The sequence below is a fragment of the Orcinus orca genome, chromosome 9 (genome assembly GCF_937001465.1).
Source record: "Orcinus orca chromosome 9, mOrcOrc1.1, whole genome shotgun sequence".
Lineage (NCBI taxonomy): Eukaryota > Metazoa > Chordata > Mammalia > Artiodactyla > Delphinidae > Orcinus > Orcinus orca.
Genome location: NC_064567.1, coordinates 105,244,091 through 105,388,269, shown reverse-complemented (window position 1 = coordinate 105,388,269; position 144,179 = coordinate 105,244,091). Strand labels below are relative to the sequence as shown.

At 41.0% G+C, this 144,179-nt stretch overlaps 3 long non-coding RNA genes across 4 annotated transcripts; 1 reads left to right on the top strand and 2 right to left on the bottom strand.

Moving 5' to 3' along the window:
- Positions 1-47,712: 47,712 nt before the first annotated feature.
- Positions 47,713-74,901, top strand: LOC101279206 (uncharacterized). The gene is made up of 6 exons (XR_007479144.1): positions 47,713-47,969; positions 51,324-51,415; positions 54,815-54,989; positions 60,691-60,825; positions 63,477-63,615; positions 74,372-74,901. It is a non-coding gene; the product is annotated as an uncharacterized LOC101279206 (long non-coding RNA).
- On the bottom strand, positions 63,649-119,744 carry LOC125965354 (uncharacterized). Of its 2 annotated transcripts, none has more exons than XR_007479143.1 (5): positions 119,588-119,744; positions 117,944-118,025; positions 115,894-115,984; positions 75,920-76,589; positions 63,649-63,784 (listed from the first exon to the last, which is right to left on the bottom strand). It is a non-coding gene; the product is annotated as an uncharacterized LOC125965354 (long non-coding RNA). The 2 variants fall into 2 exon arrangements; XR_007479142.1 differs by lacking the exon at positions 63,649-63,784 and adding an exon at positions 75,380-75,394.
- Positions 77,081-105,558, bottom strand: LOC125965355 (uncharacterized). Its single transcript, XR_007479145.1, has 2 exons — positions 104,152-105,558; positions 77,081-78,367 (listed from the first exon to the last, which is right to left on the bottom strand). It is a non-coding gene; the product is annotated as an uncharacterized LOC125965355 (long non-coding RNA).
- Positions 119,745-144,179: the final 24,435 nt, after the last annotated feature.

Genomic DNA, 144,179 nt, shown 5'->3' with positions numbered 1-144,179 from the left:
TCCTGTTTTCCCCTGCACCCCATTTACGGCTTTGGCGGGCGTCGGTGCTTCAGCAGGAAGCACGTCAGACCCCGAACCTATGGACACCACACCTCCCTCACACGCTGTCATCTTCCATTCTGCTCCTGTTTTCCCCAACTCCAGCCTGAGAATGTGCCGAGGCCTGTAGCCTAGTTACGCCAGCTCAGAACAATGATGAGCACACCTTTTTCCAATCACCTTTCCTCACGCTCCCCATGCCTCATACTGCCCTGCTTCTTTATTCTTTATCCCACAGATACCCAAAGCCCCTTGCCTTTGGGGAGGCAGATTTGAGACCTATTGTCACGTCACGTCCTCGCTTGGCTGCCCTGTGAATAAACCTCCTCTTTGCTGCAAACCTCAGCATTTCAGTGTTTTGGCTTGCTGCGCCTCAGACAGAATGGTTGGGAGCAGTGGTACAGGTCCCTTGCCTGTGAGGGAAGCTGGTTCCTAGTAGTCACGTTGCGGATGTTTGCTCCTCTCGGGTGGGGGTGCGGCAGACATCCTGCTCTTCCGGAAAGGGAGAAACGCAGGTGCCAAACCCTTGCCCTCAGCGTCACCGTCACCTAGGAGCTTGTTAGAAGCACAGAATCCAGGCCCCACCCAGAACTACTGAATACCAGCCTGCATTTAACAAGATCCCCAAGAGAGGCATACCCATATTAAAGTTGGAGAGGCACCAAGCTGTCATCGTCTTCTCCGCAGCTAATGAAAACGAAGCAAAGATTCATCCCGAGCCGACTCTGCCTCAGTCACCTGGATATCACATGAGCTCATTTAATCCTCCCCAGAACCTGCAAATGAGACTGAGGGTCAGAGTGGTCTAGCACCCAAGGTTCCATAAAAGAGCATGACCAAGGCTCACTGGAGCCCAGACTTCCCAAAAAGAAGGCCCCTGAGCACAGCATGGCACCACCGCAGCCCAAACCATGGGCCTCGAGGGTAGGCCAGACTCCCCACGCAGAGTTCACACCATTCGACAGATGCCCACAGCAGACCACATGGCAATATGAGAAGGAAGTTCTGATTGTGGAATCTCTGAATTTTGAGATTTAAAGAAAAAAATCTGTTTTCGGGGGATGGTTAAAACAGTTCTACCAAGGAGTAAAGAGAGGGCATCTCAAGGCCCCTTCTGGACTAAGAATTTAATGCCTACTTATTGAGAAATGCTCCGTGCATTTGCTCAGCCCTACGTCAAGATGAAGTTCCCTGTGCCCTAGAAGCTTAGGTTCTAAAAAGGCCACAGAAATGGGTGAGACCTAAAAAATGCCACAACAATGCAACGGCCTTAATCAGACTGTCTTTGCTTTGCCTTGCTTACAAGTCACTGACTTTAAACTGAACATGGTGTCATGTCTTTATGTTTCTTGAAGCTTTTTTTTTTTTTTTTTACAAAAGATCATATAAAGATTTTCTTCCATGGTAAGACTTTTATATTGTATTTTTCTTAAACGGGACTGTGGTACATTTACCCTCCATCAGATGATTGCTTATAACTCACCTTGCTTTATTAAGAATACCGCTAGAGGCTTCTATGTCCCTACTAAAAAAAATACATTTTCAGGCCCATTCAAACCAACGAAAATCCAAGATTTCAGTGCACAAGATAATGAAAATTCTCTCTATCCGCGTCTTTTACTACTTTTAATCTGTTAACAGTCCCTAAGTGTGTCAGATGAAAGGTACTGTCGCGGGAATTGACATCGTTAACAGCATTCCATACAGGTAAGTCTTGATTGTTCCAATTTCTCAAAAAGTTGGACACATTTACCGCCTCTATGACATCTCTAGGGTGTGTGGAAGAAATAAAAAAGAGGCCTGTACAATGTATTTCTCCAAATATACACACAAATAGTTTGCACATACAAACAGGGAAACCTTATAAATAATGTATGGGGAGCAAAGTATCGTCGGTAACGGAACTACTCACTTCGAAAGACAACACTGTCACCAAGTGTCCCCTCACCAAAACTGACTGGGAATTTTTAGGGGCCACCAAACCAGAGGTGGAGATTTTTAGGCACATTCTTGCCAGAAGAGAGAGCCTAGGGCTTAAACCACTCAACTTGTTGGCACGAATGCCAGGGCAACCCAAGCAAGTGGATATACAAGCCTACGTAACGCTTGGAAGTAGGAAGCTTTGGGGGACTACACCTGGACTGGTACTGGCCTCCCTCCCCAAAGGGACAAGGAGAGCAGAAACCTGGATGGAGTCAAGAGACAGAAAAAAGAAAGGCAAGGCTGGGTATGGAGCAACGTGTGGATCCAGGAACATGTGTCTCAGAACTGCCGGGGCTCTGCAGACCAGCTGCATCCCCATTCTCCTTGACCCTCATGGGTATAATGAACTCAGGGTGGGCGCATCCCGGCTGCCAAGTCACTTCCACCTGTCCATGGAGTTGACAGTTACTTGCTCACAGTGAACCAACCTCTCTGGACCTAACAGCTACTGCAGGAGGCGGTAGTGGAGAACAAGGTGACGACAACGACCAGATGCGAAAGAGGAAGAGACGTCCAGTGGACCGACTGGGTGGACTGATGGTGTGGGGTTAAGTCTGCAGAGCTAAAGGGGCCAGATGTAGAAAAGGGAAGGGGAACCATGAGGATATGGTCAAGCCCCATCGTATGGATGGTTCATCCATATGTTGTATGCAAATTCCATTCAATTTGCTCTGAGTGAACAAGAGAGAACAAAATTATCCTTTAAACCATGTCAGTGACTTTATTTACCATCTCATTTGATGAGCTCATAGCCCAGGGTCAGAGGGAAATGGGAGCTGTGAGTCTGCCATCTCTCAGGAAGTCTCAGGCCTCAGAGGCCCCTCAGAGCCAAACTACCTCACCTTTTGCACTTTTCAAGCAACGTTATTCCTAAGCGCGAGTCACCCTCTTCATCAGGTTCTCCAAGAAACAGCAATCTCTCCCAATGAGAGAGGAAAAATGGGCTACTTTGGCTTGCTGAGGCACAATAGGTAGTTCTCCAAAATGGTACCTGCCTGGGGGATTTTTCAAGAAAATTAAGCATCAGTGGTGATTTGTTTGTCTTCACATAACGTATGACCCAGATGTGCTGAGAAATAAGAAAAGGACGAACGAATCAAGGGCAGCTGATCCAAGGAGGCAAGGGGCAACTTCCACAGCCTACGTGGAAAGCTAGAGGGAGGGACCATCCAGCTGGTGGGAGCTGAAGACAGGCGCCAGTCCTCCTTGGGCTCGGGATGCCACCCCCTCTTCCTACATCTTCACGCTCTCCTTCTCTTTTGGCCCCTCCCAGCCATATTAAAGAGCCACAAGGAAATGCTCTCCTCCATTCCATTCTCCTGTCCTCCTATCCACCCCTCCCTTCTTTCCCTTTGCCATCAATTTCTTGACTTGCCCCCCATTTCTCCCCTCCCATCTACACTGCGATCTGGTTTCTGCCCCACTACTCTCGTGAAACTGATCTCCTTGAAGCCCCCAATGATTTCTCCGTTGACAAGTCCAGGGGACTACTTCTCAATCCTTCTCTTTGTGACCGCCAAGCCCAGTTAGATCTTAAACAACGTCTCTGTCTTGAAAATCTCTTCCCTTGGCTTCCGCGCCACCTTTCCTTTTCTTTTCACGAGACTGATCACAACCAGTGCTGCAGATTCCATCGAATTAAGGAATGCTGTTGCCTACATGTGTGAATGAGCTGTGAGTAAAGTACTGAAGTAGAGGACACCTAAAGTGAAACGTCTTCATGAAGGTCCACGTGGCTGAGCAGCAAGTTAACCTTTCATACATGTGCTAAAGAAGAAGAGTTGGGTTTTACTTTATTTACTTTTCCCTGGACTGTGTTGAATGACTATCATCTACAAGTTCAGCCTACTTTTTGCTGAGGATTAATGCACTGGGAGAGCTGAGAGAAAACTGAACAATAGAGCTGTCTTTTTCTTGACCAGTTCACCTTAGTTTCCCAAACTCTAAGTCTTTCCCGAATTCTTTCTCCTTTTTATTGTAGTAAAATGAACATAACACAAAATTCACCATTTGGATCATTTTACAATTCACTGTACCATTCAGTGGAATTTACTACTGTCACAGTGTTGTGCAACTATCACCACTGCCGAGCTGCAAAACATCTTCATCAACCAAGAGGAAACCTACACCCATTTTAAGGAGTCATTCCCTATTTCCCTCTCTTCCAAACCCCTGGCAACCACGAATGTAGAATCTTTTCTGTGTGTATGGATTTGCCACTGCTGGACATTTCATATAAATGGAACCATACAATATGTAGCCTTCTTTCACTTAGTTGCATCCATCATGTAGCATGTATCAGAAATCCACTCACTGTTATGGCTGAATCCTTCATACTGTTTGAATACAAAATTAAAAATACGTTGAGAGTGAAGCTCTGTTTTAATGGCACATCTATTAGGCCAATTCATTGAAAGAAGCTGAAGATGGAGATATTGTTGTGAAATGATAATCGTTGAGAAGCCTCAGCCAATTCGATAATGAAAAGTTTGGGAAATGTTGCAAAAAATTATCTGCTTTATATTAAAAGCCTATTAAACAAGGATGCAGGAGATTGTCTTTTTCTTGCACGTAACTTAAATGAGGCAGAAAGAAATAACTGCCCTTTAAAACACATTTTGAAAGGATTCTCTTTATTCTTAATAGACAAATGGGAGTACAGGAAGTTCACATCCAATATGGACTCCCTGTCCAAACACTGTTTATCGTTCTAGCCACCACTATCGAATTATATTTCTTGAGGGTAAGGCAGCTCAATTCCTGCATATTACTTTCTAAAATTCGTCCATCAAATCCATTACTACAGTATAAACAAGAGTTGTTCATGTTTAAGTGCACTTCAACTATCAGGTATAAAGAACCCCCAGTAAGAAAAAGAATCCTATATCTCTTGCCAGAATGTGGTCAGCTCTGGGGTGCTCTGCTAGCTGAAAGACACATTCATTATTAAGAGGATAGAGGCTGTTTAAGAGGGATGAGAGCCAAAAAGTTTTAACTACATATATGTGTTAAGAACAGTGCTAGGTTATCTCATATTCTATATCAGTCAAGGCTCACCATTTTACATACGTGAAAAGCAAAGTTAAAAGTGTATTAGTAGGGCTTCCCTGTGGGCGCACTGGTTAAGGATCCACCTGCCAGTGCACGGGACACACGTTTGAGCCCGGGTCCGGGAAGATCCCACATGCCGCGGAGCAACTAAGACCATGTGCCACAACTACTGAGCCTGCGTGCTAGAGCCCGTGAACCACAACTACTGAAGCCCACGCACCTAGACCCCGTGCTCAGCAACAACGAGAAGCCACCACAATGAGAAGCCCACGTACTGCAACAAAGAGTAGCCCCTGCCCACCGCAACTAGGGAAAGCCCGTGCACAGCAACGAAGAGCCTAGGCAGCCAAAGATAAATAATTAAATACGTCTATTTAAAAAAAAAGTGTTTTAGTAACTTACTAAAAGACACGCAATCAGTAAACGTGAGCAGGAATTCAATCCCAAATCTGTCACACTGAAGTTTAAGCTAATACTTGAGATTAATAAAAACAGCACTAAATTAAAAGTTCAGAGATATTTTTTATTTCATACTTTCACTAATGCTCTTTGGAGATAAATCATTTCATTTATATGGGCCTTAGTTTTCACAACTATAATAGTTGGAAGCTTGACTAGATGATCTGTATGTCGTCTTCCAATTCTAAAATGTTCCACTAATTTGGATTGCTACAATAATTGCCCTTGCAATACATGCGTGCTGCCACCAAGTAGCAGTAGAGACTACTAGTTCCTTTTTTATCCCTAGTGGGGGTGCATTTTCACAGCAGACTTATCCGTCAATAGTACAACCTGTTAGTATAACTACAAGATAACAAAATAATCTGGTATTCTTTCCTGTAAAAGAGAAGCTTTACATTGTGTCTGTGAATCGTACCAGAATCACCTGTAGGTTTTTAAATAAGGAGGAAATCCTGAACCCATTGAATGAGAATCTTCAGAGACAGGACTTGGGCATCTGGAATTTTGGGCTCCCATCATTTGTATATTTTATTTCATTTTATTTTGGCCTATGTACAATATTTGTCACATCCTTTTGAATCTTTAAAAGTTTCTTTTTGTTTTAAATCTTAGAATATTCCATAATCTTCACCTACTTTTCATAAGGTGTTATCTGTTATGTTTATTCGATCTTGTGCTTCTCCTGGTTAAGACTTCTTTCTTTCCTTTTTTTTTTTCGGGGCCCTGCCTCATGTCTTGCAGGATCTTAGTTCCCTGACCTGGGATTGGACCCCAGGGCCCCAGCAGTGAACGCGCCATGTTCTAAACACTGGACCACCAGGGAAGTCCCAAGATTTCTGTTTTAAATGACTTTTCTCCCACTCTAATTCATTCCTGGGATCAGTTTCACGTTTGGACATTAAAGCAACCTTGCATTGCCAGAAGAATAAAGCTACTTTGATTCTGATATATGATTGTTTTACATACCATGGATATAGTTTGTGCTTCTCTTTACACATTTTGCATGCATGTTCAAAGGAGAAACTGGCCTGTGATTCTATTCTTGTAATATTCTTTATAGATTTTTTTTAAGATTCTATACTTTATTTTTTATTTATTTATTTTTGGCTGCATTGGGTCTTCATTGCTGCATGCGAGCTTTCTCTAGTTTCGGCGAGCGGGGGTCTATTCTTTGTTGCGGTGACTAGGCTTCTCATTGCAGCCTTCTGACCCCATTCGTCGGTGCTACTTCAGTTCCTTACCCCTTCCCTTCTGACCCTGGGCGGTGAAATCCTCTTTCTGCGGCTGGCCTGCGACAGAAAGTCAATGAGGCAAGAGTAGGCTTGGACTATCCAAGGAGCAGAAAGGATGTCAGCGTGTGGAAAACAGAGCGAGCAAATTGGAGAGGAGAAGGAAACAGTCAGAGAGGAAACAGACACCCAGATTTCTAGGTCTGTGGAGGCACTCTGAGGACTTTGCATTTTCTGTGAAGAAGCCATTGAAGAAATTTGAGTGACATGATCTGACTTATGTTTTAACAAGATCTCTCTGGATGCCACGCTGATTAGAGACTGTAGGAGAGCAAGGACAAGGCCCAGAAGACCAACAGTTGATTCAAAGAACTGATTACTCAAACATGGTCCCCCTCCTCAGTGAAGACGCAGAGCAGGAATTGGCAAATAATGGCCACGAATCAAATCAGGCTCTCAGCCTGGATCTGTGGGACTGTGAGCTAATAATGGTTCTCACGTTTAGAAAGCTTGTTGAAGAGGAAAGAGGAGGACAAGCTACAGAAACTCTATATGGCCCACAAAGCCTAAGATATTTAAAATCCAGAAAATGCTTTCCAACACCTGACGTAAAGCATGTGGCTGGTAGGAGGTCCTCAACCAAATTTGGAAGAGGAATACATGAGTCAGTTAGTTCCTGAAAACACTGTAAAGTGATAGGTGTCAAGAAACATTTACCCCTTCACCCTTAACCTTCACAAATGATGCCAGTTCCATTGAGCTGTTGAAAAATACATTCTGGCTTTCAAAAAAATAACCCAGAGGGCATTTTCTCACATAGGCAAGGTCATAAACAACTGTCAAGTGAAGCTGAAATAGCAACAAATCAAATAATAACAAAAAACACTTTTACAGATTTTTAAATCTTACAAAGCATTTTCATGTTCATTATCTAATTTAATCCTCAAATCAACGTCATGAGATAGTTATAATTTCCCCATTAGAAATGACCACATATGAAATCCTTAGTGATTGCTCAAGAAAAGCTGAAATCTTGAGTGTTACATCTATTAAGGCCATGGTTGGGTGTTTTCCCATGGGAACATTGGATGCTAAAATCCACAGGGATTTTCAGCTCAAGATGGCAGACTAGGAAATATATTTACTTTCTGTTCCTCCTGAAACCATATCTAAATAAAACTGTAGAAATACCAAAATTAATCAACCAATAAAAGCCAAGATATTTTGGAAGTCATCAACCACAGAAAGATTTCAACACATTTCAAGAAGGCAAACAATGAAACGGAGGAGCCATGAATAAAATAATGAAGAAAAAAAGGCTGAGCCTAAGTAAGGTCTGCACAAAGTCACTCAGCTTTTGCTGAGCTCTGGTTATAGTCAAGGGCAGAGGAAAGAAGAGGGGCTGAAAACAAGGAGACAAACGTCATTTTAGGAAAAACACTTCATTTAATGAGCTCCAGGGAACACTCAGCCTGCTGCCATACTAACTCATGAATTACAATGGATTGTTGGTAAGCAAGACAAGAAAACAGGGAAGAAACAAAAGAAACAAAAATCAAGACACTGTTTCTAACTGAACTCTTCTCAAATGAGATCGAGGAATTATGGTTCAATGCCACAGCTGTAAATCATTTCTGCTCTTGGAGAGGTTACAAAGGGCTTATAATATTTCCCTTTTTTTCAGACAGAATTTACGTCTGAGCAAAAGCTTTTGTGTCCTTCAACCCCAAAATTTATTGGGGATGGAAGCCCAGATTTGCTGGGACATACCATAAAAAGAATCTCATGAGCAGAGGGTCAAACTGATTTTGGAATATATGAATTAAGCCCAGTGTGAGTTTCAATAGATTTTTATATATATACATATATATATACATTTTTACTGATCTATATGATTTTGGGTTCTGAAACTTCTATATGTCTCATGCGTGATACATAACAGACAATGTCAGCCCAGGAGGGAGAAAACACTCCAATGAAGCAAGCCAAAGAAACAAGTTTTAAGCAAGGTCAAGTGATGTATAGACCACGATTGTTCAATTCCTACCTGTCATGCTGAAGCTTCCAGCTCCTGAATAACAACACATGCTTCCCTTGTCCTAGACAGCCAAGAGTACGTCTCCTCCCTTGGGCATAAGAATCCCTAGAGTTACATATGTGTAGTAAAGAGTGGACCCAGCTGTCATACTCACAATGACCAAATTGTGTTGATCGTACTTTATACCAACACATCGCTCCACGCTGAAGTTGCCATAAATGATATAGTTGCTTTCTAGACATGAATGAGACGCCTTACTGGATATACTCCAGGAAGGCCAGAGAAGCTGGCTTCTAATCCATACGGAACAATTCACTGGTGAATTTCTTTCAGGATAGCCCATGATTTATCTAGAATATCATCTTTACATATCTGGATCCTTCAAACTAGACAAAGGGAAAATACGGGCTTCAAGCCTCAATTCGAAATATGGAATGGTGCCATGCTGACAACTGGTGGTCCCTGACCTGTATCTTCTGAGATTAGAACACAGTGTGGTGGATGACCAATTCAGGCGTTGAACAAAAGAAGACCTCCTACAGGGCAGTGTAGCTGTTCGTTACAGGTATGGCACTTAGGGCTAAGTACCATAAGGACTACAAGAAAAAAAAAAACAAGTAACACATGAAGCATATACGATAAGGAGGCACCACAGTCCAGAGCACAAGCTCTGGAATCACACAGGCTTGGATCGAATCCCGGCTAAGCCACTACCATCTATATACCCTGAAGGACAGGCCAAGGGTTAAATGTTCTTTTACCAAATTTCAAACAAGAAGTGAAGAAAGAACCTATCTGCCAGGAAGGGACATCGTGGGCTGCAGCATCCAGTCGGATCAGGGCTCTGCATCTCCTGCTCAGAAACCTTGGCCACCTGGCTCATGGTGATGCTGGCAGCTGAGCAGCCCTGGAGAAGGCGATCCTGTCTCCAGGTCTCGCAGAGGAGCTGGGGAGGTCTCCGGACGAGGTGGCCCACACCCTGGTAAGCTCTGGCTGCCTCCTGCCCTCAGGTCTGAGCAGGCTCTGGCCTCTGGGCCCCGTGGTGGGGAAGGCCTGGCCGGTACATACGCAGGGCTGAGGGGCCTGCAGAGCCAGTCCCCAGGAAGGGTGAGCTCTGGAGGAGGCTTCCACAGTCCCCAACAGTCTCCGCATGGTGGCCCAGCTGGTGCCAAACACCTGCCACCCACAGCCAGACGTCCCAGCCACTAGAAAGTCCAGAAGGGGCCCCGCCCTTTGCCTTTGGGCCGGGGTTAAGCCACCAGCTGGGCTTGCATGTGACCCCTGCCTCACCCCCTGCCCCGCCCGCTCTTTCTCTGTGACACGTACAATGGATATGTCATAAAGCCAGGCAGAGCCAGTGCTATAAATTCAGAGGAGTTAGAATCTAGGAAGAGGCTCTCCCACTTTCACTCTCTGCTCTCAGATCAGGCAGGCAGTACCTCTAATATGGAAGCTATGGACACCACACCTCCTTCACATGCTGTCCTCTTCCATTCTGCTCCTGTTTTCCCCAGCACCCCATTTACGGCTTTGGCGGGCGTCGGTGCTTCAGCAGGAAGCACGTCAGACCCCGAACCTATGGACACCACACCTCCTTCATACGCTGTCATCTTCCATTCTGCTCCTGTTTTCCCCAGCACCCCATTTACGGCTTTGGCGGGCGTCGGTGCTTCAGCAGGAAGCACGTCAGACCCCGAACCTATGGACACCACACCTCCTTCACACGCTGTCATCTTCCATTCTGCTCCTGTTTTCCCCAGCACCCCATTTACGGCTTTGGCGGGCGTCGGTGCTTCAGCAGGAAGCACGTCAGACCCCGAACCTATGGACACCACACCTCCTTCATACGCTGTCATCTTCCATTCTGCTCCTGTTTTCCCCAGCACCCCATTTACGGCTTTGGCGGGCGTCGGTGCTTCAGCAGGAAGCACGTCAGACCCCGAACCTATGGACACCACACCTCCTTCATACGCTGTCATCTTCCATTCTGCTCCTGTTTTCCCCTGCACCCCATTTACGGCTTTGGCGGGCGTCGGTGCTTCAGCAGGAAGCACGTCAGACCCCGAACCTATGGACACCACACCTCCCTCACACGCTGTCATCTTCCATTCTGCTCCTGTTTTCCCCAGCACCCCATTTACGGCTTTGATGGGCATCGGTGCTTCAGCAGGAAGCACGTCAGACCCCGAACCTATGGACACCACACCTCCTTCACACGCTGTCATCTTCCATTCTGCTCCTGTTTTCCCCAACTCCAGCCTGAGAATGTGCCGAGGCCTGTAGCCTAGTTACGCCAGCTCAGAACAATGATGAGCACACCTTTTTCCAATCACCTTTCCTCACGCTCCCCATGCCTCATACTGCCCTGCTTCTTTATTCTTTATCCCACAGATACCCAAAGCCCCTTGCCTTTGGGGAGGCAGATTTGAGACCTATTGTCACGTCACGTCCTCGCTTGGCTGCCCTGTGAATAAACCTCCTCTTTGCTGCAAACCTCAGCATTTCAGTGTTTTGGCTTGCTGCGCCTCAGACAGAATGGTTGGGAGCAGTGGTACAGGTCCCTTGCCTGTGAGGGAAGCTGGTTCCTAGTAGTCACGTTGCGGATGTTTGCTCCTCTCGGGTGGGGGTGCGGCAGACATCCTGCTCTTCCGGAAAGGGAGAAACGCAGGTGCCAAACCCTTGCCCTCAGCGTCACCGTCACCTAGGAGCTTGTTAGAAGCACAGAATCCAGGCCCCACCCAGAACTACTGAATACCAGCCTGCATTTAACAAGATCCCCAAGAGAGGCATACCCATATTAAAGTTGGAGAGGCACCAAGCTGTCATCGTCTTCTCCGCAGCTAATGAAAACGAAGCAAAGATTCATCCCGAGCCGACTCTGCCTCAGTCACCTGGATATCACATGAGCTCATTTAATCCTCCCCAGAACCTGCAAATGAGACTGAGGGTCAGAGTGGTCTAGCACCCAAGGTTCCATAAAAGAGCATGACCAAGGCTCACTGGAGCCCAGACTTCCCAAAAAGAAGGCCCCTGAGCACAGCATGGCACCACCGCAGCCCAAACCATGGGCCTCGAGGGTAGGCCAGACTCCCCACGCAGAGTTCACACCATTCGACAGATGCCCACAGCAGACCACATGGCAATATGAGAAGGAAGTTCTGATTGTGGAATCTCTGAATTTTGAGATTTAAAGAAAAAAATCTGTTTTCGGGGGATGGTTAAAACAGTTCTACCAAGGAGTAAAGAGAGGGCATCTCAAGGCCCCTTCTGGACTAAGAATTTAATGCCTACTTATTGAGAAATGCTCCGTGCATTTGCTCAGCCCTACGTCAAGATGAAGTTCCCTGTGCCCTAGAAGCTTAGGTTCTAAAAAGGCCACAGAAATGGGTGAGACCTAAAAAATGCCACAACAATGCAACGGCCTTAATCAGACTGTCTTTGCTTTGCCTTGCTTACAAGTCACTGACTTTAAACTGAACATGGTGTCATGTCTTTATGTTTCTTGAAGCTTTTTTTTTTTTTTTTTACAAAAGATCATATAAAGATTTTCTTCCATGGTAAGACTTTTATATTGTATTTTTCTTAAACGGGACTGTGGTACATTTACCCTCCATCAGATGATTGCTTATAACTCACCTTGCTTTATTAAGAATACCGCTAGAGGCTTCTATGTCCCTACTAAAAAAAATACATTTTCAGGCCCATTCAAACCAACGAAAATCCAAGATTTCAGTGCACAAGATAATGAAAATTCTCTCTATCCGCGTCTTTTACTACTTTTAATCTGTTAACAGTCCCTAAGTGTGTCAGATGAAAGGTACTGTCGCGGGAATTGACATCGTTAACAGCATTCCATACAGGTAAGTCTTGATTGTTCCAATTTCTCAAAAAGTTGGACACATTTACCGCCTCTATGACATCTCTAGGGTGTGTGGAAGAAATAAAAAAGAGGCCTGTACAATGTATTTCTCCAAATATACACACAAATAGTTTGCACATACAAACAGGGAAACCTTATAAATAATGTATGGGGAGCAAAGTATCGTCGGTAACGGAACTACTCATTTCGAAAGACAACACTGTCACCAAGTGTCCCCTCACCAAAACTGACTGGGAATTTTTAGGGGCCACCAAACCAGAGGTGGAGATTTTTAGGCACATTCTTGCCAGAAGAGAGAGCCTAGGGCTTAAACCACTCAACTTGTTGGCACGAATGCCAGGGCAACCCAAGCAAGTGGATATACAAGCCTACGTAACGCTTGGAAGTAGGAAGCTTTGGGGGACTACACCTGGACTGGTACTGGCCTCCCTCCCCAAAGGGACAAGGAGAGCAGAAACCTGGATGGAGTCAAGAGACAGAAAAAAGAAAGGCAAGGCTGGGTATGGAGCAACGTGTGGATCCAGGAACATGTGTCTCAGAACTGCCGGGGCTCTGCAGACCAGCTGCATCCCCATTCTCCTTGACCCTCATGGGTATAATGAACTCAGGGTGGGCGCATCCCGGCTGCCAAGTCACTTCCACCTGTCCATGGAGTTGACAGTTACTTGCTCACAGTGAACCAACCTCTCTGGACCTAACAGCTACTGCAGGAGGCGGTAGTGGAGAACAAGGTGACGACAACGACCAGATGCGAAAGAGGAAGAGACGTCCAGTGGACCGACTGGGTGGACTGATGGTGTGGGGTTAAGTCTGCAGAGCTAAAGGGGCCAGATGTAGAAAAGGGAAGGGGAACCATGAGGATATGGTCAAGCCCCATCGTATGGATGGTTCATCCATATGTTGTATGCAAATTCCATTCAATTTGCTCTGAGTGAACAAGAGAGAACAAAATTATCCTTTAAACCATGTCAGTGACTTTATTTACCATCTCATTTGATGAGCTCATAGCCCAGGGTCAGAGGGAAATGGGAGCTGTGAGTCTGCCATCTCTCAGGAAGTCTCAGGCCTCAGAGGCCCCTCAGAGCCAAACTACCTCACCTTTTGCACTTTTCAAGCAACGTTATTCCTAAGCGCGAGTCACCCTCTTCATCAGGTTCTCCAAGAAACAGCAATCTCTCCCAATGAGAGAGGAAAAATGGGCTACTTTGGCTTGCTGAGGCACAATAGGTAGTTCTCCAAAATGGTACCTGCCTGGGGGATTTTTCAAGAAAATTAAGCGTCAGTGGTGATTTGTTTGTCTTCACATAACGTATGACCCAGATGTGCTGAGAAATAAGAAAAGGACGAACGAATCAAGGGCAGCTGATCCAAGGAGGCAAGGGGCAACTTCCACAGCCTACGTGGAAAGCTAGAGGGAGGGACCATCCAGCTGGTGGGAGCTGAAGACAGGCGCCAGTCCTCCTTGGGCTCGGGATGCCACCCCCTCTTCCTACATCTTCACGCTCTCCTTCTCTTTTGGCCCCTCCCAGCCATATTAAAGAGCCACAAGGAAATGCTCTCCTCCATTCCATTCTCCTGTCCTCCTATCCACCCCTCCCTTCTTTCCCTTTGCCATCAATTTCTTGACTTGCCCCCCATTTCTCCCCTCCCATCTACACTGCGATCTGGTTTCTGCCCCACTACTCTCGTGAAACTGATCTCCTTGAAGCCCCCAATGATTTCTCCGTTGACAAGTCCAGGGGACTACTTCTCAATCCTTCTCTTTGTGACCGCCAAGCCCAGTTAGATCTTAAACAACGTCTCTGTCTTGAAAATCTCTTCCCTTGGCTTCCGCGCCACCTTTCCTTTTCTTTTCACGAGACTGATCACAACCAGTGCTGCAGATTCCATCGAATTAAGGAATGCTGTTGCCTACATGTGTGAATGAGCTGTGAGTAAAGTACTGAAGTAGAGGACACCTAAAGTGAAACGTCTTCATGAAGGTCCACGTGGCTGAGCAGCAAGTTAACCTTTCATACATGTGCTAAAGAAGAAGAGTTGGGTTTTACTTTATTTACTTTTCCCTGGACTGTGTTGAATGACTATCATCTACAAGTTCAGCCTACTTTTTGCTGAGGATTAATGCACTGGGAGAGCTGAGAGAAAACTGAACAATAGAGCTGTCTTTTTCTTGACCAGTTCACCTTAGTTTCCCAAACTCTAAGTCTTTCCCGAATTCTTTCTCCTTTTTATTGTAGTAAAATGAACATAACACAAAATTCACCATTTGGATCATTTTACAATTCACTGTACCATTCAGTGGAATTTACTACTGTCACAGTGTTGTGCAACTATCACCACTGCCGAGCTGCAAAACATCTTCATCAACCAAGAGGAAACCTACACCCATTTTAAGGAGTCATTCCCTATTTCCCTCTCTTCCAAACCCCTGGCAACCACGAATGTAGAATCTTTTCTGTGTGTATGGATTTGCCACTGCTGGACATTTCATATAAATGGAACCATACAATATGTAGCCTTCTTTCACTTAGTTGCATCCATCATGTAGCATGTATCAGAAATCCACTCACTGTTATGGCTGAATCCTTCATACTGTTTGAATACAAAATTAAAAATACGTTGAGAGTGAAGCTCTGTTTTAATGGCACATCTATTAGGCCAATTCATTGAAAGAAGCTGAAGATGGAGATATTGTTGTGAAATGATAATCGTTGAGAAGCCTCAGCCAATTCGATAATGAAAAGTTTGGGAAATGTTGCAAAAAATTATCTGCTTTATATTAAAAGCCTATTAAACAAGGATGCAGGAGATTGTCTTTTTCTTGCACGTAACTTAAATGAGGCAGAAAGAAATAACTGCCCTTTAAAACACATTTTGAAAGGATTCTCTTTATTCTTAATAGACGAATGGGAGTACAGGAAGTTCACATCCAATATGGACTCCCTGTCCAAACACTGTTTATCGTTCTAGCCACCACTATCGAATTATATTTCTTGAGGGTAAGGCAGCTCAATTCCTGCATATTACTTTCTAAAATTCGTCCATCAAATCCATTACTACAGTATAAACAAGAGTTGTTCATGTTTAAGTGCACTTCAACTATCAGGTATAAAGAACCCCCAGTAAGAAAAAGAATCCTATATCTCTTGCCAGAATGTGGTCAGCTCTGGGGTGCTCTGCTAGCTGAAAGACACATTCATTATTAAGAGGATAGAGGCTGTTTAAGAGGGATGAGAGCCAAAAAGTTTTAACTACATATATGTGTTAAGAACAGTGCTAGGTTATCTCATATTCTATATCAGTCAAGGCTCACCATTTTACATACGTGAAAAGCAAAGTTAAAAGTGTATTAGTAGGGCTTCCCTGTGGGCGCACTGGTTAAGGATCCACCTGCCAGTGCACGGGACACACGTTTGAGCCCGGGTCCGGGAAGATCCCACATGCCGCGGAGCAACTAAGACCATGTGCCACAACTACTGAGCCTGCGTGCTAGAGCCCGTGAACCACAACTACTGAAGCCCACGCACCTAGACCCCGTGCTCAGCAACAACGAGAAGCCACCACAATGAGAAGCCCGCGTACTGCAACAAAGAGTAGCCCCCGCCCACCGCAACTAGGGAAAGCCCGTGCACAGCAACGAAGAGCCTAGGCAGCCAAAGATAAATAATTAAATACGTCTATTTAAAAAAAAAAGTGTTTTAGTAACTTACTAAAAGACACGCAATCAGTAAACGTGAGCAGGAATTCAATCCCAAATCTGTCACACTGAAGTTTAAGCTAATACTTGAGATGAATAAAAACAGCACTAAATTAAAAGTTCAGAGATATTTTTTATTTCATACTTTCACTAATGCTCTTTGGAGATAAATCATTTCATTTATATGGGCCTTAGTTTTCACAACTATAATAGTTGGAAGCTTGACTAGATGATCTGTATGTCGTCTTCCAATTCTAAAATGTTCCACTAATTTGGATTGCTACAATAATTGCCCTTGCAATACATGCGTGCTGCCACCAAGTAGCAGTAGAGACTACTAGTTCCTTTTTTATCCCTAGTGGGGGTGCATTTTCACAGCAGACTTATCCGTCAATAGTACAACCTGTTAGTATAACTACAAGATAACAAAATAATCTGGTATTCTTTCCTGTAAAAGAGAAGCTTTACATTGTGTCTGTGAATCGTACCAGAATCACCTGTAGGTTTTTAAATAAGGAGGAAATCCTGAACCCATTGAATGAGAATCTTCAGAGACAGGACTTGGGCATCTGGAATTTTGGGCTCCCATCATTTGTATATTTTATTTCATTTTATTTTGGCCTATGTACAATATTTGTCACATCCTTTTGAATCTTTAAAAGTTTCTTTTTGTTTTAAATCTTAGAATATTCCATAATCTTCACCTACTTTTCATAAGGTGTTATCTGTTATGTTTATTCGATCTTGTGCTTCTCCTGGTTAAGACTTCTTTCTTTCCTTTTTTTTTTTCGGGGCCCTGCCTCATGTCTTGCAGGATCTTAGTTCCCTGACCTGGGATTGGACCCCAGGGCCCCAGCAGTGAACGCGCCATGTTCTAAACACTGGACCACCAGGGAAGTCCCAAGATTTCTGTTTTAAATGACTTTTCTCCCACTCTAATTCATTCCTGGGATCAGTTTCACGTTTGGACATTAAAGCAACCTTGCATTGCCAGAAGAATAAAGCTACTTTGATTCTGATATATGATTGTTTTACATACCATGGATATAGTTTGTGCTTCTCTTTACACATTTTGCATGCATGTTCAAAGGAGAAACTGGCCTGTGATTCTATTCTTGTAATATTCTTTATAGATTTTTTTTAAGATTCTATACTTTATTTTTTATTTATTTATTTTTGGCTGCATTGGGTCTTCATTGCTGCATGCGAGCTTTCTCTAGTTTCGGCGAGCGGGGGTCTATTCTTTGTTGCGGTGACTAGGCTTCTCATTGCAGCCTTCTGACCCATGGGCTTCTGACCCCATTCGTCGGTGCTACTTCAGTTCCTTACCCCTTCCCTTCTGACCCTGGGCGGTGAAATCCTCTTTCTGCGGCTGGCCTGCGGCAGAAAGTCAATGAGGCAAGAGTAGGCTTGGAGTATCCAAGGAGCAGAAAGGATGTCAGCGTGTGGAAAACAGAGCGAGCAAATTGGAGAGGAGAAGGAAACAGTCAGAGAGGAAACAGACACCCAGATTTCTAGGTCTGTGGAGGCACTCTGAGGACTTTGCATTTTCTGTGAAGAAGCCATTGAAGAAATTTGAGTGACATGATCTGACTTATGTTTTAACAAGATCTCTCTGGATGCCACGCTGATTAGAGACTGTAGGAGAGCAAGGACAAGGCCCAGAAGACCAACAGTTGATTCAAAGAACTGATTACTCAAACATGGTCCCCCTCCTCAGTGAAGACGCAGAGCAGGAATTGGCAAATAATGGCCACGAATCAAATCAGGCTCTCAGCCTGGATCTGTGGGACTGTGAGCTAATAATGGTTCTCACGTTTAGAAAGCTTGTTGAAGAGGAAAGAGGAGGACAAGCTACAGAAACTCTATATGGCCCACAAAGCCTAAGATATTTAAAATCCAGAAAATGCTTTCCAACACCTGACGTAAAGCATGTGGCTGGTAGGAGGTCCTCAACCAAATTTGGAAGAGGAATACATGAGTCAGTTAGTTCCTGAAAACACTGTAAAGTGATAGGTGTCAAGAAACATTTACCCCTTCACCCTTAACCTTCACAAATGATGCCAGTTCCATTGAGCTGTTGAAAAATACATTCTGGCTTTCAAAAAAATAACCCAGAGGGCATTTTCTCACATAGGCAAGGTCATAAACAACTGTCAAGTGAAGCTGAAATAGCAACAAATCAAATAATAACAAAAAACACTTTTACAGATTTTTAAATCTTACAAAGCATTTTCATGTTCATTATCTAATTTAATCCTCAAATCAACGTCATGAGATAGTTATAATTTCCCCATTAGAAATGACCACATATGAAATCCTTAGTGATTGCTCAAGAAAAGCTGAAATCTTGAGTGTTACATCTATTAAGGCCATGGTTGGGTGTTTTCCCATGGGAACATTGGATGCTAAAATCCACAGGGATTTTCAGCTCAAGATGGCAGACTAGGAAATATATTTACTTTCTGTTCCTCCTGAAACCATATCTAAATAAAACTGTAGAAATACCAAAATTAATCAACCAATAAAAGCCAAGATATTTTGGAAGTCATCAACCACAGAAAGATTTCAACACATTTCGAGAAGGCAAACAATGAAACGGAGGAGCCATGAATAAAATAATGAAGAAAAAAAGGCTGAGCCTAAGTAAGGTCTGCACAAAGTCACTCAGCTTTTGCTGAGCTCTGGTTATAGTCAAGGGCAGAGGAAAGAAGAGGGGCTGAAAACAAGGAGACAAACGTCATTTTAGGAAAAACACTTCATTTAATGAGCTCCAGGGAACACTCAGCCTGCTGCCATACTAACTCATGAATTACAATGGATTGTTGGTAAGCAAGACAAGAAAACAGGGAAGAAACAAGAGAAACAAAAATCAAGACACTGTTTCTAACTGAACTCTTCTCAAATGAGATCGAGGAATTATGGTTCAATGCCACAGCTGTAAATCATTTCTGCTCTTGGAGAGGTTACAAAGGGCTTATAATATTTCCCTTTTTTTCAGACAGAATTTACGTCTGAGCAAAAGCTTTTGTGTCCTTCAACCCCAAAATTTATTGGGGATGGAAGCCCAGATTTGCTGGGACATACCATAAAAAGAATCTCATGAGCAGAGGGTCAAACTGATTTTGGAATATATGAATTAAGCCCAGTGTGAGTTTCAATAGATTTTTATATATATACATATATATATACATTTTTACTGATCTATATGATTTTGGGTTCTGAAACTTCTATATGTCTCATGCGTGATACATAACAGACAATGTCAGCCCAGGAGGGAGAAAACACTCCAATGAAGCAAGCCAAAGAAACAAGTTTTAAGCAAGGTCAAGTGATGTATAGACCACGATTGTTCAATTCCTACCTGTCATGCTGAAGCTTCCAGCTCCTGAATAACAACACATGCTTCCCTTGTCCTAGACAGCCAAGAGTACGTCTCCTCCCTTGGGCATAAGAATCCCTAGAGTTACATATGTGTAGTAAAGAGTGGACCCAGCTGTCATACTCACAATGACCAAATTGTGTTGATCGTACTTTATACCAACACATCGCTCCACGCTGAAGTTGCCATAAATGATATAGTTGCTTTCTAGACATGAATGAGACGCCTTACTGGATATACTCCAGGAAGGCCAGAGAAGCTGGCTTCTAATCCATACGGAACAATTCACTGGTGAATTTCTTTCAGGATAGCCCATGATTTATCTAGAATATCATCTTTACATATCTGGATCCTTCAAACTAGACAAAGGGAAAATACGGGCTTCAAGCCTCAATTCGAAATATGGAATGGTGCCATGCTGACAACTGGTGGTCCCTGACCTGTATCTTCTGAGATTAGAACACAGTGTGGTGGATGACCAATTCAGGCGTTGAACAAAAGAAGACCTCCTACAGGGCAGTGTAGCTGTTCGTTACAGGTATGGCACTTAGGGCTAAGTACCATAAGGACTACAAGAAAAAAAAAAACAAGTAACACATGAAGCATATACGATAAGGAGGCACCACAGTCCAGAGCACAAGCTCTGGAATCACACAGGCTTGGATCGAATCCCGGCTAAGCCACTACCATCTATATACCCTGAAGGACAGGCCAAGGGTTAAATGTTCTTTTACCAAATTTCAAACAAGAAGTGAAGAAAGAACCTATCTGCCAGGAAGGGACATCGTGGGCTGCAGCATCCAGTCGGATCAGGGCTCTGCATCTCCTGCTCAGAAACCTTGGCCACCTGGCTCATGGTGATGCTGGCAGCTGAGCAGCCCTGGAGAAGGCGATCCTGTCTCCAGGTCTCGCAGAGGAGCTGGGGAGGTCTCCGGACGAGGTGGCCCACACCCTGGTAAGCTCTGGCTGCCTCCTGCCCTCAGGTCTGAGCAGGCTCTGGCCTCTGGGCCCCGTGGTGGGGAAGGCCTGGCCGGTACATACGCAGGGCTGAGGGGCCTGCAGAGCCAGTCCCCAGGAAGGGTGAGCTCTGGAGGAGGCTTCCACAGTCCCCAACAGTCTCCGCATGGTGGCCCAGCTGGTGCCAAACACCTGCCACCCACAGCCAGACGTCCCAGCCACTAGAAAGTCCAGAAGGGGCCCCGCCCTTTGCCTTTGGGCCGGGGTTAAGCCACCAGCTGGGCTTGCATGTGACCCCTGCCTCACCCCCTGCCCCGCCCGCTCTTTCTCTGTGACACGTACAATGGATATGTCATAAAGCCAGGCAGAGCCAGTGCTATAAATTCAGAGGAGTTAGAATCTAGGAAGAGGCTCTCCCACTTTCACTCTCTGCTCTCAGATCAGGCAGGCAGTACCTCTAATATGGAAGCTATGGACACCACACCTCCTTCACATGCTGTCCTCTTCCATTCTGCTCCTGTTTTCCCCAGCACCCCATTTACGGCTTTGGCGGGCGTCGGTGCTTCAGCAGGAAGCACGTCAGACCCCGAACCTATGGACACCACACCTCCTTCATACGCTGTCATCTTCCATTCTGCTCCTGTTTTCCCCAGCACCCCATTTACGGCTTTGGCGGGCGTCGGTGCTTCAGCAGGAAGCACGTCAGACCCCGAACCTATGGACACCACACCTCCTTCACACGCTGTCATCTTCCATTCTGCTCCTGTTTTCCCCAGCACCCCATTTACGGCTTTGGCGGGCGTCGGTGCTTCAGCAGGAAGCACGTCAGACCCCGAACCTATGGACACCACACCTCCTTCATACGCTGTCATCTTCCATTCTGCTCCTGTTTTCCCCAGCACCCCATTTACGGCTTTGGCGGGCGTCGGTGCTTCAGCAGGAAGCACGTCAGACCCCGAACCTATGGACACCACACCTCCTTCATACGCTGTCATCTTCCATTCTGCTCCTGTTTTCCCCTGCACCCCATTTACGGCTTTGGCGGGCGTCGGTGCTTCAGCAGGAAGCACGTCAGACCCCGAACCTATGGACACCACACCTCCCTCACACGCTGTCATCTTCCATTCTGCTCCTGTTTTCCCCAGCACCCCATTTACGGCTTTGATGGGCATCGGTGCTTCAGCAGGAAGCACGTCAGACCCCGAACCTATGGACACCACACCTCCTTCACACGCTGTCATCTTCCATTCTGCTCCTGTTTTCCCCAACTCCAGCCTGAGAATGTGCCGAGGCCTGTAGCCTAGTTACGCCAGCTCAGAACAATGATGAGCACACCTTTTTCCAATCACCTTTCCTCACGCTCCCCATGCCTCATACTGCCCTGCTTCTTTATTCTTTATCCCACAGATACCCAAAGCCCCTTGCCTTTGGGGAGGCAGATTTGAGACCTATTGTCACGTCACGTCCTCGCTTGGCTGCCCTGTGAATAAACCTCCTCTTTGCTGCAAACCTCAGCATTTCAGTGTTTTGGCTTGCTGCGCCTCAGACAGAATGGTTGGGAGCAGTGGTACAGGTCCCTTGCCTGTGAGGGAAGCTGGTTCCTAGTAGTCACGTTGCGGATGTTTGCTCCTCTCGGGTGGGGGTGCGGCAGACATCCTGCTCTTCCGGAAAGGGAGAAACGCAGGTGCCAAACCCTTGCCCTCAGCGTCACCGTCACCTAGGAGCTTGTTAGAAGCACAGAATCCAGGCCCCACCCAGAACTACTGAATACCAGCCTGCATTTAACAAGATCCCCAAGAGAGGCATACCCATATTAAAGTTGGAGAGGCACCAAGCTGTCATCGTCTTCTCCGCAGCTAATGAAAACGAAGCAAAGATTCATCCCGAGCCGACTCTGCCTCAGTCACCTGGATATCACATGAGCTCATTTAATCCTCCCCAGAACCTGCAAATGAGACTGAGGGTCAGAGTGGTCTAGCACCCAAGGTTCCATAAAAGAGCATGACCAAGGCTCACTGGAGCCCAGACTTCCCAAAAAGAAGGCCCCTGAGCACAGCATGGCACCACCGCAGCCCAAACCATGGGCCTCGAGGGTAGGCCAGACTCCCCACGCAGAGTTCACACCATTCGACAGATGCCCACAGCAGACCACATGGCAATATGAGAAGGAAGTTCTGATTGTGGAATCTCTGAATTTTGAGATTTAAAGAAAAAAATCTGTTTTCGGGGGATGGTTAAAACAGTTCTACCAAGGAGTAAAGAGAGGGCATCTCAAGGCCCCTTCTGGACTAAGAATTTAATGCCTACTTATTGAGAAATGCTCCGTGCATTTGCTCAGCCCTACGTCAAGATGAAGTTCCCTGTGCCCTAGAAGCTTAGGTTCTAAAAAGGCCACAGAAATGGGTGAGACCTAAAAAATGCCACAACAATGCAACGGCCTTAATCAGACTGTCTTTGCTTTGCCTTGCTTACAAGTCACTGACTTTAAACTGAACATGGTGTCATGTCTTTATGTTTCTTGAAGCTTTTTTTTTTTTTTTTTACAAAAGATCATATAAAGATTTTCTTCCATGGTAAGACTTTTATATTGTATTTTTCTTAAACGGGACTGTGGTACATTTACCCTCCATCAGATGATTGCTTATAACTCACCTTGCTTTATTAAGAATACCGCTAGAGGCTTCTATGTCCCTACTAAAAAAAATACATTTTCAGGCCCATTCAAACCAACGAAAATCCAAGATTTCAGTGCACAAGATAATGAAAATTCTCTCTATCCGCGTCTTTTACTACTTTTAATCTGTTAACAGTCCCTAAGTGTGTCAGATGAAAGGTACTGTCGCGGGAATTGACATCGTTAACAGCATTCCATACAGGTAAGTCTTGATTGTTCCAATTTCTCAAAAAGTTGGACACATTTACCGCCTCTATGACATCTCTAGGGTGTGTGGAAGAAATAAAAAAGAGGCCTGTACAATGTATTTCTCCAAATATACACACAAATAGTTTGCACATACAAACAGGGAAACCTTATAAATAATGTATGGGGAGCAAAGTATCGTCGGTAACGGAACTACTCATTTCGAAAGACAACACTGTCACCAAGTGTCCCCTCACCAAAACTGACTGGGAATTTTTAGGGGCCACCAAACCAGAGGTGGAGATTTTTAGGCACATTCTTGCCAGAAGAGAGAGCCTAGGGCTTAAACCACTCAACTTGTTGGCACGAATGCCAGGGCAACCCAAGCAAGTGGATATACAAGCCTACGTAACGCTTGGAAGTAGGAAGCTTTGGGGGACTACACCTGGACTGGTACTGGCCTCCCTCCCCAAAGGGACAAGGAGAGCAGAAACCTGGATGGAGTCAAGAGACAGAAAAAAGAAAGGCAAGGCTGGGTATGGAGCAACGTGTGGATCCAGGAACATGTGTCTCAGAACTGCCGGGGCTCTGCAGACCAGCTGCATCCCCATTCTCCTTGACCCTCATGGGTATAATGAACTCAGGGTGGGCGCATCCCGGCTGCCAAGTCACTTCCACCTGTCCATGGAGTTGACAGTTACTTGCTCACAGTGAACCAACCTCTCTGGACCTAACAGCTACTGCAGGAGGCGGTAGTGGAGAACAAGGTGACGACAACGACCAGATGCGAAAGAGGAAGAGACGTCCAGTGGACCGACTGGGTGGACTGATGGTGTGGGGTTAAGTCTGCAGAGCTAAAGGGGCCAGATGTAGAAAAGGGAAGGGGAACCATGAGGATATGGTCAAGCCCCATCGTATGGATGGTTCATCCATATGTTGTATGCAAATTCCATTCAATTTGCTCTGAGTGAACAAGAGAGAACAAAATTATCCTTTAAACCATGTCAGTGACTTTATTTACCATCTCATTTGATGAGCTCATAGCCCAGGGTCAGAGGGAAATGGGAGCTGTGAGTCTGCCATCTCTCAGGAAGTCTCAGGCCTCAGAGGCCCCTCAGAGCCAAACTACCTCACCTTTTGCACTTTTCAAGCAACGTTATTCCTAAGCGCGAGTCACCCTCTTCATCAGGTTCTCCAAGAAACAGCAATCTCTCCCAATGAGAGAGGAAAAATGGGCTACTTTGGCTTGCTGAGGCACAATAGGTAGTTCTCCAAAATGGTACCTGCCTGGGGGATTTTTCAAGAAAATTAAGCATCAGTGGTGATTTGTTTGTCTTCACATAACGTATGACCCAGATGTGCTGAGAAATAAGAAAAGGACGAACGAATCAAGGGCAGCTGATCCAAGGAGGCAAGGGGCAACTTCCACAGCCTACGTGGAAAGCTAGAGGGAGGGACCATCCAGCTGGTGGGAGCTGAAGACAGGCGCCAGTCCTCCTTGGGCTCGGGATGCCACCCCCTCTTCCTACATCTTCACGCTCTCCTTCTCTTTTGGCCCCTCCCAGCCATATTAAAGAGCCACAAGGAAATGCTCTCCTCCATTCCATTCTCCTGTCCTCCTATCCACCCCTCCCTTCTTTCCCTTTGCCATCAATTTCTTGACTTGCCCCCCATTTCTCCCCTCCCATCTACACTGCGATCTGGTTTCTGCCCCACTACTCTCGTGAAACTGATCTCCTTGAAGCCCCCAATGATTTCTCCGTTGACAAGTCCAGGGGACTACTTCTCAATCCTTCTCTTTGTGACCGCCAAGCCCAGTTAGATCTTAAACAACGTCTCTGTCTTGAAAATCTCTTCCCTTGGCTTCCGCGCCACCTTTCCTTTTCTTTTCACGAGACTGATCACAACCAGTGCTGCAGATTCCATCGAATTAAGGAATGCTGTTGCCTACATGTGTGAATGAGCTGTGAGTAAAGTACTGAAGTAGAGGACACCTAAAGTGAAACGTCTTCATGAAGGTCCACGTGGCTGAGCAGCAAGTTAACCTTTCATACATGTGCTAAAGAAGAAGAGTTGGGTTTTACTTTATTTACTTTTCCCTGGACTGTGTTGAATGACTATCATCTACAAGTTCAGCCTACTTTTTGCTGAGGATTAATGCACTGGGAGAGCTGAGAGAAAACTGAACAATAGAGCTGTCTTTTTCTTGACCAGTTCACCTTAGTTTCCCAAACTCTAAGTCTTTCCCGAATTCTTTCTCCTTTTTATTGTAGTAAAATGAACATAACACAAAATTCACCATTTGGATCATTTTACAATTCACTGTACCATTCAGTGGAATTTACTACTGTCACAGTGTTGTGCAACTATCACCACTGCCGAGCTGCAAAACATCTTCATCAACCAAGAGGAAACCTACACCCATTTTAAGGAGTCATTCCCTATTTCCCTCTCTTCCAAACCCCTGGCAACCACGAATGTAGAATCTTTTCTGTGTGTATGGATTTGCCACTGCTGGACATTTCATATAAATGGAACCATACAATATGTAGCCTTCTTTCACTTAGTTGCATCCATCATGTAGCATGTATCAGAAATCCACTCACTGTTATGGCTGAATCCTTCATACTGTTTGAATACAAAATTAAAAATACGTTGAGAGTGAAGCTCTGTTTTAATGGCACATCTATTAGGCCAATTCATTGAAAGAAGCTGAAGATGGAGATATTGTTGTGAAATGATAATCGTTGAGAAGCCTCAGCCAATTCGATAATGAAAAGTTTGGGAAATGTTGCAAAAAATTATCTGCTTTATATTAAAAGCCTATTAAACAAGGATGCAGGAGATTGTCTTTTTCTTGCACGTAACTTAAATGAGGCAGAAAGAAATAACTGCCCTTTAAAACACATTTTGAAAGGATTCTCTTTATTCTTAATAGACGAATGGGAGTACAGGAAGTTCACATCCAATATGGACTCCCTGTCCAAACACTGTTTATTGTTCTAGCCACCACTATCGAATTATATTTCTTGAGGGTAAGGCAGCTCAATTCCTGCATATTACTTTCTAAAATTCGTCCATCAAATCCATTACTACAGTATAAACAAGAGTTGTTCATGTTTAAGTGCACTTCAACTATCAGGTATAAAGAACCCCCAGTAAGAAAAAGAATCCTATATCTCTTGCCAGAATGTGGTCAGCTCTGGGGTGCTCTGCTAGCTGAAAGACACATTCATTATTAAGAGGATAGAGGCTGTTTAAGAGGGATGAGAGCCAAAAAGTTTTAACTACATATATGTGTTAAGAACAGTGCTAGGTTATCTCATATTCTATATCAGTCAAGGCTCACCATTTTACATACGTGAAAAGCAAAGTTAAAAGTGTATTAGTAGGGCTTCCCTGTGGGCGCACTGGTTAAGGATCCACCTGCCAGTGCACGGGACACACGTTTGAGCCCGGGTCCGGGAAGATCCCACATGCCGCGGAGCAACTAAGACCATGTGCCACAACTACTGAGCCTGCGTGCTAGAGCCCGTGAACCACAACTACTGAAGCCCACGCACCTAGACCCCGTGCTCAGCAACAACGAGAAGCCACCACAATGAGAAGCCCACGTACTGCAACAAAGAGTAGCCCCTGCCCACCGCAACTAGGGAAAGCCCGTGCACAGCAACGAAGAGCCTAGGCAGCCAAAGATAAATAATTAAATACGTCTATTTAAAAAAAAAGTGTTTTAGTAACTTACTAAAAGACACGCAATCAGTAAACGTGAGCAGGAATTCAATCCCAAATCTGTCACACTGAAGTTTAAGCTAATACTTGAGATTAATAAAAACAGCACTAAATTAAAAGTTCAGAGATATTTTTTATTTCATACTTTCACTAATGCTCTTTGGAGATAAATCATTTCATTTATATGGGCCTTAGTTTTCACAACTATAATAGTTGGAAGCTTGACTAGATGATCTGTATGTCGTCTTCCAATTCTAAAATGTTCCACTAATTTGGATTGCTACAATAATTGCCCTTGCAATACATGCGTGCTGCCACCAAGTAGCAGTAGAGACTACTAGTTCCTTTTTTATCCCTAGTGGGGGTGCATTTTCACAGCAGACTTATCCGTCAATAGTACAACCTGTTAGTATAACTACAAGATAACAAAATAATCTGGTATTCTTTCCTGTAAAAGAGAAGCTTTACATTGTGTCTGTGAATCGTACCAGAATCACCTGTAGGTTTTTAAATAAGGAGGAAATCCTGAACCCATTGAATGAGAATCTTCAGAGACAGGACTTGGGCATCTGGAATTTTGGGCTCCCATCATTTGTATATTTTATTTCATTTTATTTTGGCCTATGTACAATATTTGTCACATCGTTTTGAATCTTTAAAAGTTTCTTTTTGTTTTAAATCTTAGAATATTCCATAATCTTCACCTACTTTTCTTAAGGTGTTATCTGTTATGTTTATTCGATCTTGTGCTTCTCCTGGTTAAGACTTCTTTCTTTCCTTTTTTTTTTTCGGGGCCCTGCCTCATGTCTTGCAGGATCTTAGTTCCCTGACCTGGGATTGGACCCCAGGGCCCCAGCAGTGAACGCGCCATGTTCTAAACACTGGACCACCAGGGAAGTCCCAAGATTTCTGTTTTAAATGACTTTTCTCCCACTCTAATTCATTCCTGGGATCAGTTTCACGTTTGGACATTAAAGCAACCTTGCATTGCCAGAAGAATAAAGCTACTTTGATTCTGATATATGATTGTTTTACATACCATGGATATAGTTTGTGCTTCTCTTTACACATTTTGCATGCATGTTCAAAGGAGAAACTGGCCTGTGATTCTATTCTTGTAATATTCTTTATAGATTTTTTTTAAGATTCTATACTTTATTTTTTATTTATTTATTTTTGGCTGCATTGGGTCTTCATTGCTGCATGCGAGCTTTCTCTAGTTTCGGCGAGCGGGGGTCTATTCTTTGTTGCGGTGACTAGGCTTCTCATTGCAGCCTTCTGACCCATGGGCTTCTGACCCCATTCGTCGGTGCTACTTCAGTTCCTTACCCCTTCCCTTCTGACCCTGGGCGGTGAAATCCTCTTTCTGCGGCTGGCCTGCGGCAGAAAGTCAATGAGGCAAGAGTAGGCTTGGAGTATCCAAGGAGCAGAAAGGATGTCAGCGTGTGGAAAACAGAGCGAGCAAATTGGAGAGGAGAAGGAAACAGTCAGAGAGGAAACAGACACCCAGATTTCTAGGTCTGTGGAGGCACTCTGAGGACTTTGCATTTTCTGTGAAGAAGCCATTGAAGAAATTTGAGTGACATGATCTGACTTATGTTTTAACAAGATCTCTCTGGATGCCACGCTGATTAGAGACTGTAGGAGAGCAAGGACAAGGCCCAGAAGACCAACAGTTGATTCAAAGAACTGATTACTCAAACATGGTCCCCCTCCTCAGTGAAGACGCAGAGCAGGAATTGGCAAATAATGGCCACGAATCAAATCAGGCTCTCAGCCTGGATCTGTGGGACTGTGAGCTAATAATGGTTCTCACGTTTAGAAAGCTTGTTGAAGAGGAAAGAGGAGGACAAGCTACAGAAACTCTATATGGCCCACAAAGCCTAAGATATTTAAAATCCAGAAAATGCTTTCCAACACCTGACGTAAAGCATGTGGCTGGTAGGAGGTCCTCAACCAAATTTGGAAGAGGAATACATGAGTCAGTTAGTTCCTGAAAACACTGTAAAGTGATAGGTGTCAAGAAACATTTACCCCTTCACCCTTAACCTTCACAAATGATGCCAGTTCCATTGAGCTGTTGAAAAATACATTCTGGCTTTCAAAAAAATAACCCAGAGGGCATTTTCTCACATAGGCAAGGTCATAAACAACTGTCAAGTGAAGCTGAAATAGCAACAAATCAAATAATAACAAAAAACACTTTTACAGATTTTTAAATCTTACAAAGCATTTTCATGTTCATTATCTAATTTAATCCTCAAATCAACGTCATGAGATAGTTATAATTTCCCCATTAGAAATGACCACATATGAAATCCTTAGTGATTGCTCAAGAAAAGCTGAAATCTTGAGTGTTACATCTATTAAGGCCATGGTTGGGTGTTTTCCCATGGGAACACTGGATGCTAAAATCCACAGGGATTTTCAGCTCAAGATGGCAGACTAGGAAATATATTTACTTTCTGTTCCTCCTGAAACCATATCTAAATAAAACTGTAGAAATACCAAAATTAATCAACCAATAAAAGCCAAGATATTTTGGAAGTCATCAACCACAGAAAGATTTCAACACATTTCAAGAAGGCAAACAATGAAACGGAGGAGCCATGAATAAAATAATGAAGAAAAAAAGGCTGAGCCTAAGTAAGGTCTGCACAAAGTCACTCAGCTTTTGCTGAGCTCTGGTTATAGTCAAGGGCAGAGGAAAGAAGAGGGGCTGAAAACAAGGAGACAAACGTCATTTTAGGAAAAACACTTCATTTAATGAGCTCCAGGGAACACTCAGCCTGCTGCCATACTAACTCATGAATTACAATGGATTGTTGGTAAGCAAGACAAGAAAACAGGGAAGAAACAAAAGAAACAAAAATCAAGACACTGTTTCTAACTGAACTCTTCTCAAATGAGATCGAGGAATTATGGTTCAATGCCACAGCTGTAAATCATTTCTGCTCTTGGAGAGGTTACAAAGGGCTTATAATATTTCCCTTTTTTTTAAACAGAATTTACGTCTGAGCAAAAGCTTTTGCGTCCTTCAACCCCAAAATTTATTGGGGATGGAAGCCCAGATTTGCTGGGACATACCATAAAAAGAATCTCATGAGCAGAGGGTCAAACTGATTTTGGAATATATGAATTAAGCCCAGTGTGAGTTTCAATAGATTTTTATATATATACATATATATATACATTTTTACTGATCTATATGATTTTGGGTTCTGAAACTTCTATATGTCTCATGCGTGATACATAACAGACAATGTCAGCCCAGGAGGGAGAAAACACTCCAATGAAGCAAGCCAAAGAAACAAGTTTTAAGCAAGGTCAAGTGATGTATAGACCACGATTGTTCAATTCCTACCTGTCATGCTGAAGCTTCCAGCTCCTGAATAACAACACATGCTTCCCTTGTCCTAGACAGCCAAGAGTACGTCTCCTCCCTTGGGCATAAGAATCCCTAGAGTTACATATGTGTAGTAAAGAGTGGACCCAGCTGTCATACTCACAATGACCAAATTGTGTTGATCGTACTTTATACCAACACATCGCTCCACGCTGAAGTTGCCATAAATGATATAGTTGCTTTCTAGACATGAATGAGACGCCTTACTGGATATACTCCAGGAAGGCCAGAGAAGCTGGCTTCTAATCCATACGGAACAATTCACTGGTGAATTTCTTTCAGGATAGCCCATGATTTATCTAGAATATCATCTTTACATATCTGGATCCTTCAAACTAGACAAAGGGAAAATACGGGCTTCAAGCCTCAATTCGAAATATGGAATGGTGCCATGCTGACAACTGGTGGTCCCTGACCTGTATCTTCTGAGATTAGAACACAGTGTGGTGGATGACCAATTCAGGCGTTGAACAAAAGAAGACCTCCTACAGGGCAGTGTAGCTGTTCGTTACAGGTATGGCACTTAGGGCTAAGTACCATAAGGACTACAAGAAAAAAAAAAACAAGTAACACATGAAGCATATACGATAAGGAGGCACCACAGTCCAGAGCACAAGCTCTGGAATCACACAGGCTTGGATCGAATCCCGGCTAAGCCACTACCATCTATATACCCTGAAGGACAGGCCAAGGGTTAAATGTTCTTTTACCAAATTTCAAACAAGAAGTGAAGAAAGAACCTATCTGCCAGGAAGGGACATCGTGGGCTGCAGCATCCAGTCGGATCAGGGCTCTGCATCTCCTGCTCAGAAACCTTGGCCACCTGGCTCATGGTGATGCTGGCAGCTGAGCAGCCCTGGAGAAGGCGATCCTGTCTCCAGGTCTCGCAGAGGAGCTGGGGAGGTCTCCGGACGAGGTGGCCCACACCCTGGTAAGCTCTGGCTGCCTCCTGCCCTCAGGTCTGAGCAGGCTCTGGCCTCTGGGCCCCGTGGTGGGGAAGGCCTGGCCGGTACATACGCAGGGCTGAGGGGCCTGCAGAGCCAGTCCCCAGGAAGGGTGAGCTCTGGAGGAGGCTTCCACAGTCCCCAACAGTCTCCGCATGGTGGCCCAGCTGGTGCCAAACACCTGCCACCCACAGCCAGACGTCCCAGCCACTAGAAAGTCCAGAAGGGGCCCCGCCCTTTGCCTTTGGGCCGGGGTTAAGCCACCAGCTGGGCTTGCATGTGACCCCTGCCTCACCCCCTGCCCCGCCCGCTCTTTCTCTGTGACACGTACAATGGATATGTCATAAAGCCAGGCAGAGCCAGTGCTATAAATTCAGAGGAGTTAGAATCTAGGAAGAGGCTCTCCCACTTTCACTCTCTGCTCTCAGATCAGGCAGGCAGTACCTCTAATATGGAAGCTATGGACACCACACCTCCTTCACATGCTGTCCTCTTCCATTCTGCTCCTGTTTTCCCCAGCACCCCATTTACGGCTTTGGCGGGCATCGGTGCTTCAGCAGGAAGCACGTCAGACCCCGAACCTATGGACACCACACCTCCTTCATACGCTGTCATCTTCCATTCTGCTCCTGTTTTCCCCAGCACCCCATTTACGGCTTTGGCGGGCGTCGGTGCTTCAGCAGGAAGCACGTCAGACCCCGAACCTATGGACACCACACCTCCTTCACACGCTGTCATCTTCCATTCTGCTCCTGTTTTCCCCAGCACCCCATTTACGGCTTTGGCGGGCGTCGGTGCTTCAGCAGGAAGCACGTCAGACCCCGAACCTATGGACACCACACCTCCTTCATACGCTGTCATCTTCCATTCTGCTCCTGTTTTCCCCAGCACCCCATTTACGGCTTTGGCGGGCGTCGGTGCTTCAGCAGGAAGCACGTCAGACCCCGAACCTATGGACACCACACCTCCTTCATACGCTGTCATCTTCCATTCTGCTCCTGTTTTCCCCTGCACCCCATTTACGGCTTTGGCGGGCGTCGGTGCTTCAGCAGGAAGCACGTCAGACCCCGAACCTATGGACACCACACCTCCCTCACACGCTGTCATCTTCCATTCTGCTCCTGTTTTCCCCAGCACCCCATTTACGGCTTTGATGGGCATCGGTGCTTCAGCAGGAAGCACGTCAGACCCCGAACCTATGGACACCACACCTCCTTCACACGCTGTCATCTTCCATTCTGCTCCTGTTTTCCCCAACTCCAGCCTGAGAATGTGCCGAGGCCTGTAGCCTAGTTACGCCAGCTCAGAACAATGATGAGCACACCTTTTTCCAATCACCTTTCCTCACGCTCCCCATGCCTCATACTGCCCTGCTTCTTTATTCTTTATCCCACAGATACCCAAAGCCCCTTGCCTTTGGGGAGGCAGATTTGAGACCTATTGTCACGTCACGTCCTCGCTTGGCTGCCCTGTGAATAAACCTCCTCTTTGCTGCAAACCTCAGCATTTCAGTGTTTTGGCTTGCTGCGCCTCAGACAGAATGGTTGGGAGCAGTGGTACAGGTCCCTTGCCTGTGAGGGAAGCTGGTTCCTAGTAGTCACGTTGCGGATGTTTGCTCCTCTCGGGTGGGGGTGCGGCAGACATCCAGCTCTTCCGGAAAGGGAGAAACGCAGGTGCCAAACCCTTGCCCTCAGCGTCACCGTCACCTAGGAGCTTGTTAGAAGCACAGAATCCAGGCCCCACCCAGAACTACTGAATACCAGCCTGCATTTAACAAGATCCCCAAGAGAGGCATACCCATATTAAAGTTGGAGAGGCACCAAGCTGTCATCGTCTTCTCCGCAGCTAATGAAAACGAAGCAAAGATTCATCCCGAGCCGACTCTGCCTCAGTCACCTGGATATCACATGAGCTCATTTAATCCTCCCCAGAACCTGCAAATGAGACTGAGGGTCAGAGTGGTCTAGCACCCAAGGTTCCATAAAAGAGCATGACCAAGGCTCACTGGAGCCCAGACTTCCCAAAAAGAAGGCCCCTGAGCACAGCATGGCACCACCGCAGCCCAAACCATGGGCCTCGAGGGTAGGCCAGACTCCCCACGCAGAGTTCACACCATTCGACAGATGCCCACAGCAGACCACATGGCAATATGAGAAGGAAGTTCTGATTGTGGAATCTCTGAATTTTGAGATTTAAAGAAAAAAATCTGTTTTCGGGGGATGGTTAAAACAGTTCTACCAAGGAGTAAAGAGAGGGCATCTCAAGGCCCCTTCTGGACTAAGAATTTAATGCCTACTTATTGAGAAATGCTCCGTGCATTTGCTCAGCCCTACGTCAAGATGAAGTTCCCTGTGCCCTAGAAGCTTAGGTTCTAAAAAGGCCACAGAAATGGGTGAGACCTAAAAAATGCCACAACAATGCAACGGCCTTAATCAGACTGTCTTTGCTTTGCCTTGCTTACAAGTCACTGACTTTAAACTGAATATGGTGTCATGTCTTTATGTTTCTTGAAGCTTTTTTTTTTTTTTACAAAAGATCATATAAAGATTTTCTTCCATGGTAAGACTTTTATATTGTATTTTTCTTAAACTGGACTGTGGTACATATACCCTCCATCAGATGATTGCTTATAACTCACCTTGCTTTATTAAGAATACCGCTAGAGGCTTCTATGTCCCTACTAAAAAAAATACATTTTCAGGCCCATTCAAACCAACGAAAATCCAAGATTTCAGTGCACAAGATAATGAAAATTCTCTCTATCCGCGTCTTTTACTACTTTTAATCTGTTAACAGTCCCTAAGTGTGTCAGATGAAAGGTACTGTCGCGGGAATTGACATCGTTAACAGCATTCCATACAGGTAAGTCTTGATTGTTCCAATTTCTCAAAAAGTTGGACACATTTACCGCCTCTATGACATCTCTAGGGTGTGTGGAAGAAATAAAAAAGAGGCCTGTACAATGTATTTCTCCAAATATACACACAAATAGTTTGCACATACAAACAGGGAAACCTTATAAATAATGTATGGGGAGCAAAGTATCGTCGGTAACGGAACTACTCACTTCGAAAGACAACACTGTCACCAAGTGTCCCCTCACCAAAACTGACTGGGAATTTTTAGGGGCCACCAAACCAGAGGTGGAGACTTTTAGGCACATTCTTGCCAGAAGAGAGAGCCTAGGGCTTAAACCACTCAACTTGTTGGCACGAATGCCAGGGCAACCCAAGCAAGTGGATATACAAGCCTACGTAACGCTTGGAAGTAGGAAGCTTTGGGGGACTACACCTGGACTGGTACTGGCCTCCCTCCCCAAAGGGACAAGGAGAGCAGAAACCTGGATGGAGTCAAGAGACAGAAAAAAGAAAGGCAAGGCTGGGTATGGAGCAACGTGTGGATCCAGGAACATGTGTCTCAGAACTGCCGGGGCTCTGCAGACCAGCTGCATCCCCATTCTCCTTGACCCTCATGGGTATAATGAACTCAGGGTGGGCGCATCCCGGCTGCCAAGTCACTTCCACCTGTCCATGGAGTTGACAGTTACTTGCTCACAGTGAACCAACCTCTCTGGACCTAACAGCTACTGCAGGAGGCGGTAGTGGAGAACAAGGTGACGACAACGACCAGATGCGAAAGAGGAAGAGACGTCCAGTGGACCGACTGGGTGGACTGATGGTGTGGGGTTAAGTCTGCAGAGCTAAAGGGGCCAGATGTAGAAAAGGGAAGGGGAACCATGAGGATATGGTCAAGCCCCATCGTATGGATGGTTCATCCATATGTTGTATGCAAATTCCATTCAATTTGCTCTGAGTGAACAAGAGAGAACAAAATTATCCTTTAAACCATGTCAGTGACTTTATTTACCATCTCATTTGATGAGCTCATAGCCCAGGGTCAGAGGGAAATGGGAGCTGTGAGTCTGCCATCTCTCAGGAAGTCTCAGGCCTCAGAGGCCCCTCAGAGCCAAACTACCTCACCTTTTGCACTTTTCAAGCAACGTTATTCCTAAGCGCGAGTCACCCTCTTCATCAGGTTCTCCAAGAAACAGCAATCTCTCCCAATGAGAGAGGAAAAATGGGCTACTTTGGCTTGCTGAGGCACAATAGGTAGTTCTCCAAAATGGTACCTGCCTGGGGGATTTTTCAAGAAAATTAAGCATCAGTGGTGATTTGTTTGTCTTCACATAACGTATGACCCAGATGTGCTGAGAAATAAGAAAAGGACGAACGAATCAAGGGCAGCTGATCCAAGGAGGCAAGGGGCAACTTCCACAGCCTACATGGAAAGCTAGAGGGAGGGACCATCCAGCTGGTGGGAGCTGAAGACAGGCGCCAGTCCTCCTTGGGCTCGGGATGCCACCCCCTCTTCCTACATCTTCACGCTCTCCTTCTCTTTTGGCCCCTCCCAGCCATATTAAAGAGCCACAAGGAAATGCTCTCCTCCATTCCATTCTCCTGTCCTCCTATCCACCCCTCCCTTCTTTCCCTTTGCCATCAATTTCTTGACTTGCCCCCCATTTCTCCCCTCCCATCTACACTGCGATCTGGTTTCTGCCCCACTACTCTCGTGAAACTGATCTCCTTGAAGCCCCCAATGATTTCTCCGTTGACAAGTCCAGGGGACTACTTCTCAATCCTTCTCCTTGTGACCGCCAAGCCCAGTTAGATCTTAAACAACGTCTCTGTCTTGAAAATCTCTTCCCTTGGCTTCCGCGCCACCTTTCCTTTTCTTTTCACGAGACTGATCACAACCAGTGCTGCAGATTCCATCGAATTAAGGAATGCTGTTGCCTACATGTGTGAATGAGCTGTGAGTAAAGTACTGAAGTAGAGGACACCTAAAGTGAAACGTCTTCATGAAGGTCCACGTGGCTGAGCAGCAAGTTAACCTTTCATACATGTGCTAAAGAAGAAGAGTTGGGTTTTACTTTATTTACTTTTCCCTGGACTGTGTTGAATGACTATCATCTACAAGTTCAGCCTACTTTTTGCTGAGGATTAATGCACTGGGAGAGCTGAGAGAAAACTGAACAATAGAGCTGTCTTTTTCTTGACCAGTTCACCTTAGTTTCCCAAACTCTAAGTCTTTCCCGAATTCTTTCTCCTTTTTATTGTAGTAAAATGAACATAACACAAAATTCACCATTTGGATCATTTTACAATTCACTGTACCATTCAGTGGAATTTACTACTGTCACAGTGTTGTGCAACTATCACCACTGCCGAGCTGCAAAACATCTTCATCAACCAAGAGGAAACCTACACCCATTTTAAGGAGTCACTCCCTATTTCCCTCTCTTCCAAACCCCTGGCAACCACGAATGTAGAATCTTTTCTGTGTGTATGGATTTGCCACTGCTGGACATTTCATATAAATGGAACCATACAATATGTAGCCTTCTTTCACTTAGTTGCATCCATCATGTAGCATGTATCAGAAATCCACTCACTGTTATGGCTGAATCCTTCATACTGTTTGAATACAAAATTAAAAATACGTTGAGAGTGAAGCTCTGTTTTAATGGCACATCTATTAGGCCAATTCATTGAAAGAAGCTGAAGATGGAGATATTGTTGTGAAATGATAATCGTTGAGAAGCCTCAGCCAATTCGATAATGAAAAGTTTGGGAAATGTTGCAAAAAATTATCTGCTTTATATTAAAAGCCTATTAAACAAGGATGCAGGAGATTGTCTTTTTCTTGCACGTAACTTAAATGAGGCAGAAAGAAATAACTGCCCTTTAAAACACATTTTGAAAGGATTCTCTTTATTCTTAATAGACGAATGGGAGTACAGGAAGTTCACATCCAATATGGACTCCCTGTCCAAACACTGTTTATCGTTCTAGCCACCACTATCGAATTATATTTCTTGAGGGTAAGGCAGCTCAATTCCTGCATATTACTTTCTAAAATTCGTCCATCAAATCCATTACTACAGTATAAACAAGAGTTGTTCATGTTTAAGTGCACTTCAACTATCAGGTATAAAGAACCCCCAGTAAGAAAAAGAATCCTATATCTCTTGCCAGAATGTGGTCAGCTCTGGGGTGCTCTGCTAGCTGAAAGACACATTCATTATTAAGAGGATAGAGGCTGTTTAAGAGGGATGAGAGCCAAAAAGTTTTAACTACATATATGTGTTAAGAACAGTGCTAGGTTATCTCATATTCTATATCAGTCAAGGCTCACCATTTTACATACGTGAAAAGCAAAGTTAAAAGTGTATTAGTAGGGCTTCCCTGTGGGCGCACTGGTTAAGGATCCACCTGCCAGTGCACGGGACACACGTTTGAGCCCGGGTCCGGGAAGATCCCACATGCCGCGGAGCAACTAAGACCATGTGCCACAACTACTGAGCCTGCGTGCTAGAGCCCGTGAACCACAACTACTGAAGCCCACGCACCTAGACCCCGTGCTCAGCAACAACGAGAAGCCACCACAATGAGAAGCCCGCGTACTGCAACAAAGAGTAGCCCCTGCCCACCGCAACTAGGGAAAGCCCGTGCACAGCAACGAAGAGCCTAGGCAGCCAAAGATAAATAATTAAATACGTCTATTTAAAAAAAAAGTGTTTTAGTAACTTACTAAAAGACACGCAATCAGTAAACGTGAGCAGGAATTCAATCCCAAATCTGTCACACTGAAGTTTAAGCTAATACTTGAGATTAATAAAAACAGCACTAAATTAAAAGTTCAGAGATATTTTTTATTTCATACTTTCACTAATGCTCTTTGGAGATAAATCATTTCATTTATATGGGCCTTAGTTTTCACAACTATAATAGTTGGAAGCTTGACTAGATGATCTGTATGTCGTCTTCCAATTCTAAAATGTTCCACTAATTTGGATTGCTACAATAATTGCCCTTGCAATACATGCGTGCTGCCACCAAGTAGCAGTAGAGACTACTAGTTCCTTTTTTATCCCTAGTGGGGGTGCATTTTCACAGCAGACTTATCCGTCAATAGTACAACCTGTTAGTATAACTACAAGATAACAAAATAATCTGGTATTCTTTCCTGTAAAAGAGAAGCTTTACATTGTGTCTGTGAATCATACCAGAATCACCTGTAGGTTTTTAAATAAGGAGGAAATCCTGAACCCATTGAATGAGAATCTTCAGAGACAGGACTTGGGCATCTGGAATTTTGGGCTCCCATCATTTGTATATTTTATTTCATTTTATTTTGGCCTATGTACAATATTTGTCACATCCTTTTGAATCTTTAAAAGTTTCTTTTTGTTTTAAATCTTAGAATATTCCATAATCTTCACCTACTTTTCATAAGGTGTTATCTGTTATGTTTATTCGATCTTGTGCTTCTCCTGGTTAAGACTTCTTTCTTTCCTTTTTTTTTTTCGGGGCCCTGCCTCATGTCTTGCAGGATCTTAGTTCCCTGACCTGGGATTGGACCCCAGGGCCCCAGCAGTGAACGCGCCATGTTCTAAACACTGGACCACCAGGGAAGTCCCAAGATTTCTGTTTTAAATGACTTTTCTCCCACTCTAATTCATTCCTGGGATCAGTTTCACGTTTGGACATTAAAGCAACCTTGCATTGCCAGAAGAATAAAGCTACTTTGATTCTGATATATGATTGTTTTACATACCATGGATATAGTTTGTGCTTCTCTTTACACATTTTGCATGCATGTTCAAAGGAGAAACTGGCCTGTGATTCTATTCTTGTAATATTCTTTATAGATTTTTTTTAAGATTCTATACTTTATTTTTTATTTATTTATTTTTGGCTGCATTGGGTCTTCATTGCTGCATGCGAGCTTTCTCTAGTTTCGGCGAGCGGGGGTCTATTCTTTGTTGCGGTGACTAGGCTTCTCATTGCAGCCTTCTGACCCATGGGCTTCTGACCCCATTCGTCGGTGCTACTTCAGTTCCTTACCCCTTCCCTTCTGACCCTGGGCGGTGAAATCCTCTTTCTGCGGCTGGCCTGCGGCAGAAAGTCAATGAGGCAAGAGTAGGCTTGGACTATCCAAGGAGCAGAAAGGATGTCAGCGTGTGGAAAACAGAGCGAGCAAATTGGAGAGGAGAAGGAAACAGTCAGAGAGGAAACAGACACCCAGATTTCTAGGTCTGTGGAGGCACTCTGAGGACTTTGCATTTTCTGTGAAGAAGCCATTGAAGAAATTTGAGTGACATGATCTGACTTATGTTTTAACAAGATCTCTCTGGATGCCACGCTGATTAGAGACTGTAGGAGAGCAAGGACAAGGCCCAGAAGACCAACAGTTGATTCAAAGAACTGATTACTCAAACATGGTCCCCCTCCTCAGTGAAGACGCAGAGCAGGAATTGGCAAATAATGGCCACGAATCAAATCAGGCTCTCAGCCTGGATCTGTGGGACTGTGAGCTAATAATGGTTCTCACGTTTAGAAAGCTTGTTGAAGAGGAAAGAGGAGGACAAGCTACAGAAACTCTATATGGCCCACAAAGCCTAAGATATTTAAAATCCAGAAAATGCTTTCCAACACCTGACGTAAAGCATGTGGCTGGTAGGAGGTCCTCAACCAAATTTGGAAGAGGAATACATGAGTCAGTTAGTTCCTGAAAACACTGTAAAGTGATAGGTGTCAAGAAACATTTACCCCTTCACCCTTAACCTTCACAAATGATGCCAGTTCCATTGAGCTGTTGAAAAATACATTCTGGCTTTCAAAAAAATAACCCAGAGGGCATTTTCTCACATAGGCAAGGTCATAAACAACTGTCAAGTGAAGCTGAAATAGCAACAAATCAAATAATAACAAAAAACACTTTTACAGATTTTTAAATCTTACAAAGCATTTTCATGTTCATTATCTAATTTAATCCTCAAATCAACGTCATGAGATAGTTATAATTTCCCCATTAGAAATGACCACATATGAAATCCTTAGTGATTGCTCAAGAAAAGCTGAAATCTTGAGTGTTACATCTATTAAGGCCATGGTTGGGTGTTTTCCCATGGGAACATTGGATGCTAAAATCCACAGGGATTTTCAGCTCAAGATGGCAGACTAGGAAATATATTTACTTTCTGTTCCTCCTGAAACCATATCTAAATAAAACTGTAGAAATACCAAAATTAATCAACCAATAAAAGCCAAGATATTTTGGAAGTCATCAACCACAGAAAGATTTCAACACATTTCGAGATGGCAAACAATGAAATGGAGGAGCCATGAATAAAATAATGAAGAAAAAAAGGCTGAGCCTAAGTAAGGTCTGCACAAAGTCACTCAGCTTTTGCTGAGCTCTGGTTATACTCAAGGGCAGAGGAAAGAAGAGGGGCTGAAAACAAGGAGACAAACGTCATTTTAGGAAAAACACTTCATTTAATGAGCTCCAGGGAACACTCAGCCTGCTGCCATACTAACTCATGAATTACAATGGATTGTTGGTAAGCAAGACAAGAAAACAGGGAAGAAACAAAAATCAAGACACTGTTTCTAACTGAACTCTTCTCAAATGAGATCGAGGAATTATGGTTCAATGCCACAGCTGTAAATCATTTCTGCTCTTGGAGAGGTTACAAAGGGCTTATAATATTTCCCTTTTTTTCAGACAGAATTTAGGTCTGAGCAAAAGCTTTTGCGTCCTTCAACCCCAAAATTTATTGGGGATGGAAGCCCAGATTTGCTGGGACATACCATAAAAAGAATCTCATGAGCAGAGGGTCAAACTGATTTTGGAATATATGAATTAAGCCCAGTGTGAGTTTCAATAGATATATTTATATACACACACATTTTTACTGATCTATATGATTTGGGGTTCTGAAACTTCTATATGTCTCATGCGTGATACATAACAGACAATGTCAGCCCAGGAGGGAGAAAACACTCCAATGAAGCAAGCCAAAGAAACAAGTTTTAAGCAAGGTCGAGTGATGTATAGACCACGATTGTTCAATTCCTACCTGTCATGCTGAAGCTTCCAGCTCCTGAATAACAACACATGCTTCCCTTGTCCTAGACAGCCAAGAGTACGTCTCCTCCCTTGGGCATAAGAATCCCTAGAGTTACATATGTGTAGTAAAGAGTGGACCCAGCTGTCATACTCACAATGACCAAATTGTGTTGATCGTACTTTATACCAACACATCGCTCCACGCTGAAGTTGCCATAAATGATATAGTTGCTTTCTAGACATGAATGAGACGCCTTACTGGATATACTCCAGGAAGGCCAGAGAAGCTGGCTTCTAATCCATACGGAACAATTCACTGGTGAATTTCTTTCAGGATAGCCCATGATTTATCTAGAATATCATCTTTACATATCTGGATCCTTCAAACTAGACAAAGGGAAAATACGGGCTTCAAGCCTCAATTCGAAATATGGAATGGTGCCATGCTGACAACTGGTGGTCCCTGACCTGTATCTTCTGAGATTAGAACACAGTGTGGTGGATGACCAATTCAGGCGTTGAACAAAAGAAGACCTCCTACAGGGCAGTGTAGCTGTTCGTTACAGGTATGGCACTTAGGGCTAAGTACCATAAGGACTACAAGAAAAAAAAAAACAAGTAACACATGAAGCATATACGATAAGGAGGCACCACAGTCCAGAGCACAAGCTCTGGAATCACACAGGCTTGGATCGAATCCCGGCTAAGCCACTACCATCTATATACCCTGAAGGACAGGCCAAGGGTTAAATGTTCTTTTACCAAATTTCAAACAAGAAGTGAAGAAAGAACCTATCTGCCAGGAAGGGACATCGTGGGCTGCAGCATGCAGTCGGATCAGGGCTCTGCATCTCCTGCTCAGAAACCTTGACCACCTGGCTCATGGTGATGCTGGCAGCTGAGCAGCCCTGGAGAAGGCGATCCTGTCTCCAGGTCTCGCAGAGGAGCTGGGGAGGTCTCCGGACGAGGTGGCCCACACCCTGGTAAGCTCTGGCTGCCTCCTGCCCGCAGGTCTGAGCAGGCTCTGGCCTCTGGGCCCCGTGGTGGGGAAGGCCTGGCCGATACATACGCAGGGCTGAGGGGCCTGCAGAGCCAGTCCCCAGGAAGGGTGAGCTCTGGAGGAGGCTTCCACAGTCCCCAACAGTCTCCGCATGGTGGCCCAGCTGGTGCCAAACACCTGCCACCCACAGCCAGACGTCCCAGCCACTAGAAAGTCCAGAAGGGGCCCCGCCCTTTGCCTTTGGGCCGGGGTTAAGCCACCAGCTGGGCTTGCATGTGACCCCTGCCTCACCCCCTGCCCCGCCCGCTCTTTCTCTGTGACACGTACAATGGATATGTCATAAAGCCAGGCAGAGCCAGTGCTATAAATTCAGAGGAGTTAGAATCTAGGAAGAGGCTCTCCCACTTTCACTCTCTGCTCTCAGATCAGGCAGGCAGTACCTCTAATATGGAAGCTATGGACACCACACCTCCTTCACACGCTGTCCTCTTCCATTCTGCTCCTGTTTTCCCCAGCACCCCATTTACGGCTTTGGCGGGCGTCGGTGCTTCAGCAGGAAGCACGTCAGACCCCGAACCTATGGACACCACACCTCCTTCATACGCTGTCATCTTCCATTCTGCTCCTGTTTTCCCCAGCACCCCATTTACGGCTTTGGCGGGCGTCGGTGCTTCAGCAGGAAGCACGTCAGACCCCGAACCTATGGACACCACACCTCCTTCATACGCTGTCATCTTCCATTCTGCTCCTGTTTTCCCCAGCACCCCATTTACGGCTTTGGCGGGCGTCGGTGCTTCAGCAGGAAGCACGTCAGACCCCGAACCTATGGACACCACACCTCCCTCACACGCTGTCATCTTCCATTCTGCTCCTGTTTTCCCCAACTCCAGCCTGAGAATGTGCCGAGGCCTGTAGCCTAGTTACGCCAGCTCAGAACAATGATGAGCACACCTTTTTCCAATCACCTTTCCTCACGCTCCCCATGCCTCATACTGCCCTGCTTCTTTATTCTTTATCCCACAGATACCCAAAGCCCCTTGCCTTTGGGGAGGTGGATTTGAGACCTATTGTCACGTCACGTCCTCGCTTGGCTGCCCTGTGAATAAACCTCCTCTTTGCTGCAAACCTCAGCATTTCAGTGTTTTGGCTTGCTGCGCCTCAGACAGAATGGTTGGGAGCAGTGGTACAGGTCCCTTGCCTGTGAGGGAAGCTGGTTCCTCGTAGTGACATTGCGGATGTTTTCTCCTCTCGGGGTGGGGGTGGGGCAGACATCCTACTCTTCCGGAAAAGGAGAAATGCAGGTGCCAAACCCTTGCCCTCAGCGTCACCGTCACCTAGGAGCTTGTTAGAAGCACAGAATCCAGGCCCCACCCAGAACTACTGAATACCAGCCTGCATTTAACAAGATCCACAAGAGAGGCATACCCATATTAAAGTTGGAGAGGCACCAAGGTGTCATCGTCTTCTCCGCAGCTAATGAAAACGAAGCAAAGATTCATCCCGAGCCGACTCTGCCTCAGTCACCTGGATATCACATGAGCTCATTTAATCCTCCCCAGAACCTGCAAATGAGACTGAGGGTCAGAGTGGTCTAGCACCCAAGGTTCCATAAAAGAGCATGACCAAGGCTCACTGGAGCCCAGACTTCCCAAAAAGAAGGCCCCTGAGCACAGCATGGCACCACCGCAGCCCAAACCATGGGCCTCGAGGGTAGGCCAGACTCCCCACACAGAGTTCACACCATTCGACAGATGTCCACAGCAGACCACAAGGCAATATGAGAAGGAAGTTCTGATTGTGGAATCTCTGAATTTTGAGATTTAAAGAAAAAAATCTGTTTTCGGGGGATGGTTAAAACAGTTCTACCAAGGAGTAAAGAGAGGGCATCTCAAGGCCCCTTCTGGACTAAGAATTTAATGCCTACTTATTGAGAAATGCTCCGTGCATTTGCTCAGCCCTACGTCAAGATGAAGTTCTCTGTGCCCTAGAAGCTTAGGCTCTAAAAAGGCCACAGAAATGGGTGAGACCTAAAAAATGCCAGAACAATGCAACGGCCTTAATCAGACTGTCTTTGCTTTGCCTTGCTTACAAGTCGCTGACTTTAAACTGAATATGGTGTCATGTCTTTATGTTTCTTGAAGTTATTTTTTACAAAAGATCATATATAGATTTTCTTCCATGGTAAGACTTTTATATTGTATTTTTGTTCAACTGGAGTGTGGTTCATTTACCCTCCATCAGATGATTGCTTATAACTCACCTTGCTTTATTAAGAATACCGTTAGAGGCTTCTATGTCCCTATTAAAAAAAATACATTTTCAGGACCATTCAAACCAACGAAAATCCAAGTTTTCAGAGTACAAGATAATGAAAATTCTCTCTATCCGCGTCTTTTACTACTTTTAATCTGTTAACAGTCCCTAAGTGTGTCAGATGAAAGGTACTGTAGCGGGAATTGACATCGTTAACAGCATTCCATACAGGTAAGTCTTGATCCAATTTCTCAAAAAGTTGGACAAATTTACTGCCTCTATGACATCTCTAGGGTGTGTGAAAGAAAAAAAAAGAGGCCTGTACAATGTATTTCTCAAAATATACACACAAGGGGCTTCCCTGGTGGCGCAGTGGTTGAGAGTCCGCCTGCCAGTGCAGGGGACACGGGTTCGTGCCCCGGTCCGGGAAGATCCCACGTGCCGCGGAGCGGCTGGGCCCGTGAGCCATGGCCGCTGAGCCTGCGCGTCCGGAGCCTGTGCTCCGCAACGGGAGAGGCCACAACAGTGAGAGGCCCGCATACCGCAAAAAAAAAAAAAATATATATACACACAAATAGTTTGCACATACAAACAGGGAAACCTTATAAATAATGTATGGGGAGAAATGTAATGTCGTTAACGGAACTACTCATTTCGAAAGACAACACTGTCACCAAGTGTCCCCTCACCAAAACTGACTGGGAATTTTTATGGGTCGCCAAACCAGAGGTGGAGATTTACAGGAACCTGAGATGTTTGAAAAATGGTTTTGGACGTCCTCCTCGAGGAAGGCAACAAGCGCCATCCCAAATTGCAAAAATGGCTCCAGGTTGACTCCTTGTGTCCTCACTCTTTGTAATGTAACATTCCAACTTCTCCCATCAAGAGGCAGAGTTGATTTCCCCACCCTTAAAGTTAGGTGACTTGCCATGGCCAATAGAAGGCAGCAGAAACGATGGTGTGCCAGCTCAGAACTAGGTCCCACGATGCTTCTACTCTCCCTCTCGGAGCACTGCTACCCCCATGAGCACAAGCCCCAGTTACTAGCTGAGGCATAAGAGGCATGTGGCCCCGTCAGTCCCCCGGCCCAGCTACAGCCAGCCCACAGCTGACCCCACAGGGGTAGCAGCAATTCCAGCCATGATAAGCAGGGTTGTGAGGAAGAATTAAGAGCATAAGCGTATGCTATAATTTATAAACCACTCTGTCAACCTACGACATTATTTTTCAAAAGCATTTTTGTTATTTTGAATCCCTGCGTGGACATATTGAAAACAGCACTCCAATGATTGCTGGAGAGCAAAGGACGCAACCTGAAATTGAGAGTAAAATATATTAGTTTATCCAGATTCACATATTTGTATAAATTACTAGAAAATCATCTGAAGAAAAACAGACCCCAAAGAAAAAACAGTCCAGGGTCAGCTGGGGAGTGGCTGTGTTTGGGAAAGTGGTCACACCAGGGACTCTTCAACAGGAATGGTAATGTTTCACTTCACACAGTGGCTGGAGGACACAGGAGTGTCTGCGATGTTATAATGTGAGCACGTTGCATGTAAAAGCCACTGCTGACCACATCTAGGGGATCTGATGCGTGGGAGCTGGTAGTGGGTGGAGGCATCCAGAAGGTGGTGGTAGAAGAGGAACGTTGTACACGTAACGCCTAAGGCCTGACCAGAGGACGACCACTGTTCTAGAAACTGGACACAAATCCAACTTCTACGGCCAATCTTAGAAGACAAACTGAGGCATATTTAAAGTTTTAACACTTTATGTGAGCAAAAATAGATTCAATTCAGGCACCACGAAGCGGAAGAGGTGAGGAGCACTCCAGCCACAGGAGTTGCAGAGATGTTTATTTTAAAAGGGCAGAAGCAAAGCAAGGAAATGACTGATTTGCTATGGCTTTAACGCCTAGTTGGTGGTTTGTGACTGGTTGTCCTCAGCGGTTTTCGTCACCCTGAGGCGTTGACAGGCTTAGATTTTGGTTGGTTTACGTAAGCAGCCGCATCACTAGAGCCACTGCGGTCTAACGGCCTCCTTGCAGGGTTAATTTACTGACACCAATCGTCTGAGTCCTTCCTCTCACTCAGTCACTTCACTTCCTACGCCTCAGTTTCTCCTCTGTAAAGTGGATATTCAGTAGTAAATTCTCCGAGTTGTCAGTACAAATAAATAAAGTGATTATTAGTAACCACGATCATGTCCTGAATGCACGGAACACGTCACCGTTTGCCGACCACCGTGTCAAGTCAGCAGAAACTACAGAAATTAAGGGCTCTCCGCAGAAATTCACACACCCGCGCACCAGGTAACGGACCACAGGCAAACGTTCACTCAGCCTTTCCTGTGTCCCTCACGAAGTGCACACTCTCTCCTGGGCGGCGCGAGCACAGACACTTAGTGGGAGTTTACTTTTAAGATGCGCTGATACAATCATGTCTCACTTTCGTTTGGATCAGTCAGCAAACGCGTTTTCCAAACCCCAAATTCTCCACACCTCCTACCTTTCGCGCCGTCCTAGTCTCGAAGTTTCCACCACTGCTCCTCAAGCCGGGTCCCCTTGGGAGGCGGGGCTGCGTGCTGGCGCACAGGGCGTGCGCTGACGTCCTCGAGCCCCGCCCCCAAGGTCCCGCCCGGAAGTTTAAACCGCCGCGCCGCGTCGCGCGGGGCGTTGAGGCCGGCGCAACAGCCGGCGATGCGGGGTCACGGGGTCGTGGCATGGAGGGGGCCGGCGTAGCTGGGGCCCGTGGCCCTGCGTCTTCCGCCTGCTACGTGGGTCCTGCCCACGCTGCGGCGCCGCAGCCGCCGGGCGGTGGGCGCCCGAGGGGCCGGGAGGCGAGCAGGGACCGCCAGGCGGCTGTGGGCATCGTGTCCGCAGCCAGCGTCCCCGAGGCCACGCTCCGGCCATGATCACTCGGTGAAGCTGCGCCGCGACAGCGTGGCCGACTTCTGGCGCTGTGAGGAGCTGTGTGCGCTGCAGGACTCGCTGCCTCTGCCCGCCGTTCGCGCTTCCCTGCGGGAGGGCTGCTGGACTTCAACGCCGACCGCCTCCGTGGGGTTGACTGGACGCCGCTCTTGAGCACCCTCTGCCCGTGATCTGTATCCAGAGTTTCTTCCAGCCACGGCTTGGCGAAACAGGTTTGTAGTTCCCGCTTCCAGGGGCCCTCATGTGGGCGCTGAGAAGCGGGGTTTTAGATGGTGCAAGGTGGAGGGTGGGCACTAGAACCGGTGCCCAGTGCCCGGGTGTGCGTGCACTAGACGGGGCGTGCGGCTTAGGACCCCTGCCAGCTCGGTGACCCCGGCCGAGTGCTTTAAGGCTTCTAGGTCTCAGTGTTCTCATCTGTTGCATGGGCTTAACAGGACCCACTCTCTGTGGAGGTTACAAGGTCTCACTCTGTTAATACTTGTAGACTCTACAATGTAGAACACTTAGCACAGTTTGGAGCGTCGTTAATGGTTGCACAGATGTTACCTGGTGTGTTGAATGACTTTGCCTGGTACAGACCAAAGCGATTAGGAAATTGATATATCCCAGCTTCATTTCCTTTCCATTCAAACAGGGCTCAGGAAAAAGAAATTTTTTTTCAATAGTATCCTATAGTGGAAAGAGCACCAGTGTGAAGGCAGCTTAGAGTTTGAATTCCAGGGCTTATGCTCTCTGTGGCCTGGGCAGGTTTCTTTTGCGCTACAATCCCCACACTTGTAAAATGACATTAAAAACCACTCTTTCTGTGGGTTCTTAGAATTAATTAAGCAGGTTATGTGTGTAAAGTATCCTGGTACTTGAATGAGTTGTCAGAACCAAGGGCTGCTGGAGACGACGCTTCTGCCCTAGGTAAGCTCCCCTTCTACTGGGTGGCAAGTAAACACAAGCACAGTAGTCAGTGTTCTGGAAGAAGTGAGTTCTGGTGCTACAAAGCATAGAATCTCTTTTTTCTTTAATTTAATTTTTATTTTATATTGGAGTATCGTTGATTTACAATATTGTGTTAGTTTCAGGTGTACAGCAAAGTGATTCAGTTATACATATATCCATTCCTTTTCAGATTCTTTTCCCGTACAGTTTGTTACAGGATACGGAGTAGAGTTCCCTGTGCTATGCAGTAGGTCCTTGTTGATTATCTATTTTATATATAGTCGTGTGTATATGTTATTCCCAAACTCCTAATGTATCCCTCCCCGCCATCTTTCCCCTTTGCAGAGCATAGAATCTTGGAAGGGAAAGTTCAGGGTAGGCTCTTGGAGGAGGTGCCATCCTTTCTAAGGATATGTAGAAGCTCCTGGGGTGGCAGGAGGGAGCAGTGTGTGTCAAAGTTTGAGAAATATAAAAAAATATGGCAAAACTCAGGTACAGGACTGGAACTCAGGGTTTGGGAAAGCAATGAGAGTTGATACTGGAAACCTAGTGGGGCCCCACAGAAAGGGGCCTTGTTTGTCATGTCAGAAGTTTGGATGTTTATCCTGAAGGCTGTGGGAAACACCAAAGAACAGTGAAATGGAATTCTGGTTTAGAGGCTCACTGGGACCTCCATGTGGAAGGCAGTTGATTGGGTGCAGCGTGAATTGTAATCAAAGGGTCCCACTTAAGTTATAAAAGGTGGGACTGGATTTTGCAGATCTGAGAGAGAATGGGTGAGGCCTGGTGACCAGTTAGAAAAGGGAGGGCAGCAAGTGTGGGTGACAGTTTACAGCTGCATCTTTTTGTGAGATACAGAGCACAGTAGAGAGGGATTGGAGGTGGGGAGAGGATCTTACTTGATCTTCAGTGCTTTAGAGGGGCCTGGTAGAGGGGCCAGGTCTGGGCCCAAGATACAGATCTGGGCTTTCTGGAAGGACAGGTGTTTGAAGGCATGGGAGAGACTTAGGTTATCCACAAGAATATCCAAAGAGTCATAGGTCTGAGAGTTTTTTAAGTGGGTATATTTGAGGATGTTTATAAGCTGAGAGAAAGTAGCCAGCAGAGGAAGGGTGTGAAGATCTAGGAAAGGAAATGATTGTTCGTTTGTTTTCGAAAAGCTGAATACTTATCGTGTGCCTGGCCCTTTACTAGGATCTGGGGTTCACACCATCTGTTCTCTCTCCTGCAAGGACAGTTCAATTCATCCCCTGGTGAACAGAAGTCAGATTATTCTTTGCATCCCATTCAGGTGTAAGAACTGTTCTGTACCTCTGAAGGGACTTTACTTAAGCAGAGTAATAAGTTAGAAATCAAAAGAAATTAGAGCTGGAAGGGACCTTAAAGGCCACTGTACTTAATTTTGCCACATATTTTACATTGAATGTAACAAAAATTTATTGTTGAGCCCTTTCTCTTCAGAGTTCCTTCACTGAACTTCCTTTATGTCTTGCATCCAGTGGGGCTAGCTTGTAGATTTTGGCCTCCTCTTAAATTTGCTTCTTCATCCATATTACATTTTGCCCAGACTATGGCAGAAACTCCTGGGTGCTTTCGCAGCTCCTGGGCTCAGCTCCTCTAAGTTCATCTGCCTACTCGGGTTGAGTGATCTTGTAACATAAAAAGCTATGCTTAAAATAATGATGCTAATGGCTTGCCCACACAGAGTTAGTTCATACTAGCCGCCCAGCGTGTGCTCTACACGGAGGCGTGTAGTCTGCACTGTGCTGGGCCAAGCCTCATGGGGCTCTTTTTTTTTTTTTTTTTTTTTTTTGCGGTACACGGGCCTCTCACAGTTGTGGCCTCTCCCGTTGTGGAGCATAGGCTCCGCACGCGCAGGCTCAGCGGCCATGGCTCACGGACCTAGCCGCTCCGTGGCATGTGGAATCTTCCCGGACCGGGGCACGAACCCGTGTCCCCTGCATCGGCAGGCGGACTCTCAACCACTGCGCCACCAGGGAAGCCCCGTCATGGCGTTCTTTGGCCCTGAGGAAGGGGAACTTTCTGGGATCACTCCCTTTGTCTAATTGGTCCTTCAGCAGCGGGGCGCCTTTTTCTAATCAGCGGAGGCACCCTTACTCAGCTAGTGGTAGTCCCAGGCCTCGTCACCTGTGGGATAAAAGCCATGCTCTCTCCCAGGCTTGCTTCTGCCAGCATCTCTATTTTCCTTTGTGTCTCTTCTCACACTTGGACCCCTGGCCTTTAGTCGTCCCCACCTGAAGTATTTACAGTGCCCAGCAGGAGTCAGGCTTGAGTGTCTTTTCACAGATGTTCCCTCTGCAGTTAATGCACCTCCTACTCCAACTCTGCATAGCCTCATCTTTCTGGATTCTACTTCAGGGTTCTCATGAAGCTGTCACTTAGATATAACTTTTTGCCTCCATAGGCACCTCTGTGCATAAAGGTTATGTTTATTTATCTCATGTGATTGAAATTTTGAGTTTATTCATCTTCCTCCTTAATGAAGGCTTTAAGGGCAGGAGTCGTTTCTAATCCTTAGCACAGAGCAGATGCTTTTTTTCTTTTTATTTAGGTGCTTTTTAATGATGATAAAATGTATGGTTTAAACCACTCATTTTACAATATTTTTGCTTTAGGTTGTGACAGAAATGAAGTTTACAGAAGTCGTGTTCCTGCGATAAGAAATAAAGATGTGACCTTCCAGTTGTGTAAAGCTCATGAAGGCTGTGTAAGTGCATCGGGTGCGCTAAGGAACCTGGAGCTAAGTGGGCTAGTTCTGAGAGAGAGAGACTTAACTATGTTAACAAAAGTAAGCCTTCATTGTGTCCTGCCAACCTTTGATAGTTGCTTTTGGGGCAAACTAAAGCAATAAAATTTAAAACTGTTCCTCCCCATTAAAGGGATTGAATATTTGGCCACTTTGGTGAACCTGTGTCTTGCGAATTGTCCAGTTGGAGATGGAGGTTTCGAAAGTGAGTTTTAGTCTTGTTTAAGTCTCTTCCCATCGGACTGGTCTCGTGATTTCCTACACACCATGTCTGTCTACCTTTTCTTGGTGTTGTGCATGCGTGGATTGTCTCCTGTACCTGCTCAAACCTTGGTCCATTCTCATTTGTACCATGGAAGTTTGTTATGCTGGATACTGTCAGAATTAATCTTACTTAAGTTTGTGTTAAGCCACAAACCACATGTTTTGTATATTTCCTGTTTTTTGTGTTTCTTTATATTTTTATGGTTTCTCTTCAAGAAATATTATGGGAAGGGAAATAGCAAGATGTAAAGAGCAAAAAAGTCATCATTCTCTTTAAATTGTTAGAACATCTATCTGCAATCATAATTATAATGCACTGTGGTATGTGTTCAAATAGGAAATATATGTAACGTCCCATAGGAGCAGCAAACTCAGTGGTGTTGGTGAGGGTGTATGATGGACCTAATCACAAAGCAGGTGATTCTTGATTGGGGTCCTGAAACATTAGTGTGCGTTCCCTGTGTCCATTAGTGGTCTGAAGGGGTAAGGAAGCCTGCCTTTCAATTTGAGGAAACAGAGGGTTTGAGGTCCTCCCTCTTCTATTGCTCTAGTATACTGCATAGCAGCTAATAAAATACTGGGTTTATAGTTGACATTTAAATCGCTGATTGATCATCAAGGTTGGCATGTATCATTGGAACTGAAAATCGGAAGACTCTTATGCTCTTCAGGTTTTTCTTTTTTTTCCTTTGTCTCAAAAGTATGTAGTACTTTACTGAGTGGTTGGGAAGAAAGTTTGCAGTATCCAGTGTATTCAGTTTTAGTATCTAAATAGAATTAAACTGTTGCTGTAAACTGGAATAACTTTGTTACTGACAAGCTTTAGAATGCATCAGTTCATCAATTACCTGTTTGGGAAGATTGTAGTTAATGATTTTAAGAATGTGGCTGTAAACCTCCAATTGACTCAAGAAAAGCAAATAAGTCAAGATTGACAAATGTATAGGCTCTTCATCTTACTGTGTGTGTGGGTTTTTTTTTTTCCTTTTAGTTATTTGGCAAGGTGTAAAGAACTCTATCACTCTTAAGACAGTAAACTTCACGGGGTATAATCTGACATGGCAGGGAGCAGATTACGTGGCCAGGATCTTAAAGGTGATTTTATGTTTAAACTTTCATGAAAACATATGTGATTGAAGCACATTAATACATTGACACAGATGGCAGTTAATTTTTGTCTTTTGATACCTGTGAGTGCATCTTTCGTTTTGTTGAAAGAATAAGACCAGTTTTCAGTTTGGGATTCTACCATTTAGTAAAGATAGTCCACTTAATTTTAGAAATAGGAGATTTAATATATAATACATAATAATACTTCTATGTATTTTTAGTTACTGAAAACATTGATTGTGATGCTGTGAAGAAACTATGCCTTTATAGTCTTCAAGATTTAAATGAATCAAGTGTCTATTAGCTGCTGTAGTTTATAAACTAATAAACATCACTACATCGGCAACTTGTAAATACAGTTTTTAAACTAATGCCTTAACAACTTTACAGTGGTTATAATTACTGTATTTAGGCCTAAATTATTTAATAATTTGACATGAAGTCTTTTTAATAGTTTGATGGTGCAGATCAGGGATAGGTAAACTATGGCTGGTAGGCCAGATCCAGCCCGTCGCCTGATTTTGTAAAGAAAGTTTTTTGGAACATAGTGGAACCCATTGTTTACATGGTAGCTATGGCTACTTTCAGCCTACGCCAGTGGGGTTGAGTGTTGCAACAGAAACTGTATAGCCCACAAAGCTGGAAATGTTTAAATTTAGATTTTAGAAATTGAAAAATTCTTTGAGCCTATACAGGGCAAGTCCATTGACCCCTCGGGTAGAGAACAGTCAAGAACTTGGGTGCCGAAGCCAAATGGCCTAGGTTCAAATTCCCTTTCTCCCTTTTCATAGCTAGTGACCATGGACAAATCACTTAACATCTATGCCTCGTTGTGAGGTTTAAATGAACTCATTTGTATAAATAGTGTTTGGCACATACTAAGCACTATGTAAGTGATTGCTGTTATTTCTGCTTGGAGCTTTTATAAGCCATTGTTAATAGGAAAATGACACTAATGATTTTGCTTTTAGAGTGTCAAAGGCACTTTGAGTCTTTTATGTTTTCAAGAATATAACAAGACTTTTTTGATTTAAAGTCAGTGTTCCCTGTTACCAAAATTGATTTTATGAATATAAAGAATTGAATGTCTTTAAGACAAGACTTGTGGTTAAATGTCAAACCATTATCTTCCCAAGGCACATCAAACTGGCTGTGCATGGTCCAGGCCTCTGAAGTTTGTGTCCACACCCTAGGTAGCATGTAAGATCCATTTTGTAAATATAGTTTTAAAAATAATGCCTGGGACTTCCCTGGCGGTCCAGCAGTTAACACTCTGCGCTCCCAATGCAGGGGGCGTGTGTTCGATCCCTGCTCAAGGAACTAGATCCCACATGCAATAAGTAAAAGATCCGGCAGGCCGCAACTAAAGACCTGGCACAGCCAAACACAGCCAAACAAAGAAACAAATAAATAAATAAATACTTTTTAAAAATAAATAAAATTCAATAATGCCTTAGGAGTTAGGAAAAGAAAATATTAGAACCTATTTAGCTTTGTATCATTTAAAAATATCTGTGTAGTTTATAATGTACCTAAATTATATGTATAGAACTTTGTGTATATAATTTGTTAAAAAATAAGATGCATATTAAAAAGTTTTCTTATGGGTTGCCCAGTCAGGTGTTTGGAGACCATTGGAGGACAGAATGATGAAATTTAGAGCCTCAGCAATGATAGAATTTAGAATCAATTCCCTGACTTAGAAGATAAGGAAAATAATTCTTAGACTGTAATTGAGTTATCCAACTTTACATAACTGTTCAAAAACAGGTCATCCAGTGGCTGGAATCTAATCACTGACCGACTAGAATGTGGGTCACTGGACTCGTAAAGCAGAACTGACTGTTTAATTTCTCAGCTTGATTCTCCTGGCATATATGCGTGATATGTGTGTGTGTAAATCTCTGACATAATAAGCCATACTCAGTAGGCACATCCTGTTTCCTTATTGAAACATCTTAATTTCGTCCCATTAAATCTTTGAAGTATCAGACTATCAGAAGGCATGAAGAAACCTGGGCTGAGAGTCTTCGTTCCAGGAGACCTGATCTTGACTGTATGCCTGGTTTGAGGCGCATCGCTCTGAACTGCAACAAGCTCATTGGTGACCTGGGTGCTCATGCTTTTGCAGAATCTCTTAGTGAGGATTTATGGCTTGGAGGTAAATTCTTAAATTGAAAATACTGAATTTTTAATGTAATATATGCTTAGCTTTTGGCATGATACTGTTGTGATAGGACTTTTTTTAAGGCCTCATTTTTCTGATAGCTTTTATGTTGCTTTTAAACTTTCTCTAAGAGTTACATATATTCTTTACAGAAAATACAGAGTAACAAGAGAACAATTACCTATAAATTTAACACCCAGACATAATCACTGTTCATTTTGGTGTATATATTCTCAGTCTTTTTATTGTTTTCTATAAATATATTTGTACACTTAGAGATTACAAAAATAGAATTGTAGTATACTTGCTATTTCATATTCCTGCTTTTTTCATTTAATGAGGTATCATGTAGTGTTCCATCATATTGATGTCCCATAGTTTAATCAATTCTTTGCAATTAGATTGAGACAGTTTGCTTTTCCCTGTCAGAAACAATGTGAATACGTTGTATATACATCTCTGTGTCCATCGGGCTTACTTCTGTAGAATAAGGTACTACAAGTGGAATGACTAAGTGTGACATATTTTTAAGACTTTTCATACACATTGCCAAATTACCACCCAGAAAGGCTATGCCAATTTGTAGTCCACCCCAAGAGTGGATGTGAATGAAGCCTGCCTCTCACAAACACTGGCTGGTAGCACTTTTTAAAAACTGTAAGACTACAAAAATGAGTACCTCTCCCTTTTTTATGCAAGTGGGATTACTCCAAATTTTATAACTTTTTTCAGTTAATTCAGTATGACCATCTTAGCAAGTCAGTAAATTTGCATCTTTTTTTTTTTTTTTTTTTTGCGGTACGCGGGCCTCTCACTGTTGTGGCCTCTCCCGTTGCGGAGCACAGGCTCCGGATGCGCAGGCTCAGCGGGAATGGCTCACGGGCCCAGCCGCTCCGCGGCATGTGGGATCTTCCCGGACCAGGGCACGAACCCGTGTCCCCTGCATCAGCAGGCGGACTCTCAACCAGTGCGCCACCAGGGAAGCCTTACTGCATCATTTTTTTTGTGACCCTTCAGTGTTCCATTATATGAATATGCCACAGTGCACATAGCTTATCCGATCTTGTATAAAAGGTATGTCCAGTTTTTCAGTTACAAAAAGTACTCTGATATATATCCTTACCTATATCTCTGACTATTTTGGATCAAAAGAGTATAGACATTTTAAAGACTTCTCTTACAGAATCTTGGCTTAATCTGATAGGAGAATAACCACATTTTGTTTTATTTTGTATTCATTTGATTTACTGGTGAGGTTTACTGGCTGTTTGTATTCATTTGGCTAGTTGGTTAATTACACCGGGTGTCCCTTCTTCTGTAGTGACAGTTTGTAAGGGTTGTATCATATGCTGTTAGATCCATATGTCTGACTTGCTATTTCTGTATGTCATGGGGCGTTGAAAGACTCAAGTTATTTTAATGTGATGGTCCACTCAACACTTAAACAACTCATGATAGTTTCCTTTCATGTAATATTTTTTAATACCTGTGCTTTTGCGATGATCCCTTTTGATTAAATGAGTAGGTTGTTCAGCCCCAGAACTACTAGAATTCATGATCATTTGTTCTGGTTTTTGTCTGACCTTTTACCGCAAGAGTTCTTGACCATCATACTTTCATGATAGGTTTTTAGTGTGTATTCTCTATACACACATTGTTTGAATTTGTTAATTGTTTGTATCCTAGAAAACAGTACTTTTATAATGTTGTACTTCCCTTATGGTTTGAGCAGATAATTTACTGATTAAAGTGATTTATACTTGTAAATTGTTCTTATCTCTACTCTGAATAGAGGTGAACCTAGATACTAAGCCTGCTTCCACCAAGAGCATTATTTGCTTCTTGTGCAACCTCTGAATTCTTGCAAGGAGTACTTTATTCATTTGTCAGTTTCACAGGTAATTTTTTTAATACCTTCTGTGTGCCAGATACGGGTTTAGGCACTACTGATAAAGCAGTGAACCAGACAGACAAAAGTCTTGCCCTCATGGAGCTTACATTCTAGTGAACTGGAAAAAGGCATGATCCAAATAGTATCTGAATAAGGTGACCTGGTATAGAGAATGGACTTGGGAGGATAAAGAAGAGAAACAGGGAGACCAGTTAGGAAACTATCACAGGGGTCCAAATAAGAGATGTTTATGGCCTAGGTTAGGTTGGAAGTTTGCAGCAAGTGAAAAGTGGTTGAATTCAGGTTGTGTTTTCAGGGTGTAGCTAACAAGACCTGCAGATAGATTAGTTGTGAGGTATGAAGGGAATAGTAACAAGGAGACAAGTCGTTGATGATTATGTGTGCAACTGGGTGGTATCACTTAGAAAAAGGGGGCTGATGGGAGGAGCAGCTTTTGAGGGAATATCAGGACTTTGATTTGTTATCTTAGATGCCGTTTAGGTATCTAAGTGTCTGGACAGTGCTCAGACTGTACTTTCTATCCAAAGGTATCCAAAGCCACTTTAGATGCAAAATGTTTGAAGTTGACCTTTGTTGCTGCCAAAATAGTAGCCATTGTGGGCAGTCTGCAAGATGGCATCTTAGGTTTCTGAGGAAGAAATTAGAATACACAAAGGGGTATTAAGTGTATAATTACATAATGTAGATTTCATATTTAAATTTATGGGAAAAGCAATAATTAGTTGGCTTTTGGTTTTAAATGGAAATAGCCACTCACTGGGAAATAATTACTCTAACTTCAATTCATTTTACTTTAGATCATTCTGTGATGAAAGCAATTATCAAAAAAGTTCTCCAGATGGAAGGAGTGCCAAGTCAGACATACATAACATGTTTCAGTTCGCTCGGAAGAATTTCTCTTTAATGGCTTGTTTTTCTTTCTTTCTTAAAAGAAAATTATCAAGGTACTTTCTGCCATCTTAAAACTAAGTTTTTAGTCAAATCAAATGGCTTTTCTGTTTTCGAAAATGTTGTGTGATGCTTTAATTTAGGTTCCCAGAAATGCAGATTGAAAACCTTTTAACTTTTTATTTTCTGGAACATATTATCGTTAGTCACAAATAGTCTTTTTTTTTTTTTGGTGATAAGAATGAATAGCAGGAGCAGCATTTGTGAAACCAAATCTAATATGAAACTGACTCTTTCTTGTGAGTAAATTTGAATTTTGAAACAGCAAAACAATAAGGTTTGATATAAAGCAAAATAAATATTTTATGTTTATGATCTGCCAATTTCCCAGAAAGAGTTTTGTGGTGACTTTAGTTATATACCAGATACATTAAAATCACCAATGGACAACACATCTTTTATTCAGTTTCCCTCTGAAAGTTTTAAAAATTTGTTGACTTAATATCACTGAACGGTTCACTTTAAAATGGTTAAAATGATAAATTTTCTGTTTTGTGTAGTTTACCACAATTTTTTTTAAATGTGTTGTTTGAAGATTTTGGGGTTTTATAAAGGTATTGTATTAGCATAAAAATGAAAAATTTAAAAGACCACCTCTAATTGCATTATCCTATCTAGCAATATTTACATTTTTATTTTCTCTTCCTGCTGTCTATAAACATAATTCCACATAACTTCAATATAATTTGCCATTCTTTTCATACTAAATTTAAATTCTGTGATTCATAGTTATACTTTTTAACATTGTATTCACAAGGTTTCATTAAGTTGGTCAATTTTTTAAATTGGTGAACAATTGGAAATAACCTAAAATAAACTATTGTAAACATCTTCATAAATACAGCTTTTTTTTTCTACTTAAAGATGTATGTTTTTGATTCTCTGTTAATCAACTTGCTTGGACAATAGTGTATTAAATAAGTTGTTAAGAGTGTTTATGAAGTCAAAAAAAAGCTTATGATTGTCTGCCAATCGTTATTTCAAGAGAGTGATATTTTAATAATCAAATAGTACATACAAAGAAGTTAAGATTTGTGGTATCACACTAATTAGATATTATTAAAAATTTATATCATGTGTACAGTATTCATAAAATAGCTAAGTTGACTTTTGCTATGATATTAGAAATGGAAATATATATATTAATAAAACATGTATATTAGGAATTCTGTAAAATTAGTACCTGGTGGTATATAATAGGGCATCATGGAATGAGAAGAAAACAGTTAAACGTTTTTTTTTTATTTAGCATGATGAAACAAAGTGGAAATATAACTGAAATATACAAACTCATTGAGCTATTTTAAGAGTAATTTTATTTCTTGGGCTTTTTTTTTCTATTTGCCTCAGTTATTTGGAGACATAGAGGTAAGCCAATCAGTATCTGGGTATATACCTAGATCCTGGTGAGTACAGGGTGAAATAATGGTGTGAATTGTGTCACATTTATATTGTCATTATGTATGCCTAAAAACAGATGGGAACTTTTATTAGAAATTTTTTTTATCTCCTAACAAGAAAAGTGTAATTTAAAAAACTTTTAATACAAATGTATTTGCATTCGTTTCTGAAAGTAAAGGAAGGGTATACACATACAAACCACATGCATACAAACATTTTTTTGACCGTAATTAAGTTAAAAAACACAATAAAATAGCACAAAATGAACTGAGCTCCTGTATATTTTTAAGAGGCATATAAATCACACAGGATCGTGTGGTGATTATCAATAAGCTACACTCTATGAAATATTTGTCCTATATTACCACATACACTCCATTTTACCCTGCATCCTAATGTTGCTAAACTATAGTAGAAAGCAACAGCATAGCACAGGGAGATCAGCTCGGTGCTTTGCGATGGCCTAGAGGGGTGGGATAGGGAGGGTGGGAGGGAGGCTCAAGAGGGAGGGGATATGGGGACATGTGTATGCATATGGCTGATTTGCTTTGTTGTGTAACAGAAACTAACACAGAATTGTGAAGCAATTATACTCCAATAAAGATCTATTAAAATAAATAAATAAAATAACACAAAATATAGTAGCTTTGAAGGATAAATATAACCATTTTAACCTATGATGTTTGTTTTCAGTAAATTCAAATTAAATATTTAAATGTGAATTTTAATATGTGGCTTGTTCTAAATAAAATATTAACACGTAGGTCTAGTTTTTGCAACCAAATATTTCATATAAAGATACTTGCCTCTTTACTACTGAAATACAGGATAAGTCTCCACATTTCACTCTTTTATCCAGTGGGTTTCATTTGTTTTTTTGTGTGATTTCTGTATGAAATCAAAGGAGCAGTGAAGGTTGACAGGCTTATAGGAGAGTAACATTGACTCACCTACCACCCAGCAACTTGCAGCCTTATAACTTTTATTGTTTTTACATAGAAAAATTCATCTTAAATTGAAATTTTGGTCTAATTCTGAAGATTCTGTTTGGCAGAAGTCATGGGTGTATCTGTGTTTCTGTGTCCTTGAGATTCAGAAATGCCAAAGGTGTTCTAAGATTCAGTAAACTTGAGTGTTTCTGCATAATACATAAAATGTATCATACTTCAGGATTATTTTAAAAATTTATTTTTGCATTTCTGCACATCTCAATACTTTTGTTTTAGTTAAAATAACTTGTTACTGTAGAGAACTTATATTTTTAAAAAATGCTGGCTTATGTAAAACCTTTGTACAAAACGATCCTCTTTTTAATGGCCTTGGCATCATTGTCAAGTGCCTGTTTGATTCCTTTCAAAGTGTACACATGTGACAGTTGCTCTGTAGACCTTTGGTGCATCTTGATTCCTTCTTTTCATGCTTTGTCAAACATAGGCTTGGCCGCAAAGCAACCTGTGCGTAATGGAAGGAAACCCTCTGCTGGTAAAGAATGTTATGGTCCTGAACCTCTACCACCTGGTGTGTCTGGTTTCCGGCGTGGCGTACTGCAGAACGTGCAAAAAGCAGCAGGTAGCGTGTTTGCATTCCCTGTCTTTTCAGCCATTCAGAGTCCTTTATTTTGGAACTTCCGTTACGTGAGCGGTCTCTGGTGCTCTCTATAGAGGAGAAAAGATAACTCACACATGGCTTCTGCCCAGTGAGCCCTCTAAGGAAGAAAAACAAAAGGTAATTGGGAGTTTCAAGTTGTTTCTCAAGTGTCACAACAGAGCTAGCCCCGTGGGAGTCTTGAGGAGACTAGAATTATCACCAATTGTGCATGTGAGGAAAGTTTCATTAAAGGCAGGTGTAGTTGCGTGAAGCCCTACAGCACAGAAGTAGGAACTTGGATATGTACGAATGGGCAAAAAGACATTTTAGACAGGGGAAATAGTTTAATACAGAATGGATGAAAATTATGCATTCGACCTATTCTAAAACAACTGGCTTATTAACTCAGTAAATCAGATTTAGTGAGTCAAACTAGCTTTACCTGATTTCTTATCCAGGGGATAGCTGTTCATAGTAATTTTTGTCACAGAACAGTAAATAAAATGGTTGAACTATAGCTTTAGGCTTGCTAAGTGAAATAGATTGCTCTAGATGATTTTCAAGTGACTGACTTGGTAGTACTCACGAAATTGGGGTTAACAATTGCTTAAGAAAACAAAGAGAATTGATTTTAAATAGTACTTGAAGTAGTTACTGTGTAAAATATCTGTTCAGTTGCTCATGTTAAATGGATGTTTGTAATCCCCATTGGACAACTGACTACTTTTTTGCAAATGGTAATGTGAATTGCTGTTGCATAAACTATAGTGTTGAATCCCCAGTCTTTGCACTTGAGTTTAGCAACTTTGTGGTTTCCTGTCTTCTTCCTGAGACACTTAATCTCAGGTCCATCCTCCTCACACAGGGTGGTAAATTAGAGAATGATTAATATCACCATTTAAAGAAGTGAGACTGAAACCTCAAGTATCCTGAACATAGGAACTGAAGGGGCCTCTCAGCAGTTCAGAGAGTTATTACCGAGCCAGTCACCTGAATTCTGTTCAGTTTTCTCCATAGCAGAGCCCTCCAGGTCCTTGTTTTGAGCTTATTTATTTTTATACACAATTCTGTGTGGATACTGTACATAATACTAAATAGTTGTATTAACTGGGTTTAACTGGTGATGTATTTACATGAAGATCTAACTTCGTTTTGTTGATATCTTTTTAGGGGCTTTCCATTCATCAAAGCTCGTGATGTATGTAATCAGTTGCTGGTGTTTAGCTATCATATTTATGATATATAGGACTTGAATTGGGAAAGGTGGATGGTCATTCTCCTCGCTTTTTAAACTGACAGAGCCTTACAAGAAGCATTTCCCTCTCTGAAATAAATCCATGTAAAACATGTTTGGTCGCTCTCCCAATGCAACTGTGTAGTTGTGTGGATTTGGCACACAACTGGCAGCCTTGTGGTTATGCCTGTAAACAAGGAAGCCTGTTTTCCAGTCCGCAAATCAGCTGTTACCCAGTGAAACGAACTTGAGTGCCATTTCTGACCCCTCACATGGAGCTCTCATACTGAAGAATGTTCACATGTTTTCAAGAAACGTTGTTTGCGGGCTATATGTACAAATTCCTGATCTGAAAACCAATACAAAGTAACATCTCCCAAACCTCTGCTCTCTCACCAAGGCCACACACATTCCCTCGCTTATGGCCTCGTGGCAAGCTAATACTGTCAGTATCAGATTCTCCTTCCCAGTGGTTCTGGGAGACTGCATAGTTGCTCTGTGAAAGGCACCACTGCTGAGGTTGAGAGAAGAGCATCTTGGGTGTCAGTCCTGCCCTTGCATGCCCAGAGAGAGAGGTGTGCACCTCGTTCTCCTGTTACGGTTTTCCTGTGCTGCAGGGTTTGCTGCTTGTTGTCAAAATGATGTCCTAGTGACTTGTCCTCTGCATGGTTATATAATCCCAGCACACTTCTTTATGATCTGTAGACTTTTATGGGGTTGTGGCCAGGTCAGGTTTTAAATGTTTGGAACTGTCCTATTGAACAACATTGCAGTGGCAGTGAACCTTGATGGGAGAATTGTATTACTGTTACCCTAGTTTTGGCTTAAGTGTGGTGAGAAGATGAAATTTTTGATGGGTTAGTTTTAGTTGTGTATGTGTATGTGATTTCTTTTTTAAAATTCTAATGTCTGTTATTCCCAGCTTAGATATGTTGACTTTCTGATTATTCATCAGTCCCTTTACTGATGTATTTTCCTCTGAAAAACTACATTTTCTTCCAGACTGTTTGTGTCTGATGGTGAAGAATAAATTTTTCATTTGCAGTATAAAGTTGATCTGAGAAAAAATGTTTACCTTGGCTCTTCACTTGGCTTCTGTGAAAGAACCTTAATAAAATAATATGGGCAATTCCCATTACTAATCCTAACCATGTACAACAGAGGTCTGTACAGTAACATAGCAAAAATAAGTTCCTGTAATTTTACTTAGTCATTGCCTGTTTTAGACTAAGGAGCAGTGAGAGACATTTATAAATAATGATACCTCAGATCACTTTTGTTAAATGTCCTCTAATATTTGGATATTTGGATCTGACTTGTGTTATCTTTTTTTACAATCTTGTCTTCTTTCTTTGCACTTTAGTGTAACAACTCTGTGATTTCCTATCTTCTTTTTCAGACACTCAGGTCCATCAGAATTTCCTGTGACTGTGACAGTAGAGAGTCCTTCCTCCTCAGAAATCGAAGAGGTCGATGATTCCTCAGAAAGTGTTCAGGAAGAGCCAGAGAAAATCCGTTTGAAACAAGAAGCACTGCAGGTACAAAGTTATCACTTTAAAGCTATAGACAAGATTATTTTTCAAATGGAAGCCTGATTGCAACACGGCACAGCTTGTGTGAGGGTTCTGTTTTCCCCTCCCATCTGCATTGTATCCCCTTGAATGGTTCCTTAAGCTTAGACCAAGGTGAATGGTGGACATTTGAACTCTAAGAAATAAAAATCAAAACATGTTGTTAGTAATATATTTTCCTTTCCTTAGAACCTTAGTATATTAGATTTAGGGAGAACCTTAGTGATCATACGATAAAGAAATTGAGTTCTGAATGAATATAGTCAGCTGATTCAGTGTTCTTGTTTTACAGATGAGAAAATTGACAGTTCTAGCTGAACTCTGTTTTTATAAGAGGAAAATATGGCCTCATTTTAAATAAAAGTAAAAAAAAAGTTTTGATGTTGATATTCTCCTTTCCTAAAATAAAAAATATCAAGAAGCTACATTCTATTACCAACTAAACCTGACCTCTAATGTCATTCCATACTTTTGTTTATATGGACAGAAAAGAAAAATTGATTTTCATAAGAAATTTTTGTATCTCAAAAATAATATATTTCTTTTTTTTCAACTTTAATGCAGAGCTGAACATTTCTAGTAAATAAAGGAACACCATTTGGGGGGAACCTTGTCTTTGTGCTACAAAGTTCATGTTTAATTTTTAAAAATTATTTAATGTGATTTTCTTTTCATATGAAACAATGAAACTTGACAGGTTTCAGAACTAATTATTCCATTATTGTAGGACTATGGGAATTACTCTTTGATTTTCAAAAGAGAAAGCTAGATTTTTATTTTTTTAATTAAAATTAATGATAATATAGAGAAATTTTAAGAAAAGAACTTAGAAAATTATGAAATGTTAGAGTAGGAGAAATCTATAGTTCGTGTAGGGTTACCCCCTTTTGTTTTATAAATGAGCACCTACAATTTGTAGCACGTAGTAGTTTATTAGTAAATGGCAGAGTACGACAAGACCCTAGAGCATCTAACCCGCCTTCCTTGTCATTTTAGATGTGATGTATTCATTTCCTTCACGAATAGACCAGGAGATTGTATTTCTAAAAGCAATGATAGACACTGGGGAAGACCAAGAAGTTTAAACACTGGACCACAGAATAGCAGATTCAGAAGGCACTGAGAACCCTTTTAGCTCTTCTCCGTTTTCACAAGACACTACAATGATGGTATCAAAGTGTTTAAATATATAAGCCCACAAGAATCAAGAGGTTTCAACATAGTTTTGAAAGACGGAAGACAAGTGGAAGAGTGTGAAACTGAAGCAGTAGAACAGAGGAAAAGCATCACCTAGAATATGCACAGCGACCACCTGCAACTGAGGAGGATTCTGACCCCACCTGCAGAAGTAGGCCCATGCTCAGATGCGCATGTAGGAGAGAGGGTGGAGTTAGTTAAAAGTGTGACTGAATAGGGGAGCTCATTGAAGGGTTGTGTTTGGAGGAGTGGACTCCCAGCCCCGCCCTCACACTCCTGAAATGAGATTATTTCATTTTGAAACCAGTGAAACTGGCAAGAACTAGGGCAGCTAGTGTGAGTTTTTACACCCTAGAAAATTGTGTTTGGGGGAGATCCTATTACAGTTACTCCCCGCTTTTTCCTGCATAAGAAACCAATCAATCGTTGACTTCAGGGAGCTTTCTGCACTCATTCTTAAATAGAAAATAACTGTCATTTGCGTGATAGTTGAGTAAAGCTTCCAACATGAGAGGGGGAAAAAGAGTGAAAACGTATCCTAGTAGGACCAGGGACAATTTAGGGAACAAAATAATTTAAGAAAAAACCCTAATTAGTATCCTGAGAGAGGTTTAAAAAGAGCTATAAAAAAGCTATAAAATAAGATTAGGGTGTTAATTAAAAAGAGAATGGTCAGAAAGCAAGAGAGGTCTCTTGGAAATGAAAATATGGTTGCTGAAATAAATTCAGTAGGAATTTTAAAAATTTCTCAGTATATAAAAAAGAAAGACACAATGGAAAATGTGATAGAAATATGTTAGAGAGGCTGCATCTGGGAGATCCAACATGTTACTATTAGAAACTCCAGACCCAGAACAAAAATGGAAGGAAGCTGTCAAAGGGCAACAAAATTCCCCACAGCTGAAAGTAGACATCAGGCCTCAGACTGAAAACAGTTACGCAAGATGAGCAAGAATAGACTCATACCTAGGCACCCTTCATTGTGAAACTTTAAAATACTGAAAAAATAAATTAAAATAGAATAAAATACTGAGAGGATACATCCATTCCAGAGAGAAAAATACTGGCCACCTAAAAAAAAGAGTTAAAATCTGACCTTATCATACTTGTCATCAGCGCCATGGATCCTGGAAGGCATTAGAAAGATACCTCCAAAGTTTTTCAGGCACATAATTTTCACCCTAGGGGTTTGTATCCAGCCAAACTATCAGTCATAAGTGGAGGCTGAAGAAGATATTTTGTACACAAAGAAATTTGAAAAATTGACCTCCTGTGCTACACCTTAAGCTATTTATAGAAATAATCCAGCAAAATGAGGCAGTAAACCAAGAAGGAAGGTAATAGGGGATTCGGTGCAGATTGCAGCCAGTCTAGGGTGGAGAGGCTTCTATTGATTGTGTGATTGAGAGCTGAGAAACACCTTGAGGCATGTTGTACTTACTTGGTATTAGGCACTGTTGGAAGGGAGGAGGGAGAGGAAGAGGAGAGGGAACTTGAACTCCAGAGGACGAAAGGCTATATGGACATAAACATGAAGCAAACTAAACTATCATTGATTTTTAACGTACTATTGGTGAGGAAGAGAAGAATCCACTTAAACTTGACACTATAGATGTCCCCCTTTTCAGTGACACACAGGGGTAATGACCACCTGTCTAATTTGTTGTCCAAACCAGAACTTGTCCAAACTCCTTACACTTCAATAGTGTAAGGAGGCGCTCTAATGCTGTAACATCAGGACAACAGGTATAAACTGGAACAGCCCAAGGCGGCTTGGGGTATGTGGTCACCCTGCACAAGGGCAGTGACACTGGCACAGTATGGAACAAGGTGTAGTCTGTACACAGAGACACAGTACATCTGCAGTGGGCAATATTAATTTAATTGTAATAATGGCAATACTGTCTTGGTTTGCAGCTTTTATCGTCAACTTGCATGTAATCACTAATAACTAAAGTAAACTATACTTAGTATGTATTAGTATTAAGTTGGTATGTACTGAAATGTATTGTGTACTAGTATGTACTTAGTATATATTAGGCTCTAAGTGTTTTTGCATATATTAACTCATTTAATCCTCTGAATAGCCTTATGAGGTTGGTGCTAATATCATTCCCACTTTTTTTTTTTTTTTTTTTTGCGGTACACGGGCCTCTCACTGTTATGGCTTCTCCCGTTGCGGAGCACAGGCTCTGGATGTGCAGGCCCAGCGGCCATGGCTCACGGGCTCAGCTGCTCCGTGGCATGTGGGATCCTCCCAGACCGGGGCACGAACCCGTGTCCCCTGCATCGGCAGACGGACTCCGAACCACTGTGCCACCAGGGATGCCCCATTCCCACTTTTGAGAACAGGTAACTAAGACAGGGAAGGAACTTGCCCAGGCTGTACCTATTTTAAGGTTGGATTGAGGCTTTGAGTTGAGGCTCTCTGCCTGTTCTCTTAAACCTTACTCCTTACTGACTCTCGAATAACAGAAGACTTAACTGCACATAGAACAGAATATAAATTTCAACGTTGACAACGTAAAAGCTAGGTTTGGAAGGTAGACAGGAGGTAGAAGAAAGGGAAGATGGTATGAATGTCCTCATTTTACAAAGCGTGACGTTGAGAGAGTTTATAGTTGATCAACAATGTAGGTTTTTAAGTATATCACTACAAGTCAAAGAGATCATGAGCAGTGGAATAACTCATGATGACATAACTTTACAGAGCAGTGTGGACATAGGAAAGAGTGTAAAGGAACTAAACCCTTACTTATTAGTAAGTTAGAAAGTGAACAGATAATGCCTCCAATTTAGTGAGAAAATAGTCATGTAAGAGTATTACTTGGAAATGGAGAAGAATTCGAAATAACAATAGTTGGACCTCCCTGGTGGCGCAGTGGTTAAGAATCTGCCTGCCAAGGCAGGGGACACGGGTTCGAGCCCTGGTCTGGGAAGATCCCACATGCTGCGGAGCAGCGAAGCCTGTGCGCCACAACTACGGAGTCTACGCTCTAGAGCCTGCGAACCACAACTACTGAGCCCACGTGTCACAACTACTGAAGCCCGCGTGCCTAGATCCTGTGCTCCATAACAAGAGAAGCCACCACAATGAAGAGTAGCCCCCGCTCGCTGCAACTAGAGAAAGACTGCACGCGGCAACGAAGACCCAACACAGCCAAAAATAAATAAATAGTAATTAAAAAATAAATAAAAAATAACTATTGATGTAAACCTCATGAAAAAGGAAATCCAAACAGCCAGTAAACACAGAAAAGTGTATGACTTCATTAAGTAATAAGAGAAAAGTGAGTCAAAACCAAGGAAACTACATGCCAATCAGATTGACAAATACATAAATAAAGTCTGGTAGTATCAGGTATTGTAGACCTGAAGTACTATGAGAATCTTCCACCCTGTTTATACTGGAGTATAAATCGACACAACTACTTTGGAAAGCATTTAGCACTCTCCATCAACTGAAGGTATATAAATAGCCTGTGAGCCAGCAGCCCTCACCCCCGCCCTGTGTAAATGCACCAGAATAACCGGTACAGCAGGATTCCTGTCCATGATTTGCATTAGCACAAACTGAAAACAAACCAAATGTCCATTAAGAGTCAAAAATTAAATAAATTTTGTGTATTCGTACAGTGGGAAAACTATCCAGCAATAAAATTGAATGAACTAGAGCTACAGGCAGCAATGTGGATGAATTTTTTAAACCAACGTTGAGAGAAAGAAATAAGATAGAAAAGACTTCATATACTATGATCCTCTACATAAAGTTAGATGTTGACAAAACTAAACTCTTTTGTTAGGGATGCATGCAGGTTAAAGGAAATAATTGTCAAGAAGTGAGGATGGTGTTTAACCTGGAAGAGGGAAGGAGCTTGTGATGAGAAAAGGATATGGGGGGGGCGGTTTGAGATGCTGACAAGTATCAATACTTTCAGATTCGAGTAGTGTTTATGTGAGTATTCTCTTTTTATTTGTCACATTGACAGTTTTGTTCTGTGCACTTCTCAGTACACATATCGTATTTTACAATTAAAAACCTGCGTAAAGAATCGGTCGCTTCTTGAGTGCTGGATGTGGGAGTGGGATGAGACCATTTCATTTTAAGCCCTTCACTACTGTTTGCATTCGCATGTTCATTCATTCAGCATTAATGGAACATATTCTGTGTACCAAGCACTCTTCTAATTTTATATGTGTTTTAACTCATGTAATCCTCACAAGAGCTCTGTGATATGGGAGCTTATCTCCATTTTATAGATGAGGAAGTTGAGGCCTAGAGTTATAGAACTTGTCCAAGGTTATATAGCTAATGGGTAGTGCCAGGCCCATTTGCCTCAGAGAATCTGAATTTTTACAATATAATCTAAAAGAGAAATTTAATTACTAATTATAAGCAAAAAAATTGCACATTAAAGAAGATGACACGTTTTCATCTATCCAGTTAGAGAAAAACACACAGTCTGTCTTTCACACACATACATCTTGTATTGGCAGGGATTTTCCTTATTAAGCAATTATTTATTGACCGTCTACGCTGTGCTAGGCACAGGTGCTGGGGGTAAACACTTAATAAAATACACCCCCTATCTTCAAATAACTTGCACTCTAAGTGAGGAAGTAAGCCAACAGTTATAGTAGAGGTTATATACCAAGTGATACATCGCTGATGGCAGTGTAAAATCTCAGAAATCTTTTGGAAAGAAGTTTGGAGACAGGTACCTCAGAGCCTTAAAAATGTTCATTTGCTTTGATCTCAAACTCATTTTTATGGATTTATTGTAAGAACGTTATTCTCAATATGGAAAAAAGCTTTCATGCATAAAAACGGTTATTGTCTGATAGTATTGAAAAGTTGGTAAGAATTTAAATGTGTAAAATGGTTAACCAGTAAACCCACTCAGTGGAATATTTTGTAGCCCACAAAAAAAAATCACGGTTATGAATCCCCTATTTATATGAGAAATGATTGATTTCAATGTTAAATGGAGAAAAGTTGAACATAAAATTTGATATCCAATATGATGGAAGCTTTGTCCCAGAAAAATCACCCTAGCCAGTGTACAGAAGGGAGGAAGGAGAGCAGATGACAGGAAGGAAAATTATTCCAAAGCCTTATCATTTGTCTTACTTAAGTAATAGAATATCAAGCAATTTTACTTTCTAACTTTTTTGGTTACATATTTCCATGTAAGGGACATGAATTGTGAATACTTTGTAGGAGGAGGATACACTTTTTCACAAAAATTTAACACTTCTAACACAATTAGAAGATTGATTAAACCATCATATTAAAATAGAGGAATTTTGCATTTTTTTTTCCTTTTTCCCCATTGAAAACTTGACTGGCTTTAGTAATGAAACATTAAAGAATTTGAAGTTCTTAGACTCTCAGTTTTTTAAACATGTTCTGAATATAAAAATATATGTTCATTGAGCAAATGTTTGTAAACAATGAACAGCTTCTTGAAGGAAATAGAAGCCACCTCTGCATGTACACACACCTAATCTGCTCTTTTGTCTTAAAAAAGTATCAAAAATATTTTGCCATGTCACTAAATACTCTTCTACATCAGAGAATTTGATTAAGCTTTTGCATCATCTCCCAGGAAAAACGCACAGATATATTATGAATGTAGAACTCCTGAAGCCCATTCATTAACTCTGGTCGAGACCTCTTGTCATTCTTTTCTTAGTGGCTTCATAGCGCATTCCTTCAGACGGTGAGCTGTTTTTCTTTAAACCAGTCCCAATTTGGAGGCTCTTAGCTTTCTTCTAGGGTTTGGTTATAAACAATCTTATGACATCATGTTGGTAGATAAATCTTTGCCCACATCTTTGATTTCCTTAGGGTAAACCCCTGATGTAGGATTATTGTTAGGTACCAAGAGTTACTCTCCAGAAAGTGATACCAGTTCCTCTCCCAATGATGGCATATAATAGAGTTCCTCATTCTTTAAGTGATTGTTCAAAGCAGTTAAAAGGTATAAATATACCGTACTGTTTTCATAAGTATAGGAATTCTGATTGTTTATCGCTGCATAAGAAACCACCCCGAAACAGTGGCCTAAAACAATGACAGTCATTTATTTTGTTCACGAACCTGGAGGTTGAGTAGGATATTGATTCTTTTACTACACTCTTACTGACTGAAAACAATACCTATTTGACTAGCTCACAGTTCTGCAGGTCAGAAGTCCAGGCACAGCATGACTGGGTTTCCTGCTCAGATACACACGGGAACACGTGAGTTCCCTCCTGAGAGTGTTAAAGCACGTGAAATTTAAGTGTAAGACATTGAGCCCCAAACGTTGGATGTTCACCATAGTTTGTGTGGGTCACAGAGCTGAAATCAAGATGTCAGTCTGGCTGTGTTAGCATCCAGAGGCTCTGGGAAAGAATGGCTTCAAGATTCTTCGGCTTGTTGGCATAATTCAGATTCTGCAGTTGCAGGACAGAGGTCCCCATTTCCTTGCTGGCTGTCATTCGGGGGACAGTCTCAGCTCCTAGAGGCCTCTCACTTGCCTTCCCTGCCACACCATTGGACTTCTTCAGAGCCAGCAATGGAGAGTCTCCCTCTTGTCCCTTTTGTACTTCAATTCAGGAAGAGTTCAGGTCCTTTTCATGGGGTGCCTGAGTAGGTCACATCCACCTAGAATAATCTCCCCATCTTAAAAAAACAACTGATTTTGAACCTTAATTCCGTCTGCAAAATCCCTTCACTGCAGCACCTAGATTTAGAGTTTGATTGGATAAGTGGAAGGTTTGTGTACTTCAGTAAGTAGGAGTCTTAGGGGCTGTGTTAGAATTCTGCCTATTGCAAGCAGTGTCCCCACTTCACGGACCGAAGTGTCTTATTTCCTGAAACTCCTAAGGGAGTTTATCAGTGTTCATTTTATTTCAGTGACCTTGGTGAATGGGAAGACTACCACCTCCGTGAGCAGGAATGGCACCCAGCTTCCTGAGTCCACAGTGTGGCTCTGCTACTTAGTGGTGTGACCTTGGCTGTGCTGCTCTACTTTACTTCTCTGCCTCTGTTTCCCTCATCTGTAAAATAACATGGAGTTAGTGATTGTTCTTTCCTCATACGGTTTGTTTTTTAAACAAATTTATTTTCTTTATCTGTTTTTGGCTGCGCTGGGTGTTTGATACTGCTCTCGGACTTTCTCTACTTGCGTCGAGCGGGGGCTACTCTTCGTAGTGGTGTGCGGGCTTCTCATTGCGGTGGTTTCTCTTGTTGCAGAGCACGGGCTCTAGGCGCGCAGGCTTCAGTAGTTGTGGCACGCGGGCTCAGTAGTTTTGACTCGGGGGCTCTAGAGCGTAGGTTCAGTAGTCGTGGCGCACGGGCTTAGTTGCTCCGAGGCACGTGGGATCTCTCTGGACCAGGGCTCGAACCTGTATCCCCTGCACTGGCAGGCAGATTCTTAACCCCTGCGCCATCAGGGAAGCCCCCTCTTAGGGTTTTGATAATTAGATTTAATGCCCAGGGAACTCCAGGAACAGTGCTTAACTGTAAATTGCTTTAAAAGTGATTACTTTTGGAGCTTCCCTGGTGGTGCAGTGGTTGAGAGTCCACCTGCCTGCCGATGCAGGGGACACGGGTTCATGCCCGATCCGGGGAAGATCCCACTTGCCGCGGAGTGGCTGGGCCCGTCAGCCATGGCTGCTGAGCCTGCGCGTCCGGAGCCTGTGCTCCGCAATGGGAGAGGCCACAACAGTGAGAGGCCCGTGTACCGCAATAAATAAAATAAAATAAAATAAAGTGGTTACTTTAAAAAAAAATGCTTTTGAATCTGCAATTATGCAATTCAGGTGTGTTAAGCATGTTCATTAATAGGAGTTCCTACTATAAAGAGACCCACAAATAAAAATAGAACTTTTCTTTCTTGTTCTTATTTATTTCTGACTTGCTATGTTATACACATATGCCTTTTATGGTGGGCTGCCACAAATTTATGTTGGAAAAAGTGGAATTTAAATAAATCTTTACTATGCTAATTTGATAGATTTTGATAATTCATTTCACTAGCATGGTATGATATTACCAGTAGCAGACTAAAATCTGAGTTCACTTCTGGCTCTGCCCCTAAATCCTGATGAGTCCTATAGCTGGAAACGCTTTTGGGTATTATACTACGAATTAGTTACAACATTTACTCTGTTTGTTTAGGAAAAACTGGAGGAGTGCCTAAAGCAGTTAAAGGAGGAAAGAGTAATAAGACTTAAGGCTGATAAATGAGTCAATGAAGTAAACAATTTCTTACACTTTTGGGAGTGTTTTGGTTTTATTTCGATTTGATTTTAATCCATATACACATAGTTTGTAAACTTTAAAACTGTAATATGTTGCAAATTGGTTGTATCATATGGACTTTTGCATTTACTGGTATTTAGTGATCATATGATCTATATTCCAGAAAGCATGTTTTAAAAATATGAAAATCTCGTTGTGTGTGTGTGTGTGTATGTGTGCGCGCGTGCATGCGCTTTATGACATTAGCTTATGATCTGTTCATGATTCTTTGATTCAAGAAAGCACTTTTTGTGCATATACTATATATACAGTAGCATAAAAGACATGATGAGACTCTCCTGGCAATGAATTAGGAAAGTGAATCATTTAAATAAATTTAAGATATTGGAAAACTTCTAAGAATGCAATGAAAGATAAAAATATATACTATAAGAATTACATTAGGTAATGTGCATGAAAGCAGGGCATAATCTAAAAAGTTCTAAATATACTTTATCAGAGGTTGAGCGTAGGGAGGAATTTTTCAAAGTGCATATCCACTGGATTGGCGGACACTCATTCAATAAATGGTGAGCACCTGCTTATATAAGGCAAAAGGGGCATCATGAACATAACAGCCTTTCTGAGAAATACTGGAGTTGAGCTTATAGGGGGTTTTAAGTGCATAGGTGATGAGCGGAAGGGGAAGAGTGCACAGGAGTGAATATTTTGAAGGAGCCAAAGAAAACATTGGTGATCGTACATTTAATAAATGGGGTTGGGTATGATTTAGGACTTTTAAACGTAAGCATTAGATATTTTGTTCACTAAAGTTAATTCTTAACATTCAGCAGAGTTGTAATATGTTTTGTTCAGATCAGATTCTATAATTCACTTTCTAATTTAAGGGAAACTTAAAGCAGGTAATTTTCTGATGTGGAATGAGGCTCCATTATGAATTGAACCAGTTAGAAATGTGATCTTTCGTGAAAGATCATTAATAAAACGATAACTTTGGTTTATTTATATACCACCTAAGCGTTATATAGGAAACTTTGTTGGGTGCCTGGGGTTTTTGTTATTATGTGATATGGTCTCTGTCTTTACTGGTGGAGAGTTAGGTTAATTACAGATTAATTACATTTTGAGTGTTTTAGTTTTGTTCCTTGAAACTAGGCAAGACTACTTTTGATGACAATGAGAAAAAAATCATGTCAGACATTTTCCGTCTTCTTTTATAGTTAGAACATGAAAATGCCCAGTTAAGAAATGTAACTTTCTCTTTGTCTGAAGCCCTTCATGTCCACAAGCATGATCCTGGATGATGAAGGTGTTTTGGGCAGCATTGAGAATTCTTTTCAGAAGTTCCATGCTTTCTTGGATCTCCTTAAAGATGCTGGGTTAGTTCATTTCTCTTCATGGCGTTCTTCTCTTTGCGACTATAATGGTAGTTTGCTGAGGAACTGGAGCAATTTTCATCACTTACGTGGCCATATTTAGCCAAATTTAGTGTAATTATAGGTAATATGGTTGACGTTTTAAAAGGAGGAATTAAATTTTTTAAGAAATGCAAATAGGGGAGCCTGCTTTGGTAGAGTGGGGAGCCCATTATAAAAGAGTAACCTGTAGACAGAGTAATTAGTAGGTACAGTTTTTTATGAAGACTAAATTGAAAGCAGTTTTCATTGAAAATATTCGGGAATGGATAAGAATTTTCCTATCTTTCATTTACTTTGCTTGTTTGATAAGTTTGAATTAAAGTTATTTTTGTCTTAGACATAAAAATTATTATTAATCTGCAGGGAAGATATAGGTCAGTGGTTCTCAACCGTGAGCAATTTTGTTGAAAGAGGGAAGTGGAGATTGATAGGTGATGGAGTGGTGTTTTGTCAGTGAAATGAGTTGGTGTTGGGAAGGAAGGAACAAACACATTCTTGGAAACTGGAGGAAAGGTGGTAAAGAAGTGTGGGAATGGAGGGGTGACTGGCAGTGGACGGGGTGCACAGTACATGTTGAAGCTGCTAGTGAGACAGTGGGATGTCTCCTAGAGGATGAATCTGGAAAGGGCTGAGAATTTGGGGGAGAGAGAGGCTTGTAGTATGGAGTAGGATGTTGGCTTTTAAGATTTTAGAAGTATTTCATGATTGTAGGTCTGGGGAAATCTAAACTGCTCTTCTGTGATTATAATAACCTTTATCTTTTCTCCTTTTCTCCTCTGGTCCAGGCTTGGGCAGCTGGCCACAATGGCTGGTATAGATCACTCAGATTTTCATTTACTAGGTCGTCCCCAGATGAACTCTACTGTTAGTAGTCCACCTAAAGAAGAAAAGAAGGCACTTGAAGAAGAAAAATCAGAATCAAAGCAGAGTGCCCCAAGACCAATGCAAAATCTCCAAGTAAGTGGAGAGGACAGCACTTAAGGATTCTAAGAGTGATTAGCAAAAAGGAAATGACCAAGTCAGAGAGAAAATAATAATGGTCAGTCTCTAATAGTTCACATGCTCGGGAGCTAGAAGACTCTGGAGTCCTCTCCAAATCTGAGATTAGTAAATGTGGGCCCGTTTCATGATACTGTATTGTTGTACATAAGAAAACTGGAAGTTCTTTAGAAAATGTATGAGTTAAAGCAAACTCTCCTTAATGAAGAAAGAAAACATTACAGAAAATATTCCAAATTTTAAATTGTATAAATGTCTGTTCTATTCATATTTTATCTAGGTTTCTATTTGTATGCAGTCAGCTTAACAATGAAGGAACACTAATGGAGGTACACGTACTGATATAATTTTTAAAATAAGTAATCTTGACATAGCTGATACGTAAGATATTACAGTGACTCACCTGGTCATGGGAATGGGAGGGGAAACCTGTCAGCTTTTCCTCCAGCCTCACTTGGAGCCCCCTTCGCCCAGCTCAGCCAATCTCAGACTGGTCTTAGGAACTGACTGGTCTTGGGAACTGACAGTCTGGTCACAAACTATATTATATACTGTTTACATGTGCCTGGAGGATAGCAAAGAAATTAATTTTCTTACAGAGTAGGGTTTTATTTTTAGTGAGGGGAAGGAAATGGGTAATAACTACCCCAGTCACCAAAGTCTGAAAATGTAGCGGACATAGCCTTGGATATAGCTAGGTTAAGCTGAGAATCACTTGGCAGGATATAATTAGAGAAAAACTGGCTCTGAAATCTTCTGAATAATCAATTGACTGTGTTAATAATAAGATCACAGAGTAACACTGAAGTTTTGAACTCTACTTTTTAATGGTTGGCTTTGTTCATCACTGAATTTTTGTCTTGTCTTTTGTCTTTCCCTCCAGTTTCAGAAAATTACAGGTGATGCTGGGATTCCTTTGCCTGTCGACTCCTTCCACGTCCCAGTCTCTACTCAGGAGGCCTTAGAAACTTCCAAAGACAAGCTGGGGGTCGCAGTCACAGAGCAGCGGCAGGAGTCTTTTGAAGATTTCATTGCTAGAACATGTTCTCCTTCAGCAGACGTCATTTCTGGAACTGGAAGTCAAAGAAAAGAGGAGGAATTACCTAGAAATAGCAGGTCTTCTTCAGAGAAAATGACCAGAGCATAATATACCAAAAACTACTCTGCTAAGAAACAACCTGGGAAGGACCTGCATTCCTGCTCTGACTCACCTGTAAAGCAGAAAAGCAAAGGAATTGGGCAAAATAATTCTTTGCTTAATGAACCAATTAGAAGTGAGTCTTCGAAAAAACACATTTCTGTTAAGAAAGAGAGTACAATAGTGACTGTTTCTTCAAAGACAACTAAAAGTAAACTCAGTCTACTAGAACATTCTGAAAGTGATACTCTTGGATCTGATTGTGAATTTCCAGAAAGCATCCATATTCCATCACGCCTAACATAGGTCTAAATCTTTTAAAATCTTTTAAAATTATGTTTTTGCCTTCAAATTTTAATAAATTATTTGTTTTTATTATAGCATATGGTGTTTTAAAATACTTGACTGGAAGCCATTAGAGAAAGATTTATCTATACTTTTTTATTATAATGAAAGTTTTGGTGTATTTTTCCTTGTGACAGTTTGCACCATTCATTCAGCTAGTGTTTACTGAGGGTTTCATATGTACAGTACTTTTCTGGGTGCTATTGCTTTCAGCAGTGAACAAAATAAAGCTTTTGCTCTCCTGGAACTAACACTCTGTGGTGGGAGAAAACATAAACAACAAAACAGGGTAGGGGGTAAAAAGAGATGGGAATAATAAATGGAATAGTTTTACCATTTGGTTAACTGTCAAACTATTATAAATCGTACGGCCAGAAGCCATTGACATATTTTAATTCACAATAACCAGAGAGCATCAAACAATTTACCAAGGCACTTAACCGTGTTTATGGATTACAGCAACACTATGAGGTAGGGAACTATTACCATCCCCTTTTATAGATGAGGAGTCTGAGGAGACATTATGTGAGTTGCCCAGAATTACACAGCTGTAAGTAAGTGGGAAGCTGGGATGTGACCAGAACCCATGCTCTTTTTTTTTTAATGTATGGACTTTATTATGTTTCATTTGTTTCTGATTTATGTGATTTTTTTAAAGATTTTTTTTGATGTTGACTATTTTTAAAGTCTTTATGGAATTTGTTACAGTATTGCTTCTGTTTTATGTTTTGGTTTTTTGGTCGCAAGGCACGTGGGATCTTAGCTCCCCAACCAGGGATCGAACCCTCACCCCCTCCATTGCAAGGCGAAGTCTTAACCACCGGACCACTAGGGAAGTCCCCCTTCTGTGGTGATTTTTATGTCAGTTTTTTTTAATTTTATTTTTTATTGACGTATAGAATTACAGTGTTGTGTTAATTACTGCTGCACAGAAAAGTGACTCATTTATACATTTATATACATTCTTTTTCATATTCTTTTCCATTACGGTTTATCACAGGATATTGAATATAGTTCCCTGTGCTATACATATACAGTAGGACCTTTTGGGGTTTTTTTAAATACATCCACTTTTTAAAAAATAAATGTATTTATTTTATTTTTGGCTGTGTTGGGTCTTCATTGCTACACGCGGGCTTTCTGTAATTGCGGTGAGCGGGGGCTACTCTTCTATGCGGTGTGCAGGCTTCTCATTTTGGTGGCTTCTCTTGTTGCAGAGCACGGGCTCTAGGTGCATGGAGTTCAGTAGTTGTGGCACACAGGCTTCAGTAGCTGTGACTCGCAGGCTCTAGAGCGCAGGCTCAGTAGTTGTGGCAAAATAGTCAATAATTTAATACTGAATGGAGAATTAAGGACTCTAGAGCTAACCTTTGGAGAAAAGTAAGAACAGAAAAGATAAGATTTGGAACACTCATTATCCCTGTTTTCATATAACAGGGTTTCTTGTCATCCAACTATTCGTTATCTACATCCTAATTTTAAGGTGTCTATAGATTCCAGCCCTTCTAAGTCAGCAAACTGATCATCCTGTTTCAGCAAATTACTCACTGATGGATTCATAACATAAACATAATACCGTATAATAGAAATAAAATTCAACTTTAAAGTGAAATTCTGAATTTTAAAGATATAATATCATGAAGCCATTGTAAATAATACCAGAGATCTGCTGGGTTAAACATACAAAGCCATTGATAAATGAGGATGTGTAGTTAACAATTTTAAAAAGAGATACAATAGAAGTAAAAGAAAAAACAATTGAGTATCAAATAATTAAGAGAAGGCCTTGGAAAACTGTTGAATTTTTACCAGAATTAGCCTGTTTGAGCTGCTAACATTGAACATGCAGTGAAGGACAGTTTACTGTCCCATAAACCAGTTTTGCTGAAATAATCACTCAAAACAAAATGTAATTCTTTTTTTTTAATTGTGGCACTTGTGCTTAATTAAAATTTAACCTAAATTTTACTGGCTATAAGAGAAAATATACTGGATTCGTTTATATAATAACATATTTTGACATAAATTTCAAATGAAAATTATTTTCAAATGTATTTTCAATTACTCTTCAGTCACTACAGATGATTTTAAGTATATGGATTTTTTTTTTCATGTACAAATCATCCTTGAAAAATAAGGACTCTTTTACTTGAGTAGGACTTATCTTAATCCAGAGATCAGATCTAGGTCCAATAGACAAAATTTTAAAACTTAAAATTTTCTAATAGTAAAAGGCACTTAAAAGGTTAAAACCTCCTAACAGACCAGCATTCCGACTATAGAATCAGCTGATTTATGGGTAGTGAGCATTTTGTTATCAAAATACTCATCCACAGCTGAGTGAGCCTATAGCATGGATACATGGTAGATTTCTGTACCAGAAATTGGATGAGCTTGTGTGTGGATCTCCTTCCAAATGCTAAGATTTCAAGGGCTTAACTGAGACCAGAACAGCATTTTCCAAAGTTGCTAGAAACAAAGAGGCCTTTAAAATGTTCCACTGACAAAGGGTTGTAGAGCCAAATAAAGTTTAAAAACACTTCAGACCAAACTCTACTTAACAGTGAAATTCACAGAGCACATTATAGCTCATTCCACATCTCAAAAGTCCTGCAGTCACGAAACATGTTTAAATTTACTGAACCCAGGATTTCTCAAGTTTATTTTACTACAAAATCCTTTTTCTTACATTTTTTTTCTTTTTTGTTGACTTCACATTCACTAATGTCTCATGGGAGCATAGGTGATATTCAAAATATTTAACAAACTTCAAGTGAAGGCGCTAAACAATCAGGAAGCTGTCTGACTAATTAGACTGACCCTAAAACTAGTGTTCTTTGGATCACTATTTAGAGGAAAAATCTGGTTTAAAACTGAGATCTTAATTGATAATCTAACACCATCAATCTGCAAAGTTGCCTTAATTAGTAGGGTTTTTTTTCTTTTTTTTGGTTACAGTTGCTGGACTTTGTGTAGCTGATATAATGTAAATCATTTCAAAAAGGTCAAATGTATGATGTCACATGTTTTCTAGCATCAAATCCATTTCACTAAGTCTAAAATAATCTCTTTCAAGAGACGCAATATTTTTTTAACCCTGGAAGGTTCGGTTCTAACCTTAAAATAACTTAAAGACACTTTTCAAAACTAAACTAAAAATTGAAAAAATAAATAATAAGTAGAAAAGGGCAAGAGCTGAAGTAAGAGACATTTTCACTGGCCATTAAAAAAATTCTCTTCTTAAATCTGATTTTTAAAAATTAATAGAAAAGACTGGCAATTAACTTATTTTCCCTGGTGACTCCTGCCTGCCTGTTTGGGGTGATACAAACATTTACCTAGATAACTGTGCTTTAGGAGTAATAAGAATTATATTTTTGGTCTCTGTCCCAGTTTCTGCCACAGAGTTTCTAACACCCTTGGTATTTCCTAAGTGATGAGATGATAATGGTGTCTTTTGTTATGTTAACAAGGTGATCTTTGGAAAGCACCTAAGGATGGGAGCGGGCAGCCTGTGGAGCCAACCTTGTGATTAGAGGTTGGAACTTTCAGTCCCACCCCCTTGCCCTCAGGGCAGGGAAGAGCCACTCAAGACTGAGCTCAATTGCCCATGGCCAATGAGTTATTCAGTCACGCCTGTGTACTGAAGCCTCCATAAACCCCCAAGGACAGGGTTCAGGGAGCTTCCCAGTTGGTGAGCACATGGAGATTTGGGGAGAGTGGGCTCCATGCTTTCTCCCCATACCTCGTCCTATACATGTTTTCTATCTGGCTGTTGCTGAGTTTTATCATTTTATAATACACCGGTTAATCTAGTTAATAGAATATTTCTGTGAGTTCTATGAGTCACTTGGGCAAACTAATTAAAGCTAAGAAGGGGGTCGTTGGAACCTCTGATCAGTGGTACAAGGGTCAGAAGCACAGGTGACAACATATACTTGGTGACTGGCACCTGAAGTGTGTGTGTGCATTCCTGCTGGACTGAGCCCTTAACATGTGAGATCTGATGCTATCTACATGTAGATAGTGCCAGAATTGAGTTGAATTATAGGACACCCAGCCGTTTGAGCACTGCTATGCTCTCTCATTGGAAATGGGGTGCTCAGGACCACTTAATGCTTTCCAGGCTCTGGCTTCTGTGAATTCATGACAACAGTAACCTCTGAAACATACACATGTACCTTTGCCACAAAAAACTTCTGATAGACACGTAAGAAATTAATAAAAGTTGCTAAGAAAGGGGGTAAGGGACCTAACATTGGTTGGATGAGGGGGAAAAATATTCCAGAAGGAATTACTACTACTATCTATCTTTTGATAGTATGTGATTTTTAAATATGCGATCTCATTAGATTTTCCAAATACAAATAAACAAGATAATTATCATTTTTTTAAAAAAAGGCTGAAGAAAATGTAGTTTTATATACGTCAGGAAAAAGAAAATTGAGGGCGGATTTGATTATAGCGTTCAGTAGGCCAAGAAATGTGAATAAAGAAAGAATGACTATAAAGGGGCCAGAAAAATGATTTAGGAGACAAGACTTTAGGAGACACTTTCTGATAAGCAGAGCAGTAACTCTTGCCCATTTCCTTTGTTTTTGGCCAGGAATGGTTAAAGGCTCCTGTGAGACGGCTACAAGGGGACTAGTGTCCACATCAAGTGGATAGCTTAGATTCTGATACCAACTACTGGAAATTATCCAGGGCCCAGGAAAGAAGTACTGGTAAGCTGCAGTTGCCAGCACGGTGCTTGGTAGATGTAAATATTTGTGGGTCTGCTAAATTAACGGTAAGACTATAATTCATAATATCTTGCACACAAACTAGATTGGTAAGTTTTCAGTGGATGACTTTATTACCATTCCGAACTCAGTTAGATGGAACAGTACTCCTCAATGACTGAGAAATCAATCTTCCTCAATCTTCATGTATCACCATCTGCAAACATTGCTCTCTCTCACAGATTACCTGCCTTCAGCTATGGATGAGACAGTGAGATGCATTTCATTCTCCTCTTCCTGGACACACAGAACAATGACCTTTTCTAACCTCCCTTGGAGCCAGGCAGAGGTCAAGTTTTTGCATTCTTGTTGAAAGGGTATGGGTCTACCACTTTCAGGCCTGGCCAGGAGATATTATGCATGATTGCCCATGTTCCCTTCTGCTGTAGTTTAGGTAGTCATGCATTTAAGACAACACCTCAAGGTGGAGGGGGCATGGGTTCCTGATTCACTACTTGAAAGCAATCTGCTAAGAATGAACCACCTAATTCACACGGGTCTCTGACAAGAGAAATAAACATTTATTAAATTAAGACACTTGGCTTTCAGGAGTGTTTGTTATACTACCTAGCATCAATTACCTTGAGTAATTCATTGCTAAACTGGTACACTGGTAATAACCATGGACTAGTGATGAGTCTACTTAATTCCAATCCTCTCCATTTCTCATTGCTGATTTACTCTATACTCACCAGAAATTATTTTTCATAGGACTTCTTGATGACCATGTCAGTCTAGAATTATCCATAGTACCTCTATGTCTATCTCTTCCTCCAATTCAACTTCCCAGTAGGGGACTGGCATAACCCCTCTGTGTAGATACAACCATGGAGGATCAGGTCCTAACGAGATCGTATCTAGAAGGGCCCTGTTCTGCAAGGTTAATGGTTTATTTTGCTATACCTTGGATTCATATGTTGATTTAAAATAAAAAGTGACATGATTTTTGAAGGTTGAAGCTGAGCGGCTGAACCAAATTTCTATAATCAAGTTAACATATATTATCCCCCTGAGTCTGTACTAGGTCATTTCTTAAAAATTATTTTTTCTATCCTATGAATCTATATGTTTACATGAGCATTAGTTATTATTCCCAACGTCTATGTTATGGACAGAAAATAGGATTCTTCTCGTGTCCCAACTCAAATCAAACAGTAAAGCATTGTTTACATTATACAAGGTTTACATTGCACAGGACTGTTTATATTCTACAAGCATCCTGAGGTCATGTCTAGACCCAATGGGGAAAAATGTCATAATAGATTAGTAAGGACTGTAATGAAGATGGAAGGGGAAAGTGGTGGCATATGTGCTAGGCATTTATTTCCCCAACTGAGGTCATTTCCTTGTCATGTATCACAATGCTACTGTAGTTGCTCATGTGCTGCAATCCACTGCCCACCCATCCACCCATCTAACATTTTTGAGGACTTAATCTGTGCCAAGGACTCTACTCTCTGCCTGAAAGGCAAGTGAAAAGTACAACCCAGGTCTTTCCTGAAGGAGCACATAAAGGAAGACTGATCTCTGAATGGTAAGTGACACAAGATAATGGCTGAATGGGTGGTTGCTTTTTATCGTGTACTTGCAGGATAGAAAGCAGAGAGAAAAATAGCTCCAAAGAGTTGGACAGTTATATTATCATTGATTTTCGAGTGACCACCAATTAAAGGGCATGCTTAGCAGCTAGAAATGAGGACCTCATTAGATGACTACAAGAGCCAGACACTTTCAAAACTTTCCCCTAAACTCTCAGTTCCATTTTCATTTCATGAAGAGACAGCTTGGGAAGTCAGAGGTCATGCTCTTGTATGTCCACAACAGGGATGATTTAAGGCACCGGTAAGCTCCTGCTGAGCTGCCACCTAAGGTCATACGACTGTGAATCATGGCGGGATATAATGACTTGGGCAACATTCTTTCCTGCAAATACGTACAAGATGGATGATGAACAGTATTGAAGTATAATATATGGTGCCGATCATGAATTTAAATTCCCTCAGAAATGGAGGAGAAACAATTAGCAAAGGGCATTCTTGACTTCGTTGAGCAGCAATGCCTCTCTGACTCCCGAGACACTCATTTTCAGCAGTCAGGCCACAAGATGTGTCTTCAATTTCTGCAAAATCTAGTTCTAGCTAGATTTGGGGAACTAATGGGAACATGATCTTAATGGATGTCTCATGTTTCTCATGCAGTGTGGCTGTGGAAGTTTATGGGATGGAGTCAACAAAAAAGACAGGTCCTTTTTTACAGCATTCTTTATATCTGTTCAATCTTGTCACTACCATAGTGTCCTACTAAAAGGACGTTTCAGGGACTGTGTGAGGCCTGGTACAGTGCGTTTTTATAGTCAGAGTGGGTCAGCGGATGGAGAATCACATGAGAGAAAACAAGAGGATGAGGTGCTATTCCTGGCTCCAGCTTCACCTCAGAGAATGACCTTGGCAGAAGCACTTAACCTCACTTTGAATCTTTGAACCTCAGTTTTCTCATCTGTGAAATGAGGAAAGAACATCTGCCCCTTTGCTCCCTCTCAGGATTGCTGGAGGATTAAACAGATCAGGGCTATAACCTGAAGTACGGTGAACTCATGAGGAAAAAAATTAGACATCACTTAACTGTATAATATTCTTTTTAATCATTACTAATTTCCAAAGGTGAAGAAAACCTTGTTTAAAAAAAATATGTAAGCTAATTGTTTTTCTGGAAACAAAATAAAGGCTCAACTAGCAACCCTGCATTATAAAAGAGAACCTGAAATGCACATTCCAAATCTACTTCGAGACAGAAAGACCCCCAAATTCCTTCCAGTTTCCTAAGATTTTTCCACTATAATTTTTTTCGTTATTGTCTTCTTCATAAAATGTTAGTTATATTTTGGGGTTTTGCTATTGCATAGTTTAGCATATATAAGGAAATCGTCTTTCCAATTCACTAATAAAAAAGGGAGTACAGGAGAGAAGAAGGAAGAGAGGGAAGAAGGAAGGAATAAATAGAGAACAAACCCACGTGGCTAGAAGAAACTGACCTGAGAAGACAAAACAATTCATAATTTAAAATACTATATAATACAAATGAAGTTAAAGATGTGTTTGCCCAGAAGAGGACTGACTTGAAGTAAACTGATATGATTTTCTGGATAACACCCTGTATTTCCCTACTTTAGTGAAACAGTCACTCATAGAAGAGCTCTATCTACAGGGAAATTATGAAAGAAATAATCTTCATTTCTCCATGATTCTTTAAAACCAAATTGGACTTTATTCCTTCTTATTTCTCTCTCAAACTCCACTCTTTGACATAGAAAATAGCATTCTGGAATGACTTAGAATTAGAGATCAGTCAATATTTCATGATTTTTAAGGTTCTTCATTATGAACAATGTGAATTTGGACCCAATAATCCTAAACCTAGCTTTTTCTTTGGTTCTATAGTTCTATTAGGCCGTGTTGTTAGAGCACTGTTTCCACTTATTGCCAATAGTCTCTGGATTGGAAGTCAAACTGTTACTTACCTTCTTCAGCATACCCTTCAATGATTAAATGCCCCCAAGGACTTTTAAGAATCATTTTCATCTTGTAAATATTTTTAAATTGACATCTTAACTTTATAGTTGCTTCCCCTGTGAGGGAAAGAGACTAGGGTGATGGAGGGTTTTTGCTTCTTACTTTGTATTTTTTCAAGTACTTATTACTTTTTAAATTAAAATCAAGGAACCAGCACAAGAATGCTAGTAAGGTGTAAGTGAGATGTAATGCTTGGTGTGCATAAGGGTTCAATGGTCCACTGTGAGAATGCAGCCTTTTGAACAACCTCAGTGATAAGTGGGAACCACCTGTCCAAGACTATTTTATTTAAGATGCAATACTCAGTTCTATCCCCTTCAATACATTTTAAGTACCCCAAGCTAGAATAATGGGGCTAGAGGTGCAAGAAGAATATTATACCAAACAGGGGCAATATAAAAAAAATTACAATCAAATTTTCCTTATTAAAAATATAAGTCAAAAACCTAAATACACTATTATTCCACGGAGTTTTAAGGTATATTAAAAACATTGTGATAGGATGTTTCAAAAATTATGGTACAATCCCCTTCTGACACCCTCATTCCTGAGTCACCACTTCAGCAGGACTGGGCTTTGGCATACTCAACCCACATGATGAGACAATAGCAAAAGAGCTTGATGGCTCAGTTGCCGAGGACTAGCCCACTAGGTTCTGAAGACAAGTGGACCAGGTGCTCCCACTGTCCATGCCAACCACCAAACCTGTGAGTGAGGCTGTCTCAGACCAGCTCTCACTCAGCTGATCCATCAGTTGACTAAAACTGCACGAAGGAGTCCAGATAAAACCAAAAGTAAACACTACCCAGATGAATCCAGTCCCAAATTGCCAAGTAATTGCTATTTTAAGCCACTAAGTTTTTTGTTGTTTTTTATATCTTTATTGGAGTATAATTTCTTTACAATGGTGTGTTAGTTTCTGCTTTATAACAAAGTGAATCAGTTATACATATACATATGTTCCCATATCTCTTCCCTCTTGTGTCTCCCTCCCTCCCACCCTCCCTATCCCACCCCTCTAGGTGGTCACAAAGCACCAAGCTGATCTCCCTAAGCCACTAAGTTGTGAGGTGGTTTGTAATACAGCAAAAGCTAATCTATACTCTAATACGATTTGGTCAAGTGGGTTTATCCTTGAGAATGCAAGGTTGGTTCAGTATCAGCCAATCAATTCATGTGATTCACTGTTATTAGTTAAAAAAAAGGAGAAAATCATATCATCATTCTTTTTAGATAGAGGAGATAAAAAGCATCCCATGAGGTTCAAAATCTATTGGGTAGGGTAAATTTTATAAAACTAGATCCAAATAATAACTATCTTTCCTTGATAAAGGCTATATACCAAAAATACATGGCACATGTATACACTAACAAAAATTATTATACTACTAATTTTTTTAAAAAATTAGCATTTCCTTTAAGGAGAGAATTGAGATAAAGATTTCTAACATTACTGGTCTATTGGAACTGACCTTTTTGGAGCTGTGTATTGAGAGAAATAGAAAGAGAGAGAAGGTTTAGAAGAATATAGATAAAAATGTCGTATTTATAGATTGTTTTGATTATGTATTTCATTGGAAACACAGGAAAATCAATAAGCTATTAAATCTAAGAAAAGAGCTCAACACAGGGGCTGGAAAAAAACTAATACACCAAAATCAATTGTGTTCCTCCATAGCATCAATATCTAGATACAATACAAGATGAATTTACCATAGTAACAAAACCTATAGAGAGTATGGGGTTTCACCTAATAAATTATGCAGAAAACCTTCATAATGAAAACTTTATTAGAGGACACATGAGTAAAAGAAATATATATCACAGGTATGGATGAGATGACTTGCTATAAAAATATAAATGTCCTTATATTAATCCATAAAATTAAATGCAACTGTAATAAAAGGCCAAGCTTTTTTTTTTTTTTTTTTTGAGGGACAGCATAAAAAAGTGATTCTAAAATGTATCTGGGGGACTTCCCTGGTGGCGTAGTGGTTGAGAATCCGCCTGCCAATGGAGGGAACATGGGTTCAATCCCTGGTCCAGGAAGATCCCACATGCCACGGAGCAACTAAGCTGGTGCACCACAACTGCTGAGCCTGCACTCTAGAGCCCACGAACCACAACTACTGAAGCCCACGAGCCTGGAGCCTGTGCTCCGCAATAAGGGAAGCCACTGCAATGAGAAGCCTGTGCACCACAACAAAGAGTAGCCTCCTGCCCCACCCCTCGCTGCAACTAGACAAAGCTCGCACGCAGCAATGAAGACCTAATGCAGCCAAAAAAAAAAAGAAAAAGAAAAAAAAAGAGAAGATTGCTCTATCTCCTATAAAAAAATTAAAATAAAATAAAATAAAATGTATCTGGAAGAATGAAGTTCTCCATACAGCTAAGGTAGTTTTGAAAAATAAGCTCAAAATGGAGAATGTGCCCTATACATTAAGATATATTGGGAAGTCATGATAGATAAGAACTGTGTGATGCCCTTGGAAGAAACGGCAAACAAGAAAACAAATCAAACAGGTGGCCTAGAAATAGAGCTATATACAGATAAGAAGTTGGCACATGAAAGAGATGGAATCATAGTCCAATGGAGGAAGCTGAATTACAGCTTTTGGGGAAACAGTCTCATTTTAAAAAGAGATATGAGACTGGATCTTAACCTAGTGATATCACTTATGTTGTACCCAGTCCTATATAGCTCACCTAATCTTCACAAAAAAATCCACAAGGCATAAACTATTATCCTCATTTTACAGGTGGAAAAACTGAGGTATGAGAGATAAAATGACTGGCCTAAGAAGTACATGGTGGAGCTGGAACTTAAACCCCACAGAAATCATTCTATTAACCATTATGTTATATAATTCCACCTAATGTACAAAACTAAAATACAACAGTTTTAATATCTAAATGTGAAAAATAAAATCTAGAGAGAATAAAAGAAATTGCAAGGTAATATATTTGTGATTTCAGGGTAAGAGATGAAATAGATCTTTGAAAAATAAAGAAGCATACATTGTATGAAGCAAAAGTGATGAATTTAACTATATTAAAATTATAAATTTATTAATATAAAAAATCTGATTTAAAAAAATGGGCAGAAGAGCTGAATAGACATTTTTCCAAAGAAAACATACAGATGGCCAACAGGCACATGAAAAGATGCTCAACATCACTAGCCATCAGGGAAATGCAAATCAAAACCACAATGAGAGATCACCTCACACATGTCAGAATGGCTATCATAAAAAAGAACAAAACGAACAAGCCTTGGCGAGGATGTGGAGAAAAGGGAACCCTGGTACACTGTTGGTGGGAATGTTAACTGATGTAGCCACTAGAGGGGTGGGATAGGGAGGGTGGGAGGGAGACACAAGAGGAAGAAGATATGGGGACATATGTATATGTATAGCTCACTCACTTTGTTATAAAGCAGAAACTAACACACCATTGTAAAGCAACTATACTCCAATAAAGATGTTAATAAAAACAAAAACAAAACAGAACAACCATATAATCCAGTAATTCCACTCCTGGGTATATATCTGAAGAAAACAGAAACACTGATTTGAAAAGATGCATGCACCCACATCCAGTGTTTATAACAGCATTGTTTACAATAGCCAAGATATGGAAGCAACCTAAATGTCCATCAACAGATGAATGAATAAAGAATACGTGCCATATATACACAATGGAACACTGCTCAGCCATAAAAAATGATTAAATTGTGCCATTTGCAACAACATAGACGGACCTGGAGGGTATTATGCTTAGTAAAATAAGTCAGACAAAGACAAATACTGTAATGATATCACTTATAAGTAGAATCTAAAAAATAAGACAAATGAATGAATACAACAAAACAGAAACAGATTCACAGATATAGAAAACAATCTAGTGGTTACCAGTGCGGAGAGGGAAGCGAGAGGGGCAAGATACAGACTGGGAATTAGGAAGTGCAGACAACTATGTATAAAATAAATGAGATACAAGAATATATTGTAGGGCATGGGGAATATAGCCAATATTTTATAATAACTTTCAATGGAGCATAATCTATAAAAATATTGAAACACCATTGTTGTACACCTGAAATTAACATAATATTGTAAATCAATTGTACTTTAATAAAAAATTAGAATTTTATGTACAATAAAGGATACCAAAGTCAGACTGAAAAACAGTTGATGGGTAGAAGACATATACATTATCTAAAACCCAATAAAGGACTCAAAATCTGAATACAAAAACTTCTACATCTCTAAAGACACAGAATACTCAATAGAAAAATGAGCGAAGGTCATGATAGGCAATTCATAGAATGGAAAACATGAATAGCAAGAAAGTATATGAAGACCTAACTTTTCTAGAATCAGAGCAATGCAGAATTAAAACACCTTACTTCATATGAATCCAGACATGCCAAATTTACAGAAGTTAAAATGCAGATTATGCTGTGGAGCAACTACGCCTGCGCACCACAACTACTGAGCCTGCGCTCTAGAGCCTGGGAGCCACAACTACTGAGCCCGCGCGCCTAGAGCCTGTGCTCCGCAACAAGAGAAGCCACTGCAATGAGAAGTCTGCGCACCGCAACGAAGAGTAGACCCCTCTCGCTGCAACTAGAGAGAGCCTGAGTGTAGCAACGAAGACCCAATGCAGCCAAAAATAAATAAATTGATTACTTTTTAAAAATGCAGATTAAAAGCATGTGGTGACAAAGGATATGGCAAGAGAAAAATTCCAAGTATTGCTGGTGAGGGGAAAATGGTACAGCTATTCTGGGGAGGAATCTGTGAAATAAGGCATATATATGACTTCTACCTCAGCCATTCCACGGCCGCACTGTTACTCTGCACTGTTACTCAAGGGGACATGTGGAAAGAGTGTGTTAATGCTTTATGGTGGACATAAAGTGTTGAAAATAGCTTAAGTATGTATCACCAGGGTAATGGATAAGCAAAACATGGTATTAACATATGGTGGAATATTAGACAGTGGCCAGAAGCAATAATTTCTATGAAGCAACATAGACAAATTTTAAAACAATAATTTTGTGTAGAAAAAATAAAAGAATAGGATGTGATTTTTAGTCGATACTACTTTTGCAAAAATTAGAAAATACAAAACAATTCGGTATTTCAAATATATACATATGTTTAAAATAACTATGAAAGGTGAGTTGGGAAATTACATATTAAATGGCCCAAATGGTGCTATATAGGGGAAAATAAAGGAAATAAATCTGACAGAGGAACATTGGGGCCAAAACCAATCTTAAAAGTATTAGAAAATAGAGTGACCATACACACTGATGATAGAGTGACATGAACTGAGGCATATGGTCCCTTTTGAGTAAATGCCTTAAATACAAACTAAAAAAAGTAATGTCATAAGATTTACAAGCACTATAAAAATATTTAGCATTATTGCAGTAGATAGTAGAAATATATAACCTTTCAACTTAAATAAAAACAAGACTGATGAAATATCATCTTTGTTCTCATGTCATCCATGCAAAGGAAGAAATAATAAATCAGCTTTTAAGATAGAATTTTTTACAATGAGAGATAAAAAAACAAAGAAAAAGAAACCCTAACTGTTTATCCCATGAAGGGAGAAAAAAACAATTTGAAAAGTCAGAGTAGAACTCTCTGAGGACAACATTTAACATCAATTTTTGTAAAACAGAATTTTAAGAAGCTGGTTTTGAATTGTTTATAGAGTTTCTAATTAGCATGCTGAGGAAATACAAGGTCCATCTTAATCCAGCAGCAAATAAAAAGTTCTGACTCTTAAAATTCTAGGCTCTAGAGTAGGTGCGTGCTGGTGTGCTGGTGTGTATGTATGTGTGTGTGCACATTTGCTGTGTGTTTTCAATAAACTCAAGAGTACATAAGGGTGTATGTTATTACATTGTAACAATTCTTGAGCAAGTCTAACTGAAGGTCAGTAGCAAACAAGTAGATGCCGCTTGGGTGGCCCCCCAAACTCTCAGGTAATGCGCAGATCTGGCTTGGCAATCACGTTCTGCTTTTAGATATAATGCATTTTTATGTTCTTGTTAGCATTGAAAGACTAACTTGAATATTCTGCAACTGATGAAATGGACAACAGAGCAGTAACCTAGAGTTTACAAGTATTTGGGGCAGTAAAACTTTAGTTCTAGATTTAACTTGGATTTTAGTCCTAATTTAACTTGGATTTTCTACAACACATTTTTTTTCTATAAACTGGAGGTATATACCACCATAATCCTAAAAAACCTGTGACTTAGGGCTTCAGGGGTCTAAGCCTTCTCTCTAAGTGACTGAAAGGTACAACTGGATATTAGACCCGTCTAAAAATTGTCCTTTTCTGCCCTCACATACAAGGGTTCAGCTTGATTTTTGGATAGCTGTCATTAAAAAAAAAAAAAATGTGCAAAGAGCTAATGCCTTTTGCTACAAGACAAAACAATTTCTCCTGGACATGCAGTAATAGGAGGCAATGCCATGTGTTGGAAACATGCACATATTTTATGATAGATATTAATCTGGCGGTTAATAGCTAGGTGCTCTGGTTGAAGTAGTTTATTTCAAACATACATATAATGTTAACCCACTTTGTAACAAAGCCTTCAACATTTCATATGCAAATTCCTTTTTCTTTCTAGTTTAAGCCCAAGGAAATCCCTATAAATCTTGTCTCCAAAGAGAAAATATAAAGAATTCATAAGATTAAAGAGTTCTTATCAATTGTATAAAAAACTAGAAATGTACTAACTAGACAAAAATGTAGATGTCTAAGAGAACGTCCAACAAATAGAAAAGTAGAGGACTGCACTGAGATTGCAATCCTGAGAAAAATACGTTATTTCTAAATGAAGAAGTAAAAGGAGATAGTATAAATTGAAGCCAGAAGAAAAATTTAAAACCTACAAAAATACGAGTCAATACAAAGTTAAAAACCCATTAATTTTACTATATACCCAAAGGCTTCACAAAAGATCTCATGAATATCACAAATTAAAATAAAACAAACAAAAGCCAGAAATATTGTTTTCCCCAAATTGTACTACTACCTGCTTATTGCTTCAGTGGTAAGAAGAAAAATTATCTTCAAATAGTTAAATTGTATACCTACTTATATTTTAACTCTTAGGTGGATTTGTTATATAATATATATGATCTTTAAAGAAAACTTGTTGATTGTTTATTTTGGCATCTGTTAGGAAATTCCTATTTAATTAGATAAATCTCCTTAGATAACTCTTAAATAAAAATAGATGCAAATATAGTATGTTTCATATCATTCATTTTAGAACTCTGAGAGTTGGAAAAGCTCAACCTGGAGAAGAAACTAGTTTTATTGAGGGAAGAAACTACTTTCCAGTTTAGAAGAGGAGGGATTATCCCACTTCTGTAGAGGAAGCAATCAGGAAGATACAAAAAGAATGATCCTTGCCTAGTGCTAAGGCCAGAACTACTGTGAATATTGTACCAGATCTTGTAAAAACAGCCACTGTGCTGGCACTCACAGGCCTGGGTCATGGTGTGTTTAACAATAAAACTTTGTTCCAAAGGATGGAACTCCTTTGGGCCAAAAAGCTTTCACCTGCATTACTGCATTAACCTCACTGTTTTGTTATGGGAAATGTGTTTATTTTTTGAAATGACATTGAAATATATCCTTAAAAGAACACTTTAGGTCTCAACAAGATTCTCTTCTCTTTCAGCCAACACATTACCTTTTAGAAATCAACAGTCTACTTCTTTCTTTAAATCATCACATTTCAAAGCTGTAGCAGCTAATAAATGTTAATATGATTTTTCCAAAACTGCAATCTCCCTAAATTTCTATGCTGTCTTCTTTATCCTCTCTTTTCAAGGTAAAGGTATCTTTCCAGTTTTCTTAGCATTATCAGAATTATGGATTTTGTTCATTGTTAAAGTTCGTTATTTATGGACATAAGTTAATGTAAATGCAAAAATATCTCGTATTATTCACAAGCTGGCTGACTTAAATCACTCGCTCTTAAAACAACTTTACTGCTCTCCAAACTGTTCAAATGCACGGAAATATAAATTCAGGATGATGTGGCTTCTCTGCAATGCTTTCTTTTCAGGCTGCAGTCTACATGACAGCGTTATATCTTATCCTTGCTGCTGCTGTTGTTCAATCTATAAAATCTCTCTTGAAGACCCCCATAACAGCTTGTAATTTAAACTTTTACTTTTGGTGACTCACTGTTTTCAAATTGCCATCTCTGACCATATCCCCCTTCCAGGGGAATTTATGCAGACTCTTAACCCATAACTGCTTTACTCTTTACCTCTATTTCTGGGTTCTTAAATTAACTGTTACATCAGTGTGCTTCATTACTCAAATTAGTTTTTCTTAGGAACTTTTCCTGGAAGTAAGTTCCTGCTATTTTTGACAAGCAAACATTTGACTTCTGAAAGAATTCTTATGGAAATGGGTTTATATCCCAAATGCACCACCAAAAATCTTTGTGACCTTGCATAAACGTCCCTTACCATTTCAGGTGCTATCTTTACTTGACTCCAAAGTGAACTGATTAAAACTATGAGCATCTAGCTGTTATGCACTTTTGTCTCAGTTTGGTCAGTGAAACTCTCAAAAATCCATCAGATTTTCATTATTTTTATCATTAGCCTGTTTGTATAAAATAAGTTACCATTTATGGAGCCAGTGTTCTCCTTTATTCCGGCATCCAATCATTGTAAATATTTCACATGGACACATTCTTAGAAGGCCTATGAATAACCTGGCCTCTTACTGATTCTCCCTTTTGGAGTCTTACTAGCCAGACTTCCCCAATAACTTTCAGAGAGAGTTTTCCCCCTTTCTGGGTCTTCTTTTTGACTTCTATACGCCATAGAACTTTCAAAAGTCATCACACCAATACTAATATTACCACATACCCTCCAAAAAGCTCCAAGCTGTTTATGCCTATTCATTAAGTTAATACTTTATCAAAACTTGTCCAATTAAGTTGTTTTAGCACAGATATTTTACACATTGTAGCACAGACATGCTCTGTTTAAGGCTGACAGATCCATTAGGAATTAACTTTCTGGTACATTTTCCCTCTGACATTTTCCTCAACTGGGTTTCCTCATAACTGAGCCATCAGTTATCTCTTGCCTATAGAAAGGCAGATAAGAGAAAAGAAAGCTAAGTGAGAAAAGATATGTAAATAGACTAGCACAATATTGGACACATAATAAGTATTCAATAAATGATAGCAAGTATTCCTACCCTTATCCTCACATTAGTTTATATGTATTAAAAACTGATTACTGGACTCAACTCTTACTTCCATTGCTCATTAGATCCTCACAGAAACCTTGGAGGAAGCGAGGTTTTATCCCCATTTTACAGGTTGGGAGACTGCAGCCTAGAGGGCTTAAGTACCTTAACTGAAGTCATATAGTCAAGAAATAAGCCTGTATTTGTCATAATCACTTGCCCATGCTTTGATGTGACACCACCACCCATCATTTACCCAGCTTCACCAAGGTACTACTAAATTTTTTACTCTTATTCTCTTCTCTTTGCTTCATACTGCCATTGTCACCAGCCCACTCAAATTCACTTTTAATTTTCCAATGTTAATGAAGCGAGTAGAAGGTGGAAATTGAGGTTAAAGGAGGAAACTTTAATGTTATTCAAGGATGACTTCATCTTAACTTCCAGCCTTCGTCTACCCATTCTCTGCTCCAGTCACACGCAGAGTATTTGCTATTTCTTCCATAAGTCTTGACTTTCCTTGTCTTTATGCCACTTTTCTTTTCTCCATTTGCAATGAATCTCCCTTTCCCTTGGTTCTTCACCATTTCTTACTCCATACTCTCCATTAAAATTCAAATCTACCTTTAAAGCCCAACTCATATACCAGTTCTGTCCTGCAGTCTCCTGGATCTGCCAAGTCAGAACTAACCACTTGCTCCTCCGTGCTCCTGCAATGGCAATGATGTTAGAAGGGCGAGTGATTTTACAGCTCGCTCACCACCTGCGGGAAATATGTCCTATTTGCCCTTCCACATCCTTTCTCCACCCAACTCTATATGGATGGCTTGCATGGCCTATCTTAGTAAGTGTCCTTGTTCTGGCTTCTGTTTGGCTCACCAATGAAGAGAACCAATAGAAGATTGTAGGGAATGAAGGAGGGGAGTGAAGTTAGGGTATTAATTCTTGCCAAATTGCTGGGAGTTGGCCGCATCCCCCAACTAACGTATAGTGTTTCTCTGTGGGGCGTCACAGCATCTTTGGGGAGGACTCTCTCTCCAGCAAGTCTTCCTTTCTCTTTCATCTCCTATAAAGTAGCCACACTTTTACTGAACCCAGGGCACTACACTATCTCTTGATTCTCTACATTGGGCTCAATTTATCCTTATTGATGTACCCCTGATTTCCTGCTGAGACCCTGTCTGATGAACTTCGTAATATGCTCTTCTAAGCTGTTAATTTTACAAACCACATTATTACACTTATTAGAAGAATGTCTTCAGGACGTTGTCAGTAAGCTCTGATTGATGATAATGGTAAACAGCTAGAATTTATGGAACATAAAGTATGCTTTGGTTACTCTCTTGAGTACACCGTGTGCATTATTCTAATTAATTAAAATCACTATTAGCTAAGCAAGGCACACAGATGCTAAGAGGTTCCCAGAAGTAACTTGCTCGTGGTCACTCCAGTGTCTCAGTAGTGTTTAGGACTCAGATCTGTCCAAAGCCTAAACCTTAAGTTCTAGGTCTAAGCAGTGGGTCTCCAACTTGAGTATGCATCAGCATCACCAAGAGAGCTTGCTGAAACAGGTAGTGGGCCCCACCCCCAGAGTGTCCGAGTCTGTAGGTCTGGAGCAGGGCCCAAGACTTTCATTTCTAAAAATTCCTACGTGCAGCTGATGTGCTGGTCTGGGTACCAGACTTTGAGAACCACTAGTCCAGGCATTTTAGGTCCAGAATTTCAGGTGTTAGAATAATTTTCTGGTGATAAATGTCCAAAAAAAAAAAAACCACTGCATTTTTCTGTTTGTAAGGAGGTAATACATTCAATCTTAAAGAGTCAATAATGGGGCTAAGTATTTAAGAAAGAAGAGTTATTCTCCAGGAAGATGGGAGGAGATGGACATTCTAAGGACAGGAATGCCCTTTCAGGAAACTTGCAAAGGGAACAGAAAAATAACATAGTAAGATTCTGCTATCCAGTGTTCACAGAACATGAGTGGGATACTCTTGACGGTAAAATGGGAAGCCAACTTTTGCTCACCATATACATACCTTATTCAGTACAAATGTTTATTAAGAATCTCCAAAAGCTAGACACTGGGCATCAGGGCTACACTGATAGAGCAGATAAAGTGCCTGGCCTCAGGGAGCTTGTGCTTCAGATGATGTACGTCAGCTAGATAGACTGAATGATGGATACTATATTGGGTTCACACTTCGTCTCAAGAAAAAAATATATCCATAGACGTGATCCAGGAGTCAAATGGCAAAAGACCTAGCCTCAAAGTGAGTGTTAATTTCATTAAATGGTAGGTAAAAATTATTTTATATGCCAAGATAGGCTCTGCTTAAAAGACACACTATTCCTCCAAACGTATTACACAAGCCAGCTTATGAACCTGTGACTTTTTCTAGGAGAAATGTTGCCTTCTTTCCCAAGAAGGGAGCGGTAGGGGTCGGGGTGGAAATAGTTTCATCATCAGAGGCACAGTCTCACTACTACTGCTCAGCCCCAATTCACAACCTTCTGAATGGTTTCCAGACTAAGTAATTTAGCAAAGTGATGAAGAAAAAATGGCCCATTAATCTTATGATGCGTGTCATAACTTAACTCTGGGTTTAGCATAGGAAAAACATTATTTGCATTGATTAGAAATATGCTTTATGGCTGCATATATTATTCACTCTGAACATTCTAAAATTATTAGCTGGGTTGACATGATGAACTGCACAGGAGTACTTCTAGATGGCATCTCAATGTCATCTGTTACTCACATCATATAGGTCTAGGAATCAATATGTATTTTACTCAATATGAGATCTTATTCCAAACACCAAAAATATGCCTGTTTTTATTCGATGGTTATCATCATGAAACTACCAGCTAAACATCATTTAGAAAATTCAAAGCAAGTAAATTACTGTATTAACTGTCCAACTATGATTATGACTTTCCTCCACTTACAGCTGAACCTAATATAATGATCTGGTCAGTCTGACTAGGAGGATTTATTCATTAATTTACTCAAATGTTCTGAGGTATATTTTGAAGGACTTAAATTATGGTCTGGTTTGTAGGATCCAACAGTAAGGGTGCAGGTTTATCTCCTACAAGCTCTGTGACCTTGCCCAAGTGACTTAGCATCTCTGAGCCTCACTTTCCTAATCTGTAAAATGGAAACAATAATAGAACCCAAGTTGTAAAGCTGAAGGAAAAAAAGTAATATGGTAATGTATTTTGGCACGAAAGAGCAGTTACGCTGATGGTCATTATTTGTGAATACTGTTGCTAAGATTATTGAAAACCTGTTGTGTGTTAGGTGCTGTTCAAGGACTAGAATTTTAAGACTGTTCTTCACCTTTATCCCAGTTTTACCTGCAAAGCTCTGCCATGCACTGGAAAAACATACTGGTATTTCTAGGGAAGGGGACCACTCAGGTGACATTTTTGTTTCACCAGGTATATAAAGTATACAAAGGTTATAGTGTACCTTTTAAGTCCTTTGGACGTCTAGTTACCTTTCACTAGAATGATTCTAGTAGATCCTGACAGATACCTGAGACAAGGTCAGGTCAGTGATGTTGGTACCTTTTCTGGCTTAAGAGCATAGGGCAGAAACACAGGAAGAGAGGTCTTCCTTTTCCACTCCTGTTACTAAGAACCCTCTCGAATAATGACAATCTGAAACAGATCACTACATTGTTGCATGTTGTAGAATCAAAGCAGTGTACAAAGCAAAGAGCACTGGCCTCCATTATACTTGCATTTCACTTGAGATTCACTTTTCTAGACCGTGGAGAAAGCAGATGTTTCAACACTTTCCAGGTACTGGAATATTACAATCTGATGGCAATCTCCACCACTGCATGTTTGATCACACTATTCCCTGCAAATGGAATGCTGTTCCATCAAGGTCAGATTGACCAGTGCAAATACCTGATTTTATCGTACGGTCAGAACCAAATTAACTTACTGAAATTCTGCCCAGCTCAGGGTCTACCTTCTCTGTGAAACCTCCTGTGAGATCCCAAGTTACAAACAACTCTATCTTCTTCAGAAGACATTGTATACTATATAAATAGTAATTTACATATATATATATGTATATGTGTGTGTATTTCTTTGTTACATTAAGTTATGACTCCTGTGGTTTCTCTTCTTAACTAAACTGGACCCCCTTACCATCACAGTGGCCATGTACATCATTGTGTCCTCCAAAACATCCAGATAATAATATCATGGATTCAGTATATAGTTGTTTAATAGAAAACAACTAACCACTGCAGAATACTAGTGTCTCTCAAGGTGTGTTCAGTGGATCATAAATCCTATGAGACAGTCCATGAAGGAAAAGATTTCAAGTAAATTTGGGATCTGTTGTCCACTACATCTCCTTATCAGAGACTCATGATTCACAAGACTCGTAAAAAGCTCTATAGCCAAAGAAACTGTTGACTTAGTTTGACCCAGTATTTCTCTTACAAGAGTATCAGTTCTGGAGGTCAAGGACATTTTCCACCTCTAATACAACATCTCTACTGCCTAGTAGAGTGCCTGGCACTTAGTAGACACCTAATAAATATTTGAATAAGTTTCAACATACATTCCCCTTTTAAGCTATAGAAGAAAAACATAGTATATAGTAGATTTTGATTGGGGAGAATAATAATATGAATAGATAAATTTACACAAATCATTTTAAATGATTTTTTCCCCACAAATCTACACAATTGCACATTTAGTGGTGATAGTAAATGAACTACATTTGCTTCTGAAAACTTGCTAAGAAGCATGGCTACTAAAAACTACAACTTGAACCCAAAACAATTGATTTAGTTCATCGGTCCCCACTCCTTAGCAGTTTTAATATAGAAGAAAATAGACGCATATATTTCTTTTCTGCCATAATATGACATCATATAAGGAATGCTATTTCATTAGCTAGAAATAAGATTTGCTTTTGTTATTTTAGTACATTTGATCACATAAGAATAATTCTAGATTTTTTTCCCCTCCTATGACTCTCATAGCATCCCCATCTAAAGTAGACTTTGGAGATTTAGATCAAATGTCATATCAATTGTCCTAGACTGCTTACTATGTGCTTTCACTATAGATTTTAATGTCAATAGAGAAAGGAGAAGGAAAAGTCAGAGGTAAATGAAACAGGTGTATGCAACACCCCTCTCTACTACCGACATTTCTCAGAATTCTGGGGGAAGTTGCATCTATAAGTGGAAAGTTTTTCACCATGGAACTCACGGTGGTTGAACTTCTCATGAAGAATTTTTTTTTCACTACTGAAGAAAAATATGTTTGATTTTACCATAATTGAAAAGTTCTCCTGTTTCTACTTCTGAGGTTTGCCCTCAAGACTACTGTTTACCTAATGGAAGTGACTCCTATGCATGGAGGAAAAAGTACACCATTTGAAGGAAAAGCTAAAGGAGTGATATTCAGGTAGCTGCTCATTCCACCAATGAAAACATACACATAGATTTTCCACTTTACACCTCATTTTCCACCTTATTTTCATGATTTTGAAATGAATATGTAGGGTCTGATGAGTTTGTCGATAGTCTATAATTATTAGCGTTATTAAAATAGAATACAAATGATAAGCCATATGTAAAAATGCTGTGTGAATAAACTGCTATACCCCAAATAATACAAATGAGTGAATGGCAGTAAATGCTAAGAGGGATTAACAACATAAAGGATATTAAAAAAATGATGACCGTATTTCATATTTATGTGTCTTTTTCTCTCTCACTCTTTTTTTTTTTTTCTTTTTTTGCGGTACGCGGGCCTCTCACTGTTGTGGCCTCTCCCGTTGCAGAGCACAGGCTCTGGACGCGCAAGCTCAGCGGCCATGGCTTACAGGCCCAGCCGCTCCGCGGCATGTGGGATCTTCCCGGACCGGGGCACGAACCCGCGTCCCCTGCATCGGCAGGCAGAACACTCAACCACTGCGCCACCAGGGAAGCCCTTCTCTCTCACTCTTACTCAACTCCTAAATAACTAAGAGAATATGCTCACAAATGGTAAGCATGTTTTGGATGTTCGATGTGTGTTTGTGGGAAAGAACAAAAAAAAACTGCCTCAATTAGGTCAAATATCATACAAGAGATGAATGAGATTAGAGATGGGATTGGGATTTGTGTTAGTAACTCAATAGCTAACCAGTCACAGATGTGACAGTGTAGTGCAATATGCAAATATACTTTTAAACAACTTCTCTTAAGTTGTCTACTGTCTGTAAAGACAATCACACTCAACTGCTCTGCACTTAACCCCAGAGCTTGAGTTAGAATCTGTTAGAAATAGGTACACGTTTCATTGCTTTGGCAACATTTACATGGCTCTGCATCAGGCAATACAACTGCTAAGATCACACTCTGAGAATTCAGGAAAGGCTAGTGTCCAGTTCTGGTCGTTCTACCACCCAACTGTGATCTAGGATAAATTCCTGATTAAAAAAAAAAAAGAAGAGGGCTTCCCTGGTGGCGCAGTGGTTGAGAGTCCGCCTGCCGATGCAGGGGACGCGGGTTCGTGCCCCGGTCCGGGAAGATCCCACATGCCGCGGAGCGGCTGGGCCCGTGAGCCATGGCCGCTGAGCCTGCGCGTCCGGAGCCTGTGCTCCGCAACGGGAGAGGCCACAACAGTGAGAGGCCCGCGTACCGCCAAAAAATAAAAAAATAAAAAATAAACAAAAAAAAAAAAGAAGAAAGAAAAACCCTGAAGATGCTGAAACAGTATTTCCTACTTCACAGGGTCGTCATGGGGATAAAAGGTCATTAGGATAAAGTGCCTCTCACCCAGGAAACACTGATAAATGCTACTGATGCTACCATCATCATCATCATGACTGATCAAGAACATATTGCCACATGGAAATTCAACATTCCCTGGGCCATTCACAGCTTTCCTTTAAAGGACTCATATTCTATGTGGGGTCTTAACACCTTCAAATAACAGAAAATACAAGTCTTTAGCCTTTTTTTCTGTAGCTAATTTTGGCATCTTTCACCTCTGTCCACTTAAGTGTTGGTTTAGCATATTCTTGTCACACAAAGAAGCTACTTCCCAAAGAGAGGAACAACGTGTCAAGTGACAAAGACATTGAGTGAAGTCTTTCACATCCTAGATTGTCCACGGTACAGCTCAGCTGGTCTCTGGGTTGGAAGGCCTGGGTCTACTTTGCTCGTCTGTTACAGGGGAAGGGACATGGTCCTTAGCATGTGGTCTGTGAAACAGAGGCAGCTGCGGGTAGAATTATAACACAAGCAGAACTGGCTTCAATTCTTCCTTCTTAGGTCTTTTCCTTCTTGTTCAGCTGTTCAAGGAACTTGCCTGCCCTCTGTCCCTGCCAGGACGATGTTACATCTGCCTGGATAAGTAGGTCACCATTGTATATCAGGAAAGGTCTTATTTGTAATCATCAGGAACCATATATGGCTAATTTGAGCAGAAAAGGAAACTTTTGGTAGTTTATGGTTAGGTCTCAGTAACTAGAAGCAGACTAAACAACCGAAAGCCAAGGCTATGCTATTGCAATTACAGGATCAGGCCAAAGTGATGTTATAAGTCCTAGCTGGCCTTGCTACCAAGCAGGAACAGGAAACAGGAGGTTGACCCAGCACTGCTGGCCTTGCTTCTTTACATCATTTATTTGTAATTCAAAATCCAAGAGAGGAGTGCAGTTGGCCAACCCGAGGTCGCCCGACTGTTTTCCCTCTGTAAGGGAGACTGAGCATGTGAGTAAACAGTGTATCTGACATGTTCAGCTTGTATAACGAGAGGAAGGCTCTGTTTCTCATCAAGACCCACAAAGTGGAAAATTCCCCAAAGAGAAAGGAATTTCAGATCAGATGCTTGAAAAGTTAAAAACAACAACAACAAACAAATGCAGATGTGGAATTAAAGACATGGAGTAATTAAGAACCTATATGTGGAGTGATTCAGACCTGAGTTCATACCTGGAGCAAGCTTGCTGAGCTTCAATTTTCTTTAAAGGAAACAACGTGGAAGATGATATCCACATGTAACTTGTGGTACACATGAAGGAGGGTAGTACAGTATATGATGCCTGGCACATCCTATGCATTTTCTAAAACTACTAGTAGTACTATTATTATTGTTACTTATTATACAATTTATTGTAGAAATTAACAGGGAGAGTATTAATAAATGTTAATACAGTGCTAAGTGTCACATTTATGATCTCAACTAATTATTTGTTGATTCAACAAACATTCCACATATCAGAAAATAACCTGTTAGTATATATATATATATATATATTTTTTTTTTTTTACAGAAGAAAAGAAACCCTGAGGCTTAGAAAGTATAAACAATGTACCAAAAGTCACTCATTTAAGAGGTAATGGAATATTATTCAGCCTTAAAAAATGAAGGAGATCCTTTCATTTGTGACAATATAGATGAAACAGGAGTGCATTATGCTGATGAAATAAGCCAGACAAGATAAATACGAATGATATCATTTATATATGGAATCTAAAAAGAAAAAAAGCCACACTCATAGAAAGAGAGAGTAGAAAACTGGTTGCCAGGGGCTGGGGTGTGGGTGGGGAAAAGAGGGGAAGATTGGTAAAAGGGTACAAACTTTCAGCTGCAGGATGAATAAGGTCTGAGGATCTACTGTATAACATAGTCACTACAGTCAATAATACTGTATTGTATAACTAACATTTTCTGAGAGAACAGAACTTAAGTGTTCTCACCACAAAAAGAAAAAAAGGAAAAAGGTGTCATGAGCTGTTAGATGTATTAATTAACGTGATGGGAAGGATCCTTTTGCAACGCATATGTATATCAAATCATCATGATATACTCTGACTATCTTACAGTTTTGTCAATTACACCTCAATAAAACAAAAAAAAGAGGTAATAAAGACGAGATTCCAATCCAGGATTATCTAGCTCAAAAAACTACACTCTTAACCATTACAATATAGTATCCATCCATATGTTGTAACTGTAAAGTGCTTAACACAAAGGAAACGTTAAATAAATGGTATTTATTCTAACTCTAATGCTTACTAGATATTAGTTATGTGGTACGCTTTACTTCTAACTACAAGGGTATAAGGTGCAAATTCTTGCTACACAACATAAAAGCCCCTGTGGTACCCTGTAGGATAAACACAGTACCTATAAATCTCTCATCTCTCAACCCAGAGTCTCCTCAAGTTGGAGGTCTTTACCCCCTTTATAATGTGGGAATAATGCCTTTCCCACATTTGCACTGGGCATGAAAATCCATACTTCCAGGTGTATACTGAACCTCCACTTAGCTCCTCGTCACCTTGGAATCACCAGACCAAAGATCATTTATTCCATTAATATAAATGATCTAGGGATAGAAGTACAGAATATACAGAGAGTGTTGGAGGAATCCAAACAACAAGTCCTCCACTCTCAAAACAAATTTTAGAGTTCCAAAAGTAAAGAGCAATGTTTGGAAATAAAACTAAAAATGAAACTAACATCTACAATTAGCCAAGTATTTATTATGGGCCAGGCTACTTACTAGGCACTTGATAAACATTACAGCTCATCTTCCTGCAGTCCTTCAAAGCATATAATATTGTTTCTATTTCATAGAGAAGAAAATTGTATCTAAGCAGGTCAGTGATTAGCCCAAGACCACAGGGCTAGGCTGTAAGAAAAGAAGGCCAAGTTTCAGTGGTCAAGATGGTGATGGATGTTATAACTAGAAGATTATGGCTAATCAAATAAAAATATTCAAAACGGTCCTAATGTATTATTAGGATTTCTTTAGAATAACTTGGGTGCCTTAGTGACTACAGTAGTGGTAGGCACTATAGTCTCTTTAATTTGCTAATCATACAAATCTACTTTAATATTCTTGGTGACAAGGAGCTAACTACTGATAAGACAGCTTCTTCAGTTTTGGGGCTACTCCAGGGTGAAATGCCGGAACGTCTTACTGTCTGCAATGTTATCTAGTTCTACCAGGGGGAATAAAGCAGAACAAGTAGCCACTGTTCTTGACAAATGGATACAGTTTCAGTTTTTCAAAATATGAGTGTCACATTCATTCATTGTATCAGATAGATCTGTCAAATGGCTTTGCCCATTTACTAATGGATGGCACACTGCAGACACACGTTGGGTCAAAGGACTCAATGTCACCTCATTGATACTGTCATCAATATAATTTGTATTGGCATTTTGTCTCACCCTGACTTTAAGGACTATGTGAGGAGATCCAAGTCTCCAGACCATGGACTGATCACCTCTGCTTGACACAGTATTCTCTGCTCATTTCCAGAGGGGACCAAGGATGAGCTCTTGTACTTCTGAGTCTATTCACCCTACCTGGCAACACATACTAGCTGGGCTGATTGGATCAAGCAGGAGCCCCAGAGTTTAAATTTCCAGCTGCATTGGAGGAAACAGAGGCTATGCCCCAATCCCATAACCCCTCACTTCTTACTGCTAGCCTATCCTAGGCTGTTCTTGCTGATAGGAGTATTTCATGCTAAAAATTAATTTTGCTTACCTGATGGCAGTCACACAACCTCAAATGCCGTTTTTATAAATAAGGCAACCACCAATGGAGTGTGATTTAGGGTTTTTTCTTCTGTAGACCCTGCCTACCCTATAAAATCTCCCATTACTGCATCATGGAGACTATAATCCCTTTCCGAGGGAATAGATTCTTTCCAACCATAAGATGAAATAAGAACTTACATTTCCATACTGCCCAAAAGGAAATAAATTGATTACAAAATGCAGGAGAATGACTGATTTTCCACATTTGTTGTGTTCATTAAAGGGTTTTTGAATAGACTTGACAGTATTAAAAAAGTTCAACACACACAAAATAAAAATTAATAAATGAAGAGAAAAAAATTGCATTTACAACAAACAAAATAAACACATTGATATATAAAAGGTTGTTTATACATCGATGAAAAATGGATGTCATAAAGTCACAAACTAAAAAGTATTAACAGCCAATAAAGATATGAAAATATGTTCAACCTTGCTATTATTCATCAAAGAAATACAAATAAAATAATTCAGGTGTCATATTTTACTGACTAGAATGACAAAGTTTTAAAAAACTTGATAATACTGGTATTGATATTGATAATACTGGTACTGATGAGTGTGTGTAAGAAACCACACTGGATGTTAAATTCTTGGTAGAAATAAAAAGCACGGTAACCTTTCTGGAAGACAATATGTCAGTATGTACCAGAACTGACAACCAGCCATTCAAGTTCTAGAAGTCCACTCTAAGGAAATAAACAAATGCTCAAAGACATATGAACAAGGATGCTTGTCTCATTGTTTAGCAAAGCAAAACAGGAATAATCTAAATGTTGAACAGTAGGGACTGGTTAAATAAATAATAGAATGCTGTTAACCATTAAAAATGATGCTGCAGATTTTTATTAGGTGATGAGTAATCATACTTATATTACTAAATAAAAATCTTATAGAACTGTATTGTAGTTTGATATAATAATTAAAGGTATTTTATACTTGCATTGTATTTATATGCACCCCGTCACAAAAAAGTTTCAAAAGGTATCCTCAAAAATGTTACAGAGATGTTTATCAGAAATGGGATTTTGAGTTATTTTTCCTTTTTTCTTTAAATCCTTTCAATTTTGGAGTTTCTGCAATGAGCCTGTATTATTTTTACAATTAAAAATATTTAAATTTACAACAAAAGGATCTAAATTCCTCCAATTTTCCATTTATTTTCCACCCTGGCTCAGGGTATTTGTGTAAAAAAAAAAAAATCAGCTTATTTTCTCTTTTGTATCAATCTAAATTTACTTTTCATAAGTTAACTATTTTAGTCTGGCAAAAGTTTCACACAGGAAAATTGTTAAGGTCTGAGTATTCTATTACCTTTAAAAGCACTGGAAACTTTGAAATTATTTCTTTCAGAATTTTCATATAATACTGAAAGGCGGGGGGGAGGTAGCAAAATGAAGGGAAATAGTAGTAGTCAACTTCAATTAAGAAAAAGCAACATGAGGCATTTTGTACTCTTTTGATACGGCAGAAGCCCCATGTGTCAACTCTTGCTAAAAAATGTATATATACACACACATATATATGTTTGTGTGTATTATATGTATATGTGACACACACACATAATTAATCCACAGTCTTAGGCTAATCACTCATTGTGGCAGAAACAACGAGCTGTTGACTACACTTTAATTAGCTCCTCCAGCCTGTAGAGGCATCACTAGGACCAAGATAGGAACAACATTCTCCATCTCCGCTTGCATCTAGGTATGGTTTTATTCCAAAGAATGTGACCAGAGGTGACCTGAAGAGTTTATGTCTGAAGGATAACGAGTTGATAATTGTAGCTCGCAGCTTCCTCTCTCCTTTCCTTTTTAGGACAAACGTAGAGCCACTTGATGAAGGTGGTGGGTCCCTGAATAACTGAGCAGAAAACTGACCCTCAGACCACCAAAGTCCATACTACACTCCTGAGTGAGTGAGAAATGAACCGTCCATGTGTTGCTCCACTGAGGTTTAAGGTTTATTATTTAGTGTTTAACTAATGCATTTTTTCTTTAAACCTCAGTTGCCTTCTCTGTAAAATAAAGTATTTGAAAAGGATCAACTGTAAGTTTTTTCCATTGCTTATGTTTTTATCTTAGTTTTTAATTCTCAGAAACATTGTGCGCATTTTAAGTTAGTAAGTCTACTTTTTTTCCCACAAAGACGGGTTCTTCAAGTTATGGAGAAGTCATAGCAGACTGTTGCTCCAGTTTAAGATACACATTCACATATGAGATGAGAAGGGTGAGGACCCAGAGAAACGCCTTTGACAGAGGGGAGTGAGAGCATACTGAAGAATGTTTAGTAATAAAGAATTCAGATGGGAGAAACGGATGGGTTACATCTAACAGATTTGCTCAAAGGAATTCTGGAAAGGCAAATATGTGAAAATGTATAGCAAAGACATGAAATGCCTTTTGGTCCCTAAATGGATTTCATTTCGAAGACGTGCATATTGCAAATACATGTACCGTAACACTTCTCTGTCCACTTCTAGAATTTTCTAAAGCCTGACAGAACATCTGCAGAGACAGATGTCATTCCAAGATAATCCACTGCAAGTTACTAAATTAAGATAAAAATGTCCTTAACCTTGAACAGTTTTTAAAGAGATTTTAGAAGAAAGGAGCCCTCCAGGGGATTGTATAACTATATAATTGTACCCTTTCTAAAAGGCTATTTACAGATACATAATGTTTCCCCTTCATTCTTTAAAGTAAAATATAGGATAAAAAAGTAGTTTGGGGATAATATTTGTTTGGGACAGCAGGCACTGCTAATCAGTACCACTCTCTCCTTATTCCTTACTATCAGAGCCCTGGTTTAGGAGACCCCATTATCCTTAAGGCTAAGGTGGCCAGTTTAAAATCCAAGCTGATGAGATCTAAGTGCAAGTCTGCTGACCATCTGTGGTAAAAAATTTGCTCTCTGAGTTAGACACTGCCTTTTTTTTCTTACTTAATTCCTTTTTTTTTTCCCTTTTCTTTCTTCCTGCCCAAATTGCTGGAACACTATTGGGATTCTGGGGTCACTTTGAAGCTATGTGGACGTGCTAGAGATGTGGAAGCTGGAAGAGCTAAGCAACCCAGTCCCCTGGTGATGCCCTTCAGCTGCTGGACTAACGCTAGAGGGACTAACTCCAAACTTCCTGCTACCCGTGGAAAGTAAGGTAAATCACTCATTCACTTTCTGTTACCTACTAACTGATCCAGAACTCTAACCTCAGGGTTCTAGAACCCTTCTCAGTATCCCATAGTCATACTCATGTTCCGGACTCCTGATCATCAGACTTGCTTATAGCAGATGTATGGGGAGGGTGGGCTCTTCTGGAAGCCCTGATACTTCCTCCCCTACCCCCACCACACACAAATAATGATCTTTATGTCCACTCATCCTTCTATCTACACTCAGAGGCCAGGGGCCCCAGGAAGGCTTCACTGACAACCCTTTACTCCTCTATACATGCAGAAAGGGTAGAGGTGTGGGCTGTGGAATCAGACTTCCTAGACTTGAATTCTTAATCTGTTACTTACCAGTTTAGGACATGGGCAAAGTAGTTACCTTCTCTGGACACCCCTGTAAAAGAGGAACACTAAGTAGCACCTATGTACCTTACTGAAAGGATTAAATGAGCAAATGCAGGTAAAGTTCTTATAATTTTTTCTTGGGTCAATCAATTCTAGCTGCTATTGTTACCTCTGGCTAATTTAGGGCAGAGTCCCTTTGCCCTCCTTTGGTTCTCTGGGCCCGTCTCATTCACAACACACACAACCGCATACTGCAGAGTTTTGAAAGGTGGTTCTCAAAATGTGGTCCCTGGGCCAGCAATATCAGCCACACCTGGGAACTGGTTAGAACTCTGGCACTGGAGCCCAGCAATCTGTGTTTTAACAATATTCTCAGGCAAATCTGATGCACACTAAAGGTCGACGACAACTGAGAACATCTGTCTCAGACTCTCCTGGAGGCATTCACCAAAAATAGAGTTACAGGACCTTACACCTGACCAGCTGGAGAAGGGGTCTAGTAATTGCCCTGGTTATCATGCTTGTCATGATTTTTCAGCACATAAATGTTTGAGAATCACTGCCATTTTGAATGTGTGTTTCACTTGTCTGTTTTTCCAGTGGACTTTACTTCCTTGCAAGGAAGGTTTGTGAAGATTTGTTGCTGTTGTTTGCATTATTAGTTTTATTATGCTAATTCTAGAATCTCTGGTGCATAGTGCAATCTCAGGCAGGAAGTAGTGGCTCATTAAAACAGGTATCCCAAACGTCTTAGTAGAACTTCAAGATTAATTCCTTCAGGAAGAGGTAAAATTGTCATTATACGCAGATGATATGATACTACATATAGAAAACCCTAAAGACTCTACATGAAAACTACTACAACTGATAAACGAATTCAGCAAGGTAGCAGAATACAAGATTAACATACAGAAATTGGCTGCATTTCTTTATACCAACAATGAAATATCGGAAAGGGAATGTAAAAAAACAATGCCTTTTAAAATCACAACCCCAAAAATAAAATACTTAGGAATAAACCTCACCAAGAAGGCAAAAGACTTATATGCTGAGAACTGTAAGTGAAGATGATTCAAAGAAATGGAAAGACATCTCATGTTCTTGGGTTGGAGGAATTAATATTGTTAAAATGCTCATACTACCCAAAGCAATCTACAGATTTAATGCGATCCCTATCAAATTACCCATGACATTTTTCACACAATTAGAACAAATAATCCTAAAATTCATACAGAACCATAAAAGACCCAGAATTGCCAAAGCAATCCTGAAGAAAAAGAACAACGTTGGAGGCATGGCCACCCCAGACTCAGACAGTACTCCAAAGTCACAGTAATCAAAACAGCGTGGTATTGGCACAAAAACAGACATATGGATCAATGGAACAGAATACAGAGCCCAGAAATAAACCCACACACCTCAGTTAACCTTTGACAATTAATCTTTGACAAAGGAGGCAATAATATATAATGGGAACGAGACAGTCTCTTCCACAAGTGGTGTTGGTAACGTTGGACAGCCTTATATAAACCAGTGAAGTTAGAACACATCCTTTCACCATACACAAAAATAAACTCAAAATGTCTTAAAGACTTAAACATAAGACATGACACCATAAAACTTCTAGAAGAGAACACAGGCAAAATATTCTCTGACATAAATCATACCAATGTTTTCTTAGGTCAGTCTCCCAAGACAATAGAAATAAAAATGAAAATAAACAAAGGGGACCGAATCAAACTTACAAGCTTTTACACAGCAAAGGAAACAAATGAAAATGAAAAGACAACCTACAGAATGGGAGAAAATATTTGCAAATGATGCGACCAGCAAGGGCTTAATTTCCAAAATATACAAACAGCTCATACGGCTTGAAGACAATAAAAGCAAACAACCCAATCAAAAAATAGGCAGAAGACTTAAAGAAACATTTCTCCAAAGAAGAAATACAGATGGCCAATAGGCACATGAAAAGATGCTCAACACTGCCAATTATTAAAGAAATGCAAATCAAAACTACCATGAGGTACCACCTCACACCAGTCAGAATGGCCATCATTAAAAAGTCTACAAATAACATGCTGGAGAGGGTGTGGAGAAAAGGGAACCCTCCTACAACACTGTTGGTGGGAATGTAAGTTGGTGCAGCCACTGTGGAAAACAGTATGGAGGTTCCTCAGAAAACTAAAAATAGACCTACCATATGATCCAGCAATCCCACTCCTGGGCGTATATCCAGACCAAACTATAATTCAAAAAGACACATTCACCCTGATCTTCACAGCAGCAATATTCACAACAGCCAAGACATGGAAATAACCTAAATGTCTATCAACAGATGAATGGATAAAGACGATGTGGTACATATATACAATGAAATACTACTCAGCCATAAAAAAAAAGAATAAAATAATGCCATTTGCAGCAGCAACATGGATGCAGCTAGAGATTATCATACTAAGCAAAGTAAGTCAGAAAGAGAAAGACAAATACAAATATGATACCACTTATATGTGGAATCTAAAATATGACACAAATGAACCTATCTATGAAACAGAAACAGAATCAGAGACATAGAGAATAGACTGGTGACTGCCAAGGGGAAAGCAGGTGGGAGAGGGATGAACTGGGAGTTTGGGATTAGCAGATGCAAACTGGTATATATAGATTGGCTAAACAACAAGGTCCTACTATATAGCACAGGGAACTATATTCAATATCCTGTGATAAACCATAATGGAAAAGAATATGAAAAAGAATGTATATACCTATGTATAACAGAGTCACTGTGCTGTACAGCAGTAATTAACACAACGCTGTAAACCAAGTATACGTCAATAAAAAATAAGTTAATTAAATTTTTAAAAAGATTAATTCCTTCAGAAGAACAAGTACTACACATTCACAAAAAAAGCACCCTTTGAAAGTTTAAATTTTTGAATTTCTTTGCCACTTCCTTAGTTTTGATCATCTTGGACAATATATTTTTAATATTGACTTTTAAAAAGAATTGTGTTTCAGTGTTTGCTATCCTTAGAGAGACAGAAACAGATAAGTACAACTAAATACTTATTTTTCAAAAGTCTCAAAAGTATAAGGGAAATGAAAGTAATTATATCTTCAAATGATTTTGGGGTATGTTTCTAATTTCATACTTCTGATGCAATTCAAGATTAAAACTGTATTAAGACATTTGAGACATGCTGCATTGGTATTAAATGAATTTAATTTTGTGAAAAGTGGTAGAAATATTTTCTTCAGCCAACATACCTGCAGATATAAAATCACAACCATAAATCTACAAAAAAGCAAGCTATTGAATGAAATCTGATTGGTTATTTCCCTGCAGTATGGATCTGCTAATAATTTAATTTACTACTTGCTAACAGAAGCCAAAATTTAAATATACATATATATGTGTGTGTGTATATTTATATATATATACATATATGTGTGTATATTTATATATATTTATATACAAATATATGTACATATATATATCTTCAATTTTAAATCATTCATATGTATGAACAAATATACATACACATATATAACAATTGTTCATATATATATATATATATATATATATATATATATAAAAACAATTTAAATTAAAGAAAGTACATCTGGTGGCCTATTTTTTCCCCCGATTTCTAAAGAACACCATATTCTATTCTAGGCAGTGGAATGTCAATCCACCTTAAGGGTTGTTCAATGAGCACATCTGAGAAACCACTGGTTTAGCCAATGATGTACTTATTGAGGGAGGCCCTAGTGCCACTGTCAAGAGCTTATCCACAGGAGAGGTAAGAAGGTACTTGTTTGGTTTGTGAAAAGGAGTAGTGAGGAATGGCAGGTAGCTGCAGGCTGATGACACATGATGTCCATATATATGTAGAACCAACACGCCCATAATTGCACCCATTTTCCATACCCAAATCCAAAGCCTTTATATCATTAATCCCAGGCAAAAATGGTAAGATTCATGTGTGTTACTATCCCACGGCTTCAAGATGCCTATAAACTCATATGAGTATGTCTTAGTTTTATCAGTGGAGGACAAACCAGGCTTCTATCACCAAGCCCCATTCCATAACAGGCAAACCAGTCCAAGACTTCTCTGAGTGCTGCAGGAGAGTCTATGGAAGGGGCGCTCACTCCACTGTGATGCCTAAAATGCCTTTGCACAGAGCAAACATTCAATACATGCTGAGTGAATGAATGAGTGAACTGGTGTCATAAAACAGGCTTATTTCAGGGAAATTCCATTCAACAGGCTGGCATTCCTTCCTACCCATCTTAATTGTTAAGCTTGCAATCAGACAAAAATTTAATTATAAAACGTTACAGCTGAGGAAATTTTAGAAACTATCTACTCTCCAGAGGTATATAACTTTAATTTAGTGGTAAAAATCACTAGGAGTGATTTAGGAGTCTATCAGACCTGAGTCCAAATTCCTGAGTCCAGCTACCATATTTTCATGAGCAAATAACTACTTCTGAGGCTCTGTTCCATGTATGCATTATGGGATATCATAATAATACATACATTAATTGTATGACTATCAGGGGATGAAATGACACAATCCATTTGCCATGGTCGGCTAAGTAATTTGCACCAAGTAAGCACTCAAGACATTAGCCAATATTAATAGCGGAGAGATGAAAACAAAACTCTGGGACTGATGCCTACCCTAGTGGCCCCAGTGGTCGTAATGACTTTCTTCCATTCAGCCTGCTCTCTTCTCACTAAGACTAAGGAAGAGAAGATGAACAAATTAGGAATAACAATTTGAAAATGGTTTTATACTCCCTGAATGAACGGAATTATAATAAAATGATTCATGAGTTCTGCAGAAATATGATGAGACTTTAGATCTTTATGTTAGTTCTCTACAAAACCAATTTATGGCCCTAAGATGTACCTTCCCACCCAGCCCCATCCTAACCAGGATCAAACATCATTGTAAATGGAAAAGTCAACAACACATAATCAACAAGCTAAGTTACAAGCCAGTGAAGTCTCGGAGCTTTGATAGAGAAAATTCAGATTTATCATTATATGTAAAAATAAGACGATATGAAGAACTCAATCTAAAAAATATTACCTGGAGATCTATAATCTCTATAATAGTGCTATAAAAAGTAAACAGCTAGAAATCTATTTAGATGGTTTTCCTTATAAGAAAGCCCTTTCTGTATAACTTTTAATGTACTATTGATGAGAACAATTCAACAAAATTCAAATAAATATCTGCAGATGTCCTACAAGAAGAAAAGAACAGAGTTAGATGCGACAGGGGATAACTGGACTTCAGGATGAGTAAGACCCTATACTTGACCTCAATAAATTAACATGAAATACAGTGGATGAGTCATGTACAGAATGTCAGAATTCTAAAACGCCAAGCTAAGTACCAAAAGGAACATGTGGGGACTCTTAAGAAGGAAGTAAAATATTGGTTAGTTGATTACGAAAAGGCAGAAGGGAGTAGGCTCCCTTTGGCTGCTCTTTGAAGAGATCACTTCCTTTCCCCCCTGGTCCTGAGGCTAGGATGGCATGGGCAATAGAGGAATGTGGGGATTGAGAATCATTTCTACTCTCACCAGAGTGGCTGGAAGCAGATTTTCTTACCAGGATGTAGTAGTAGGCTAATATTTAAGGGTTCTTGAGGTCAGAGAGAAGGGTTTGAATAATCCGGCTCCATCTCTTGCTGTGGGTCAAGTTTCTTACCTTTCCAACACCTCAGCGTCTTTATCTGAAAATTGGGGATGATGATAATGTCTCCCACCTGAGTGTGAGAACTACATGATATAGTGCATACGCAGGGCTAAATTTGGTGCCTGGCACACAGAAAGTGCTCAGTACGGCAGGCGAGTGTAGTGACAATAAAGGCAAAGACGACGGGGGTAGTGCCGGTGTTGCTTCTGCCCCCAGAACAGGCTCTGACTGGGAGAGAGTTAAAGCACCTTTGGGTTCATGGGGGTTTATATATAAGCAACGGTTGATCAATGTGAGCTGGTTGTCCAAACGATTATGTGCAATCTAAGAAAAAAATGGGCCTCAGATTTGCTCAGCTACTTAATAATATTAGCAGCGGTAGTAGTCAAAGAAGCTATATTTTATTAAGTGTTTATATGCCAAACAACGTGCTGAACGCTTTAAAAGGATTTACTCACTTATTACAACGAGGCTATACGCTAGGTCCTGATAATGTTATTCATCTCTTTCAGATGTTGACTGAGCCTCAGAGGGGTTACAAAAGCACCTAAGATCCCGTTGTCAGTACATGACGGAAATGAGTTCAAATCCAGCCTGTCTGACTTGTTCTTAATCACTAAGGTATGAAATTAAGCATGTTGCCCTTTGCCTGATTCTCCTTCTGAGGCCTGAATATTTCACTTAGCACTCGGAGTGCAGAAGAGAGAAAATTCTCTCTCCTTGACCCAACTTGGCATCAATATCCAACTCCCCTTCTCAAAATGGGTTGCTTCAACGAGTAGCAATGAATGCCGGGTTGTGGACCAGTCACCTTGATCACTAAGAGTCAGACACTAGGGAAAGAAAATGCTCTGTGACAAACCTACCCTTGTACAGAAACAAGACAGAAATGGGGGGACAGGGCAGAAGATAATGGAATAAGGAATAGGAAAAATAGCACCTGGCATTGTGATAGTAATAATAATAATAGTAGTAGTAGTAGCAGTAATAGTAATAATAATAGACTTTACTATGCTCTAGGCATTGTATTAAGTGCTTGGTGTAAGTGACTTCATTTTAACATTGAAAACAAGTCTATGAGGATGAAATATTATTAACATCATTTTATAGGCAGGAGTATCGAGGTTCAGGTAATCAGGTAAATTGCCCAAGCTCATATGGTTAGCAAGTGGAAAGCAGAGATTTGAACCAGCACCTACACTCCTAACCATTATGCTATAACCATTATGCTGAAGACATAAGAATTCCAATGGTCTTTCCCCATAACCCACTCCTACACTCCAGACTTAAATAGTCCAAGATCAAGAGAGAGCAAGCTTGGAGTTGCCACTCTTCAGTGAGTGTCAATCATTTCAAAACAGTGTATTTGCTAACAAGATGCAGTTCCTGTGATAATCTTCTCAACCAGGTATCAAGAAACAGGAAGCAAAGATTCAAGTAACAGTATGTTCCTACTTACGAGGAAGGTGGGACAGCATAGTTGACACTGGGCTTAACTGTTCTGGAAAACGTGGTCCCAGTAGGCATACACACTGGTACATTTTCCCCACCTACCAAATACAAAAGAAGTATTTCATTTCCATGTTGCTCTTCAAGTTCCACCTCATTCGTGCCTGTCATTCATCCTCTGGCCTCTTCCTGTCTCCATTTCTGTACAGAAAGGTGCCGAGTCTCTGCTCTCGGATACGAAAAGGGTGTGTTAGGAGAGGGAGCCATGGTACCTCAATGTCTTTTTTTTTTTCATCTTAATTCTATTATGCCAACTCCACTGAACTTAATTAGAGTGAATACAGAATTACACAATTACCCTCTGTTCTATTCTTCAGATGTTATATTTTGATAAAATTTACCATATGCTGCTCTCCCCTTGAACATCAGATGAACACTAGAAATGGATGTGTGTTGACATAAAATCTGTTATAATTACAATTAAAGTATAGCTTACATAATGATAGCGTTAACATAAAATTATAGATGTGTAGAGACAACGTGGTCATGCATTTTTTAGTATAAGTACATGCTTAGACCAATATCTGTTAGTGGAATGAAGATGGAAGAGAATTTTGGTTAAGCCACAAAGGCTGTTTAAGGAGTTGCAGATAGCTAAGGGGAACTCAAAGACCAGTAAGATATTTCCCCTGCCATGTTTTCAATTGCAAAGTGAAGGGAAGATGTGAAAGTAAGTACCCCTATGGAAATTACAAGACAAGTACACTTTTTTCCTTGAATACCTGGGTAAATGCTTAAATTCTAATGTATATCAGTGATGCAAATTTTCAACTGAGTTTGATAAATCATAAAATAATAATTATACATATATGTATATAAAACTGCATGGAACTAGACAGTTCAGAATTACTTCTAATTAAAGAGGTACCCTATAACAACTAACTTAAACCTTACAAAATATGGTTCCAAGTACCCTATCAGAGTGAAAAGTAGGAGATCGAAAGGTTTATTGTAAATGTTTGTAGTCATGGTGTCTTAACTAAAACTACTGTGTCACAAATACTATTAAAATAATTGTGACGTTTTATTCACTTTTACTGCAAACAACAAAAGAAACTATAGGTATTTTTTCATTTCAGGTAATTATTTTAGCTAACAGTTATTAAATGTTTTGAGAAGACAGAGTACTAATTGCATTACTTCATTTTATCTTTAAAATAGCGCTTCCATGTAATTATTCTTAATATCTCCATTGTATTAAAGTGTATCTCTAGTTTAGATCTTTCTTCAGAACTGCAGACTTGTGTATCCAACTGTGTACTCAGCATCTCTACTTGGACGTCACGAAAACATCTCAAATCTTATACCTCCAAAACTGGTCTTTAATCCCCCAAACATACTCTACCCCAAACTTTTTCCATCTTAGGTGACAGTAACCACACCTTTCCAGTTCCCCAGGCCCTAAATCTCGAATTCACCCTTGACCCCCTCTTCCTTTCCATTCTTGCATTCAATCTACCATGAAATGCTGTCACAACCTTCCCAATGTGCCACTTCTGAGAATTACCAGCCGCTAGCAGCCTGGTGCAGGCCACCAACACAGACCTCGAGGATCCTGTAGTCACCTCCCGAGATTCTCCCTGACTCCACTCTCTCCCCACATCCTCAAGACCACAGATAGAGTTATGCTTTTCAAACAAGAGACAGTTCATGCCACACCTCGGCTGAAATCCTGCCCCTGGCTGCCTACATTTAGAGTAAAAGACACAATGCATGCGATGGCCTCCCAGGACTTACCCAATCCATCCCATCACATATCCGACCTACAGCCCTCCTGCTGTCTCTTCTTCCCCACTGACTAAGTCAGCCAGGGTGGCCTCCTTGATATTCCTCCAAGCTGCCCGGCATATTGCTGCCTTAGAGTTTTGGGACTGGTTATTCTTGCTCCCAGGGAGTGGTCTCCCCCTCATACATTCTGACAACTCCCTCACTTCAAGTCTTTGCTCAAATGTCAACTTATAAAATCCACCCTGACTACCCTATTTAAAATCAGAACCTACCTGTACACTCCTCCAGCACTCCCAACCCAAGCCTCTTCAGTGAGCTTCACATCCTTTTCCTTATCCCGTAGCGCCCATCAACCTGTGACAAAGCATAGAATTTATTTATAACATCCGTTTCCACACGAGAGTGTAAGGAGGGAGAAAGCATGCAAGAAGGAGCACGCAAGCAAAGGCTCTTGTCTAATTTATTCATTGATACGTCCAAGCATAGAGAACAGGAAGATGCTTGATAAATAGTCCTGAAAAAGATACAGATGAGGAAACTAGTAGTGAAGCTCAGAAAGTTTAAGCAACTTCCTCAAGGTTCTAGAGCTAGAAGAGGGTCACAGTAGAATTCACACTTGGGGATGTCTAACTTCAAACCTCTTAGCCTCTCTGCTTTTTTTTCTTTTTCTTTGCGGTACGCGGGCCTCTCACTGTTGCGGCCTCTCCCGTTGCGGAGCACAGGCTCCGGACGCGCAGGCTCAGCAGCCATGGCTCACAGGCCCAGCCACTCCGCAGCATGTGGGATCTTCCCGGATCGGGTCACGAACCCGTGTCCCCTGCATCGGCAGGCGGACTCTCAACCACTGCACCACCAGGGAAGCCCCTCTCTGCTATCTTAAGTCCATGCAATTCAGGATTTGTTTTAATCAGTGCCATGGAAATTCTCACTCCACTGAATAGGATCAGCAGTAAGCTGACCCAGGAGGTCATTTTTCCCACAACAGTCTTTATATATATGACTAAGGAACACACTGGTAAAAGAATATGGGAGAAAGTCTGAGTATGACAAGTCAGCTAGACTGATATTAACTAAAAAAGCTGTGTGAAAATATCCTTAAAAAGTTGCCCCCAACTCACTCAAAGTCCAAAGTTGGAGCTGGAAATACAATGTCATGGAGTTTGGATAAGAACAGGTTTTCTCCAAGCTGAACTATGACACAGAGATTAGAGACTTCTAGAAACTATACTTTTTCAAAGAAAAAACATCACATGAGAAAAATGAGGCCTAGAAAAATTAAATGACTTAAGCTAATTAATGGCAGGACTGAGACTAGAGTATACTTTGTGTAATTGACTATGGTCTTTTTTTTTTTTTTTTTTTTTTGTTATCACTTCAGAACGAGACAAACTTAAAGAAAGGAAACACAACCAAAACTCAGTGGCTGGAAAAGAGATGGATGTGAACGCCCACTTGTTTCTTACGTATAAAGTTATCCCTCGCAGTGTTTTGGAGGAGAAAACGCTGGCTCTTCCCAACGTTGGTTACATACACAAAGATTCCAAAGACAAGACAAGTGCTTTGCAAACAAAGTAACTAGAACCAGCTCAGGCTTCCCCGCGCCGGGTCCTACGTTCCACGGTCAGAACCACCAACTGTATCCCCCCGGGTAACAAGGTGATTCAGAAAACCTGGCGCCTTCAGAGAAGCGAGAAAACTTAGCCGGGAAGAGAGTCAGGAGGAAACTTGCTCAGCTTCTTGCTGGGGTCTGAAACGATCCCAACAGAGTCCTTAAACCCCTCAGGTTTCCACAATCAAGCACCCTCGCCTCCAACCTGGGCCACCCCAGATCTGACTATCAGACGACAGAAGTCTGCGGACGCACGGAGAGCTGACCACCCCACGAGAGGGACCTACGCGCGGCCGCGCCCACTCACCCGCCGCTCCCCGGGAGACGGGAGACCAGCCCGGGGTCCAAGTCCTGGGCGTGGCAGACTCGCCCCTCTCCGGGCCCGGCTCCAGCTCACCTCAGCGCGGCCCGCCTGGGCGCCGCCATCTTGACCACAAAGGGGGCCTCGCGCCGGAGGCCCCTGAGCGGGCGCCCTGAATGGAGCCGGAGCGCCGGGGAGCCTCAGGTCGGCGCCCTACGTCCCCCGCACGCTCGCTCCCTGTCCACGCGCGACGAGAGTCCCGCATGCAGCGCCCGACCCAGGCTTACGCGGAACCGGCGCCCCGCGCAGCCCGCACCGCGGCTCAGGCGGCGCCGAGGGCGGCCCGGGCGGAAGAGCGGGCGCGGGGCACGCGCTCGGTAACCTGGCAACGCGGAGCAACCCGGCGTCTCCGGCGAACCCCAGCCCTCCACCGCGAGGAAGCACGGACCCCCGCATCCGCCGCTCAGCACGCGCCGCCCCTCGGTCGCTCCGCCCGCCGCTGCCCGCTTGCTATGGTCTTTTAAATCCATAATACAACGTCTATATGTAACAAATCTGTTAAACCCTAAATGTTTATGATAATTCAAGTAATCCATTATCTGAATTATTCTTGAAGATAAAACATCCAAAGACTTCTTAATTGTATGGGTATACATACATAAAATACACGTGGAGGTAACTTCAAATGTAGAATGTGCCTGTCTCTATTCCTTCCCTCTCCGCTCTTTTAAAAAATGCCCCTTTAAAAATTGCCCACTCACCATCTGTTAGGTAAATTGGCTGAAACACAGTAAATGTGGAGACAGAAATTGTTATAGAGACTATTCCAAATGGCACTGACACCTGTATTATGAAATTTTTAAAAGGGTAAGTTAGAGTTGTTTTTTTAAAAAAAAAAAATCCCACTATAGTAACACCACATCATCCTAGGTGCCCAGTTCTATCCAATTACATAAGATGGAGAAAGAGAGAGAGATAGAAACAGAGAGAGAGAGAGAGAGAGGAGAAAGAGAAAGAAAAAAGGAAGAAAACCAAGTACTTATGTATAAAATGTTGCTCCCAAAGTTTGAGATTATACTCAAGCATCAATGAATAGAAGGAAAACACTTACAAATTTACAAATGTATTTAATCTATGGTATGAGGGACACAGGTTTAGATTTGCAACACACTCCCACAAGGGTCAAATTGACCACTTTTTTCTATCTAGTTGCTCTTGAGAGAACGAAACAATTGAAACAGATGCCATTCAATTCCAAGTCTATAGCTTATACCATGTCACTGCACATGATATATTGTTCATTCAGAGTCAGCACATAGCAAGAGTAATTTATACTCTCAGAGTGTTTGCTCTCAAGTCAATAGCAGAGAAGCCTTGAATAAAAACGTTCCCATTACTTTCCATTGTAATATATCTTACTTATAGCCCATGAAACAGTGGTCAGAGGAGATTTATTCTTTGGACACCATATTATATAATCTCTCCACTTTAAGCCATCCCCCACTCGGCGATTATTTTTTAAATATGTTACTCGTAGTCAATATTAATTTACATTTAATCTTTCTTAGCATTAGGAGAGTATTATTTTGTACAGGCTCAGAAACAAATCTCCCGAAATTCCTCCCTGATGCTCCCTTCAGGCTGAAAATGCATTGCAGGGTGGCTGCAGTGACTTAATTCTAGTTGGCAGAGCCTTGGCCACACACTAATTTCATTAGCCTCAAACTCCTGGATTTGAAAGATCCACTGAGTATGATTCATGTCCTCTGACATGTCACTTACTAACCAATTCAGTGTGCATACAGAGGAGAGAAAGGACTTGCTCAGCTCTGGCCCACTGGCAGGCAGATGAGAATTCCCAGTCAGAGACACTGTTTACATCTGAGTGGTCATTCTTGCCCGGGTCCTCATTTTCAGGAAGGAACTTCAATCCAGGCTTTGCTGGCAGCTGCAGCATTTGTTACATCCATTACTAGCTCCTTGTTCCTTCCTGCCCCCCAGTGCTTAGCATCCCCCATTTCAGTCACTAAGTCTTCCTTCCCCCAGCCTAGAAGCTTACCTCACCATAAATTTTTATCTCAAATGATAGGTTTGGCACATTCCCCACAGCAACCCACAGGGACTGGGGAAAAGAAAACTCAAATCTCCGGAGAGCTAAGAATTCAACCATTTAGAGGAGTTTCTTTTATACAGGACAGTCTTCATTGAGCTGAACCCTGCAATCCCAGAGAAGATTCACCTACCCGTTCTTTTCCTCTTTCCCTAAAGTGACTGTGTCTTTGAACAATAAGTCTGTGTTCCACTATTCTCTCTATTCATTTTGCAGGTTTATAGAGGCTGGGAAACTGGGGACTGGACTTACATGCCAGGAGCTTCTAAGATCACATGCAAAAATAAGGATACTGGAAGAGATTGTTGGAATCTATCTCTGTATATTTGAACATGGGCAGTGGTTAACCAGGATGCTCACACCAAGCTTATATCCAGCTTGCAGCACAAGCTACAAGTTGGTGCATCCCTCCTACTACCAGCCTCTTCTCAATAAATGCAGGTGAAAACTGGGAGCTCTTTTCCCTCAGCTGTTCAATCCAACATGAATAGCTGCAATTTGCAAATTAGAGGAAAATGACAGTGTTTTCTCTGAATGGTTTTGGTCCCAACGCACACTGCTAATGCTGGCATTCAGTTCCTTTCCTTCCCAGCCCAGGGAACGGGGGATCCTTCAGCCTAGTCTGCAAGCTCTCTCTTGACTTTAAGATTTCACTCTTTTTTCGACAGGCAGGCCCATCTGCAGTACTGCCCAAGCTCCAAGTGAAGGCACCAAAATAATTTTTAAAATGTCAAACAGCAAATGTGCCTTCAACCCCCAGAGCTCCAGTAAAAATACTGTGAGTTGCCCCTGTGGTTCTCAGGTGACCTCTGGCCTCATCCTCCCTGCAGCGCTGCCTCCTCAGGTTCTCTAGTTTAAGCTCAGAGGTAAAGGAAGTGCTTCTGGGTTTTGCTTACAACAACCCAGGCTCTTCCTGAAAGCATTACCTCAAAGTGAAGGCTGCCCAGAAGCACTTTTGGCCTTGCAAACATCTAGAGGTGGCATACTCAACAGGTGCTAGGGATGCTCAGAGGCTCAGAGGGGCCATACCAGGCTGCAGCCTTAGACAGGCACCCCTCCTTCTGGCACAAACACAAGCTTCATACTCCTGGGTGCTGATGTAGTGACAGCTTGAATCACAAGGAGTCCCCTCCAGAAACCCAACATGCTTCAGGAAAGGCACTTGAGAGGGAGCCAACTTTTTAGCTACAGGGAGCATAAGGGTCAGCCAGAACATCTGGAGAAGGGACTAACTGAGCTTGGGTCCTACCAGGCAGGGAGAGAGCTGTGCATTAGGAAAGGATCACTTCAAGACAGAGATGAACAAAAAACTTGGAGATAGCGGTAGAGAAGGAAAAGAGAGGCAGAAATTGAAAGGGAGAACATAAAAACAGAGAGACAAAAAAAAAAAAGGGAGAAAGAGACACAAGGAGAGAGACACACAGGAAGAAAGACAGAGAAACAAGAGAACCCATAGTCACGCAGACCCTGAAACTCAATTTCTTCATCCAGAAGCCATCCATCTATACCCAGGGTGGCACAGGAGCCGTGGGGCCGAGGCTGCTGGAGCAGGCGGTGAGAGAGCACTGCAGCACCGCCCACGGCTCAGCGGGCCCGATCCGCCGTCCTCGCATCTTCCGCCGTTGCCCGCCTGCACCCGGAGCTAGAGGACCGCCCGGCCTTGCTCAGCGCAGCCTACTGCCTCCCTCCGGCGCCTTCTTGTCTGGCTCTGAGAATCGTCCTCAAAACCCAGGACTGGGGCTGGGGGCTGCGTTAGGGAGGTCGTGGGAAAGGATGGGCACCGGGTGGGTGCAGAAGAAGCGACTGTGTTTCGCAGTTAGCATGAGCTCACCTCCGGGCTCTGAGCTGGCAGGAGTAGAAAGCGGATCGCCCGTCTCCTGCCAGTGGCCGGATCGCAAAGGCAGTTTAGACGGTGCAAACAACTGCTCAGAGCAAATCACCTGGGGGCACGTCTGCGGGTGGCTTCTCCCCGCTTGAGGACAGTCCCCACGCCTTCCGCCCCATGCCCTCGCAGAGACAGGTTTCCCGCAGGTCGGGAAATCCAACCCGAGCGAAATGGGCAATTCACGTCCAAATGTAGGTGAAGACCTAGCCTTCGGTTTAAGAACTGCCTCCCTAAGCTCTTCTCGAAATTTTCCAAGGGAGCTGCAGCTTGTCGGGCGGCTTGGGGCAGGGAAGCTGGAGAGTTGAGAAATGCCTAGTTTCTAGGCGTCTTCTCATCTTTCATATTCCTTGCGCCTAAGTGGCTCTCACAGGAGCCCGGCACTTTTACAAGCCTGTTTTGGAACCATATTTCACTCTAATGCAAACCCATTTAAATCATCGTCTTGTTTTTCGGAGACTGTTTCTTGTCAATGGGGCCATAAATCCAGAATGTCAAGCCGGATGGAGTGGAGCGCGGACAGGGGAGAGATGGAAGGGAAATGAATCAAGCAGGGAAAGTACCTCCTCGGGTGAGGTGGGAGGGATTCGGCAGGATCTCCAGGGTGGAAATGAGCGAAGGCTGACCAGACCCCGCACCCCTGGAGTCCAAGCCAGCCTTCAGGATAAAGAGCGCGGGGAGCTACGGCGCGCTCTGCTCCGGAGGGAGCGCCCCCCTACCTGGAAAAGCCTCAGGATGTTGGCTACCATGATGGAGACCGAACTCCCCGAAGCCCCAATCACTCCAACTACTTTCTCGGGCTTGACGAAAACCGGAGGCTCGCCGTTGGTGCAGCGCACTTCGGAGGTGTCCTTCTAGATGAGCGCCTGGACGAAAGTGAGCGACTGTTCGAGCGCATAAGTGTCCCTGGAACAAGTGTCCAGGATCCGCGCTCCCAGCGTCACGTTGGGCAGCAGGTTGGGATCGCTGTTGATCTGGTCCAGGGCGTAGAGTATCGCTTCCAGCCTGTGGATCCCGTTCTCCCTCTTGATGTCGCCGCAGGGCACTCCGCTGGGACCCTTCGCTTGCATCGGGAACAGCTCCCCGAGGGTGATGTCCCCCTCGATCCGAATGGAGTACGGGGCGTACATCTCCTGGCCGCGCGCCGCCACCGCCAGCGCGCACAGAAGCACCTCCAGCACGCAGCAGGGAAACTTCATCAAAGTCAGGGCGCGGAGCAGCTTCCCCAGCTGGACCATGCTGCTTCCGCGGCTGCGGTGGTGGCGGCGGCACTCGAGGGGACGGTGGCGGGCTCGCCGGAGTCCTGGCCCCTTGGGGTGAGCTCCGCCGGGGAAGCCCAGGGTCTCCTGCGGGCGAGGAGGGTAGGGGCGCCCGGGGAAGGGCAGCCGGCGAGGGTGGGGGCTCCCGCGGCGCCTGCCAGCTTGGGGCGCCGTGCGCTCTCGGGTTCCCCGGCCAGCGCGCCGCGCTCGAGCTCGCGCTCGGTGGCTAGCAGCTCGAGCTCTCCAACAGCCCAGCACTGGGGAGAGAGCGAGGATGGCTATCGCTTTAAATGCGCGTTCGGCTCCCTCTCCTCCTCCGCCCACTCCCTCCCACACTTCCCAGCGCCCACCCTCCCCACGGTTTTGTATCATCACGCAGGGAGGGGCTGCGTGCTGAGGTAAGGGGGGAGGGAATGGGTGGGCGGCTGCGGGGGGGGGGGGGAGTACCTCCGATTGGGAGTTTCGAGGTCCCCAGGGAATCGGTATTGCAGGTGGCAGGCGAAGGCTGAGTTCCTGCTTCGGTCTCACTGTAGAAGCCGCTCGCTCTCCCGCCTGCACCCACACGCACATTCTAGGCACAGGGTGGCATCAGCCCCGGACAGGGCGGTTCTAGCTGGGGTTGACTGCTTCCAACCCTGAGGTCCGGAGCCGGGGCTGTCAGCGCCCGGAGAATGCGAGGTAGTCGAAGGTGATGCCGCCAAGCGTGAAGGGTAGTAGGGAGACCCCAGTCTCTACTGCTAATTCGTCTGTGCCAGTTTTTCCTAACAAAAACACACATACACACAGGAGCCTGATTTATGACCTAAAGAACCTTTACGCAGAGACTTCTCCGGGGCCAGGCACTGGGCTAGCCTGTAGGGAAAGATGCCAACAAGAAATGCTGGGAATGGAAATGCATCTTTGGTCTTCAGGGGTTACCGTGGCCGGAGCCGGATGAAGTAACCCTGGTCTCCAGTAAATCTGTGGCGGATTCGCTCCTTTTCTTCCTTTCATCGCGAGAGATGGAACAACTGAGAACTCTGCAGAGCGCACTTTCTTCTCTGGCGCTGACAGGCTCCCTCCTACCCATTTCCAGAGATGCTTTTGGGCTGATGTCAGGTTTCCTCAGGTAGGAAATAGCAAGAAAGAGGTGACAGTAGGAGGAGCAGACAGAAATCTCCCCATCGATCCAGTGATCCAGTGATCCATTCTTTTTTTTTTTTTTTTCTGGCTGAAGATTTGGGGGGTTTGGGGAGTGGAATCAGGATGCCAGAGCAGGTTGTAGTGCAGTTAGGAAGCTGTTTTTCAAAGGTGTCCCCTCCTGCAGGTCCAGCCCAAACTTGGCCCATTAAAGCAACAAGTGGCCCTAGTTCCTACACAAGGAAGGGCAATGTATCTGCCCTTGGTGCCCACGTGTACTGCTTATGGTGGTCTCTACTCTTGCTGAGCCTTTCTGTTGGAGTGCAGCGAAACTGTCTTATACAGAATTGAGGGCGCAGAGAAAACCAAAACAAGACTATACTTTCTGTTGTAATGTTAGTGTACTAAAGAAAAATGTCCTTGCACATAAACAAAACCTAAAAAGTTAGAAGTTGGGAAGTTGGTTGTCTCTTCCACCAACCACCTGTCTGACCTTGGCACTTCTGTTCCTGTGCCTGAGTTTTACTTTGCCCATCTGTAAAATGATGAAATTGAATTGAATGTTTTACAGGTTAACTTTTAACTTTCAAATCCTCTGTTGAAATAGGCCATGCACCTTTGGCCATGGTGTTCTTTTTAGACCAATATCCTTTGTTGCTTTATGTGTAGGGCACCCGTTTTTTGATACCCAAACAACACTTCAAACGTTTCCTGGTACAGAGGATTTTTTTTTTCTTGTTGACCACCCATTTATCTTCCTTCTAGGGAGAGTCCAGTCCATCATTTTCTTTTCAGACATGCCCCTCCTCCAGGTTTCAATACTTAAGGTTTGAGGAGGAAAAAAAACCTTCTGGCTACAGTGTTCAAGGAAGGGAATAGAGGCTAACAAGAGTTATGCAGGGCTAATCCCTGGACTTCTGCTGGAGTAACGAGGTTGATGACATAGGGTTACCACTGTCCAATAGACAATCCGTGCCGGAGTTAAAAGAAAAAGAAGCCTCCTTCCTCTGAATGTTTTATGTATATCTTTTGGACAATGTTACACTATTTGATTTTGTAAACACATACCATTTTACTGCCATCTTCAAGAAAAGTGATGTAAAAACTACGCGAAGCTACCCCTGTATACAATGTGATCATCAATCACTCATAGATGTGATGCCCTGCTATATAAGTGCACACCTTGTGCAACCTTATGCTGTGATGAGCCCGCCCCTTCCAGCCAGCCCTGGAGCTGCGAGCGCATAAGCCCGCAGCTGTGCCAGAAGCTCCCACATAAACAGGGAAATATTTGGATCCCATAATGAGAGATACCAGAGAGGAGAAAAGGCAGAGAGAAGAAGGGGTGGGGAAGAGAGAAAGGGACCTGGTTAAAACATGTGAACTCCTGGATCCACATGTGCCTGAAAGATTGCCTCTTTTTTTTCAGTTATAAAGTATTTTATTTTTGTTGTTTGAAGTCAAAATATCCTCTTGTAACTCACCTATTCTGCTATTCAATACATTGGATCAAAAAGGCTGGAACAAGTGAAATAGATATCCTGTTAAGGCAGCATTAGCTAATTTGGAAAGGGGGAAAGAAGCAAAGCACTAGAAAGGCATCCTTGGGAACACAAATACTGTGATCCTAGTATGTAGGCATCAGTACCTGAGGCTATATTTGATAGAGACTGTATCCTTATTTAGTTTTTAATTTAAGGCTATTTAGTAGGCACGTGGTGCCAAAAAATATATTTGAAGAGCTGTGTTACAAGTAATAACACTTGAGTTTTCACCTGCCCATGTGAAGATCTATGTTCTCCTCTTCCATTTCCAGGTCAAGTTCTTGGCTGACTGTTGAATGTTGCCTTATTCTGTGTTCTCTCTTTGCTCTACTCATTCTCCCCAAACATCTGGCAGCAATCATTATCTTCTTTTTGTTGCAGTCATCTGTGTGCATGTTTTATTTCCCTTGCTAAGCTGGAAGATCCTTGAGGGTAAGGGGCTAGGTATTATAAGGGGCTAGGTATTATTTATCTTTTTACCTCGGACAATGTTCAGAATGGTGTTTTGTACCTAAGAAGCACTCATGTGTTGAATGAATCAGAATTGGTTTGCCATTCCCCACTGCCTTTATCTCACAATAACAGAAACATAAAGTGGGCAAAGCAGAAACGACAGCAAATAAATTGTCCTCTTAGTCACAGAATGCAGTTTCTAGAACTTAAAGAATAATTAGTAGATTTTGAAATAATTTTGTTTTACAAAAATTTCATAAGATTGAAATACTCTAACCTTAAAGCTCTTGATCAACTCTAAAGGAGGGCTTTAATTGGCTCTTCCTGAGTCAAGTGTTTATTCCTGGGCCGATAACTGGGGCCATTGTCATAATAGAAAGTGTGATTTGTTACCAGAGAAAGAGGAAAGTGACGCTGGGCTTGCAAGATATTTATATCTTCAGCCAGAGTGCATAGGATCTGGAACTTAATTGATGACGCAGTATTTGTTTGAGATTATATGAATGAAAAATCTTTGTGTAAGAGTGATTAATCTAAAACTTGGCCAGTCATTGTCCTAGTGTCATGTTAAATTGCAGGAGAATCTAGTTTTAGTCACAAAGATCATAAATATAAAATGTGTTCCCAGGCTTGGTTCTGTGTAGTCAGTAATCTATACTCACCCAGTCATTAATAAAAATGAAAGTTAAGGACTCAGTCCTAACTTATATGCTTAGCATTGTATTTTGTTAACAATCTCAGTTTTATTTTCTTTGTTCTCCCCTGTCCATCATCTTCTGCAGAATATAATGTCTCCACTTTCAATTCCCTGTCTATTTAAATCCAATTTGTAATTTATAAAGTTGTCCTCCTTAAGGGCTGTTGCTTCTGCCAGAATAATGTACTCTGGCCATTATTATACTCTTCCATCTTTCATGTAGGTCTCCATCCATAGGTTTTGTTTTCATAGCTTTTTTTTTTTTTTTGGCGGTACGCGGGCCTCTCACTGTTGTGGCCTCTCCCGATGTGGAGCACAGGCTCTGGACGCGCAGGCTCAGCGGCCATGGCTCACAGGCCCAGACGCTCTGCGGCATGTGGCATCTTCCCGGACCGGGGCATGAACCCGTGTCCCCTGCATCGGCAGGCAGACTCTCAACCGCTGTGCCACCAGGGAAGCCCGAAGAAATCAAAATCTTTACAGACAAGCAAAAGCTACAAGAATTCAGCACCAGCAAACCAGCTTTATAACAAATGATAAAGGAACTTCTCTAAGTGGGAGACACAAGAGAAGAAAAACACCCACAAAAATAAACCCAAATTAATTAAGAAAATCGTAATAGTAACATACATATCAATAACCACCTTGAATGTAAATGGATTAAATGCCACAAACAAAAGACACACACTGGCTGAATGGATACAAAAACAAGATCCTTATATATGCTGTCTACAAGAAACCCATATTGGACGTAGGGACACATACAGACTGAAAGTGAGGGGATGGAAAAGGATATTCCATGCAAATGAAAATCACAAGAAAGATGGAATAGCAATACTCATATTAGAAAAAATAGACTTTGAAATAAAGACTGTTACAAGACATAAGGAAGGGCACTATATAATGATAACGGGATCAATCCAAGAAGAAAACATAACAATTATAAATACTTATGTACCCAACATAGGAGCACCTCAATACGTAAGGCAAATGCTGACAGCCAAAAAACAGGGAAAATACAGTAACACAATAATAGTGGGGGACTTTAACACCCCACTTACACCAACAGACAGATCATACAGACAGAAAATAAATAAGGAAACACAAGCTTTTAAATAACACAATAGACCAGAGAGACTTAACTGATATTTTTAGAACATTCCACCGGAAAGTAGAAGAATATACTTTCTTCTTGATTGCACATGGACTGTTCTCCAGAATAGATCACACCTTGGGTCACAAGTAAAGTCTTGGAAAATTCAGGAAAACTGAAATCATATCAAGCATATTTTCCAATCACAATGCTATGAGATTAGAAATCAATTACAGGAAAAAAAAACAACAGTAAAAAACACAAATATATGGAAGCTAAACAGTGCACTGCTAAATAACCAACAGATCGCTAAAGAAATCAAAGAGCAATTTAAAAAAATACCTTAAAACAAATGACAATGAAAACACGATGGTCCAACACCTATAGGACAGAAAAAGCAGCTCTAAGAGGGATATTCATAGCAATTCAAGCTCACCTCAAGAAACAAGAAAAATCTCAAATAAACAATCTAACCTTAAACCTAAAGCAATTAGAAAAAGAAGAACAAAGAAAACCTAAAGTTAGTAGAAGGAAAGAAATCATAAAGATGAGAGCAGAGATAAATGAAATACAAATGACAAAAACAATAGCAAAGATCAATAAAATTAAAAGTTGGTTCTTTGAAGAGATAAAAAAAATTGATAATCCTTTAGCCAGACTCATCAAGAAAAAAAGGGAGAGGACTCAAATCAATAAAACTAGAAATGAAAAAGGAGAGATAACAACCGACACCGCAGAAATACAAAAGATCAAAAGAGACTACTACAAGCAACTATATGCCTATAAAATGGACAACCTGGAAGAAATGGACAAATTCTTGAAAAATTACAACCTTCCAAGATTGAACCAGGAAAAATTAGAAAATATAAACAGACCAATCATAGGTAATGAAATTGAAACTCTAATTAAAAACCTTCCAACAAACAAAAGTCCAGGACCAGACGGCTTCACAGGCAAATTCTAACAAACATTTAGAGAAGAGTTAAAACCTATCCTTTAAAACTCTTTCAAAAAATTGTGCATGGAGGAATAATACCAAACTCATTCCACAAGGCCAGCATTACCCTGATACCAAAACCAGATAAAGATATCACACAAAAAAGAAAATTATAGATCAATATGACCAATGAAAATAGATGCAAAAATCCTCAACAAAATACTAGCAAACAGAATCCAAAAACACATTAAAAGGATCATACACCATGATCAAGTGGGACTTATCCCAGGGATGCAAGGATTCTTCAATATATGCAAAAGAATCAATGTGATACACCATATCAACAAATTAAAGAATAAAAACCATATGATCATCTCAAAAGATGCAGAAAAATCTTCCGACAAAATTCAACACCTATTCATGATAAAAGCTCTCCAGAAAGTGAGCATAGAAGGAACCTACCTCAACATAACAAAAGCCATATATGACAAACCCACAGCAAACATCTTTCTCAGTGGTGAAAAACTGAAAGCATTTCCTCTAAGATCAGGAACAAGACAAGGATATCCTCTCTCGCCACTATTATTCAACATAGTATTGGAAGTCCTAGGCACAGCAATCAGAGAAGAGAAAGAAATAAAAGTAATACAAGTTGGAAAGAGGAAGTAAAACTGTCACTGTTTGCTGATGACATGATACTATACATAGTATCATGCAGATGATGGAGCAAGGTAAAAACACAGCAGATGATGCAGCAAGGTAAAAACCCACCAGACCTAACAAATGAAGAGGAAACAGGCAGTCTACCTGAAAAAGAATTCAGAGTAATGATAGTAAAGATGAGCCAAAATCTTGGAAATAGAATGGAGAAAATACAAGAGACATTTAACAACGACCTAGAAGAACTAAAGAGCAAACAAACAATGATGAACAACACAGTAAATGAAAATAAAATACTCTAGAAGGAATCAGTAGCAGAATAACTGAGGAAGAAGAACAGATAATTGACCTGGAAGATAAAATGGTGGAAATAACTACTGGAGAGCAAAATAAAGAAAAAACGAATGAAAAGAACTGAGCACAGTCTCAGAGACCTCTGGGTCAACATGAAAACACCAACATTCGAATTATAGCAGTCCCAGAAGAAGAAGAGAAAAAGAAAGGGACAGAGAAAATATTTGAAGATATTATAGTTGAAAACTTCCCTAATATGGGAAAGGAAATAGTTAATCAAGTCCAGGAAGCACAGAAAGCCCCTTACAGAATAAATCCAAGGAGAAACATGCCAAGACACATATTAATCAAACTATCAAAAATTAAATACAAGGAAAAAATATTAAAAGCTGCAAGGGAAAAACAACAAATAACACAGAAGGGAATCCCCATAAGATTAACAGATGATCTTTCAGAAGAAACTCTGTAAGCCAGAAGGGAGTGACAGGACATATTTAAAGTGATGAAGGAGAAAAACCTACAACCAAGATTACTCTACCCAGCAAGGATCTCATTCAGATTTAACAGAGAAATTAAAACCTTTACAGACAAGCAAAAGCTAAGAGAATTTAGCACCACCAAACCAGCTTTACAACAAATGATAAAGGAACTTCTCTAGGCAGGAAACACAAGAGAAGGAAAAGACCTACAATAATAAACCCAAAACAATTAAGAAAATGGGAATAGGAACACACATATCAATAATTACCATAAAGGTAAATGGATTAAATGCTCCAACCAAAAGACACAGACTGGCTGAATGAATACAAAAACAAGACCCATATTTATGCTGTCTACAAGAGACCCACTTCAGACCTAGGGACACATACAGACTGAAAGCGAGGGAATGGAAAAAGATATTCCATGCAAATGGAAATCAAAAGAAAGCTGGAGTAGCAATTCTCATATCAGACAAAAGAGACTTTAAAACAAAGACAAGAGACAAAGAAGGACACTACATAATGATCAAGGGATCAACCCAAGTAAAATATATAACAATTGTAAATATTTATGCACCCAACAAAGGAGCACCTCAATACATAAAGCAAATACTAACAGCCATAAAAGGGGAAATCGACAGTAACACAATCATAGTAGGGGACTTTAACACTCCACTTTCACCAATGGACAGATCATCCAAAATGAAAATAAATACAGAAACACAAGCTTTAAATGATACATTAAACAAGATGGACTTAATTGATATTTATAGGACATTCCATTCAAAAACAAGAGAATAAACATTCTTCTCAAGTGCTCATGGAACATTCTCCAGGATAGATCACATCTTGGGTCACAAATCGAGCCTTGGTAAATTTAAGAACATTCAAATTGTATCAAGTATCTTTTCCAACCACAACGCTATGAGACTAAATATCAATTGCAGGAAAAAATGTGCAAAAAATACAGACACATGGACGCTAAACAGTACACTACTAAATAACCAAGATATCACTGAAGAAATCAAAGAGGAAATCAAAAAATACCTAGAAACAAATGACAATGAAAACATGATGACACAAAAACCTATGGGATGCAGCAAAATCAGTTCTAAGAGGGAAGTTTCTATCAATACAACCCTACCTTAAGAAAGAAGAAACATCTCAAATAAACAACCTACATGTAAATGAATGAAATTAGAACACTCCCTAAAACCATATACAAAAATAAACTCAAAATGGATTAAAGACCTAAATGTAAGGCCAGACACCATCAAACTCTTAGAGGAAAACATAGGCAGAACACTCTGACATAAATCACAGCAAGATCCCTTTTGACCCACCTCCTAGAGAAATGGAAATAAAAAAAAAATAAACCAATGGGACCTAATGAAACTTCAAAGCTTTTGCACAGCAAAGGAAAACATAAACAAGACGAAAAGACAACCCTCAGAATGGGAGAAAATATTTGCAAATGAAGCAACTGACAAAGGAGTAATCTCCAAAACATACAAACAACTCAAGCAGCTCAATATCAAAAAAACAAGCAACCCAATCCAAAAATAGGCAGAAGACCTAAATAGACATTTCTCCAAAGAAGATATACAGATTGCCAACAAACACATGAAAGGATGCTTAACATCACTAATCATTAGAGAAATGCAAATCAAAACCACAAGGAGGTATCACATCACACTGGTCAGAATGGCCATCATCAAAAAAATCTACAAAACAATAAATGCTGGAGAGGGTGTGCAGAAAAGGGAATCCTCTTGTACTGTTGGTGGGAATGTAAATTGATACAGCCACTACGGAGAACAGTATGGAGGTTCCTTAAAAACCTAAAAATAGAACCACCATATGACCCAGCAATCCCACTACTGGGGTATATACCCTGAGAAAACCATAATTCAAAAAGAGTCATGTACCAAAATGTTCATTGCAACTCTATTTACAATAGTGAGGGATATGGAAGCAGCCTAAGTGTCCCATCAACAGATGAATGGATAAAGAAGATGTGGCGCATATATATATACATGGCATATTACTCCACCATAAAAAGGAACAAAATTGAGTTATTTGTAGTGAGGTGGATGGACCTAGAATCCGTCATGCAGAGTGATGCAAGTCAGAAAGAGAAAAACAAATACCGTATGCTAACACATATATATGGAATTTTAAAAAAGCCATACTGATGAACCTAGTGGCAGGGCAGGAATAAAGATGTAGACATAGAAAAACGGATTTGAGGGCACAGGGGAGGGGGCAGGCGATGCTGGGATGAAGTGAAAGAGTAGCACTGACATATATACACTACCAAACGTAAAATGGATGGCTAGTAGGAAGCTGCTGCATAGCACAAGGAGGTCAGCTTGGTGCTTTGTGACGACCTAGAGGGGTGGGATAGGGAGGGTGGGAGGGAGGCTCAAGAGGGAGGAGATATGGGGATATATGTATACATATAGCTGATTCACTTTGTTGTACAGCAGAAACTAACACAACATTGTAAATCATTTATACTCCAATAAACATGTGAAAAAAAAAAGAAAATATGGGGCAATCTAAATAAATTATGTAAATTACAGGTTGCGCAGGGATCTGGAGAAAAGAATGGCAGTGGTACACAATCCCTGTCATTCAGACAATTCTGCTCTTGGTATCGGTAGGCAGGAGTGTTAGGTATGTGAAAACATGATGCAAGAACACATGCTAACATGTAAAGGAGGCCAGGATTCATCCCTGTGAATGTAGGTGTTCAGGAGACATTACTATGCATTCACATGAGGCATATTCGGGAGAAGGAGATCGCTTTGGCCAAAACAGAGTTAGTAAACCAGAAGCAAAACTGCAACTGATCCTAACAAAGTGAACAGTAATGGTGGAAATATCAGCAGAGGCTAAATTATGAGGAGCTTTGAATATTAACTTTAGACTTGCTTGTATAGTTACAAACGCTCATTGGTTATGTCATTTTTTTCTTTCAACTTTGCATATAAAAGTGATACAAGCTCCTAATGAAAATTGCAATCAGTAATTAAATGTATAAATTTTTAAAAATCTATTTACATTTATTTCTAAGAGGTAGCTGTTTTAATAAAATAGGGTATAGCCTTCCAAACTTTGTCTGTACATACAGATGTACGTATGTAAACACATACTTATTTTCTCAACTAAATTGTATCTACTCTAAAATCCCTCATAGCTTGCTTTCTTATTTGACAATCAATCTCGGGGATTTTTTCTATGTTAAGCCAGGTAGATTTATCTCTTTTAATAGTTACATAGTATTCTACTTTGCAGATTACAGCATTATTGATTCAACCAAGCCCCTGTTGATTGGCATTTGAGTTCACTGATGATTTTGAATAGACAACAAAAACTTTAAAGAAAAGAAACTGTTTAAATATAACCATTAAAATATCTCACATACTAAGAGTGGTAATTGTTCTTTGATCTAGAATAAAACATCCTATTGCACAGATGAGCTGTCCACTCTGAACATCCATACAGACTTGTATAGAATAATGTTAAAAATTTAAAGCAATGTGCCAGAAGATGATTTACAGAAGGAATCTTTAACTTTTTTCTAATCATAGATTTCCTCTAAAAATCAGATCAAAATCTGATTGTAGTATTTTACATTCAACTTCAGGGGCTGAACCTTTGAAATTTATAAGTGGAGAACATCAGCCAGGACTCCAGATAGTGAAAATAGCTGATTATTGCAAGTGCTTAATTATGGTAGCAACAATTAGAATAAGGGGGAAAAGACTGATGAGATATCAAGGAAAAACTATCAATACAGCTTGATAACTAATTGCACAAGAAGAGTAAAGGGGAGTGTATACTCAAAAGTGGTTTCAAGGTTCTGATTTGGGGTGGAAATAATGATGGTTTTAATTGTCACTTGACAACTTTTTCACATTAGAAAGAAGATAGAAAGAAAGACAGAAAGACAGGAAAAGGAAGGAAGGGTGGGAGGAAGGGAGGGAGGGAAGGAGGAAAGAAGGGAGGGAGGAGGAAGAAAGAAGAAAGAAAGAAAGAAAGAAAGAAAGAAGAAAGAAAGAAAGAAAGAAAGAAAGAAAGAAAGAAAGAGAAAGAAAGAAAGAAAAAGAAAAAGAAAGAAAGAAAGAAAGGAGGGAGGGGAGGGAGGGAGGGAGGGAGAGAGGGAGGGAGGGAGGGAGGAAGGAAGGAAGGAAGAAAAGAAAAGAATACCTCTAATGTCACTTGGTCAAGAAAAGTGGGAAAGGTAGTTACATGATTAAGGCAAATTCATATTAAAAGAACCAGGACCCTACAAGAATCTGATACAAAGGGGTAATACTACTACACTGAACGGAAAGACTTCCCTTCCAAGGAGACACTTTTATTTACCTAAAATATCAAGATGAAATAGAATCCTCTTCTAACAAGTACTGTGAACCATTAGGTTTCAGGGAAGTCAAACAAAGACAGTCCTACAAACAAAACCTGCATTCTTTGAAGGAAGTGTAAACTGAGACAAGCTGAAAAGAAACCATTTCACTGATCTCAGGGTATCAATAATTCACAGGTAATGATCAATAACTGGCCACCCTAGTTGATCTGTAAATCAAAGCTGTACCACACAGCACTCCATTGCTCTTCATCAACATTTTTATACATTATAATGCAACTTTTACTCTGTGCTTTCAATAATCAAATCTGCCGATATGAGATCTGGTTGTAGTTTCTAAGAACAGAAACCCATGGTGGTTCTAAATTATTAAATGCAATTTTAAAATGCAAAAGGTTCATTTTTCTTCATCCAAAAAAACCCTTACCTACCGTGTTGATAGCAAAATGGATGGTATTAAAGTTACAAACTAATGATTAAAATCACAAAAGCAGATAGAATGGACCTGATTCTGGTTGTTATGAGGAGAATGTTAAGGAGATGGGGCATGGAGGGCTTTAGAGTTTATGGCTCAACACCATTTGTTGGAAACAAGCAATCAATAGGATATATGACTCTGACAAAGATGGGAAACATTTTGAGCCATTATTTTCACCCTCTCTCACAGATGAACGGGATATGAGCAAAGAAGTGTGGACTTGTATATTTTCCAATGACTTACAAATTTAATAAAAAAGAAAGAACATCCATTGATCCTTTTTATGGTCCTAAAGTATGGATGTTCATAGAAAGAATTGTAAGAAATAAAGCATCACATCTTTACTCACTACTTTAACTGCATGCTTCTAATGGCACATTTGTTTGAATCAATTTTTAGACTGCTACTCCTTTTAGTAGTATTTCCCTCCCTCACTAGCAAGATTCACCATGGAAAAATATTAACTATTTCTCAAGTACGTGCTATATTATAGTATGAAAAGTCTCCAAAGGTGTTTTGGGGGGTAGAAATTGGTTAAAACCCAGCATGTCTTATCCTATCCAATTGCTCTTCCTTACCTCCCACTAACTCATAAAGTCAGCAATGAGGTAATAAGAGCTGCACCCAGAAAGCTTTCTCCCAAAACTGTCATTAGGCTATCTAGTAGAGCACGTCATATGGTACATGTCCTCACATCTTTTGGAGACAATTATTAAAATACCCTCAGAACAAAAGAAATAGGCTTGTGTTTTGAGAGCAATCTTTTGTTTGAGATTAAATTACAGAACCCACCAAGTAAAGGCAATTTCAGTGTAAGCAAACTGAAGTTTGGTGACCTTTTCCAGGTGTCTGAGGTACCACAGGGCACTTCTGATAGCTGGGGCAGGGGGTGGGGGCAGGTCAATGTAATACTGTGATGCTAGAGAACTGTCCACAATACCACCCTTTCTTCTGACACCATCTAAAAAGTCTGGGCATTTCCCTAATCACCCTCACTTTTGACACAAATTACAAGTTCAGAGATCCCCAAGACCACCCGCAAGTTCGATAATTTTCTAGAAAAACTGACAAATATCGCTGAAAGCTATTATACTCATGGCTATAGTCTATTACAATGAAAGAATACCAATTAAAATCAGACAAAGGAAAAAATGCAATTGGTAGACTTTAGAAGGTCTCCAAACATGGATCATCCAGCTGTCCTTTCCTGGTGAAGTCATGGACAGTGTTAACTCCTCTCATCAATGACGTGTGCTAATAGACATGAAGAATTTGCATTCAGGAAAGCTCACCTAAGCTTTGGTTTCTAGAGTTTTAACTGGAGCTTCGTCACAGACCCAGTTGACTGTCTCCTGGAGGAGTTGGTCAGGGTTATTCTATAAAGACATTATTAAGAAACTGACAAAATTGAAAGATGCACTGTAGATTAAAGGATTATATTCATGTAAATTTATAAAGTTGATAACTGTACTATGATGTGAAAATGTAAGAGGATAACCCTATTCTTAGGAAACACACACTGACATATTTAGGGATAAAGGGTCAAACTATTATACATGTGTAACTTACCCTAAAATAGCTCAAAATATTATGTGCATATGTATATATGTATATATATAATTACTTACATATATACTCTGTGTGTTTATATAGATACGCATATATACATATATGTGTGTATGTATGTGGTGTGTGTATGTCATGTATATGTGTGTGTGTATATATATATACACAAAGACATATATATGTTATAACATGTTATAATATATTTGTTAGAGAGAGAAAGATGGAGAAAAACAGGAGGAGAGAGAGGGAGATAAAGAATAGATGGCAAAGCAAATTGGCTAGAGTGTTAAGACAGGTAAAGCTGGGTAGTCTGTGTAAACAATGGTTTTTCTTCACACTATTTTTATTATTGCAAATTTTGTAAATTTGAAACTACTTTGAAATAGTAAAAAAATCGTGAAAAAAAACCCATCTAAAACTGAACAGAAAACACTGCTCCACTTCCAATCCTGTTTCAAGATGAGGCAACAAAACATTCTTGTATGAGTGAGGCTTTCAGTTGCAGGTAATGCTGAAAACTCAAAGGAGCTCACACACTAAATGGAAATAATAGAGAACAGGAGAAATGTCAGGCACTCTGAATCTATGGATTCCAACTATGTCACACAACTCCATCTCTGTCTTTCTTAAATCCGTTTTCCTCTTTGTTATCTTCACCCTTTCAGATACTCGAAATCCTCGTGGTAATAAAGGTGTTCCCCAATGACTCTTAGATTCAAGTGATTCTTACAGCTAGTGATTGCAGCAAAAAGATTCAACATATTTCCTAATAATTCCAGAAGAAATAAAAATTAAAACGAATTCTCTAGGTTTTCAATGGTTTTGCATGTATTAAACACCGAGGATTAAGCACTATGGACAGTGTGTGGTACTCTGATTGGCCAGGTCTGAGTCACATGACCACCTGTGAGCCATGGGGGGTGGGAACTGTGGGTGTCAAGCATGCAGAAACCACCTGATTGAGAGATGGAAGAGTGGTTCCCAAAAGAAAATAAGGAGTTCTGTTACTATACAAGAATAGGCAAATAATAAAATAAGAAAATCCCCATGACCACCATTCAATGAACTTTACTATACTATCACACTTCATGTTCCCCTACCTCTTAACACCTTTCCTCACAGCAGCATCTTTTGTTAAATCTGAGAAAGAGGCTTTGTATCACAAGGCTGCCCACAGCGAGTGCTCAGGGTCTACTTACACATTCAGTAAAGACCCACTCTGTGAACACAGTAGGCTCGGGGCTATAGGGGTTGGCACTGCAGGAGCTGAGGAGTAGGCCAGCCATTAACTCCACAGGCAGAAGCACTTGAACAATTCTTCCCAGTGAAATTTATGACATTCACGAATCCACAAGCACTCTGAGATTTTTCCTCTTACATGGGCAATCTATAAAACCAAAGCTTCTGGATGAGACCTGCAGGTAGTTTATTTCGATTGAAAGTTGTATTCATTTTAACATGTATTAAATTTATCACACAATGAATGCATAATATATGAATATTTAATGAGCATTCAAAATATATTTAAACTATCAAATATTCATGAATAAATAACCATATACTACCAGAAAAACAGAATACATTTGCCAAGAGAGTTGATATCCTTTATTTGGGGGACTGCGATATTCACCTCAATACTATAAGGATATAAACTGATTTAAACAAAAACAACTTTTTGAACTTAATGTTATCAATGAAAAAAAATGTTGCCTTCCATATCAGTAAACAAAGGATGTTGCAGTCTCAAGCCATTACATTACAGCAGCCTGAGGGTGAGCCCTGAGGGAACTCGGGATAGAAACAGGATGCCTGCCATCTACCAGTCAACTGCTACAGCCACCCCCTGAAGGTGCATCCTGAGGACACTCAGGATGAAAAAGCACAGGACTGGCCCCAGATAGCTGAGATGCATATCAAAGGAATAATCTCAATGAGCCCTGACGTTTGCATGTTCCCATACACAGAAAAGCACTAAATTCCTTAACTTGAGATACCTGGTTTTCTTTAATTAACAGTAATCTTTTCACATTCAAACTGCCTGGTCTTTGTTGCAAAGTCCTGTATATCCTGGCTTCTCCCTTACCTCTTCTGAGCGGTCTCTCAGAGCTATCTGAGATGCTGTGTCCCCAACTTAAGTCCTCAATTTTGTCCACCAAATAAAACATAATTCTCAACTTTTAGGCTGCGCATTTTTTTCAGTTCACAATGTTAACATGACACTTCTGTCAGATAAAAAATGATTTAAAAACAATCCTTGTAGAGTCTATTATTTGCTGGCAGCAAAGCCAAAGACTTGGTTCTCAGCTAACTAGTCCAAAGGAGAATCTAGTAAAATAGCTTTCTAAATGAAGAAGCACCAACTCTAACCTGCAGTGCAATAATGTGTTTCTTCTTTCCACAAGAGAGCACTTAAAATGAAATCTCTACCTAAATGCCAGTCATATGATAACAGTCACTGGCTTTATAAAAGTAATTGTCCAAATACAAGATAATTTTTTATGTCACTATCCATCCAGAACGAGGGAAACAAAATTATTCCTATCTCCAATTAAAATATTTTTTGTCTCAAACATTTCATATGAAAGTCCACAAAACAACAGGGTGTAAGTGGTAAAAAGATAAATAAATAAAAATAAACAAAAAATTTGTGGTTAAAAAAAAGGCAAATTTTCCCACATCACAATTAGAGCCATGTTTAGTTTTCCTCCGTCTGTAACTACAAAATTAAAGTATATATTCCTGCTTTCCTTTTCTCCCTTTTAGCTAAGCTCTGGGGCAGTAAACAGGTATATTTGTGGAACTAGGGAAGTATGGGAAAAAATGACCAATCTTTGATATTTTTCTAGCCAGTTTCCATATCCCATATCCTGAAATTAATATTTCACCTGCTGCTCCGTTCTACATCTCTGCAAGACTTCAGAAAGATGCTCACTGATCACTTCTAGAATGGAGATACAGGGTGAAAAGAGAAGGATAGAAAACGTCTGACAGCTGTGATTTGCTACAAATGGAATGGTGGCTCATCCAGAAGAGATTAAATAATTTCAATTCAATAAATACTTATTTTACTAGACCTATCACTTATATGCTATGTTCAAAGTCCCCTTGTAGCTAAACAATGCATTTGCTCAGGCAAAGGATACCAAGCTACTCTATAACCTGGTTTACTTATTTCATGGGTTGAGTCATAATCTAAAATTATTTCGATTACATAAATATATGTTTGTATCTTCCACACAAGCTATGCCCTGTAAATGCAGAATCTTGTCTGTTTTGTCCTCTCCTTTCCCCTGGGTGCCTGTCACCTAGTGGATGCTCAGTAAATATTTGTTGATTAAATGAAGATAAGGTGTTTAAGAATTAGGGTATACCAATAGCTTTAATAAGTCACCCCCACCTCTCAGTGGTTTAACCCCAAAATAGATTTACTCCTGGGTCACATAAGAGTCCAAAGCAAGTCAGTGGTGATGGTAGATACCGGATCATCCTCAACATACAGCTGCTGATTTTTTTGTTTTTTAGGAAATGACATCCAGCTGGCAGATGCAGGGGGTGGGGGAGCAGAGAGAGAGAGAGAGTTAAAGGCACTCCCTCTGTTAAATTATCTAGGCAGAAGCAACACATGTCACTTGTGATTTTTATATAGAAATATAGTGACTGAAACTTGAATAAGGGTTTCTTAGAAATAAAATAACCCAAATTAAAAAAATTGTGTTTTGAAATTGAAACTATATTATTTTTATGCACTCATATATAAGGACTTTTTCAGGCAAGTTTTTGCTCCATTTAAAATAAATTTGATGGAAATTCTCACGGTTCAATGCCCCCCCCAAACAATCATACTCTACCTTTTAATATGAGAAGGGTTCTATTTACTGAATACAATTATCCTCTATTAATACAACACTGTTTAATTACTTATATTATAATCAGCATTTCTGACATAGAATAACACAATAATTTTGTTTCTATTAACAACTTAAAATTACTTTGCATGATTACAGTAGTTTCCCTTATTTATTTCATTATTGGCATCAATTATAAGAAAGGCTCAAAATTCAACACCCATTTATGATAAAAACCCTGCAGAAAGTAGGCATAGAGGGAACTTTCCTCAACATAATAAAGGCCATATATGACAAGCCCACAGCAAACATCATCCTCAATGGTGAAAAACTGAAAGCATTTCCACTAAGATCAGGAACAAGACAAGGCTGCCCACTCTCACCACTATTATTCAACATTGTTTTGGAAGTTTTAGCCACAGCAATCAGAGAAGAAAAGGAAATAAAAGGAATCCAAATCGGAAAAGAAGAAGTAAAGCTGTCACTGTTTGCAGATGACATGATCCTATACATAGAGAACCCTAAAGATGCTACCAGAAAACTACTAGAGCTAATCAATGAATTTGGTAAAGTGGCAGGATACAAAATTAATGCACAGAAATCTCTGGCATTCCTATACACTAATGATGAAAAATCTGAAAGTGAAATCAAGAAAACACTCCCATTTACCATTGCAACAAAAAGAATAAAATATCTAGGAATAAACCTACCTAAGGAGACAAAAGACCTGTATGCAGAAAATTATAAGACACTGATGAAAGAAATTAAAGATGATATAAATAGATGGAGAGATATACCATGTTCTTGGATTGGAAGAATCAACATTGTGAAAATGACTCTACTACCCAAAGCAATCTATAGATTCAATGCAATCCCTATCAAACTACCACTGGCATTTTTCACAGAACTAGAACAAAAAATTTCACAATTTGTATGGAAACACAAAAGACCCCGAATAGCCAAAGCAATCTTGAGAACGAAAGAAGGAACTGGAGGAATCAGGCTCCCTGACTTCAGACTATACTACAAAGCTACAGTCATCAAGACGGTATGGTACTGGCACAAAAACAGAAAGATAGATCAATGGAACAGGATAGAAAGCCCAGAGATAAACCCATGCACATATGGACACCTTATCTTTGATAAAGGTGGCAGTAATGTACAATGGAGAAAGGACAGCCTCTTCAATAAGTGGTGCTGGGAAAACTGGACAGGTACATGTAAAAGTATGAGATTAGATCACTCCCTAACACCATACACAAAAATAAGCTCAAAATGGATTAAAGACCTAAATGTAAGGCCAGAAACTATCAAACTCTTAGAGGAAAACATAGGCAGAACACTCTATGACATAAATCAAAGCAAGATCCTTTCTGACCCACCTCCTAGAGTAATGGAAATAAAAAGAAAAATAAACAAATGGGACCTAATGAAACTTCAAAGCTTTTGCACAGCAAAGGAAACCATAAACAAGACCAAACGACAACCCTCAGAATGGGAGAAAATATTTGCAAATGAAGCAACCGACAAAGGATTAATCTCCAAAATTTACAAGCAGCTCATGCAGCTCAATAACAAGAAAACAAACAACCCAATCCAAAAATGGGCAGAAGACCTAAATAGACATTTCTCCAAAGAAGATATACAGACTGCCAACAAACACATGAAAGAATGCTCAACATCATTAATCATTAGAGAAATGCAAATCAAAACTACAATGAGATATCATCTCACACCAGTCAGAATGGCCATCATCAAAAAATCTAGAAACAATAAATGCTGGAGAGGGTGTGGAGAAAAGGGAACA